Source organism: Cyanistes caeruleus, chromosome 4 (assembly GCF_971803275.1).
Source record: "Cyanistes caeruleus chromosome 4, bCyaCae1.hap1.1, whole genome shotgun sequence".
In the NCBI taxonomy this organism is placed as follows: Eukaryota; Metazoa; Chordata; class Aves; order Passeriformes; family Paridae; genus Cyanistes; species Cyanistes caeruleus.
Window position 1 is genome coordinate 51,913,262 of NC_141704.1, and position 124,685 is coordinate 52,037,946.

Sequence of the window (124,685 nt, forward strand, 5' to 3'; positions counted from 1 at the left end):
AAGGTAATTTCCCAAACACTATCCTTGAAATCAGAGGATTCAGATATAGAGTACTTAACTAGATTGCAGGAGCGCATGCCATTTCTAGTCCTGTAATTAGGCAACAGAGCAGATCTAATCACTTCATTACCGTAATGACAGCTGCTACACGAAGCCCAAAACCAGAGAGACAAATAGGTTACCACACAGGTACCTCAGAATGTGTTTAAGCACGACTGCTAACAGAGCTGCATACTTTGACGTTTTTGTGTGTTACTTGCCTTTTCTCCTCATCTGCAGCCTGAGCTCAATTGCCTGTTTGTGAGGCACAACTGGTGTTGACCATCTCCCTGTTGCATGGGAGGCTCAGGGGAAGCAGCCACACCAGCAGGGCTTGAAACTTCCCTGTCTTGAGCAGATCAGGAAGTCTTGCTATATTTATAACATGAAATTCCAGTGTGTTTAATTTTATTAGTTTAATGTTTTTTCTATGAAGCTGTACTCCTCCATGAACATGTAATTAAAACACGCACATTTAATAACCACTGAACGCTGTGCACAGAACCTTGGCCTATAGCAATGTCACAACCTAGGACTTGCATGGAATATACAATACCCAAAGCCTTGTAAATGATGAGATAAATTCTGCTTTCACTGATTTATGTTTAATGAATATTGAATTTGTTTGTATTTTACAGAATTGCAAAAGCTAATGTAAATACCAGAAGAAGTATGGGATGGGTCCTGGGTACCACATGAGGCATCTGTCTGGTCTTACAGATGTGTTAACAACATCAGATTTTAAAAAAACAGATTATTTCTGTCAGATTTTAGCCATGCTTCCTGAAATGTCCTCAGGCACATCAATAATTTTATTTTGGTTTATTCTTCTAAAAAATATTGGCCATCAGGAAGTTCTTAATGGACTTAATTTTAACCTCCCTGAGTCTGAATTTCTTGTGTGTAAAGAAAGCTTTATTTGTTGTTTGTTTACTGTGACGATTTAAAGAATTCATTATTTTTCCACCATCCTCAAAATCTTATGTCATCTTATTAAGATGGGAACTGTAAAAAATTTAAAATTCTTTTTTTTTTTCCAAATTCTCCCATTTCATGATGTTTCATGATACCATGAGGTTAGCAGATCATATTATTGCAGGGTTACACTAAGATCAGTATGTACAACCAGGATACCTACAAGTCCACCTCTAATTTCACACATAGTCAGGTAAACAACCACTCTGCTTTCTAAAGATACTGATTTCCCTCAATGCCCATGGATTTAAGTAGCAGTGAGATATGGTCATCAAATTCACAAGCTTTTAATTAATGTTAGGGATTTAGATATATATTTGGCACCTAAATTCTGAATTTTCTTTTTTTTTCTTTTATCTATCTATCTATCTATCCATCCATCCATCCATCCATCCATCTTCTTTAACAGAAGAGAATTCAATTACTGGGATCTGCACTAGCAGGCCACTCCTAGATTAAATTAATTATATTCGGTATAATTTAATACAATACATAACTAAGTATTTTTAGTATAATTTAATTCACAACAGTTATCAATTATCTCACTTTTCTAGACAAATCCTATTCTCAATAGCTATGCTATCAATTTATAATATCAATAGTATATGCTGGGATTAGGAGTTGCAATTTGCCAGGGTGGTTTCTGACAACATGACAGCACAGGTATTATCCCTCAAAATGCTAAGCAAGCCCTTGAAGTTACTCTATACAAATGGAATGGCAAAACCCCTTATTTTCTGGGGAAAAGAAGAGAGGATCTCATCTTTATGTTGTAACACAACTCAGCATCCTGGTCACCACTAAGTCTGAATTTACTCCTTTCAAAAAGATCAAAGTTTTATGTTCTACTCAGACCATATAAACTGGTCTATAGTGCTATAAACTGATGTCAGGAAGCAACACCTTAAAGGAAAGTAAATAAAAGAGCATTTTGTTACACCTACATTTAAAATGTGTTTAAATGAAACTTTTACTATCACTTCAGGCATATATCATATTTGTAAATCTACTTTATTTTAGCCACTGCTATTTTCTTAGCCTCATGCAAGAAGTTTGAAAACTTTGTATCCCAGTAAAACACTTGTTCTGACCAAAGAAAAGAGTTAGAGCAGATGATCAGGAGTTAAGGAGAAAAGGCACAACTACCTGGTTCGTTGCTTGAATTCCTGAATCTAAAGAGGAAGAGCAGAGGACAACTCCTATTGAAGCAGGATTACTCATCATCTGTTGTATACCATCTTTTGGCCAGGAAGCCAACGAGAGATAACATCTCACGGTCACAGCATTACAGACATGCATGCAAGATTTCACAGCCCTGCAAAACTGATTGTCTGGACATGCAGAGTTGGAGGCAGCTGAACATGTTTAAACACAATTGATGCTATCAGTGTTCATGAAATCTGTGACAGGTGTGGGCAGTTCTTTTCAGAGTATCACGCAAGACCAGCCATGTGCAGATCGTACATTATGCATCGTAGTTATGATGTTCTGCCTTGCTCAGCTGCTAGGCAAAATATCCTCCTCTGCTAATGTCACAGTGTCAGGACACTGCTAGCACCAGAAAGCTTTTAACATAATGATGGATATCCCCAAAACCATTTTTTTTTTGTTTGCTAGCAAATCCTGGCATGGCAGACTAGAGAATCCATAGATATTTGTTGAAACATTTACTTTATTTCCAGGAATAAATTTGTACTGTGCAGTCAATAGCTTGCTGTTCTACCCTGAAAGACTTCACCCATCTCAGAAAGCCCCAAGGTGTGTTTGAGCTTGAACCACACCCAGTCCAAGTAGGTACCAGTATTTTGTTCGTCCTTGCAGCACATCTCCAAGACTTTTTGAGCCCACAGTCTCTGTGAAGCCTCGGTGGGAAAGGAATCTCCCTGTCTAGTTCCTTTAAGAGGACCAGTACTGCCCCCTCCTGTGAGCAGCCCCATGGCTAAGATGTCGTGTTTCAAAACCTGTTGGTTATCTGCAGCAAATGGACATAAATTCCTGCTTAAAAAAAAAAAAAAAAGACAGTGAACAAAAAAAAAAGTCACTAAATTCTATGTGAAATTTTGTCCACCTTGATTTAGAGCTAGTACTGAGGTGCAAAAATAGCCATTGCTTACACCCTTTGCTTCATCGCTATTCTTGAACAGCAGTCACAGGGACTTCAAAGACGTTCAAGGTCACTTTCTGGCAGCAAGCACCTTCTCTGAAAAACACAGGATTTTCTCCTTCAGCTGGCTTTACACTTCTGATCTGTTCTCTTTTATTCTCCTCTCTTTCACACAAGCACTAACACATAAGTTCAAGCATGACAATGATGGATTTACTAAAATAGAGGTGAAGAGAACTCTGTAAGCACCTCCAGCTCCACCTGTCAGGCTCATCACATCAGCCTTGAATTCCTCTGCCCCAGGCACAGCCACCTCTAATTCCGACAACTCCATTCCCCTGGGCTGTAGCCAAATATTTGCCTGAGGGTAAAATAGTTGTAAGGATAATCATACAAATTTAATGACGCTCTGTCATCAGCTTTGTTTCAGGTGCAAGAATTGTGTCTGGAATGTCTGGTAGGCTTTGCTGCAATTTAGAAGCAAAAGACAACAAAGAAGCCAAACAAGCCCCACTTTCAATGAAATGCACGCCAAATCAAACAGCATTCTGAAATTGCATTAAGAAAAGTGCTAAATGTTCACACATGCAATAATTTAGTCAGCCAAAGAAGTATTTGGTGTCTTTTGATTTAGGTCCACTTTTATTATGTAGATATATTTTTTGTTGCATACCAGCAGTTTCCATTAGTAAATGTAAGTTAGTCAATAAACATAAATTTTTGAAGAACAGTACAGAAGGGAATTTTCCAGACTCTGGAAGAACATTGCACTTCAGAGGGTAGTTCTGAAAATGAACATGGCTGTTGATTCATTTTAGGCAGGCAAAATATAATCTAAAGAATATTTGGAAGTTGCAAGTCTGAGCAAAAACAGGATGAGAATGATGATACCACAAACAGAAAGGTTTAGGGTTATTTCAGAGGAAAGAAAATAGGACCCATTTTGACTAGATAAAAGTGCACTGAAAGGCAGTCTCCAAGAAGAGATTTGAGATGGATATCCACCTCATACCAGCTTAAGATGGGCAACAAAAAGAAAAAAATTAGGGTAAATTCCTGAATCTTTGTGGATTCTCTGTGTATATGTATAAACCAGAAACAGGAATGAGATAATGAGTGAAAAGAATAAAGAGAAAGACACAGGAGGAATGATTAGAGTCAGTAAGGAGTGACTGTCATGAAAACCTGTTGAATAAAAGCTCACAAGAAACCATAAAACTTGAACTAGAAGATGCTTGCCACAAGCATCAAAATTGCACAGTGTATCAAGGCAAACAGAACCAACAGTGATAAAAAGACAGAGAGATATTGAGAGGGAGAGTGGATGCAAAGTAAAGATGCAAAGTAAAATAGTTTCCATTTCTGAGAAATGCTATCATTTTTTGTGGAGCTGTGTTAAGATACATTAAAAAGATTTTTTTTCAGAATTCCATGAAAAATAATTACCTCCATTCTAAGAATGCACATGACAAGGTAAGAACAGCCTGCCTTTACAACTATAAAAGGAGAGGAGGTAGCAGAACACATCAAATCAATGATCATTCACCTGATGGCCTGACACATGTTTCATTTTAAAGAAACAAAGTAGTTTGCTCTTATTCCCTACGGCAACACCACCTGAACCCATGCAATACACATTTTTATTCAATAATCTTGGGGAGAGATTTATTTTCAGTTTACCATATAGAAGTCTAATTGAGTCAGAATGGATTGCAAACACCTACTTCTCTGCTTTCATGCATGGTACCTTGCACTGAAGGCTGGGTGGGGAGTGCCTCTGGCTTGGAATCCAGTCCCACATCTTTTTTCAATCTTAAATTTCTCTGGAACTGCATATGATTCTGATGTGAGAGGTTAAATCACATGAGTAAGGCTGAAAGATTTGCCATAATGCCCTTGTTCAGCCAGCTCTGCCTCAGGCTTCACTCTCAATACTGGGATAATATGGTTCTTCTCCTAGCAGGGTGCGATAGGTGCTAATTAAATTACTGTTTGCACAGTGCTTCACATTCAGAGAACTCTGGGGCCCCCAGCACAGGAGACACACGGGGCTGTTGGTGCAGTAGGGCCATGATGATGATCATGGGTATGGAACACCTCTCCTATGGAACACCTCTCCTATGAGAAAAGGCTGAAAGAGTTGGTGTTGTTCAGCCTGGGGAAAAGAAGGCTCCAAGGAGACTTTATTGCAGCCTTGCAGTACCTAAAGGGGGCCTATAAGAAAGAGAGTGACAAACTTTATTAGTAGGGCCTGTTGCAATAGGACAAGGGGTGATGGTTCTAAACGGAAGTAGGAGCAATTTAGATTAGATATTAGAAAAAAAAGGGTGGTGAAACACTGGAAGAGGTTGCCCAGAGAGGTGGTGGATGCACCATCCCTGAAAACATGCAAAGTCAGGCTGGATGAGGCTCTGAGCAACTTGATGTAGTTGAGGATGTCCCTGTTCATTGCTGGGAGTTGGACTAGATGACCTTTAGAGGTCCTTCCAACCCAAACTGTTCTGTGAACTGCCCTACTGAAAAAAAAAAAAAAAAAAAAAAAAAAAAGTGGTGAAAGCACCAAAACAGGAATCCAATTTGTATATGCAAAATCAGTAATTTGAAAACCACAGTTCTTCATGTGTGTCATCTGCCTTTTTGGCCTGACATTTAGAAGACCCAGTAGTGGAAATTCCAGAGCAAGCACTTCAAGAAGCTTCTGAAAGAGCTGCCATGAGAGCTTCCCAGAAGCCATTACCCTCCATGGGTGGCCAGGCAAAGTGTGCCCAAACCCACAGGTTCCATCACCCTTTCATTCTTTGCCTTGTGATATCCCATGCGAGTCATGTGTTCTGTAGCGGGGGGGAGACAAGGACAGCTGCAACACCATCTTGCTTCAAGTTAGTTCTTGAAAAGTTTTTTCCAAGCCAAAAAGCTCACAAAATGCTTTCTAGATATTAGCATGGAAATAAAAAGCTGCAGCAAATCGTCTGTGCATCAAATTCCTCGTTCATTTTGAGGAAGGTGTCTTGCCCCAGCAGGAAACGCTCTGACCTCTTGCACAAATGGCAGCATTTTCAGCATATACATTTAGAATGACAACACAGGAAATCAGCTAACACAATAATGCCAGTTCTTCCGTAGCCATTTCAAGCTACAAAAATCCAGCCAGCTTGCCAGGAGGGGTTCTCCTGTGGCGTGAAAAAAGAGAGAAAAAAATACTGTCTGGTGTAAAAAGAGTAAAAAATGATAGTTTTGGTTTTTTTAAATAATAATAATAATAAAAAAAAAAAAAAAAAGGTGCTGAACGTCCATGCGGCCGGGGATCTGGGCGTGTCGGGGGGCCCGCGGAGTCTCCGAGTCCCGCAGCACCTGGCGGCGCGGCGCGGCCCCGGCGCCGGCGCGCTCCCTCCAGCCCGCTCACCTCCACATGCACACACGCGCGGCGGGAGGAGGAAGGACATCTCTCTCGCCGTTTTCCTTTCGCCGCTTCAGTTTCATCCCTCGTTCTTCTGATTTTCTTTTTCTTATATTTTTTTTTTTTTTTAATTTACATTTTATTTTATTTTTATCCGTGTAATTATTTGTCGGGGTTCTCCAGCCGGATCCCGGCGGAAAAGGTGGATCGCTTCTCAGAGGGTCCCCGCGGCTCCAGGGGAAGGTAGGCAGCAGCAGGGAATGCAGTCGGAGGGATGGGGATGGGGCCGCGGCTCCCCGCGCACCCTTTGTCTCCGCGCAGCGCGGGCCGGAGCCCGGAGCCGCCCGCGCTTTGTCCCCGCCGTCTGCGCAACCCTGCCCCCATCCCCGGCCAAACGTGTGTGCTCGGCCCGGTGCTGCCCTGTGCGAACCCTAAAATGCGGGCAGCGAGCCGTGCGGGGCGGGGGGAGCCCCGAGGGGCGGCGGGCACGGGGCGGCCATGCCGCATCTCCCCGCCGCGCCGGAGGCGGGCGGCGATGCTGCTGAGGCGGCCACGGAAAAAACCCACAAACGAACAAACTGAACCCGCAGAAATAATACAAAAACCTGGCAGTCTGCGGCTACGGGCTTCCGCCGGCAGAGAAATATAACAAATAGCAATATTAAATGAGTTTGCCCCTTCTGACGGGCGGGTGGCGGGTGCCGCAGCCTCCGCGGGGTGCGCGGCCGCGGTGCAGCCGTGCCCGGGGAGCGTTCCGGCCTTCGCCTTAAACCCAGCGCTGCCACGGGGTCAGTGCAAGTTTCACCGTATTCGGAAAACGCAGGCTGGGCCCACGGCGCGCAGGCGTGTGCGTGGTGCCCGTAAATACATAGTAACAGCTGAGGAGGTGGCTTTCAGGGAGCGAGAACAAAAAGAGGCCCGAGTGGATGCCCGGGGGTGCGCTGGCTCACGTGTGTGCGCGTCCGGCTCGCTCTTGTGGCAGGGGGCTCGGCCCATTGTTTTGCGGAGTTGGTAAGGCAACCTGTAGCTAGGATGTGTCGGTTTTCTTGGGAGAGAGGAGACGGTGAGGTGTGTGAAGACGTGCTTTGTTCATGTGACATTGGAAGGACTGAAATAGACCCCGCATTTGGCACCCCTGGTTTTATAGAAGGAGAAGCTCTGGTTTCCTTATGCCACCTCATGTCCTTAGGCTATTCAGAGTCCCAGACTGCTGTGGGGCATTTCTACCACCCTCTAATCCAAATTATAAATAGGAACCCGTGCTGTGTTTTGTTCACCTTCGGGTTTGTTTGGCTTTTACTTGTGCTTGAAAGGCAAAATAACATAGAACAGACATCGTTCTAAAAGTAAAGTGTAAGAGAAAGATATGTGTTAGTTGATAAAATATATTGCAGGAATAAAAAACAGTACAAAACAAAGATTTCCTACATTATGAGTCCAACCTTCGTAGATCAGAAGTAAAAACAGCCACAGGGGGAGAAAGAAACAGCATCCTCCATCTAAATTTTACTTCATTTGCTACCAATAGACCAACTTTGTTTAAAAAGCCTCTAAAAGGAAATTCCATCTGTTGCTGAAGGATATAGGTATCAATAACTGCCCTTTCCAGGCTAGGAGCCCCTTCTGAAATGGCGCTGAAATCCGCTTTGCAAAACCTGCATGAAATCTCCAGACTGCCATATTGCTGGTAAGCAGAGGCCTTCTACTGAGGCTCGGTGGAAATTCACTGACTAAAATGGGATCTGCTTCGCTGTCGTGCTGAATGACTCCTATTTGACTTTGCCTTTTCGGAAGGTCGGGGGTTTTTTTTGTTCTAAGAGGCACCATAGAGAGAGCACTTCACTGAAGCACACTGCAGCATCCTCTGCCTTGTCGCTCGAGACTGTTTGTGCTGTAGTTGGACCAACTGGGCTGCCCAGGCTGGGTGAGGATGGGAGACAGCTGCTGGCAGTGAGCACCAAGCTGCACATACCCCTGTGAAGAGGATTGTCCCCTGAGTTTGAAGCTTTCTGCAGAATGCTGTAAAACGTGGAGGATCAATTGTCCTTCGTGCCCAAATCCTGCTTTTTACAAGGGTTTTAAAGGATGGAAGGGAAGGCAGTGCTCTCTCGGCCTTCCCGCTTGCAGGCTGCTCCTCCTGGGTCTCTGTCCTACATTTTGTCTGTGTTTGCTGTTCTGGGAGCTTGTTCTTAGCAGCGTAAGAGTGGTGACCGAGCAGAAACGGGACTCTCCTTTCTCCTGTGCTCTTCTCTCTCTTTTAGCATCTTGTTCATTTCTGTTGGAATCTGCGTAGCAAGTAACACGGTAATAACCATCACTTAAAAGTTTGTATTGTGAAGACAAGTGGATGTTGTGGAAATATTTAAGTATTTTAAGCCTGAATTCAATTTTCTTTCTGATGGATACTTACTGCTGTGACCTTAATCCAATCCAAGAACTTTCAGCAGCTGCTCTTGGGAAAAATGGCAGATTTTTCATGTTTTGCAGTTAACTCTTGCAATATTTGCCCAAGCTTATCAGGTAAATATTGTTTTGAGTCTCTTACAGTCAAGAAAATTGAGGCAGAGAAATTACTTGTAAACCAAAGCAGAGGAGACATGAGTTACACGTGTACTAATACAAAGGATTCTTCCTTCTGTAGTACAAAAGTTTATTTAAATGGGAATTTCAGAGCTGCTGTTTAACACAATAGAAATACATCTGGATAGTGTGTTTTGTTGCAGTGACCCATAAAGCCCCACTCATACAGCATTTCCACTTTCTGTGGAAGACAAGAGTGCGTTTATTTGTGGCGGTGCGTTTTGGGATCTCTTGGGAAAACCAAGACTGTCGAGAGGATTTCACAAAAAAATATAATGAGGAAAAAATGTGACTATATTCCTCTGCCAAATTCCTTTCCTAAATTGACTGGGAAGGGCTCAAAACAAAAATGTACTTAAAACCATTTTCCTTTATGGCTCATCTTTAAGTGTTTTGCCTAAAGTAATGAATCACTTGGTGAATCAGACTGGGATTTTATGGTTTCTTAGTTGCCTGCCTTTGATCAGCTGAGTAGCCTGTGGAGGCTTAATTTGGGACTGTCTTCCCTTTCTTTATGGCAGCATGGAAGGGCAGTGTGGAGAGTGATGGGGCAGAGCAGGAGCATTTTCCTGTTGTAGCATGAGGTCATGCACTACCAAGAGAAAGGTTGACAATCCACATTTGTTCTCATCACTTCTGTTTTATAGCACCCTTTTCTGAGCTTCCTTCCCAAGACTTCTGTCATTTGTTTTCCCACCCCCCATCTTATCTTTTAACTGTTTCCATCCTGCCTGCCCTGGGGGCTGCGAGGGAGAGGAGCCTGGGGATGAGAGGTGGTGGCTTGCAGACACCAAGCGAATGGCTGTGGCAGCTCGAAGGCCTTCCAGCCACCACGCTGCCCTCATCCTGGCGCCGCTGCCGATGGCAGGACAGGAGTGTGCCAGCACCTTGATGGTTCTCTGTGGCTCCTGGGCCCAGCTGGGACACTGCTGGGGCCCGGGTGAAGCCGCTTCCTTCCACTGCTCCTGTGGCTGCAGCCTGCTGCAGAGGGGCAGAGCTGAGGAGCTGGAGGCAATGACATTTCGAGCACTGCAGATGTTTGCTCAGTGGATGTGAGTCAGTCTAATTTCCAAGCTCTTTGTTATCTCAGTGGCTCTTCTCTAATCTCTCCATTTTGTTCTTCCTGTAGATGAGGAGTAAGTCTGGAGCTTTATGTCCCTCATGTCAGGTGTCACCAATGCAGAACAAAAAGGAGATAGTTGCTTCCCTGCCTCCCAGTGTGATACTATTACGTATAAAGCTTATTCTTGCTTTTTGTCCTTTAAGTGAATAGTCCATACACAGAGTTTCAGTTTCTGTGTTTCATTATTTATATCTGTCGTCTTACTGGTCATATTGCTCTTCTTTGGAAGAACTTTCAAAAGTGTATGAGCATAGAAAGACGTATCACATCTCAGGCTTTGCAGAATGAAAACAGCTTGTGTGAAACTCAAGTGCAGGGTTCTGATGACTTGTAACCAACCAAGAGGAGTTCTTGGCAAAACTCCCTTTGAGAAGAAAGTCGACTCACACTTTGTCTTTTGAGCAAATTATCTTGAGTTCCACAGTTAAGTGTGCTTTGTGTCTTGGATATTTACCAACTCCGAGACCGTTTGACTGCGGGAAGCGCGCAGTGAATGAAGTGCCCAGTGAAAGGGCACATTGCAAAAACCATACCCAGAGATAGACTAGATGTTGTCCAGCTTGACCACTTACATACTGGGTCAGCTTTTGAGCAGCCATGTGCCTTAAGATGATACTTTTGGAGCTGCGTCTTTTACAGGATATGAAAAAAAAAATGGCATGTGAATTAAGCCATCGTGAGGAGTGATGAGGTCCTTTGTAGAAACACAACTTCTGACAAACTGTTTTCTGAGATTATACATACCTCTTCCATGTATGGCCTAGAGAGGATTCATACATGAACCAGAAGAAATAGATTGTCTGTATTATCATTATTTATTTTTTTTCAAATACTAAGTTTTTGATCCCATTACTGCTCTTGTGGAATTTTAGCAGTCCGGGAACCTGGAGTTGCAGGGGAATTTTTTTTTATGTTTCACAGGTTGACAGAGAAAATGACCACTTGGAATGTACTTTAATGGCTTGTGAAGGTCTCAATGTCCTTGAAAATAATAAACTGATTTTATCTTCTTGTGTCATCTCATAGTCCTCCTGAAGTTGTGACAAGTTGTAACTTTTCCCATATTCTGTAAAGAGTACACAACAAATAAGTTATCTCTAATGGCTTTTACAAGACATATCATGGGATGTTTAAAGAGAAGGCTAAGCTGCTAGGCCAGAGCAGTGCTTTTTCTACTAAACAGAAGAGCTAGGTCAGCTACAAAACATAGATCCTTGAGTTTCATTTTGAAGAGTCATAGCTCTTTGCTGGTTTTCTCTTGTGGTGATGCCTTCTTCAAGGAGTGCTTGCCCATCTGAGTTGAAGAATTTGAAGAGCAAAATTCTGATTTGTCCTTTATTATTTACTAGGTGTGTGTTTGGAGAGAGAGGTTTGAGGGCAGGTCTCTGGAAGTTTTTCTTTTGAGAGGTTTAAGGCTGGACAGAGTAGTAGGCACAGTGACCGAGATGCTTGGGATTTCTGCAGTCACTATTCACGTGATTATTGACTGTCTTTCAATGTGAATTAGGAATATAGCTCAGCCTAAGAACTCTTGCCAACATAGCATTTTTATTTGCATTTCTTTTAAGACATTTCTTGAATGAAAAGGCCATAAAAATACAAATATTACCCTACTGCTTCCAATATAGCTCAGTATCAACATAAGGTGTATTTTTATTAGTTTAGTATAATTAATTATTATAGTTAGTGTATCGGTATATTCTATTAGTATAGAAGCGATTTTGGGTCACAGCACTAGTGGCACGTACACCTGAGGTGGCAGCTTGCTTAGCTCAGCTATCCCAGCGTTGAATCTCCTTTTGGGAGCAAAGCTAATGCAATTGCAGGGAACAGCTCAGTGTGACTGCAGACCCCTCCCATGGGTCAGGGGGGCTGTCCTCCAGCAGCACCAGGCTCTGCTGTAGAGGCCAAGGGACACCCTGGAGTGGACACTGACTTGCAGGGAATTAAGCTAGCTGACATGAACCACAACCTTTGGGATTTTAGATTTTATTTAGGCTCTGTGATTTGTCACATGGGTGAACTTGAAGTTTAGAGTGGGTGATTTGGGGATGAAATTCATTTGACCACCTGTACTCCACTGACTGTAGAGAATGCCCAGAGTAATTAGCAGTGACAAAGGGTTTTCTCTGTATTTCTCTAAGATAAAGTTGTCATTGCAAAAATTTTGTGATTTGCATAGTATTTTATTCCAGGTATCACACTTGTATCACCCAGAGACAAATCTGAATCTTCTAGCACTTCACAAACTGAGTGTTAGTGTCGCTATTATCATCTTAAGTTTATAGGTGGAGGTGCAGAGGACATGCTGGTTTTACTTTGGCAAAGATCTGTCATGAGTTCATGCTGTGACAATGAAAACTTCAGTTCCCAGCCCCACCACTCTCTCCTCACCCATCCCATGTTTTGACACTGAGATCAGGTTTTCTCATACTTGGAAGTGCTATGCATTATTTCATTCAAGATTTTTTTTTTTGTTTGCTTGTTTCAGGCTTTTGTTTTGGTGTTTTTTTAGTAAACCACTTACCCTAGCAAGAACCTGATGTATATTCAGAGATGTGCCTACTTTCATGATACTGCAGGAGCAACTTGTCACTGAAACATGGAATCTGCTGAAACGATTGCTGGTGCTTCAGCTTGCTCTAAGATTTTGCTCTGCCTTATAGAGTCATGGAAGGGTTTGGGTTGGAAAAGACCTTCAGGATCATTTTGTTCCAACCCCTCTGCTGTGGGCAAGAGCACCTTCCACTATACCAGGTTGTACAAAGCACCCTATCCAACCTGACCTTGAACAGTTTCAGAGACGGGGCATCCACAACTTCTCTGGACAACCTGTTCCCCACCACCCTCACAGTAAATCATTTCTTCCTAACATCTAACCTAAACATGTCTCCTTTCAGTTTAAAGCCATTCCCCCTTGTTCTATCACTACATGCCCGTGTGAAAAGTCTTCATTCAATTAGTTTTCTGTAGAAGCAGGGTTTTGGTTGAAACAGACACAAAGCTTGTCACTTTTGTGCTGCAAAGATTTCTTGGGGATGAAGCAGGGAGCTGTGTTCCTGCCAGTCTGGTCCTGTGGTGTTCCAGTGACAGGGGCAGAGGGCAAAGCTGGAGCCACACATCAGTGAGCTGTGCAGCCAGCTCTCCAGTGTGCTGCTTACCTCACACCGCTGCTAATTTCGGCACCTTCAGCTTTTGAAACACTTAATGGGGAATTTATTAAGCACAGGCAATGTCAAAGCAGTTCTGAAAATCCTCCTGGGCTTTCATGATACAAAACAGTGCCCAAAGGAAAAGCTTCTCTGCTTGAATCTCAGATGAACCTTTACACAGGCTTTAAATGCTGGGGGACACAGACCCTGGTACAGGGGTTGCCAGGTCTCTTAAGAAATTATTTATTTTAGGAACTCGTGGTCCCAAGAAACTTCAGAATTTAGTCCTTAGGGACTTTAGGGTTTGGTCCTTGACACCTCAGCAATCGCTGTCTCCTGTGGCTTTATCCTTTTATAACAAGACTGTGCCTCTCTTCCAAAATAGGTAGACTATTTTCTCCCTGCAGCCTCCAGGAAGACGGTTCCAGAATGCTAAAACCACCCTCTGCTTGCCAGTCTGCATTTATTTATCAGCAGCCTAAATATTTTTTTTTTTTTTTTTAATATTTTATTGTGCCAACATTTTAATATGTGAGAAGTTTTTTCCTGGTATCTGTAGTGGAAATCTCTTTTGCAGAGGAGTTGAAAAGTACCCAGCTGGCATGCCCCAAACTCTACCCTTGCACCAGGCGGTGTTTGCCACCATAATCACATGCTTAGCTGCTCCTTCAGTTGAAGAGAAGGGATCCTGCCCTGCTGTTAGCCTCGAGGCTAGCCTTTAAAATTGACACCTGAAGTTTGGACAGGGTGGGCTCTTGAGGAATTGTTAAGAGCACGTGTAAACTTTAAAATGGCATTTCTGAGAAAGTATTTGCAGGGAAAAAACTGCTCATTTGCAAAGCTGTCTTCTGCATGGTGGGGATGTGGTGTAAAACAGAAGTACTGACTTCTGTAAACTTCATTTGAAGCAGGCAGATGTTATAACTGAACAAGTGAATTACATCCTCCTGTCTCTCCCTGCAAGAGCCTGAGGATGCTCATGCCTCTTTGCATGCAAGCAGTTTGATGGCTTTGAGGTAACCCTGAGAATTTAAAAATATCCCCAAATTAATCTGGTGTCTGAGGGTTCAGCATGTACCCCAGGCTGAGTAAGTTGTTTGGCAGTACTGCAGGAAATTCATTCACAAAATGGGAATTCAGAGAGTTGTGGTGCAAGAGCTTGTTTGTGAGTAACATACTGTTGCCTGACTACCACGCTGGAGTTGTAGCTCAGCCGAGAGTGGTTGGACTCCAGAAAATACTGGTCTTTCAGTTGATTTGCATTGCTGATGAGGAAGTATGTCTCTGTAGCAGGCTTCTCTGATCTGCCTTTGCTTTTATGGAATACATCTGTCGGAGGAGAGATCACCTGATCTCTAGATTATAACTGCTTGACACAAGGTATGCGTTGCTCTTTCTTTCTGTGATACATGAGCTGAGGGATTTAGGTTTTTTCTGTTTCTCTCCTTGTTCATAACAAGTTTAACCATCCAAAAACTTAAAGCATCCACTGCACCTCTGCTTTCCCAGAAAACTTTAACAGCTTGGAATACATGCATTAGTAGAACAGAGTATTGGGATAACTCTATCCCTCTTTCTATCCCACTTAGCATTAGCATGGATGTGTATTTTATTTTTTTTAAGTAAGAATGGAGAACACACAGAGGACAAACACCACACATCGAATTGAGACTTGGAAAAGCAAATAATTTTTATTCCTTAATTTGTAGAAGGTTAATTTTTTTTCCTGAAACCATCAGGCTTGGTTTGCTCACAAGTTTAAAAAAAATAATAATAAAAATACCATCTTCAGCAATAGATTGCAGGACATGGTAAATTTATAAGGTTAGTGAGGTTGAGCTCATTACAACATATGAGGTTACTACTGTTCCGCACTGCATTTAGGCCATAACCTGAGGTCCAGCTAACAGTACAAAATCATTTGGTATGGATGGTGCTCCTGCACAGGTTTCACTGGTTTCAGGTTTCTCCTGGTGATATTGCCTGATGGTGGTGGTATACATCTTGGATTTTTTTTTCTTTTGTTTTATTTAGGTTGCTGACACTGTGGCTGCAGTTTACCCACGAGATATCAACCAAACACTAGGATTTGAAGAACCACTTGGATAGGCACAGTTCCTCACCCAGCATGCCTTTCAAAGCTGGATTAGAACTGACCGAATTGCAGAATATGACTGTCCCTGAAGATGATAACATCAGCAATGACTCAAATGATTTCACAGAGGTGGAAAATGGCCAGATAAATAGGTGAGTATTTTTCCACTGACGTTGGCTCTGCTAAGAAACACACTGTTTAAAAACAGCATTCTAATTTTCAATATATGTCTTGAATTATTCATTACCAAGTCATGCTCCATTTGAAGATGTAATTTGAATTTCATACGTAACATCTGTTGGGCATAGGCTGCAATAGCAGATAAAGCAAACAGAGTAGCAATTTATTCATCATTTTGAATCTTTCAAATTAGTCTAATAAAATTCGCAAATATATAATGCATTAAAAACCCAAAGTTTTTAGATGTCTGCTTACACACAGCGAAGAATTAATAACAATACGATGGCATAATTTTGGAGAGGTCTGTTAGTTGACCTTTGGTCTCTGATATAATAGTTTTAACTTGTCTGACCACCTCCAGGTATCCAAGCTTCTGGGGAGTTACAGCTGGTGTGGTTGGCAGCAAATGTAGTTCCAATCTGTATTTGCAATTTGGCAAGATAAACTGGGCAGCGGTTTGCTCCCTTGAGGCAGAAGTGGCAAGAAGATGGTAAAACTGAGTCTTACACCTAACTCAGCTCAAGTGTAAAAAATGCATCAATAATGGTGAAAAGTATTAGTTGCAATTATTATCAATACAATTATTAGGCTGTTGATTTTTTTCTATAAGCTTACAGTCATTTCTGAAGAGCTGCCTTTCCCACCAGACAGCCATTCTCCAGCCCTTCCTGCCAGCCTTCAACAGGTGCTGAGCCATCCAGTTTATAGCAAAGACCTGCTGACAGACCCTGTTTGTATTTTGTGAGCTGTAAAATAGGAAGCTCTGTTTTGATCAAACTTCCTGTTCAAATATTGCAAACCAAGGTGGAGCACAGGGCCAGTCAGTGCCCGCACGGGGATCCAGCCCTGCTGGGAAGCGTGTCCCAGCACATCATTCTGCTCCCTTCTGCGGGGCTGCCACCGCCTATTTTACGATCTTTAAAATCTTCTCTTGCCTTTTCTTCCTGTTGGCAGCATCATCTCCAGCTACATGAGAAACTCAGTTTCTAGTGTTCAAACAAAATTCAGAGCTGTTGCTCCCAGGTGAGGTTAGGGTCGGCTGTGGGACTCGCAACTGCGTGGGTGGACGAGGATCTTGGTGCCAGGCGTGGGAATAAGCACCCAGCACTGTCCCCACGATTCACGCAGCAGAAGCAGCCGGCCGTGCCGTGGGACGGAGGGGGGCCCGGGCTGCTGGCAGGGGTGGGGGCAGCAAAGTGCCAGCCTGTCCCCAGCGCCAGCCCCAGGGAAGTCCTGGGGCCCTCAGCAGCAGGGCGGGTGGTGCTGTGACCGCAGCGCAGCTGCGCTGATGAAGATTAGAGCTGGTCAGGAATTTTCTGATGCAACTGCTTTGATGGAAAGTGCCAAAATGAAACACAAACCACTTCTGTTAAAAAAAAAAAAAAAAAAAAGGCAAGAGAAATACAAAAAAGCCTCCAACTTTGCCAAAATAAAACAGTTCCAGTATGAACATGCTTGCTTTCCTGCTGGTTCATGTTGTAAGGAGAGGAGCTTAGGGTCTGACAGTGGTAAATTCACTCCCTGGAGCCTGTTGAGGATTTATATCCTTGAGACAAGGAGTGGCTATACTGGGCTGGCTGTGCTTCCCCAGCACTTTGGCTGATGCCATCAGTAACTGTTATGGGGAAAAACCCTGCTGGTGCTTCATTGTCAGTGAATGTTTATGGAGGGTGGGGAAGGAGTGTGCTGGATGTGCCTGGTCCGCTGTGGTCACAATGTGCTTTCTGGAGTTAGGGCACAATAAGTGTGGCAAGATCTGGGTTGGATCCAGACTGCCTGCGAAAGGAAGACAAAAAGTGGAGTGAAGAAAGAGGGTCAGAAACTCAGACGCAGAATTTCTGATTAGTGGTCTAGCTCTTAGGGCAGATTAACATATTCCACAATTTTCTGTTCCTTTCTGGAGAACTTGCTTCCCCTGCAGAAGGAGGATCTGTCATTTGGCTATAGGATATAGCCTATTATGGTTCTCTTAGCCCTCTGCCCAGGCGCTCATTGCATCCCATGCATGACTGTTCTGCCCCGTACATCCCAGTTTGTTCATGTTCCCCTCCGTGTCCAAACCAAGGCAGCTTTCCCTGAGCACAGCTTCCAGAGCAGCAGCGTTGGCACCAGTGCAGCCTGCCAGCATGGCCTGGGGCTGAGGCTCTCACTGAGCCACCCACAGCCACTGCTCTGTGCAAGCACCTCTGTGCTGTCACGTGTGACCAGCAGGCGGGCACATCCTGCTCTGCACCCGTGCCAGACGCATCCTGAAAGGATGTGGTTAGTCCCTTTCTGTAACTAGTTTGGCAAACACCTTTTTTCCATGGACTGAGAGGTTGACAGGCATAGGAAACATGTTTTGTGCTGCCTGGCACGTGATGTGAGGCCTTGTAAAATGCCCAACTCCATCAAAATCAGTGGGACTTTTTCTGTTGATTTCACTTGAGCTTTAGATTAGATCTGTAATTTTCAACTCACTTTTTTGTTGTTTCAACCTGTTTGATTTTGCACCCTATATTTAATTTTAATTTTTTTTTTTCTCTCAGCATGTAGCTTTTCAAGCTCAAAGTAGAGCAATTTTTAAGGGTTTTTGGAGATGGTATACCAGGCACAAATTGATTCCAAAACTGGCTGTAAACTCCAAATATTTCTTGATCTTGGAAAAGAATCCTATATGTTCCTTTGACTTCCCAGCCTTTTCTGGGCCTAAATATATAGTTACATGTAGGGAGGGTATGTTGACTTAAAGAGGCTGTACTAAGAGGGGTTTTTTCTTTGTATGCAGATGTTGAATGGGAATGTCTTCTGAAAATGTCAATTCAGAGATTTGCATGAAACCCAGACATGAATTTTGTGACTTTTAACTGTGTCTCCTGACTATAAAACTTTGCCATCTCTGTGCATAGTTGTAAATCAGTATTTAGATAACTTACTCCTTAACTATATGACAATGATCTCAGGAAGCTGATATCTGAATGCCTGTCTTGGTTTACAGTAAGTTATCAGTGCCCCTTGTTCAGTTAACAAGGTTGTTAGTAGCTATGCTAAGATCTGGTTCAAATTTCATAGTGTAAGTCAGATCAAGCTTTCCTCTGCATTTCTTGTTCATGCCTGCCCTGGAAATCTTTGCCACTGCTCAAGTTAGCATGCAGTTTAAGAAGCTGCCTAAGGAGAAATTTCTGTCATCTTGGCAAAACTAGCTTTCCCTAACAAATGTTTAAGGTATTGTAAAATACCGTTTTAATTTAATTATATTTAAACGTATCTGAGATGGCTAAATGGTTTTTGGCTAACTCTGCTAAGCCAAAGTGGTTAGCTCGGGGGTATCACCTTAATCAAACATTTCTCACTGAAGTCCTTAAATAAATTACATTTGGAAACCATAGTTAAACATCTTCCTTTTTAAACCACTTTATCAATAAGGCTAAGTTTCTACTTTGCACTAAATCAAACCAGATTAAGTTAGATTAAGATATTCTTTCCAGACCAGCTGTGAGGCTTCATGCATCACAAGGATGAGCTCATTATACATTGGCCAGGATATTTCATTAATGTATCTGAAAAGTTTTGTATAGTCTGTTCATACTCAGCTGTGACACAGGAAACACAACAGGAAAGCAGAAATATATAAGCATAGGTTATGTCTTTCAGTGGTGGGTAAAGCATTTGAAATGAAGACAACAAACAGTGCAAATGGATTTCATGCTTGTCAGGGAGTCTCAAGGCTTTGATGGCACAGACAGTCCTACAGTGCATTGCCACAGCACCTCTCACAGAGGCCTCTGATCCTTGGGAGGGCTGGGAGAGACCAGCATAAACAGGCATTTCGCTTAATTTGTGTCATATTCATAAAGGTCAAAAATACAACATTCTGTGACAATGAATGGCTTGTTTTCTAAGCACGTCTATTAAGCGGAGCAGATGCATGGCACGGTTTAACTAGAAATTCCAGTATTCCAACATATGTTTCCTTTCATATGCTCTAGGGGAGAAAAACCACCCTGAAATGAAAAAAAAAAAAAAAAATTATAAAAAGCAATATCTTGATAACATTTGTTTCTGCTGAATTCATTGGATTACCTTTCACCCTACTTTTTTTTTTTTTTTTAATTTTATTTCCTTTAAGATCAGTAATATTTTTCATTTATGGAAAACTTTTTCTGTCATGTGGTATGGCCAAACCAAGCATTGTCCCAAGGCAGGCCTCTCCTCTGGACTTGCAGGTTAAGTTGCCTGCGACAGCAAACGCAGCACAGCAGAGCCCACATCCCCCTGTCCTGCGCGGCTGCTGAGCTGTCTGCACAAGCTGTCCTGGGGCTGGGGGGTCCCCCATGAGAAAGCTGGGCTCAGAGCTAGGTACCCCGTGGCTTGGGATCCCAGTGCCTGCATTCCCATGCCCGACTTTGCCCTCCTGTAGACATCACACAGCATAAATTGAGAAAAGTGCAGTGTGATGTGGGAAACGCAGGGTGGATGAGGAGCCCGGCTGGGCAACAAGTCCACTCTGTTTTTACTCTGGAACTGACACAGAAAAAAGTGCTTTGGATCAATTTATCAAATCAGAGTAGTTCTCTCGAAGTCCTGTCCAGAAGGATAGAACATGTTTGTTGGCCATGGAAGGTACCAGCTTTGCAGAAACTGTTTATGCTGTCAGAGGTGTTCTAATGGAAAGTCCTGTGGTCACTTCTACTTTCAGGCAACATTGCTCGAGTATTGTCTTTATTGTGTATTTGTTTTTAACAATAATTTTCATGGAACTTTAATACCAGAAGGCAATAATAATAATAGTATCTACAAATTTGTTATTTTTGTAATTATTAAGGGGGAACTGGCTGCAGGGGATGAGCAGAACTAGGGGGAGAAGACTAGTGACTTCTATCATAGCTCTTGACAAAATCTAAAACGACACATGATCTCCATAAATGACAGAAGAAGGCAAAGTCCACAGATGTTCCCAGCAGCAGTTACAAATCCAAAAGGGACAAAACTTTTCTCTGTGCTCCTGCCTGTACAAATTGCCTGCAGGGTGTTTCGAGAGAGAGCTGGAATGTCCTTTTCAAACTGTTCACACTCTGCTGCCTGCGTTCAAGAGATGGGCTTTAAACAGACATGAAAGAGAAAAAGCACATGATCTGAATCAGGTTGAGATTTTATTCCACGAGGATGAAATACCTACAAGGTGAGCTTTGGAAAGCTAATTTCAGAGCAGTCTATCTTAGAAGTGGTTGCTTTTCACTTCATAAAACGGTGGGGGAGGTTCAGCCATCTATTCCAACTGTGTTAGGGCTGGTAAATCTGACATCATCTCTATATTTTGCAGCAAATTAGTTGCTGAAGTTAGTATTTAAAAAATACAGGAGAAGCCTATAGTTCTTTTTTATTGAAGGAATAGAAAATCAAAGCAGACCAATGGGCAGGAGTCAAAATTGCAAAAAAAAAACCACAGCTAAAATACTACTTACCTTTTGCAATCTATGCCTGGATTTAAGGCATAAACACAAAATGTTAGACACAAGGCCCAGTGTTTCAGCTGTGGAAGCCAAGTCAGCAGCATTATAGCTGCATGATTTTGGCACAGCCTTAGAAGCTGTGCTAGCATACATATCACTAGTAATTAGGCCACAGCTGGGGCAGTAGGGAAGTTTGCTCAAGCTCTGTCTTTACAAGTTCATGGATTTATTACCAGTCTGAATACTGCTGGATGTACTGAGATGATGCAAAGTCTTGAGTCACAGTTTGAACTATATCTCCCTGGCCAGTAGATGTTTCCCACTGTGGGAAAGGACCAGCAGTGCTGCTGTTTGTGTTCAGTGTTAATTGTCTGTTTCAATTTAAGAAGAGCCAGCTTGATGTAGCTACAGCTAAAATGGGCTCTGACACTTGGTGACAGCCCCTGGTTAGGTATGTGACGTGTACGATGGCTGAGGCATTAGCCAGTGCAGGCTAAGAACCATCTGTGGATTAGCAAAGATGCCAGGGACTTAATTGTGCATAAACCTTCAAAAGATGAAAAGCTGAAAGAATGCTTTATACAAACCAAAGTGTTTGCTGAAGAGGAGATCTGTGAGAAAATAGCAGCTCATCTAAATCAAAAGTGTCGTAAATCTCAAGGATGCCAGCTCTGCCACAGGGGGACAGTAAGTTCCTAAATGTGACTACATCGAGGACACAGAACAAGTAAAGGGTAAAGAGAAAGAAAAGCTGTTTATTCTATGTTTCCCTGCACAGAAGTGTTTAATTTTGCAGTATGATGAATTCAGCATTGATTTTTGAAATACACTTACATGAAAATCCTGTAGCCCAGAACAGTGTACCAGCAGAGCAGGTTGCCTGGTTCAGGACTGTCCAGCCAGCACTGGCATGTGTGTCACATCTTCCTCCTCGTAGCTCCAGCCCTACCAACTCTATGTGGCAACTTAAGGTTTCAGTGGCAATGTAGGGTTTTGCACTGCCCCCGACAGTGAGGGGACAGGTGAAATCTTTTAGGGATCCTTGGCAGAATGATGATGGCAGTAATTCATAGTTTCAATTAAAGGCTTATTTTTCAGCAGGGTGTTATGATTAGTGTAGTACAGAATTTATGACTAGAATGGCACAGGATTTCAACAAGCAGAATCAATGCAGTGCAATCTATAAGTAGCATAATACAGAATTTATAGTGCAATTTGACTTACAATTTCTAGTCACCTGGATCCTCAGCAAATGGAGTCAGATCTTAATCTATGGTTTGTTGTATCAGAATACAATCATTATCTTGACTCAAAAATCCTGTAAAAGAATAAAAGCCACTCCCATAATCCTTGGAGGATGTAGAGGACAGGCGGCTGTCTCTGGCCAGTGGCAGCTGCAGTCCCAAGTTCCTCACTTAGGATTTGTAACTGCTTGATTTTGTAGTCAGTGCCCAGGATGCTGTTACACTTCCCTCTTCTGTGGAGGGGTCACCACCATTGCCTGGGACCTTCCAGCCTGGCAAGGCAGGAGGTAATTGAGCTGATGCCCAGCAGTCTGAAGGTCGATAGGGATGAGAAGAAGAAGTCTGTTTGGTTTCTTTTATTTGCTTCACGGGACCTCCAGGGCCTGATAATGAGGGAAGGGAATAAGTACAACTCACTCGGCCACAGAGAATGGCTGCTTGCCTTGTGCAGTGGTGTTAGGTACACTCACCCACATGCAGGGGCAGGGAGCAGTGGAGCACTGGTCGTGTGTGCCTCTGCAGCACCCTGGAGAAGTATCTCTTCTTAGCTTCTGTGCAAACAAATTACTTCTCCATCCACAAAATTGGTTCTGCTCCTTCCCTAAATAGCCTAAAGGTCTATTTTATATATACATATATTTTGCATTTATATGCATTTATTCTGATCTTGTGGTGATGTTACATTTTTTGATGCCCCATGTATGTTTCATCAATGAAGCATGACTTGGCTCATTGAACAGTTATGAGTGTGACCTCTTTTCACAAACAGTTTTTATACCTTGAGTATTTTGTAATCATATGCTGCTTATGGAATGAACATGTTCATATTTTCTAAGCACTTGCTGGAAATAAATCCTCTGACTTCTTCCAGCAAGTTTATTTCGGATCGAGAAAGCAGAAGAAGTCTCACAAACAGCCACCTTGAGAAGAAGAAATGTGATGAATATGTAAGTCTCTCTCATTGCTCTGTTCCCTGTCAAAATGCATGTTGTGCATATGAAAGGCCTTTAGACGTTGTCTTTAAAAGTGCTGGGCACACACAACTATAACTGAATTCAATTTCCAGTAGGAACTGCCTGGGATCAGCACTTAAATAAAACCCCAAAACAAAACCCCCAGGCATATTGGTTGGGTTGAGGCAAGGGAATCCCTCTGGCCTCTGTTGAGCAGGAAGTTGTGGTGGTTCCTCATGGCTTCACCACGTATAAATTACAGATCCAGGATGTTTCTTAGGTGTAGTGGAAGATGGGGTTTAAAACTGAAAGTGCAGTTTGAGCTGAGTGTTGCCTGTACCATTTAGGTCAGTTTACAGGATCTATGGGGCAGCGAGCAGCGTGGCTGTGACAGTTCAGTGATGCTTTTTTCCTCTTTCAAACAATTTTTATTAAGTCATTTCCATAGCAGTAGTTACGTCTGATACATCACAAAACATGGGGTTTGAAGCAGAGGTGCATTTCCCTGCTCTGTTCCAAGCTGTTGCTGACACATCTGTCTTTATTTCTCCAGATCCCAGGAACAACTTCACTTGGAATGTCCGTCTTCAACCTTAGTAATGCAATTATGGGCAGTGGGATTTTGGGTCTTGCTTTTGCTTTGGCCAACACAGGAATTCTCCTTTTTCTGTAAGTATTCATGTGGTGAGTAGCTGATCTCCGTGGAATTTCACTGTTTTTAAAGAATGCGTGCACTGCCAGCATGTGGAGGGATTTACAGTCCATGTGTAATCAAGTACAGCATTCAAGCCTGAAAATACTAGCTAAGAGTTTCAGACATCTTTTTTCAGTAAAATGTTTTTGCAGAAAAAACCATTTTTTTGTAGTGCTAGAGAAAGTTAGGCCCATGTTATTTACTACAGACCTACAGGGGACATTTCCTGTGCTCTGCAAGCTACATAGACATCAAAAATATTCTGCAGTAATAGTTGCAGTGGGTTAGTACCTAGTTCTTACTTGTGGCACAGGATCTCAGATCTCTCTTCAAGGCATGGTGCAATAAACACTTTTTTTTAAACCAAGAATATTTATATTCCTTTATATGTTGCATATAATATTTTCATCTTACTCCTACAGTTTCTTCAGTGAGAGTCCTTGAAAGCCAACATAAATATAGCCAAGATTTTAGTATAGAAAAGAACTAAGGTAGACTACCTAATTCCAGAGGAAAAAAAAAAAAGAGGCTTTTTATAAAGGAGAATTTAATAGCTTAAAAATGAAACAGTGCCATTGAATGACTAAGACAGTTTTATTCTGGATCTCAGTATGAGACATTTCATTTTGAAAAGTTATTGTTAGGAAATCAGTTGGGAATTGTGTGCAGATTTCAATAATAAATGTTCATTGAGAGAAGAAATACAATAATTTACAATAGTTGAGAACTATTCAACATAGTTATTGAGTTTACAGATTGCTCTAAAGAGATGTCATTTCTTGAATGTCAAATCTAAAAATACAGAACTTTTGTCATTTCTTAGGATTTTGGGAAATACTTAATTTGAGCCCTGTATAATGCAGAGTAGATGGCCAAAGTGGTATATATAGCCATCTGCTCTGGAGTTTTGTGCCAGGATAGCTAGGTCCATGCTGCTAGCTTAGAATTTGCTGTGGTTGGGTAAAATCTAGGAGTAATCAAAGGAGCTAATCCATTCACTTTAAGACCATAGAATGTCTTATTATTGTGTTGTCACTAAGCTAGGCTGGACTGTAATTTACATCTTCCGTTAGCAGAGTGACAGAGTTTATTTTACTTTTGCTGCTTTTTTTACCCAGTACTCTAACCTGTATATAGTATTCCACCCATGCTCCATCTCAGAGAGTAGAGCTGGTGGTCACAATAACTGCTGTTGATGCCTTAGGCCTCTGTTTTTAGGTAGTCCTGAAAAGGCATCACTGTAAGGAGAGAAAAAGCATTTATGTCTTTTCAGCCTTGTCACCTCTTCTGTGATAATAGGCTCTCAGCAAAGGAGCAGCCTCAATTTCCCCTTATTGATTTAGTTTTTATAATCTCGTCCTCTTCGCATTCTTTCAGCACTTTTTGTGAGAGTTAAGTGACATGTGTTTGTTCTAAAGGATGTACAAATGCAGTTTAAGTGATGTAGATCAGACAGGTGATGTGAACACCTGAGAAACTTCTAGCAAGGTGTGTTGGTGACTGAGCTCAACCAGAGTGGTGAGTGTACTAGATCTGTAGATTTGTACACATTGTACAAAAAACTGCCAAACATGAATGTGGAGATCTCACACAGAAAATTACAGCATTGTTTGCTGTAGAATCAACTGTGTGTATTTAAAAGTGGATAATAGTTTTTGTTAGCTTTATAATGCCTTTAGATCTGTTGGCCTTGAGATTGAGCAGCCAGCTGAGATCAGAGGAAGTAAGTTAGCAGGACCTCACTGAGCAGGCTAGTAGAGCTTTCCTTTTTGTAGCCTGGAGATGCAGGATCCTAATGTGGTTAATGCTTGAAAGTTGAACTGCTTTAAGTGTTCTGCTCTCATGCCATAATCTCAGCATTAAACCTAGTCCATTAGTGATAGACTTTTTCTTACACTCAAATTAATTCAGTTAATTTTAAATTAATACAAATTAATTCAGTTAATTTTTCCCATAAATGTATAGTTCTGCTGTCACTATCACAGGTAGATAATTTTGCTTTGCAGGTGATCAGAGTCCTAACAATACTTTACTTTTTGCACATGAGAAAGATCTTAAGTTTACTGCTTTTGAGTAGCACAATTTTGGAAAGGTTCTAGTTGCTTTATCCAGTGTTGGCATGCACCATCCCTGAAAATTCTGCAGATGCAGAAAAATTAAGGGAGCATTTTCAGCACTTACAAAGCAGCCCCAGCCTGATTTCCACTCCCACAACTTTTGGGCTCCTGCAGTGTGAAGTGTGCACTTCCATGAGCGTCTGGATTAATTCAGATCTGATATCCTAAGCATAAGATGTGCAAAATAAACATGGCAATGACACAGCTTATTTGCTTAACAGTGCCATAACAAAGCAATATACTTTCTAGGCAAAATTACTGAGAGTAGGAACTCAGAAGAACTTAATCCCAGTGCTACTGATAACTGCAGCCTAGACCAAAAGACAGCATAATTTCCAGTGTGCAAAAAGAGAGAAAACTTTGCTGTAGAAGGGTAACACAAGAAGTCTGGGAGGTTAGAGATGAGCTGGATTACCTGGGGACAGCAGGAGCAGTTGTTGCTGCTTGTGGTTTCATCCTGGAGACCAGGGACCAAAGTGATGGATCCTGTTGCAGAGAAATATGAGCTGGCCAAGCACAAGGTGTTTTCAACCTGCATTTAACCCAGCACTGCATGTGATCTGAAAAGCCTTGCTGAGGCAGAGGGCCTTCTTAGATTTGGAATAGTATGAGACTAGAGATGAAGTTTCACACTGCAGCAACTTTTGCTGGGTGTGTCTGGAAGGGGTCAGGAAGCCTCAGTATAATTCCTGCAGTGTTTTAGGGCAGGCTGGCAGACCAGCCCACAGGGAGGCTGTACGAAAGCAAACCCTGCGCTCTTCCATCCTCTGCACCTTTTGAGGGTTCAGAACTGCTCAGTGAGATAATCTTGTCACTGTGTAAACCTCAAAGGTCTTCTGGCCCCAAAGCCTGGGACTTCACAGAGGGGAAGGGACAGCACAGGTTTCAGTTTTTCTGGTACATGTGGTATCTGGGAGAAGACAGCGCTGGCATCACAGAAGCACTTTGTTCTTCCCAACACTGTATCAGTCCCCTGGCCAGAACTGTTTATTCTTTTGGTAGAAGGTAACATTTGCATTTGCTGTTGGCTACCGTAGCTACCAGCACTTCTTTGAAAGCAGACATAATAAAAAGTAGGGGAGTGCTTTTGGGACTGCAGTGCAAGCTCCCCTGCCTCTGTTTTGAATTTGTGCAGAGCAAGTGGCATGGACATTTTCATTCCTTTCCAAGGGGTGGTTCTGGCACGAATACTCTTGTCCATACCACAGTCCTAGCACAAACAAGTTTTTCATACAGTGCTAATGAAAATGCCAAGTGTCTGTAGGAACCCTATGGGGAGCTAAGGACAACAGATCAGATAAATACCTTGCTGCTTGGGAGTGTTATTTTTACCGCTGCAAAGGCTCCATGAGCTCAGTGCCTGTAAAACAGAAGCTTTTAATATTAAGACAGACTGGATGCTGGCATGCAGAGTTGTAGCCATTTGGGGCTGGGAGTGAGTCAGCCCCAGCAGCTGAGCACTGGGGCTGAGCGCCGTGTCTGTAGGCAGACAGGGGCGGAACGGCTCGGCAGGGAACATGGGTAGGAGCAGGGCTTAGCAAATCCATAAAAAATGGACCAGAATGACCTAAGCCAGTGCAGGCTTCCTTCCCTTCTCCACCTTCTCAAGGAGAAACACCCTTAGGGCTGTACAAAGAGTGTGTTGTTGTCAACTGTCATTCTTTGCTGGCGAAGGGACAGTTCCTCCTGTCACCTCTTTATGTTTCTTCCTGCTCCTCTGGCCCCAAGAAACTAGTCAGTCATTATTTGACATTAAAGTATTTCCAGTCTAAACTAATAAAAAGGTGGGGGGAGGAGGTTTCTCATTCTGTTCTTTCTATGTATTCCTATGAAAATCCATCTATGGCAGCAGTTTGTTTTCTCTTGAATTTTAGCCTTGTTTTTCTTGGTGTCCGGAGGGTAGCTGTCATAATAAAGGGAGGAATTGCCAGCAGATTGTCTGAATGCTCTTCGCACACATCATGAAAACATCATCAGGTCTTTGTATGTCAGAGTGTTGGAGAGGAAGGCACACATGGTGCTTGGATTAAAGACATTGAGCAATGAGAAAATGTGTTTTTATGCACTTGGCCCCCGGCACTGACTAATTATCCTTTGTGCCAGCAAGTTCCCTACACATTACAATACACCACACATTGCAAGTTCCCTACAAGGTCATTACTTTCTGCAATTCTTCTGTGTGAAGTTAAATTATGGATCATGTCAGACCAGGACTGACATCGGTGAGGGAACACAAGTCCTACCTGGACAAAATTTAAGCCTTTGGCTGCAGCCTTTATTCCCAAGGGAAGACAGTCAAGCCTTAACTCCCCCACATCCTTCTCCTTGGGAACTGTGAGGCATATTAAAAGCCATCTGGGCTTTGGTAGCATATGAAACATGTCCTGGGAATAGAGGCCTCCATTCTGTATGGAAGTCCTTAAATACAGGACTCTCCTTTAAATTTTCACTCTGCTTCCAGAAGAAAAAAACCCTTAGAATGGATTTTGAGTGACATATCTGGCTTGTCTGTGCTCTGATAAATCTTCATTCCTATCTGATAAAACATCTTTATTCTTGCTTTTTTCAATATGGGGAGGTGTAACTCATTAAGAGGCTGTGCTCTGCAGCTCTGCTAAGTTTTATCTGGTTGTATCCCTCTACACTCAGAGTTTTCTACCTCCATGATGGAACTGCAAGCAGGATGTGAATTACATGTATTTTAGGCCTTTTTGCATTGTCAGAAGAATAAAAAATTCTCTCAGAGTCAATAGAAACATGACCTGAATTAAATATTGCAATGTCAGACCTCATCTCGTATGGTAAACTTTCTTTTCCATTCTTTTTTAGGCTTCTTTTGGTTTCAGTCACACTGCTTTCTATTTATTCAATACATCTCCTGTTGGTGTGTTCAAAGGAAACAGGTAACTTATTATGTTCCCCTATTCAGTAGAATGTAAAAATCAAGAGGTGACAAGTGTTCAGATGAGGCCAGGTGCTTTGTGTAAGTTTCTGTCATTTTGCTGACACAATAGGAAGGCCTGATACGCTTTGGGTCAGAAGCCTAGAATTAACAAGAATTTAGAGAACTTGTGGCACGGCAATGGAGAACTACATCACTGTAAAGAGAAAAACTTATGACAAGGAATGAATGCTGCTGCCCAGAAATGATATCTTCAGTGAGCCAAGAGGAAGAGCTCATACAGTTTATTTGCATTACAAATGAAATTGCAAATGAAATATAATGAATCTTTGCCTATTGTGAAGCTTACCTGGAAATACAGTTTGTATACACTGGAAATACAGTGGTTAGTGTGAAACTCCTGATAATCTTTGTGGTGGAGTTTTCTTAGAACAAAATAAAAGGGAACAGTTCCTTCACAGAGAGAAGTGTAACTGTAACACAGATGCACTATCTAAACTCAGAAATTAGAAGTTGCCTACAGTTCAAGAAGCCTCTTTCCTTGTTAACAATGTCTAAATCCATATTTTAAAAATAATCTGTGCACAAAAATACTGTAATATTTAAATATGCAATTTGGACACACATGATCACTGTTACAGCATGTATAATGTCAGTAATTGCCTATTTAAACTACAAAGCTACAGGTGCCTTAATACAGATACATTTGTGCCCCATTACTTCCCAAAATCTAAGTCCTGATTTCTATGTAGCTGGTATGTTTGAACTCAAACTTACTTTTACACAAATTCCAAAGCAGAAATGTCAGCTGTAAGGTAATATAGAGAAGACCAGTTAATGGGATACATTTAAAAAATCATCTGTCTAGTGTAGCATCTGCAATATTTCTCTTTCTGTTCCTATGGATCTCACCATTTTCACAATGCCCAGTCTTTTTTATCAGCCTACATCACCGCCAAGTAAAAAAAACCAAAAACATTTAACATAAACACAAACCAATTAATAGAGGAATTTCACAAGCTTGAAAGACATTTGAAAAGAAATTTTAGTTATAGTTTACACCTTTGCCTGCTTTGCCAAAAACATACGACACTGAGAATTCACAGGTTAAGGCTTCTCCATTAGAATTCATAAATGATGTTCTAAACCAGTGGTTGTCCTCATTTGATCATTCAGTCAAGGCAAGCAGAACTGCAGAATGGCAGTAGTGTGTGTCTGGGCTGCCAGGGCTGACTTGTGGATCCTGCTGTGCCCTTTTTTTTCTGGAGAGGAGCCTTTCTACATTACTCTCATTGCAGGTGCAAAACTTAATATACTGGGATGAGGATACCAGAACTTAACATGTCACTCGGGGTATAGACAGACTCATTAAAGGGGTGTAATAGTCTCATTAAGAGCTTCCATTTCTGAAGTGACTGGTAGGCAACAGTAACATTTATAGAAGTCAAGAAAACATTCCTACATCATTTTCAGCCCTAGAAATTACAAGAGAGCTTCCTACTTGCAAAGAAGGGCAGGTTTGACTGCATAAATAGGTGCTTGGCTGAAAAGGAAATGTAAGTGCTTCGACTCAACAGCTTTCAGTAGTGTGTTTGTTACCTTTCTCCTCTTCTCATGCAGGCTGCATGGTGTATGAAAAGCTTGGTGAGCAGATCTTTGGTACCCCAGGGAAAATGATTGTCTTTGGATCTACATCTCTTCAGAATGTTGGAGGTAAAGGAAATAAGAAATATTGAAAGACAAAGCCCAGGAATATCTCAATAATTTTACAGCTACAGAGGAATCAGGTTCCTTCTCTCCATGATATCCAGGGATCTTCATACTCCTCAGTATAGTTGAGGTTATCATTTTGCATGCAGCCCTTTAAAAATACTGCATTACTGATCAGTAATTTACAATCAGTCATAGTTTGGGGTCTTCTATCATCAGACACGGATGTAGGAAAGGTTAAGGATGCTTCTCAGCACTTGTTCCACAAAATATTTTACCTGTTTTCTAAAATTATTTTCTTCTTCCTCCAGCAATGTTGAGCTATCTCTTCATAGTCAAAAATGAGCTGCCTTCTGCCATAAAGTTTCTAATGGGAAAAGAAGAAACTTTTTCGTAAGTTTAATTAGTTCTGGTACTTAGACTGTAGAATTTAACATTGTATAGTAAAGTTTAAACATATCTTTACAAAAGGTCTGAAATATTGGATACCCTTTAGGTTTGTCAAAGTAGATTTTCACAGGGATATCTCAGGAGGTTAATAAAACACAAGACAAATTTGGGAAGGAGAAGATGGATAGAAAATGAAAGCTTTTGTTGCCCTTTTTGCACACCAGCTTTTCATGAAGAATTTTGTTATATACAAAACTCTTGTCATAGAATCCAATATTTTACAGTGTTAGGCAACACTTGAAATAATGGGAACAATGCATGTTAAAGATACTGTGTGTTTCCCTGAGTTCTCAGTCTCTTACATGATTTTGCCCCTGAAACAATGTCCACAGAGTGAAATTCTTTGATACTTGCATATGACAACTGCAGAATATAATACTAAGATTTCTGGCCCTTATCACTACTTGGCATTTAAATGGAAATCGGTCATACAGAGCATCACTAACACTGCCCCTTCTCCTCTTTCTTTATTTGCAGTAGAGTGCAAAGCACTTTGGTAGAGGAGATGCAGACTTGGGCTATTTAGTGTGTGCCAGCCTGCTGGAGCCTGGTTTGCTGCTCTGGTCGCGTGCCTGGGTGGTTTGGCAAATGACTCATGGTGGCCCCCCAGCCCCACTGTGCTCTATGGCCCTTTGTGTGATCTTTCCTCATCCTGGCAGGCTGGCTTATAGCAGGTTACAGAGGTGGTTCTGCCTCAGACCCACACACTGATCTCCATGGCAGGGTAATACTTCGGTTACTCTGGAAGTCTGCCCTGAGTCAGAGCAGTGCCATGCATACTTAATGAGTCTACAAAGCCAAGATGTGGTCCCTTCTCTCCTTTTGTAGGAGCTTGTAGGGTAAGGAGACCAAAGATTGTTCTGTAAGTATAGCAATCAAAGAGGATGACTGAGTGAGGATAACCAGAAAATATTTAAGATGTGCTAATGGTATGTTTTTTTTGGAATGTTTTATACAGGGAGTGGTATGTGGATGGGCGAATTCTTGTTGTCACAGTGACGTTTTGTATAATCCTCCCTTTATGTCTCTTGAAGAACTTAGGTAAGATGAAAATGCCATCATGAGTATCAAAAAAAAGGAACCTAGACATTGTGCCACTGATGGCCAAACTGGCAATTCAATTATTGGGTTATAAAAATATGCTGTCATTGTTATCTAAGCCGTCTCCCTGATCCAGAAATTGTCTGTGTTCTGAGCATTTTGAAACAAGTAGGCCTAAATTATCACAATGATTGAGCTCAGTATAAACCAGTTTTATCCATACAATTGTGCAAATTGATTTTAAAAATTATAGTTAAGAGGGTCTTCATTTCATAAGATAGTTCAATTTTATGTGTGGCCCATAAAAGCAACTTCACAAATGGTGAGATTACAAAAAATTTTACTTTTCTATCAGCATCAACATTTTTACTGGTGAGGTTAATTTGGAAGTATTGGACTTTGAAGTAAGATATGTACAGAGATTTGCATTTTCAGATGTGTTTGAATCCACTGAGATGCCAGTAGGTACACAGTGTATTTTTTTAAAACCATGCTGGTTACAACATTTGGCACCAAAGTCCATTTGGGTTCTTCCTTTTGAGACAAAAACCCAAACTCAGCTGAAGTGACTCAGGGAACCTGGGTCACATTCACACTGCAATTGCACACTTTCATGTTTTTCTCAGTTATCACAGCCTCTTTTAAAAGTAAAGTTAGTTAAACCGATGTAAATGTGACCCTGAGTATGTCACAACAGATCAGAGCAAGGCTTAGGCTTGCCTGAAAGACTTTAAAGACTTTGGGAGACTCCCAAACCAGCAGGACATGCTTTTGTCCTGCCCAGAAGTTCACAATTACACGTATTAAATGTGTAATACACTTGAACTTCTTATGAAGAAGCAAAAAGCAGTAAAAACCAAGATAAGACTAATAAAATTACTCTGTTTGAGACTTCCTCTTAATTTCTTTCAGGATACCTTGGCTATACCAGTGGATTTTCATTAAGCTGCATGGTATTTTTCCTGGTAGTGGTAAGTTCACCTCGCCTTCTTTATTGGATGAGTCACTTAGCATCATAGAATTGTTAAGGCTGGAAAAAGACCCTTAAGACCATCAACCCAGCACCTTGTTTGCCATTAAACTATGTCCTCAAGTGAAACATCCACTTGTGTGTTTTTTGAACACTTATAGGGATAGTGACTCCACCAATTCCCTCGTCTTTCCAATGCTTTACAACAGTTTCCATGAAAAAAAAATTCCTAATGTCCAGTTTGAATGCCTCTGGTGCAACTTAAGGTCATTTCCTCTCATCCTGTCCCTTGTTACGTGGAAGAAGAGGCTGACCTCCACCTGGCTACAGCCAAGAGTGATAAGGTCCCTGCTCAGCCCTCCAGGCTAAACATCCCCAGCTTCCTCAGCAGCTTCTCTTATGACTCACTCTGGACCCTTCATCATCTCTGTTACCCTTCTCTGGACTCGCTCCAGCACCTCAGTATCCTTCTTGTAGTGAGGAGCCCAGAACTGGACACCGCACTCTAGGGAAAGCCTCACCAGTGCTGTATACTGGGAAATGATCACTTCCCTAGTCCTGCTGGCTACACTCTAGCTGATACAGGCCAGGATGCCCACAATTCCACCGATATTTTAATTGTATTTTTGTTATTATTTTAGCAATTAGCTATCTTCTGCTCTTATTCTAGGTTATTTACAAGAAGTTTCAAATTCCCTGTGATGGACAAGGGCTAAATGCAACATCATCTATCCTATCAAATAGCTCAGAACATACGTGTAAGCCAAAGTATGTTATCTTTAATTCCAAGGTATGTTTCTTTTTATAATACTTACTTTTAATTCACATAATATATGCACCTAAACCCCATGTTCTTATTCTGATCAGCACCACAAAGAGCCTGGTTCTTCATGGTTCCCCTTGTGATCCAGTGATAAATGCACAACAGATCTCCTTGCCCAGTCTTAGAGATGCCATGGTGAATGTGCCTCCTTGCAGTCTTGTCCTGCCCTGGTAGTAGAGGTGTTAAGGACATGAGCCCAAGCTACCACTGGACAATAACTGCTTTCTTTAGGAGATTTTTTCTTTCCACTGCTGCTTACTGTCCATGATGCAACTGTGCCTTTAGGCTGTTGCTCAGTAGAGGCTGAGTGGGCCACACCTGCATCCAAAGCCAATAATCTCTGTCCTTCTGCGCACAAATCACTTCTTTGTAACAGGGTACATGTTTCTGTAGCCATGCGGTGAACTGGATTGTGAAAAGGATATGGTTGAAAGATAATCCAGCAAAAATTTGGTTGCCTTCCAGCTGGATGGTTCCCTCCTTCACCACACAGCTGCAGAAAAAGTTGGTCTAAGAGAATGTGAGAGGGCAGCTGTCTGTAACTGTGGGAGCAGGAGAATGGCTCCTGTCAGCTGTGCCGGGAGGCAGTGCTCCCAGTGAAACAGCACCTTAACAGGTCCTCAGGGCCTTAGTCACATTCATAGGGAATGTACATTTACAGCAGAGGTGTGCAAAAAGTTGTTTTGTTTTTTTTTAATTTAACCCACCAGCTTCAGTTGAAGAAGCCAAGCAAAGCACTTTTCTTTGGTTGGGGGTAACCATCACCCCAGATCCAGCATGATGGACCAAGAATTAGTTAACTTGTTGTGCCATGGCAGCTTAGGTGTAGGTATATTTCAGAAAGCATTGAAGGGTAGTAGTCTTATGCAGAATCAGCATTTGCCTCAGAGCCAATGGAGGCACCTCAGAAGGATTGGTCCGTCTGAATTAGGCACACGGGAGCTGAACTTCAGAGGTTTGCCCTCAGGGCCAACAATTTGTCAGTCACTTTAGCAACTTCAGTGTGTGAGAGGAGAGACAGTACAGTTTCACAGAATAGAGGGATATCCAAGGCTGGCAGAGACCTGGAGGTCACCTAGTTGAACTCCTGTGCTGAGACAGTGTCACCCAGCCCCGTGTCCAGGCAGCTTCTGAATATCCCTACAGATGGAGACACCACAATAGTGCTGTGCTGTGAGTGAGGGAGAGGTGGCAAAGACCTGGCAAGGAGGGACCTCTGGAGAGCAACCAGCACATTTAGTGAATCTGTCAGGCCTGGGGTGCACCATAGGATGTCTTGTATGGGAAGGAGATGCCTGTGACCAGCACAAGCAGATCTCAGAGGGCAGGACAGAGCTGTATGTAGAATGGACTCATGTCCTTTGAGGAGGACCTATATATAATTTCCTGTGACCTCTGCTCATACCTGTTCTCTCAGGAGAATAGAAGTGCATGAGCACTGATACCATTTTTGAAGTTTGGCTGAGGACTGAAACCCACTCAAGTTCTTAGTGGAGAAGGGGCTGAGGTCCCACTTGGAGGCCTCTTCCGCTTTCTGGTGACATAATGGTCTTTTTCCCAAGAAGAAGCATGCTCCATCCACAGCCCTCCTAGTCCTTCTGTTGGCCTGGGAAATGAAGGGATTCAGTCTGGTACCTTGTAATATCCATTTATTTGTAAGTTCTGCATTCCTGTTCTCTTTTCTTACAGTCTGGATACGGGCTTCCTCTTCAGGACTTCAGCCTTAGCACCATGGGTGCGCACCCCTCTCCATGGCAAGGCAGGGTAGCGTAGCGGTGACCCACCATGCGTCCCTTTCACGCGTGACACTGTGCTAGTAACGGGGGCAGTAGCTGGGCAGGCAAGCCCATCCCAGGGGGCAAAGCCAGCAGCAGCGTGTGCTCTGTGAGCACAGTCAGTGCTGCGCTCATGCCACCAACACAAAGACTTTGTCCTCCTGTTGAAAGCACGCTGTTTTCAACATTTCATTAAATACATGCTAACTGACAGGTCTTCTGCCTTCTCAGAAAGGCTCTCAATGTTCGGTTGAAGAGTCCAGCGAGCTGGGAGCTGAGGTAGTTGAACATGGAACATTTCTTCACACCACTGGGGGAAATACTTCTTCTTAACTCATTTTCTGAAATTCTCTCTGAACAGACCGTGTACGCTTTGCCCACCATTGCTTTTGCGTTTGTGTGCCACCCATCAGTCCTCCCGATTTACAGCGAACTTAAAGAGTAAGCCTTTCTTTTTTTTTTTCTTTTTTTTTTTCCAGTTTATTGTTTGGAACCATTTTACATGGAAAATGTTAGCACAGAGGTGCTCTGAATCATTCGTGCCACTCGGAGGTGTGCTTTAGTAACACCCAACAAGCATGGCTGTCAGCTAGGAAATCTGGCCTCCCAGATTTTGCTGTGCCCCTGGGGCAGGGGTGAGGGAGGTGGAGGATAATGCAATACCTGGGAGTTTTCCCTGGAAGTACACAGCAGCCTGGGGAGAGCCAAGTTCTGCTGGCTGATATTTGGCATAGGAGAGGTGTGTGTTCCACAGCATTAGTGCAGTATTTTCTACCCATGGGCACACAAAAATTTCTCTGCAGTCATTCAGAACATTTTTGGGGTTTTTTTTCTCTCTGTATAATTTTATCCTTCCTTCATTTTCACCTTTTAATTTAATTACCAAAGTGTTTTCAGGGTCATCCTCTCTCCACACAGCTTCACTGTTTAAGCAGGTACAGACATGGAGCAGACCCACAGGTCACACCCACTATTTTTTCACTTAAGCCCCAAGTAGGGTCCTTTTCCCCAGTCCTTTTCTTCCTTGTGCAGCTGTCAGTGAATTTCTGTTTTAAATGAAAATGCATTCATGAGTCTCCCCAGAATTACTATGCTTATGCAAACACCTAATACATTTTGAAACAGCTATGGAAAAATCCAGCCCAACCATTCTTATGTGTTCTTTTCTTGTTCTTTCTCCAGCCGTTCACAGAAAAAAATGCAGTTGGTTTCAAATATCTCATTTTTTGCCATGTTTCTGATGTACTTTATGACTGCCATATTTGGCTATTTGACTTTCTACGGTAAGTATGCAGTTCTTTACTGATCAGAGTAGAAAGGGGATATGTGTAAAATCAATACTGTATCCCAGCTGGAAAGGAAAGTCCCATCCACTTATATTAAAATACTTTTCCAAATAATTTTCCTTAAATTTCTCATGTTGAAGATATAAAGCCTTTCCTCTTTTCCCCCTGTGGATGAAAAGAACAAGTGAAAGTATTATTTGCAAAAGGCATTTTCAAAATATGAGGGAAAGATTTGTTTTACAGAACTGGGGATTAGCTGGGCCCCACTAAGATTTTGTTCCAAGGTCCTCACCTGAATGATGTGTGCATTGGTAATGGCTGAAGCATGCATATTTGCAAAAATTGAGATAGATTTGAGAGCAGGTCCTAGGAAATCAGCCATCACAGTTTTTTCACTTTCTTAGTGACATTTCCATCACAGAGGCAACAGACCAAATGTTTTCCCTGTGTCCCTAGAGCTGACCTCTTTAGGTCTTGGTTAAACAAACTGTCAGTGAAGGCAGGGAAGCTTTGAGTGTTGTCCTAGCTCAGCCACCAAGGATAATTATCTCAGTGTTTGAGACTCCCACCCTCTCTTTTTCCTTGCATATCAATTCACTTAACAAACAAATTATTTTGTACTGCTAAAAGATACAATATCTATGCCCTATAGGCACAATTGTTAAGTAAAGTAGGATAAAATATGAAATGTTGCCTGGGAACTTGCAGGAATGTTGCCCATGGAATTCTCATGTTCCGATGTCATGAGAATGTTGAAAAGTAGTGTCTTTTTCCATGGACTGTTAAGAGGTTACAAGACAGGTAAAAAAGCTGATGTTTGCCTTTTGCCTGAGAGTCACCCATCAGTCTTCACCACCCTATTCCAAGTGGCATTTTTGTTACAACCTCCTCATTCATGATACTGTCCCTTGTGAGCCGCCAATTGCAAGAGAAAAAATATGAAATGTGGCTTTTTTTTTTTGAAGGTGTACCTATCTCATATTTGATTTCTCAGACTCATTCTGAGGCCTTGAGAATACATGTGTTGGAAGTAACTTGAGGTCATCTTTTCTAATTTTCCCAATAAACCCACAAATAGGCTGCAAGTGACAACAGCATCAGCCGCTTTCATCCAGCTGCTCCCATCTAACACATTTTCGTAGAGACGCATCAAATTAGCAGCCCCAGGGAGCAAGTGGGTGTAAATCAGCATGGACCCCTTCACTTTGGCAGGGAGGAGATTCTGATGTGATTGCCCCAGGGATCTGAGGAGGCAGATCTGTGGCGCTCCTCTCTGGGAATCTCCCACATCCCTCAAGGACGAGGGTCTGGAGTCCATGGAGGAGGTAGGGGCTGCGTCCTTCTGGCCCTCCTGAGGGGGAATGGTGGAGGAATCCCTGGGGTGTCTTGTGTGCCTCTCCCCACATTAGGCATCCCTGCTCTCCAGCACTGAGAGCTCACAGGTGGAAGCTGTGGTGAGCTCGGCTGGGGCTTCTGCAGTGTCAGTGCAGTGACAGGCTGCAAAAAAGACATGGAGGGAATATAGAATTCCTCCATAAAATTCCTTCCTTCTGCCCCTTGAGACTGAAAAGACCTTACATTTCATATGTTCACTTACAGTGTTATAACCTCTTCTCTACCCTTACCTGGGTAAGAACAGTATTTTTATTGTGACCATTTCTTCTTTACACCAATAGTACTTGTCTGTTTGCTGTGTTCTCAAAAGTGTTGCAGTGATGACTATATTTACATTGCAGAATTACAGAAAAGAGGTGTTTTTCTTCCCCTAAAAGGTCACAGTGTGGTTGGGCTCTGTGGTGTATCTAGCTGAAAGGAAAACAGACCTTCAACTGTAAGCCTTGCCCTTCACTTCCTACCTGGCTGCAGCCCGTGAGCGGTACAGAAGTTGCAGTCTGTGCTTGCAGGAGCAGAGTAAGCTCTGTGTTGCAGAAAGCTGTGCATGTGCCCGGCTTGAAAACCCCACTCCTGATCTGCAGGGAGGTGGGAGAGCGTTTTCTTTCTCCTGGTGGGGATTCAGGCACTGCATAGGTGGTGTTGACCTGTGGTCTCTACCCAGAAGGGTGCCCCGGGGGGAATGTAGGCATTTTGCCACAGGACAGATCCCTCTGCCTCCAGGAATACGTGAGGTTTTACCAAGTGCCAGAGATGGTAAATTAGATGCGGCCACTGAGTTCCCTTTAACAACTGTTACGTTTTACCACCAGCTTTCTAAGATTAGCAGGCAGAAACAAAACATGGACCTAAAAAGGGGCAGCAAGCGTGTTTGGTGGCATGCTTAACAGCCACCCCTTTAGGTTATTGCTCCTGGATATTTAAAAATTACAAAGCAAACACATAGGTCCCTCAGCAACTCGGTTTTCCTGCTGGTTAGTACACGCAGACCTGCTCTGCACTATTTATCACAGCTTCAAGGAAACGTTTTGCAGGAGGTTGTATTAAAATGTTGCCAGCACCTCCCTGTTAGGCACCCCCTGTGATTTGTCTTGGCTGCTGGGGCTGCTGGCCAGCGTGGAGCTGAGCTGCAGGCTCTGCTGGCAGCCCTCAGAGGAGCTGCTGAAGGATTTGAGTGCAAATGTCAGAGCGTCCTGCTGAGAGCTAACCCAAGATAGGCTTTGTTCTCAGTTGAGAACAGGGGCACTGCTTTTTGCTGGAAGTTTATTTGCTGTTTAGACCAATTTAGCCCAAGACCTTGCAGTTTATATTAAGTTCAGCCATTGCAGTGCATGTGTTTATTTTAATATAATTTGAAACTTAAAAAAAAGTCCACGGAACCAATTAAAAATAGATTATTTCACTTTGCCTATTTTTGTATATATGTATATATGTAAGCAAGCTTTCGTGTATGTCTCACTGTTGTCTTTTCTACAGTGAAAATTACCTTAGACTCAGGCATGTGCTGTCATGAATTAAGATGCATTCCTAAATCAGGCCTCCAAAGGATTAATCTGGAGTAATGGGATCATTGGGATTTTGTTCAAAGTGCTGTTTTAACTCAAGGATGTTTCATTCCACACTCTTTTGTTTACAGATAAATCACTTGTTGTTCAAGAAGGCTGTTGTTAAGCAATGATTTTTGTGGACTAATTGCCTTTTTGCCAGAACACTTACCTTACTGTCTTTCCCATAGAAAATGTGCAGTCAGATCTGCTTCACAAATACCAGAGCAAAGATGACATCCTCATCCTGACTGTGCGCTTGGCTGTGATTGTGGCAGTGATACTCACCGTGCCAGTGCTGTTTTTCACTGTAAGTAAAAATGTCTGCTTGGTTTGGAAGTTGGCAACAGCTGTACACAGCACATTTCTTCAAACCATAGTCCAGTGGTGGCTGAGACTACAATGTTGCAGCTACAAAAAGAGCTTGAGCTTGGATTAGTCTTTTCTCATGCCAGACTCCCTGTAAGTTCTGGAAAAGTTCTCTATGCAGTAAATAAATAAATCACTTTTGGTCTTAAACCTGTTTTAAATTGAATCTACAAGGGTCATCTCTTACATTATTTTACTGGAGCAGGCTCGGAGATGAAGCTTCTTTTTAAGTGTAGAAGGATTCAAAAAGGCATGTTAAAAACACAGGAATATCCTACTGCACATGCACATGTACCTACAGTTCTGAAATAACAAATTAATTTTAAGGAGTATTTCAAAGGACTTCAGGCAACTCGAAATTTCTGATAGATCTATGCAACACTTGTCACATGAAGAACCAGTTAAATAAACATGGGAAGCCTTGAATTGGCTCATAGACTATTGTTGACAAGAAACTTTTTCTCTCTCTCCCCCTACAGGTGCGTTCATCATTATTCGAGATGGCCAGAAAAACAAAATTTGACTTATGCCGTCATGTTTTGGTTACTTTTGTTCTTTTGGTTATCATCAACCTGTTAGTCATTTTTATCCCATCCATGAAGGATATCTTTGGAGTTGTAGGTAGAGTATCCTGGTTTTGTACTACTAATAAAAAAAACAGTTGCTAATCAGCAATGTAATAATTAGCTGTTGCTGACAGTTAACAAAACTCATTCATTTGAATTTTGCAGGGGTCACTTCTGCCAATATGCTGATTTTCATTCTTCCTTCATCGTTGTATTTAAAAATCACACAGCAGGATGGATCAAAGTTGACTCAGAGGATTTGGGTATGCATTCCATTCCCATCAATGCAACACTTCCATCTTGTCATTCTCTTTAATGTGCTAGGTGCAAAGCAGACCTAGTCTGAATGTATGTGTGAGCTCCTTCACATTACATTCCCTCTGTGATTCAGTCAGCTGGCAGCTGTGCTCACCCTTCTCCTTTGCTTGCCCTGGGAGTCCCCTGGTGGAGGTGGAGGGGCCATGCCATGCAGGGCATCTTGTGTTTTGGGGAGGCCCTGCTCTGTGGGATGAGGTACTTCCCTGGCTGGCAAGCAGCAGCAGCCATCAGCAGGGTCCAGGAAGCCCTCCAGCCCACTTCAACAAGCCTTTCAGAACAGCAAGCTCTCTCTGCTTCTGTGTGTTGATCCAGTAAGCAAGCAAAGTGCTCCATTTGCAGTATTCCTCAAGGTTTTAATGGACCTGTGTCAGACTTAGGGTGGTTCCACATGAAGCAGCCAGCTAAAGTGATGTGTTAGCCATTTGGCATGCATGAGCAGATAGGAATGGACCTTGGAAAGATTTCCTGTGAGCCCCAGAGAATGCTGCAGCTGAAAAGTTGCAACACTACTGTGTATTTCCAGTCTAACTAGGCATGCACTGGAAGCCTTGTACAGTCAGACCTTTCTTCTCTGAGGAAACAGGTAGAAAACATGTTTCACTTTAGCTACATCCACAGATCTCATGACAAAAGCGCTGAACTTTGATGGACACATATCCAAAGGGAAGAAAACACTGGTTTCTGTGAGGCTTTGGAAAGCTCAGAGCTTATCAGTCCTAAAAACAGACTCACTTAATCCTCTTTAGGGATGATCACTGTTTGGAAGTGAATTGAAAGGAGAAAGAAAAATTAGTTTGGTGTTCAGCAAGTAATTATTAATGACGCTAATCTGTTTAATTATCTGTGGATCTCATCTTTACCAGAACTGCTAGCTCATTTTAGCTGATAACTTCGTTACATCCCCTTGTACATCTCCTTAAGAGAAGTTAACATACTTGAATTAATTGCCTTTTGTTTTTATTTGTTAATCTTCTCTCCTTTTTTATTTGTTTCAGGCTTCTCTTTTCTTGGCACTGGGGGTATTGTTTTCCCTAGTGAGCATTCCCTTGGTCATCTATGACTGGGTACAATCAGGGGGCAGTGCTGAAGGCCACTGAAATTCACCTCCTTCTCGAAAGAAGACACCCCTGTCTGCTACACACCAAAATCGCAACCATCCGTTCTGTTGTCTATTCCACCTTTTGTGAGTTTACTCAAATCAAATCCAAATAATGATTATCCAGTACTGAAAATACTGTCATGAGAGTATTTTCTTGCAGAAAACAGACCCATTCTTCCAGCAGGCGTATCACTCTCTGATCAGCAAAAAGTCTGTGTTAATTGTCCATGAGATTATATAGATTATCTCTCATAGAAATTCATCACAACTATTTTCCCCTCTTCCACCCATGAATTGTGTTGTTGCATTATTATCCTTATCCCTCCAGCCACAAGCTCTGCTCCTTTAGGGCAGCAGCACCTGTTGCTATCAATTCCAACTGGAGTGTTGTCCATTCACATCTTTCCCCCATCTTTTAGCCAAAACTCTGCTCTCTAATTGTATGCATCTGGTTTGTTGGTTTGTTTGTTTGTTCTGTTGCTGTTTCAGGCACCATTTGCCTCACTGGGTTAAGTGTAGCATTCTGGATACAGGCATGAAAAGCACCACAAGAGCGTAGCTGAGCCCTGTGTAAGCGTAGGTCCTAAATCCGGTGCTTCTCTCTGATGTTTTGGGGGATGAACCGGCCCCAGGGCTTGGCCCATTCATGGCTCTGGGGAACAGACTGTGTGTGTCTGTGTGTGTGTTTTTGTGATGTGGAGCAGGGAGCAGGAGATCCACCATTCCTCTGGCACACTTGAGTTGGAGGTTGACCAGAAGTTGACCCCAAACCATGAGTACATAAGTCTGAAGAGAAGCAGACATTTGGAGATTTCCATAAGTCTGCATTCTCTTCATCATTAAACTGTTTAGTAATGCCCATTGCTCTCAGAAAAAAAATACCAAGCTCCAGTTTTATCAAAACCTACGCATTTACTCATACCTCATGCCTTTTTCCATACCTTGTAGGGACTGGTTCCTCTCTTGTGTCTTACCCTCCTCCCACTGAAGTCAGTGGGGTCTTCGACAGCAGTGGGAGCAGGATTTGACTCACTCTGCCAAACTACTAGATTTCTAATGAAATTGAAATCTGCAACATTTCTTTAAATTAACAGAAATACCTTCTATATTTACAAGATTTCATTTACATTTTTCATTAGTTCTCCATTACAATTAGAAGATATTCAATTACTACTAGCAGAAACACTGTAACTTGCAACAGTTGCCCACAGAATAAGCATTTGCCTAATGCCTTATAGCTGGTGTAGAGAACCACTTGTAGAGACTCAAAAACTAAGCAGGTGATCATTCACCGTCCTGAGCAGACATCTTCTATTAGTGCACTGCCAACAGTGTAGACGTGTTCACTTTGTGTCATTCACCATGTGAGCTAAAAAGTGTCTCAGAATATGAACATGGCTCCCACTGAAAGAAATGATGGCTAAAGGAAGCCCTGCTCATGCCCAAGGTCTGTGATGCCCTTGATATGCTTGAGCCATACCTGTCAGTATGCAATGACCCTCTTGTTCTCAGTAGCTGGTTCACGGACAACTCCCTCTGTAACTGTGGAAGCAGACCATCATCAGCTGTGAGGAACCTGTCATTGCAACTTGATCTTTTTAAGGCTAGGGATAGAGTATTTGGGATCTGGGGATTTCTGTGCACTACTGAATTGCCTCGGTTGCCATTGCCTTGTCCTAAATGGCTTGAAGACACTGAGAGTTGAGATCACAGAACACATCTCAGGACCCTGAAAGTTGGTTTCTAAAGATAACATCCAGAGAGGTTAGTTACAGGCCTTCCTAGGAATTTGGGCATTGGAGATGCATATTGTTCATGCTGCAGAAACTGAGCCTACTAAGCCCAGACTTCCAGATCTGTACCTTAGCATAGGCAGTGAGGTGCTTGCCTCAGACTATACTTCACTGTGATCCAGAAATAAGGCAGAGTAGATTCCACAGGCTGCCCAAGTACTTGGAGTAGCCCAACAGCAAGAACAAAACTGGAAACCTTCCCTTTCCCAGAAAGGTCTCTGGTGCATCATTCTTTCTTCCAAGCACCCCTAGCCCAGCCTTTAACATGCAAACCGCTGAGCTACCTGGCACCCCTGTGCTAAGTTTCCTGTGGCTGGTCTCAGACCCTTGCCTGTGATGGTACGGGTCACTGGTTCTCTCTGCGCCGTCCCCTTATGGGACTGATCCCTGCCCTTATTCATAGAGAAGTCCATACCATAACCTACAAGACAAGATGTTAGGCAAGCTCTGGGAAGAAGAGCCTGTGCTTTGTTCGTATCTCTTTCCACCTCATTCCAGGCATCTTCTCAATTTTGGATGTAAATTTGTGGTTTTCCTTTTGCAGGCACTCAACCCTCTGGTTACTGCAGCAGAAGCCCAGCATCTCACTCCATTCTCTGACTCAGCTTGCTGAGCTTGCAATGCTGAACTTGCATTTCAGTTTTTGAGGTGCCTTATAATCTCTCTGGATCTTATCCTAAAAACTTAAGTCAGACCTGAGAATGCTGTGCAGTGTTATCCTTAAGATGCTACCAGGCCCTCCTGCTTTCCTCCCCCTTTATCTTTCTTCTACTACTGATTAATGAGCAGCACAGCTCTCTGCATTGGGGGGTTGTGAGAGACAAGATCCTGGGAATGATTTTCAAGTATCCAGCTATGAGCTAGAGGTCTGATCTGCTGTACAGGGTTCCAGCAAAGTCACATGTGTGACATCTTCCTCCTCCTTCCTCCCCCCCACAATAGTCCGTAGTCTGCTGTTTGAAATATGAACCATTGAGTTTTGGCACCCAACTTCCTTCGACTTGAAGGGCTGTTGGGTCACTGATTGTTCATCTTCCTAAATCTCCATCACTACTCTTCTCTCTCCTCTTTGCTATTCTGCCTTCTCCTTTTCCCCAGTTTATTTGTATACTAGAGTTTTACTGAATAATTAGGGAGGATGAGCTGAGTGTGCATAGAACTGAAAATTACCCAAGGTACTGAATCACCAAAGCATGTCTTATATACTGAAAAATAGATACCCAAAATATGAAGTCTTTAAACAGACTGTATTTCTGGGTCTCTTGGAAAAAAAAATTAAAAAAATAAAAAAAAAAAAAAGAGGGAATTTTGCTTAGACTGATTTACTGGCATCATATTTATAGATATTTATGGAAAGGAATCATGTGTTTATTGATGTCTGTGGTAATGAACGTGAAATAACGTGCTTTTTGTTTTCTCATCAGGTTTATACATTCTTAACAGAATGCAATAGACCCTGCTGTAACTGTCAACATCAGTGATGGATGACAATATTTGTATGAGGTTATCTGTAAAATGTACTGCTGTTATTCAGTTCATTTGGAATAGTGAACCTGTAGCCACGATTGTATGAGTCCCACATTTTAGTTAGGATTTTAAGAGCACAGTGAAATGCTGTAGGAGTTTCTCTGTTGTAAAATTAATAGGATCCAGAGTACCATATCTACTTAGTAGGTGATAGCATGCTTTCTTTTCATAGAGAGTTTATCACTATTGTGAGCACTGCAAGTGTCATAGACTGGATGCAAAATTGCTCCTAATAACTGCAACAAAAAACTTTAAAATTCTCATTTGTGTAGTAGCAACAATCAAGTGGTGAGGGACAAGGAAGGACTAATTAGAAGTAGGGATTACTAATAAGATTGTAAGAGTTAATCCTACACTTAAGACAACCTTGCTGCCTCTCCTAGTCCACAGCACATTGCAAAGAAAATAGTTATGGGCTTAAAGCAACCGTAATACAGCTGCCCTTCTCTGTACAATGGCAAACATGCCTAGGTAGTAAAACACAGTAAATTGTTATTTGGGAACAGTATCTCGGGGCAGTGACCTCTCTAGGTGATGCTTGCTCTTGGTCAGAGGGCCAATGCCAAAACTGTGCACCAGCACAGAGCTTTTGTAGAGCTGACATGGACCAAGTGGTGCCTGGCACATGTGCAAGCCTAGGGCACAGCAGCTGGTATCATCCTGCGAGGTTAGGGATGGGGACACTCATCCACTCCGAGGGCTGCTCTTCTCAGCCACTTATGAACCCAAAGCCTGTGCTCCACCTGTAATAGGTCACACATGGAAGTGTGGGTTGGATGATGTGTGGGTTTTGTCTGTACATCTGCCTTACAATGCATAAGCGCAACACAGCTCTCTGGTACTGAGTATTAAACAGTAACAATTAATGGTATGTCTAGCTTATCTTTAAATTTATACATTTCTTTGCTTGAACCTTACATTAAGGCTAAAGAGCACCTTGGTCAAAACAAAACTTTTCATGTGGTGGTGTCCCACCTCCAGTCCTACTGCCCCACCCCAGTGCCTGTAGGAGAAAGGCACCACAGAATGTACTCAGCTCCATCAGCAGCTCCATGAGATGGCTTTATCAGCTGGCGCCACGGTGCTTTGATAAACAAATCCCCGGAGCCCTTGGCGTCAGAAAATCCTTATTTCCTATAACGTACAGCAAAGAATGTTTTATTTGTATCTAATGTAAGGATTTCTGTAACAAACTGTGAAAAAAAAAAAAAAAAGATAATGAATTAATAAAAGGTACAGGGCTGGAAAGTCTAGAATTTCACAAATTGTACACATACCTATGTTTCTGAAGACAAATCTATGCAGTTGTGTTGTATTGTAGGAAATTTCATTTTTATGTACATATATATTGTAAATAAATAGGATGCTGTATATTTTTGCAGTTGTTTATCCCCTATGAATAGAAGTGTTGAGATAGGCTCTGCATATTAAGAATAATTTTAACAGAAATACAAATACTTTAGCTTCTTAGCAAAATGTATATCCTTTTCTTTCTCCCTAAAGTTCACAAGTTAAATCCTAAACTTGAAATTATAATTACATCCTTAAAGTAAAAAGATAAATAAAAGGTCCAGTTAAGTTGCTAGGATTAATTCCAGTGCATGACTCCCTGTTTTCTCAACAGCAAGTCTGCCAGTCTTCCTGTTGGGTAAAATATCTCCCTTATTAAAGGGCCCCTTTGGTACCCAGATACCTCTTACCTCCTCAGCTGGAGTCAGTTGGTAGTAAAGTGCTGAAAAGGCTTTATGGAAGAAATCACGGCAAGCTGCAGCCAGCAATTTGACTTAGCACTATGCTGTGTTGTGCCCAGGCATATATTTACCAATCTAGTACAAACAGAAGTCAGGGTGGAGCTTCTGCATTTCCATTTTCAGCCATCAGGAATGCCAGTAGTTCAGAAAAAAAAAGTATGACAAGCCAGGGGTTGGCAGCAACCAGAACAATTGGTGCCATTTCCAGCCCCTTCCTGCAGAGTCTTGTGGCTGCTCTGCCTCAGACCCTGCTGCTCTCATGCGACCAAAACACTGGCACCAGACGCTGCCAAGAGCCTCCCCGGCCAGGGACTGCTTGCACATCCCACCCTGTGAACAGGCAGCTGGATAGCTGCATGTCCAGGGGTGAGGGTGAGGGGAAAGGAGGGCTGAGTATGTCTTGAGACTGAATCCATCAGAGGCCTTGCACAGACTTTCTCCCTTGTGAAACATGGAAATGTTTTTTCAGGACTGCTGAAAAATGGAGGTTAAGAAATGCATCTAAAAATAATTGTGGGGTTTTTTCCATGTTTACTTTATGGGCTTGGATGAAAATGAAACTTGAAATAACATTGCTTTTATCATGAGCACAAATTTGAGGGGAAAAAGCCCTATATACAATCAGTTCTACAGAGCTTTTCAAATTAGTATCAGTGTATGTTTTGTTTTCAGTGTTATAGCCAACAAAATATAAACTGTAAAGGTATTTTTCCACTAGACTTGAACTTTACATTGTTTATAGAAACTTGTTTTTAGTGTCCCAGCATATGCTAAGGCTCACAGATCCAGTATAAACAATGTTGTTTGAATGATGTATGCTTGATACAAGCTCATCGCTAATAGATTGTTGAAGTGAGTCATCGGTAATATTTTGCTCCTGTTAACATCACCTGTTAACTTTGTGCTGCTCATATCCAAATAAACAACACAGTTTTTCAGTTTCTATGTGTAAATAAAATGTATCAAGTTCTATGATCTCTCTGTTATCTCTTAGTTTTTAAACATTAAAATTGTGATCTAAATTAATGTTGGGGCCATACTCATTCTTCCAAAGGGATGATGATGTATCATTTTAATGGCTTGAACAGCAAATGCTCTCTTGCTCTTTATTCAAGTATTTTCACTGAATTTGTAGGGCATGCAGCTCTTGCAAAGCCATCTGCGTTAGATTTGGTGCAGTATATAGAGCAAAGCATCAACAAAAGGCCATGGTACATTAAGATGAAGTTTCTGATGCAGTTTTAGAGGGATGTGAAGCTGGAGCAGGTGGTTACCACAGCCTGTGGTTGCTGAAAATGATAGCATTCCTCAAGGCCAGTACTTGTTTCTGCCTGCTCCTTGAAGGCTGAGTGCTTGCCAGTCTGTTTCAAGGTCAAATCAGGCAATTTAACTTGCTGTTAAGGGCTGCTTTAAGTTGGGTTTGATTAAAGATGTCACACTGATGCCTGAAGTGACTAAACCCCTGCCAGACTTTTCTCAGCTATGGAAGCAGAAGCCATTAGCAGATGTATGAGGAGGATACCCAAAGACAGTAATGTTTTAGGCAGCTGTTTCTGCCAAAGTACCTCTGTCAAAGCTTTAAATGGTCCGGAAAACTGATTTTACTAGTGTTCAGATTACAGTGACCACCAACAAAAAGGCCTCTTGGCTAGAGTCCAAACAACTGAGGAGCTTACTTGACTGCACGGGATGAGTACAGCTCCCCAGGCTCCTCTGCAGGAGAAGTGGTGGGACAATTTGTGTATCAGAGGATCCTTGGAAGCCATTATCTGGTTCCCAAGCCCAGGGATGTATGTTACAGCCATAAACCTGGGAGCACAGAGGTACAAGCTTCTGCACTGGACTGGTCTAATAGTCTCTTTTGTTCGGCATACATTTGCACACACTCGTCTACCCAGCCAAACTTAATCATCTCAGCCATATCTTGAGACACAGGAACATAATTTATGGAGCAAAGGAAAAAAGAGAAACTATAGTTCTTTTTTTCCTTGCTTGGAGAGACTGCCACATATATCTGTTGCCTTCTGCAGTGCAGTCTGACAGCTTCACCTGGAGTTCACCTAAAACCACACAGCCAAAGTTAAAAACACCAATCTTCTTTCCAGCCACACGCTTCTACTTTTGGTTTGTATCCCCAAAGTCAGCCAGATCTCTTGAGTACATCTGACCAGTCCCTGTTTGCGAGGGAAAAAATTAAAACAAAACAACAAAAACTATTTCCTAGGGCAAGCAATGCTTTTATCTGAAGGGAGACATTCCTTCCTATGGTTCAGCTGGGGTCTTAGTTTGACTTAAATTCATGTGAAATTGTGTTTAGTCTTCAAGCTGAAGACCAAATTCAAGTCACTGTTAAGATGTCTCATTATACTAAGAGGTGGCAGTGAGAACTCATGCTAACTTTAGGAAGTGTGGAGAAAGTGGAGATAGTAGGAGCAGGCACAAGTGGTAAGTCCATTTCTAAGACTTTCTAACCACAGACTGAACATGGGCTTTGTTTTCTGCAAGGAAGCTTCCTTCCCTGTTCTCAGCCCCATGCAGGAGAGCAGCACCTTTTTTTTGCAGTCAGTTGATTTAAAGATCTGGCTGAATTACTGACTTTCTAACACAGATCCCAGTGTGGTTAGACAGAAGTTTTCAAGCAACCCTGTTGTGTTTGCAATTTGCAAATACTAAGTGCCATGCATTCCTCTTTCAGCTTACAGTTATGGAAAATGGAGACTCTTAAAGCTGTCAAGTGTTACTAAATATCATGGCACTGGCAAGGGATGGTGCTGCTGGCTCAACCTGTCACAGCTCACTGCCTGACAAATGTGAGGTTATTGGTATTCTTAGAAAATGGTGTTGATCAGCCAAGGCTTAGACAATATGGCTGGAAAAGTAAACTGTGATGGCTGGGGTGGTACAGGCCAGCCCTGTCTGAGAGTTGACCTGCAGATAAAGCCACATTGGGAATTCCCTGAACTATGAGCCCACAGAAACTGCTGCCCGGAAAAATGGAGGGAAGTGTATTATCAACATGAGTTAGGTTGTACACTGGTGGCAAGAACCACATCCCCTCCTTAAAAATGCTACCTGGCCTAAAATGTCAGGTCCTTTTCCCAGAGGTAACCAGATCCCCTTCCTCCTGCCTGCCACATTTGCTTGGTTTAAGACAATTTAAATAATTGGACATTCTAAAATTAGTTATCTCCCCTTAGTTCCAACCAATCCCTTTCCATCAATAAAGTACCAGTAGATACAAATGGAAAAAAATAAGTTTACTGACAAGTGAAACCACAACAGGCAAAAAACAGCTGTGAATAATCACTAAATACAAGATTGCTAAATCTCACAAATTCCACAGGAACAAAAGACACCCAAACTGGCAGGGTACTGCCCCCTTCCAAGATAGCAGCCCCCACTGCCAACTGCATATAAGGAGACAAAGGGAAAACGGTGTCAGACCCAAAGATTTGAAGGGATTGGTACCTCCTAACTGTACCACAATTGCTGTTCGGGCTGTGCTGCTGGGCTGTAAACAGACAGTAATGATTTTTTGGACACAGATGGATATGGAATACAATAGTATTTTGGGTTACCTAGGACACATGTACTCTTGGGAGAATGTTTGCCCATTGGGCTTCCAACCTTAAGCACTGTCCTCTTGCCAGTTATGAAAAGCTGGTGAGATTTACCTAGTTTTTGGTGGAGATCATCACTTCAGACTAAACATACCAAGTACTGGCCATCCCCATGACATGCTCCCATGTGGTATTCCTTCCTGGATACTTTTTGGGACCCATGCTCAGGTAAGCTCCCAAAATTATTCTTTCCAAACCCCACTGTTTTCCCAGCAGTGTTTGCTTTAAGCTTTGCAACAGCTGGACCATCCTTGTTACTGCCTGCTATAGACGTGCCCCACAGCCCAGGCAAACCTGGCAACTCCTCTCACCTTGCTTAGCAGGGGTTTGCTTAACCATTCCCCTTGTACAGCACTGGATGGCAACAACCCTTGCACAGAGGTGTTTGACAGTGATTACAGAGGTGAAAACCAAATATCAGATGTGGGAGCATCTGCAGCTGCCGTTTCTCCTGTTCAGGCTCAGGTCATGAGCTCATCCTGGTAAGCAGCTGACAAGGATGAGAGAGGAGGGTCTGTTGCCCAGATGTCTCCCTGGCCACTGGTTCCAGCCCACCAGAGCTGAATGTGCAGTCTGTGACAGAAATGGGATGAACATGGTGCTCAGGAGCACCACTGCAGGAGCCAAGTGCATTGAGGATAAAAAACTGTTGTTGTACCCCAGGTAATTATAAGGGAACATGCCAGAGTTAGGCATTAAGGTATTGGAAAGCATTATGATAAAAAAGAAACTCGTGAAGAGGGTGGAGAAATTTTTATGATGTGGGTTCAGATTAATGACCTGTACAATGGCTGCAGCAAAAACAGCAGCATACAGATGCTACAACATTTGTAGAACACATTTCTTCAAACCATAACCAAAGCCTGTAATTTACTAGAATGTTTAAAAAAAAAAAAAAAGAAAAAAATTTTAAAAAAAGAAAAGAAAATTATATGTTCACTGACAAAGCCAGTTCTTGCAGTCTCTGAAGTCTTCTCAGGCTTAGTGCAGGCAGCAGTTCCCTGCAGTACTTCTTACATAATAGCTGGATTTCCTATTAATTTTCAGATACCGTTTGTAGATAATCAGAGAAGTACCAGATGCTGGAGAAACAGCTTCCCTGACATAACAAGGAATTATATATCTCTTGCAATTAGATCATCACAAAATGAAAGGAAAGCAGGCATCAGTCTGCCATTCCTGCATCCAGTAGCACTTAAACAATGAGCACAGTTTCTGTTACTATTGCTGGCAGCCCTCCAGCAGCACTTTGAAAAGGCAGTGTGGCCTCCCTGTAAACTGATAAACAATCTTGTAAAGCAACAGGCACAGGAACATTCAACTCTTTGTTGAATTTTTACTTGAGTAGAGAACTAATTGGCATCTTTCTGTGCAGAACAATCACGGTCAACTTCTCCATTTCTAGAGGCAGATTATTTTAACTAGAATCCACAGTCCCTGTAGTTAACAGAATAAACCCTAGGAACGCAGGTACTAGGAGATGCAGAAATTGTTTTCTCAAAAGAGTCCTGGTTGTGAAACAATTAAACTCAGTTGACAAACAAAGACAAAATAAATGAGTCCTAGCTGTGTTGATGGCTCCAAAATGCATTTATTATCACTACAAAAGCAGACGTGTCATCCTCACAGGGGATGCTGATGTCCTAAAGCAACATGTGATTACTTGGCTGTGCCATTCAGAGCAGTCTCACCCAGAGAGGGGATGATATTTTTACCCCTGCTCTGGGCCAAAGAATAAAGAATGGACTGAGATCTTTTGTACAAAGCTGCCAGTGCCCACCGAAATGCAGAGTGCACTTTAAGGAGTGAGAATTGTGCTCAGATAAATGCATGCCACCTAATTGTCTTGCTTCATGTAGTGTTCTGGCATGTCCCTGCCTGCTACAGATTACACCAGGGCAAATTCAGGTCTTGGTAGGACTCATGCTCTGGACAACTAGGAAGCAAAAGCTTGTCCATGTGGATGACCAGAGTATGATTTTAGATGAGTATGTGTACCTGAGCAGAAGACGCAGCCCATGCAGTTGCAAACCCAACCAAGCAGCTAAAGCACTGAGCAAGTGAGGCTTCACCTCAGCCCATCAAGCAAGCACATCACCAACACCTTAACCTCTCTGGGGATAATTTCACTATCCTAAAAGAGAGCACAGTAATAAATCAGTTCATTCAAGCAAAAACATTTCTATATTTACCTTATAACCCTCTATCAAGCACAAGAGACCATTAGTTCTGTTTACTGCAGAAATAAGCAATACTTTCTCTCAGGCAACTGGATACCACTCTGAGGACTCAAAACGGTTGTCTAAAATTGGAAAGCACCTTTTTCAGGGTATTTTTTGTTTTACTCACATCTGGACAAACAGTCCAGATACCAGTAAACAAAATAGGTTCAAACTAATAGCTAGAAAAGGAGTCTTGCAACACACTCTTTACCTACCCACTTACCCTTGAGGAAACAATGTGGTTAGCACAGTTGAGACAGGTAAACAACACCCACAAAGAGCAGGATCCATCAAAGTCAGCTCTGAAGGTTACTTTTCACAATGGGTCAGACAGGAAGAGGGCATTTATCCACAAGAAGAACACACAGTGTTTTCAACCCTACGCCTTTATATATGCTGCATCAGTGGACCTCCAGCAAAGGCAGCATTGTCCCAACACACAGCTGGTAACACCTCTGCTGCCTTGCTGGGGAAGTACCGACTTTGGTTCTATGGCTCAATGCCACAAAAGAGATTTCATGTATCCTTGCTATGGATCACCTCAGCAAATTTTCAATCCCAGAGGCCTTCCAGGAAGATCTGGATGAGTCCAAGACAGAAAGCCCACAGTCTAGTTACAAGGAACCAGATTAGTTATATAGCACCCATATATAAATGCTGTGCATTTTTTTTAAGAATTAATTAATGTCTCACAAGAATTTCAAGTGCCAAGTTTTATGAGCAAAGAAATCTAGCCACAAACATCTTGAGTTGGTACAGAGCTTATTTTACAAAGGGTACTAGCAAGCACTACTAAGTGGTAGGCACACCAGACTAATTTACTAATTAGATACACAGAGCTATTTCCAGGCACTATTTCCACAGACTTTCCAAGGTTCACACCCTGCTGTGAAATGGTTGAGGTCCACTGTGATCAATGGAATTAGCCTTAGATTTATGATAAATATGTCTTTGACTTTTGAAGAACTGCCTTAATGGATTTCTAATAAGTTATGTAAGAATTGCTTCGTGGAGTTGGAGGGGATAAGAGAAATGCTAGATAGGCTTCAAGCCTTTGTATCTTTAAGTGCTGATAAAGGATTTATATTTTATTTGTTTCAACCTTGGTAAGAAATGTAAAAGTATCTAAAGTGACTCGGTAAACAATGCAGAAGGTGAACAAAAACCCAGGAAAACAGACAGCACTAATAAAGAAAATATCTTTAGGAATGAAAATTCACTGGAATTGTATGAGCTCCATGTCTCTTAGGACAATATTACTTCAAATCTCCACTGAGAATAAAAAAAATTAAAGGCAAGTGCAATCATGGTAATAGAGTTCAGTGAAACACCATCTAATGGACAAGGCCCAAGCTGTGAGGAGGTAGCCAACATGGCTAGTGATGGTTACTGAGAATTGCACATCTAGGTGCCAATGTCTTCTCTGTTCTTGTGGCAAACATTATTTTGCATACACGCTCATAGTTATACGTCGGTCCTTAGCTATTGCTGCTATTTTTCCTCATCAGCAGAGCAAAACCATCACTGCCTATAGGATTTGTCATTGCAGGCTACACATGAGGACTAATCCCTAAGACAAATTTGTCATTCTTATCCTAGTCAGGAGGCAAATCAGCACAGACACCAGCAGTTTAGCATTTCACCACTTTGCAGCAATACTGCATGCTGTAGAAAATATATCTATCTGTTCTCAGCTCCAGGGAAACTGGGTCATCAAAAGTATTTCCTCCTTCACCATTATTTTACATCTGAACACACAGAAACTGAAGTGCTGTCCAAGCTTCTGATGACCCTTGAAACAAATCCACCTCACCCAACGAAGTTAATGAAGGGCAAACACAAGTCTCGCTGGGAACCATTTTTCAAACTGTTAGGGCTCAGATAAGGTAGTCATATGTTTTTCTTCAACAGCTGAAAAAAAATAGTCATACCACTGCACTAACATGTGCATGCCATTTAGCAGCCCAGTTGATGTTGCTTGTGACAACCTAAACTTCTCTGTAAGACGCTGTATGCCTGCTGTTTTTTCTGTTTCAAGTCAGAAGATAGTGCTTTTAGAAGGACCATCTTTTCTGTCCACTGATTTAGTGCCAAAGAAGTTTGGTAAACTCTGTGAAAGAGGTGCTCCAGCAAGCTGCACCTCACCTGGGAAACCTAGAAGGGAAGTAAGAAGAAAAGGTTGCACATACATAACTTTACTGCTGGTTGAAGTAAGGGAAGATTGACAGAGGGTCAGAAAGCTTTGTGTCGAAATACAGGTCTCTAGATGAGCCATGCTTTCATATTTAGTAATGTGCTCCTCTCTCATCTCAGCATTCTATGCTGCTGGTTCTCATGAGACAGTCTCCAACTGCCCCTGAATACACAGTCAGGATGGTGAAGTCTCTGTTCAATGTACTCTGAAGAGAGGCACCACAAAGGAATAAAGAGACTCAACATCCCTTCAGAGCTGGCCAGGCAAGGAGATGTTGGCCTGAAGACTTTTTTGAATGTGGTCCTGTGTTTGACAGCCTTGAGGAAGACTGGGGAAGTGAATAAGGCAAATCAGTTTATTTATAATTCTCTTCTTAATGCTTCTGTCCCTTTCTATCTGACTCAGGCTCTGCCCCATAGCTGGAATTCCCATGTCAAAACATGAGCCATTTGAATGATTTTTTGTAATAGTGATCCTTATATTATTCATAATATTGTTACATTATTAGGATAACTATAATAATTCAGAAAACACACATTTAAATGTTCATTCAATTTACCTTTTTAAAGAAAATCATATTTTTCTTGTGTTTTTATAAAGAACCCAAGTACTTTCAGGTGTCTCCCCTCTCTCCCTTGCCCAGGCAGTGTAGTCACTGTTGGATTTTTATGGGGGCAGTTCAGACCTGAGACTTCCTTTCCTCATGCAGAGAGGCGATCCTCACTCTCTGCCTGCCTGCTCTCAGAGGCTGGGCAGGAAGGGCAGAGACAGCTTCTTGGCCCCTTGATGAGTTAACAAACCATGGGAGAGCAAAAGTAACTCACTGCATGTGCCAGACAGGGTCACTGAACTGTTCCCAAACTCATAGGGTCAGTGCTAGGGCTGTTGTCCTGATTGTCATTCTTTTCTTGCTATAACAATCCCACAGTTTTCAGTCACTGTCCTTATGCTTTTGAGGGACTGCCAGCAGCCTAGCTCCTGTAATGCTGAATGGGGCAAAGCATGGGACAATGTGCTCGCAACAACTATGCTGCTCTTTTGCTGATACTGAGCCACCCTCTCCCTGCAGCACCAGCACCCCATTTAAGGGTTCCCACTGCTGCACTGTAACCCAGGTGACATCAACGGTGCTCCCATTTGGCACCTGTCTTTATGGTAGCCCAACATTATGATAGCAATAACATAAACCAGATCTCTGCAGCTGTCACAGCTCCTTTGTAATAACTGAGAAATAACACAAGCATTACTCTGACATCATCCAACCAAAGTCATAGTAAGTTTTGGACCTGTATGAAAAATAATTTAATAAATGATCATGGAGTGAATCATGAATGGATAAATACATCAGTTTTCTTACTGTTTTACAGAAATAACCTTGTTCAAAACATTTTAATTTTAGCACTGTTGATCAGTGATACTCAGTGTGTTTCACAGACCTAGCAAAAATCAAAGCAACTTAAATCAAATTGAGATGTGTTCACTGGATAGGCATATGCAAGAGAAACAACAGAGGGTTGTTAGTCCCAGGCATGTAGAAGGTAGCTAATATGGCTTTCCTGGTATATTGCTGGAGCAAATGACAACACAAAATTGATACTAGGTAGAAGACCAGCAGATCTGCAAACATCGAGAAGGAGTTGGCTCTCTATAGTTGTCTTAACTGTGTCTCCTGCAGTTTGTTATAACATCCTCATACATGAAAGCAGATGGTTTGCTACATATCAATTTACTATGCCTCTCTTTCACTGATTTCTTTTCAGCTCCGTCTGTGCATTTTTATTCAAAAGGGGACCATATGGTCCCTCTGAGGTAGTTTATAAATAATTGTATATTTACAGTAGCAATTGAAACCAGAGTCACATGCTTGCCTTCAGGAAAGCAGCTGAAAGTAGCTGGGTACTATAGGATTTAGAATTATTTTCTCAGTACAGCATAGAAATATGCAATGAATAATTAAATAAAAATTGATTTCAAATGGCCTTCCTGATTGTGTTTGTTCTGCTACTGCTGCAAAACACAAGGCTCCTAATCAAAACTGGTCGAAAAGAGATGGGATCGTGCGTGCTCTGACAGCATTGCTTCCATCCGTCATCCGCAGGCTGGGGCAATGATCCCACGTCCCTGCTTTGTCAAGGGCTGAATCCAGTGAAGGAGGGCCTAGGAAAGATGGTGCTCTGTCCCTAGGAGACTCTATTTTACTTCATCTTTGAGACCTGCAGGGGCTAGTTTGAACACCTAGTTCAGCCCTTCCCCAGCTGAGCAGTTTTCCAGGTGGGGAATTTTGGAGGACAGCCAACATTTAGCTAGCACCACTTCCTCAGACACTGAGGATTAAACTGAATGACTGCCACCCTAGTGCTTCTTCTGCTCACCCTTCCGCTTCCTCCCCATGGGCCTGTTTGGCCATACCCTACTTCAACTTCAGCAAAGAGAAAATTACTCTAAGAAAAAAGCCCAACAGTCTGAAGAAATAAGACCAAAGTTACTCATATAACTTGGTGACTGAAGTGACTGAATTAGGGGCCAGCCTTTTCTGCCCCTCCCCTCCTGCCCCATATATTTTCAGCACTGTCCTTGTTTTTGCACAAAAGAATGAAAGACAAGCCTGCACCTCCCCAGTACCAAGGGAGGGTGTACAAGGTCAGATGTCCCAGATACTCTGTGTTCCCACTGGGAATAAATTGCCAGAAGAGTTCATCTCCTGCTTAGATCAATAAATAAGAGCATGTTTTTAAGTGCCTCACATTGATATTATTGGCCAAGATATGTGAGTGAGAGTGCTATTCTGGAAGGTTCAATATCTCTTTGTAAATCCTGCGTACTTACTTGAGGGCTTAACTGGGGACACTGGAATAAGCATGGCCCCTGACCCACTAATCCCACACCTTCAGCCTGAGATCTGGGCTCCTCTAAAACAGAAAATCCTGTACTCCAATTCCTACCTCCTTTATCATCCCCCAGCACAGTGCATTTTTGTTTCTAAGAATTAATACTGGATAAAAATGAAGATAAAACTGATCCCACCGAAGTGGCAACATTATCATCCTCTACTTTCCGTTTTCTATGTCTTGCACTGTTGGTGGGTAATGAGATTTGCTTTTCATCATGATCCTCTGGGTTGATGCCTAAGAAGAGAATGCAAGCTGTGATTTACCAAGCTAGGAGGTAGGATTAGGTGGGTTATGTAAGCAAGACAGCAAAATCAATCATGAATGAAATCTAGACTCATTCCAATGTTGTGTTGAACCCTGCCCTCTCACCGTCAGCTTGAGGACAAAAATTGCAGAGATCTGTACAATGATTTGAGAAGTATCTTTGAAGCACTATCCCTTCTACTCCTTTGCATTTTGGCTGTTCATACTGCCAGATGCTGCCAGCATCTTCTGCCTTGATTATCCAGCACATTCAACAGTACCACATGCAGTAATATGTGCTGATGTGTTTCTCTCATGCAAGTATGAAAGAAAAGTAGCATAACATACACTTGCAGCCCCAGCTGATTAAGGTTGCTCCTCATTCAGTTATCAGTAAATATGGATAGGAGTAAGGTGATGGTTTGACCACCAAGAACATGGTGACCATGGGGACAAGAACTGGCAGCCCTAAGCTTCCCCAAGCAAAATTATGGGGATGGCATGTGGTGGGCAGTGGAGCAGACTGTGTTTGCAGGGTTACAGAACATCTCCTTTGGAGACTGGTGCTACAGTTCTTTGCCTTAAGAAAGAATGAAGATGCATTGCCTGGAATTGCTGATTTTTGCTACTTTATGGTTCTTTCACTGAGAGGGTGAGGAGGGCCACGCACCTGTATCCATAATACAGATGCTGACTGTCCTGTGCCCCCCTGCACCTTGGGTAGGTCACCCTGGAAAAGCATCTGCAGGAGCATGAGCTTCTAAGTGGAAAGCCACTCACCTGCTCTTATCTTCTGTATTGCTAGATGGAACCTTTTAGTCCCCTTTCCTTATTTTAAGAGCAGAAAAGAAGTCTTGGTTTTCACTGTTTTTTCTTTCTAAGCTTGACAACCAGACTGTTCACAGTAACAGAATAAGGTACACATTAACGTGTTTCCATTAGCAGGACCTCTGACTCAACAATTTATTTAGGCTCCTAATAATAAACACAAGAACCAGGCTTGCCCTGGATTTACAGTTTGAAATGCCTCTGAAGATCTGAATCTAAGTGGCCATATCAGCAAATGCATGAAACTAACTTTACACAGACAGCTATCAAATCCATAGACTAATCAGCTAAAAAACAAAGATTGCTTTTTGCTAATGACTTTCATTAATACTTATTTTGCTGTTACTGGTAATAATAGTTCAAGCTCTTTTTCTCCTGATAGGATCCCCTTAAAAGTCCCAATGCAATGCTTGATTCAAATACAGTATATCAGTTCTGTGCTTCTGCAAAAGCTCCAGATGGTAAAACTGATGCAAAAATGAGATTTTTTTTTCTCTAAACCACTGTGATGAAAGGATTAAGCAAAATACCTAAGAAACCTAAAATTTTAGTGTTATTGTTTCATACAGTCTACACTGTTATTGGTATAGCAATCCTACCTTTAAAGGTATATTTTAAATATACCAGACCAGATAATACACTGATGAAAATAATAATTTCACTGATTTAATCAAAGCAGATTTAACTTTTATTAGGTGACAACCAGATCCAATAGTATCTTTACTCTATTTATAGCTTTACTCCAGAACTCCACATTGTCCCTGACAATGTAAAATGTCATGTAAATAATAAAATAGTAAAATGACACATTCCACAAAGGCAAGAAATCCATTGACTTCATATTCTAAACAAACCATTGTTAAAATAAATGGAAGTCTCTTAACTCTTAACAATAGTGAGTCAGATGGATCTGACCTCTGTGGGTGGGACTTTAATTATGCCCACTATGTTTAAGAAAGTACAGTATTGTAATAATATTATTCATTGCATTCCAAGAGTTCCATCAAAGGCTTGACAATCCCCGGAAATGATGCACATCCTCACTTACAGTACTGCTAAATTGCTAAATATACTCGGTCATATAAAACCTGATCCTGTGAAGTTTTGGCATTGCCATTTAATAGGAACTAATAATATCTTTGGCTGTCCCTTTCTCTAAGTGTGTCATTATGCCCAATCACAGATTTTAGCCCTCTCTAAAAAAGAATAACCAGAATAAAACTCCAGCAAAACCCAGTGGTATCAGTGCCGTACAATGAAGAGTTTGTGATGGGTGGAAGGAAAAGAGTGAGTAAGTGGTTATCCGGCGGGGAAACGCTGGGATGGGTAATGTATAGAGGCCAGGAGGGCTGCTGGAGGGAGGGAGATTGCAACGTGACATAAAAGTGGCGTCTCCACCGAGTCTGTGGTTTCTGTTCACCAGCTCAGTTATGAGTCAGAAGCGCCCAGCACCAGACTGCCCTCCCGCGGAGCGCCATGCTGCCACCTACAGCTCCTTCTGCCTGCCTGCTGGGAAACGCCAGCGGCAGAGAGAAACTCCCCGCCTCCTGCAAGTGATGTGGCTAACTGATACTTAACATGATCATTAATTCTGAACTGATTGCATTGCAGTGAACAGAAAATTTGTTTGAAAGGAGTTCAACAGTACTGCAGCAATCCTTTTTCTTTTTTTTGTTTTTTTTCCTGGAAATGCAGGATGCTACTGCTCAATTAAACCTCTCAGTCACAGCCAGCAGTGTCCACAGAAACAACTGCAGCCTTATTCCGAGCCATAGGCTGTGTTTTAGATCCTGATGAAACACAGTTTCATAGGAAATTAGTCACGATATTCAATGTCTAGAAAATTAAACTTTCCCCCTAATCTTATGTTTCCTTTGCATTTAGGTGTGTAGCTGGGGTCCTGTGCTCACTGGCACTCAATCTCGTTATTTAGCTTTGCTGAAGAGCTTGCTAAACCTCTTCCCTGTTGACAACTGTTTTTTCTCTGTGTGTTTCCTTTCTCTTTGAATGCCTCATTTATGTCTGGAAGACAACAAGCAGGAAACCCGCCAGTACTCTGGGAGGCAGCACCTCTCCTCCCAAGGCAGAAAGAACATCTCCTGGGATGCTCTGACCTCTGTCTCCTCAAACCTAGCTCCACCGTGCGGCTGGTTGTGCTAACGGGCATCTTCTGCAGCTGCAGGCCTACAGTAGCTGCCTGCTGCCTGCTTTACAGGAGCTGTCCCAGGAAGGTTCTCTGATGGGGTTTTCCAACTGCTCATCCTGATGCTCAGTTGGGAAAGAGGCCTTACTCAAAAAGGACTTTGCAAAGTTTCCCACAATTATCTATGTAATGATAGTTTGAGAAAATATGGACAATTGTAGCTAGCATTTGCAGTTTTATCCATTTAAAATTTTCAAGTATTATTAGTCCAGAAACAAATGAAAATCCACATTTTCCCTCTAAAACTTAGAAATCTGCTTTACAATAACTAGCACAGAAATCCTCACAAACTACTGCCACAGGAAGTGTTCCCAGAAGCTGAGGTGAAGAAAGGGAGGGGGAGCATGTACAAGTGGGCTGACAGGTGTTTTCTTCTTGCCACCTGCAAGTCCAGGGATCCAGCTTGCTCCAGGGCCACCTCATGAACAGTCTCTCCAGAAAGGCCACTTCAGCATGGCTTTGAGCAGTGGCACAAGAAGGCTATCCACCACTCCCACCACAAAATAAAAAGAAGCATTTGGAAGCCAGCAGTTGCCATCTGGTAATTTCATCTCAGCCTTAGAATGGTTCCTTACCTATTCTGGAAATATTTTGGAAAGTGGAAGAAGCAGAATAATCAGTTTCATGGGCAGCAATGCTCTCCAGGCCACCACAACAGCAACCTCTCACATAAGCTAATATTTTGATGCAGTGACCGGGAAAATGGCATCAAGGAAACACTGAGTTTGCAGGGTTGGAGAACATTCAACATATCCAACATTCTAGAGGAGATGGCTGAACTCTGTTGGAGAGGTGCAGTCTCAGTGCTAGATCTGAGTTTTGTTTAAAAGGTTCAACAATTTATTTGAAGTCTCTTTACCACTTTTATTATAGACTTCTAAGCAGCTGGAAAGAAGTTGGCAGTCAAAAATAAATACTCTTTTACTATGTGCTTAGAATGTTAGTGGGCAGTGTACCCCAATACTTGAAAACACAAAGTTTGTCACAGATCAGGTACAGACTCAGCCACAATTTTAATGCTGAATTGAGAAGGTCATTACTGACTCCCCTTAACAGTTCAGTGTTATTAATAGCTACAAAATATATAATGTGCTCCGTCAGCAGAAATGTGGCTATTTTATTCACACTTTATAATGCTTCCTTTTCACTAACTTGGAAAGATGGCATTAATAGGATCTACTTAGCTCTTCTGGAAATTTGGAAATTTATAGAACTATTCTATTTTATAGCTTTTTTTGTTGTTGTTGTTGTTGGTTGGTTAGTTTTTTGGGTTTTTTTCTTTTTTTTTTTGCATATGTGCTGAAAAGCAGCACAAGTAGAAAAGGCCGTGAAGGTCCTGATGGACACCCAGTTGAACATGAACTGGTAAAGTGGCCTTCCTGCAAAGAAGGCAAGTGTTAGGTACAGTATTGCCCACAGGTTGAGGGATGTGATCCTTCTCGGGGGAGGCTACGTTTGGTGTGCTGTATCTAGTTCTGGGCTCCCCACTACAAGACTGATATTGACCTATTTGAGAGAGCCGAGCAAAGGATCACACAGACAACAAAGGGACTGGAGCACCTCACACAGGAGGCAAGGCCAAGGGATCTGGGACTGTTCAGCCTAGAGAAGAAGAAGCTCAAGGGGATCTCATCAGTGTGTACAAATACCTGCAGGGAAGGTGTAATGAGAATAGAGCCAGGCTCTTTTCAATGGTGCCCAGAGACAGAATCTGTTACAACAGACCACAACCTGAAAACACTGGTTCCCTCTGAATATCAGAGCACAGATTGCTCATGTAGGCTGTGGTGTCCATCTCTGGAATATTCAAAAGCCATCTAGACATGGTCCTGGACAACTGGCTTTAAGTGGCCCTTCCTGAGCAAGGTGAGGTTGGACCAGCTGACCTTTAGAGGTCCCTCCCAACCACAAGAACTCTGCAATTCTGTGAATTTTATCTGATAAACAGATGGATACATAATCATCCTATGTATCCATCACAAGGACATATCCAATGTAAAAAGATGACACATGATATCTCACTAAGGAGTTGTAGGCAACAAGAGCATTTACCTGCAGTCACTCCACCTAAACAGGTCTATGGTAGCACCAAGGTGTGTAAGAACATAATTAAGATATTCTTTCCTTCAATAGATGGGTAATTTTATTTGATGGCTCAGATCCCTTCTAATTTCTGACATTATATGATAGTTACAATCCAGTCCCTCTTTTTATCCACTGGGTCTATTGAAGAGAGTATTGTTTTTCCTTTCAGACACTACTCCAAAATTTGTCTTTCACCTCTGTGTCCCATGAGCCTTGCTTGGGTGAGTTCATACCATGGCAGCCTCACTGTTCTGCCATACAGAGCTGAGAGCAGCAGGCACAGGGACCCACAGCATGCAGTGTGCCACACAGCTCTGGCACCAAAAACTGCAGCAGAGGGGATATCAGAAGGTGCTCAAGTCACCAAATTATTACTGGGAAGGTTACTTCCCTATTTTTAGTTAGTATTTACAGGTGTGAAAGTGCTTAGCGTTTCGGCTAAATTTTTCTTTCAGCATTTTAAATACAAAGGACAAGCAGACTTCAGGTGGGAAAAGCTTCACTGCAAAAAATCCTGGCATAAGTGACAAGAATATTTTTTAATGTAGCTATAGAACAAAATAAATCAAAACAGGCTAGAAAAACCCCAGAGAAATAGACCTAAGAAATAATTATATTTCTCCTTAATTTTATGTGGGTAATCTCAGCAATTCAATGAAACTTGTCTCAGAGCATGAAGCTAACACCTCTTCTAGTCCAGCCTTGATGGTGGCTGCATGAATGTGAGCACCATAACATTAACAACTCCTCCACCTAGCTGCCTTCTTCCATAATGTCATCCTAAGCAGCTGCAGAGAAGCAGAGACTTATTAAAATGTTATTTTGGGGGAAATGTCAGAAATAATTAATTTCAACACAATTTTGAACATACTGTTCTCAGAGAGTATTAAGTGGGGTGTACTTTTAGTAGAGTAGATGCTTAGTTTTTCTTTTGAGTAAAAAGATTGTTTAGTATGCACTAAAAATACTCCAGTGGTATTATATATGATTAAGGGATGTTCTTTTTAGTGGTGCCCTTATTAGTGAGTGTGCTATGAACAAATGTGTTCATTAGATAGCAAACAGCACTTCAGTTTGTATTGGACCATCAGCTAGCAACCTCTCTGCTGACTCCACTGGGTGATCAGCTGGGGATTACTGTCTAGGGACTGTAATAACATAGCCCAGTTTGGGTGCAGTAAATCACTAATTATGCTGTCAAGATAAAGTATTTGATAATAATACAAAACTAAACGACTGCTTGGAAAAGCTGATGGTGGTGGTGTTGGCAACTGATGTAATTCATATGAGCTATACAGCAAATAATCTGAAGCCTGAAATTATTTTTTTAAAAGTTATGGCCAAGTTTTGTTCTTATTTTAGTCACTTGGATTATTGCCTGTTATGGTCAAGACAGGACATTTTCTGAATGCATTTAAAGAAACACACACAACTCTAAAAGTAATTAATAGAAGAAATGGCCTGAAAGTCGTCCAAGAAGCTTCACAGCCCCTGAGAGCTGCTGCCTCAGCGCAATTCCTTTTTCCATCTGTAAGACACTGAATTACATTTCTGTTTTCTACCTTCTGTGAAGAAGAGCCATGCAACCATCACAGGGAATCAACTTTCCTGACTCAGTCTTACTGAAAAGATGAAATTAACTATCTCAAAATCAAAACAATTAAGTAAAATAATTTTTTCTCATCATCACCTCACCAGAACATTACCAAATGTGAACATGGATGGTATTCTGCCCTCTCTGGGTACTTTGTGACAAGATTGACTGACTCATTTGGAGCAATCCAAGAGGATATTTCCATCTCCGCTAATCTGTTTTTCCATTTTGCTGGTTACCACCTCACAAAAGAGGGCACAAACAATGCTTCAAACTGCATGGCAGATTATTGTAAAGAACTGTTCAGTTTGGGATTTATTTCTATTGTGTATTGTATTGTGTATTGTCTTTGTATTGTGGTTATTTTTGGGGTTTTTTGTCCAAAATGGTAACCCTTGGGAGAGGGACAGATTAGGCAGGAGGGCAAGGTAATGTCTCTTGGTATGAAAAGACAGACATTTTCTGGAGACACGGTTGTGCATTACATTCTCTTGCACCTCAACTTGATGGCATGGTAGGTTGGATTTCAGAGACTCCTGTTCATCCTGCTACTGCCATTGCTAAACCAGAAAGTTATGAATACAGATTCCCTCAACAGGAGGAGTGGCAAGTGTAGGAAACTTTGAGAAGTCTGGTGTATTCAAAATCTCAAGGAAGGGCAAAGGACACTGCAGGATTCAACATGCTGGACAACTAAGGAAGACAAAGATTTCAAAGCACTTTTGAACTGCAGTAGTTAATCAATACTTTAGAGAAAGTAAATCTGTGCTAAAGATTCAGCATTTTAAATTAAATATAAGGAGCTCTTCTGTAGTAAAACCAGCAAAGACCAAAGAGTGTTCTTAATCTCTCAAGGTTAAATAAGGAATTTCAGAAAAATCAATCTGTCCATATCTTTCATGTAAAAAAATCAACTAATGGACATTTTGCATCTGTTTAAAAAATAAAAATCTTTTAGATATTCACGTGAGTACAAAAATATTGATTCACATGAAACAAGACTATTAGATTGCAGTATTATAATGTTCTCCAGTATGGTTCAGATTGCATAAACTCTTGATAGATAAGATGTTTTCATCCCTTGAGGTAAACAAAAATAAAAAAAAAACAGACAGGGAAGGAAGACTGTTTTCTAAGTTTGTTGATGTCCATGAGTGCTGGGACATAGTAAAGAGCAGTTCCTGTCTATGGAGGGCAGCAGCCTGGTGCTTGGCTGCTGGCTGGAGTTAAACCATGACACCAGTTAACTTCATTCCCTCTTATCCTCCTGTCATACCCAGTCCCAGAGCAAAACCTTTTCATCCAATGAGTTCAAGCCCATGTGTGTCTTTAATTTAACTTTGCTTTTATTTGGCTATCTCCTATAGCTCTTCTAAGATGAAGGGTGGTACTTACACTCAACACTTTAAACAATGTTACCCTGTTGTTACACCAAGTTTGAGTGAAACCAGTAAGCCTGTTCAGGGTGGTGAAGAGAAACATTATATAACATGGTTCAGCTTAAGTTCAATGGACTATATTGGTTAGACAAGTCATCAATCCACAAATCAGAACAGATAATTTGGAGCAAGGATAGAACAGTGGCTATTTTTGCTATGGAGTGCATTGTTGGATTTTTGTTAGAAATAGTAGGTATGTATGTACTAGTGTCAAAAGCTCTGAGGATTTTTTTGTCTTAAGACTGTGAATAAATGTGGCTGGTCACAGCACAGTACAAGGATGCTCTTGGGAACTCTTGGAATAAGTAAAGAATGGTGTCTCCATGACAGGATAACACCTATTCCATTTCTTGCCAAGGAAACAATAGAATAAATTATGGCATTAAACTAATGCAGTTTCCTCACAGCCCTAAACACAGGAAGCCTTTTCTTCTTCCAGATATTCAATATTGCTGTTAATAGCATCTTTCATTTCTACAATGGGACATATTCCAGAGAATTCTGGTCTATCTCCATGGAGCACAGTCAAAGTGTGACCAGCAACCTGGTATAAAGAGAAAAATTGCAGCCACGACCACTACAAAATTCCTTTGATTCTATACAAAAGGGTTGCTGCTACCCACAAAGAACAGAGAAAGTCTGATATCCTAGGGTTTTGTCCAAGATCTTCAGCTTCAGAGCTAGAACATACTTTATTTGAACAGGAAACTCCTAGGGACTGACATGTAGATACTGAATATGGAAATACTGTGAATCTGATATGTGTGCCATCAAATTTGATCTGATCTGATCCTGTCCATCTTTTGAAACTCAGTTTTGCCAAAGATTAGGCCAGCAGGAACAACTGTGCATACTCTACTAAATGGCAAATATGTTCGGTTCAAATGTGAATAGTTGAACCAGTAGCAATTGACCAGCACCATTGAATAAATTGTAAGACCAAAAAAACCCAACAATTCAATCAAACAAGCAACAAACAAAAATCCAATGCAGAGGATTGATAACTTTGTTTCCAACATGGCTATGGCTGCTAGCATTTGTGATTCTTGGGTTTATCCTGTGTAGGGCCAGGAGTTGGACTTTGATGATCCTTGTGGGTCTCTTCCAATTCAGAATATTCTGTGACTCGGTAATTTATTAAAACAAATACAAAAAAAAAAAAAAAAAAAAACCAAAAAAAAAGGAAATGGAACAGTTGTCTACTGTGACCGACTGTACTCTCAAAAAAGACTTTTTTTAGGTGTTAGACCATACTTTCATACTCCTTTTGGCTAAAAAGAAGTCTGAAAAGTCTGAAATTCCTCACTAGTCTGTGTTAACTCATCCCACTTATTTAGAGACTATCATGCTGTATTTCTAAACAATGAAACTTGCAAGCAAAGACATAATGCATGTAAATAAAAAACTAGCCTCTTAATCAAATGTATTTTAAAACAAGAAAAAAATTAAAAGCTCTATCACTGAAATAATGTTCTCTGTGCAGCCAAGTATTTAAGGCATCTTGACAAAGAAAACATACAACCTACTTACTTGTATATATATATATATATATTGGAATTTCAAAATTAAAAGTTCCCTGAAAAGAAAGGAGAATGCCAGTACCATAGACAGAGACTTCAGAACACTTTATTGGAACAATGAACTAATTCACTTAGTTTATTTCCAGTTAATTGTTTTTTAGCATAATATATAAACACAAGACAAAGTTGAATTTCACATTAAAACAATAAAAGTTTATTCCTGGAAAGAGGGAGAGACAGAGCCCCAAAAAAACTCTCAGAAAAAAATTATCAAGTTAACAACTTTTAATTACTTCAAAGTTAAGAAGAAGACAATGTCCAACACTAATTTTTCAAGAACAGCTGCTGCCAAAGCACTCTCATTTCCTTTTATAGGAAAATATCAAGCCTCTTGGATAGGGCACACAAAGTACTTATCATATATTTGATTTTAGTAGACCTTTCAATGTTGCTTAACCTCAAAGAAAGATTGAAAAGGAATTAAAAATGGTAAAAGCAAATAAAAATCCGTTTCAAAGAGAAAGGGGACAATCTGATGCCAGCATTCATGGTGAACAGGGATAAATGAATGGGCTTCTGATGCAGTAGGAAGGATCACAGATATGAATCAGAACAGCTTTTCAACAGTATAAATTTTAAACTAGAGAAATGGCCTGCTTGAGGAGGGAGACTTTGGGAGGAGAGTCCACCAGCAGAGATCTTGAAGAATAGACTGAGTGAAGGAGCATCATATACATGACTGACCCTGCATGGGGCAGAAAGGGTAAATGAGCTCTGAATAAACTCTCAAAATCCACCTTTTTAATGCCATTTGCATATATCTACATTCTTTAAAAGTTCAAAATCCAAGAGCCCAACAGATGAATCATTTATTACTTAAATCTCCAAATCAGACAGCAAAAGTATTGTATCATCAATAGTTTTTCTGTTCCCTGGGTATAGTGTATTTCAGTGGCTTAACTGATGAGTCCCAACAGTGTCACAGCAGGAAGAACAATCCACTATGCTAAAGTTTTTTCACCTCCTCTCTTCCAGAGACAGAATGTAGTACTGGCAGCTTCAAGACCCCAGAAATACTATTTCAGGCTCATTACATTGGGGAAAGAAAAAAAAAAAAAGTCACTTACCAGTGCCATCATTGCAATGTTGTGTTAATGGAAAATGGTGTAGGATGGCACAGAATACTTCCAAGCTAAGAATTTAAATTCACTGAACAAAGAAGCAGTTTTCTCCATCTTCCCCTCTGTGCTCTGTGACAATTCTAGTTTCTGCTCTCATTAATAACTACCATTTTTTCCTCCAGGAGTCCCATGCTTGACTCATCCTTACTTTCATCAAGCATCATCTCCCCTCCTTTGCTCTACCATATCATTATCAAAATCTCTCAGTCAGTTCCACCATCATCTCCCTCTCTCCCTCACCCTAACACATTCTTATTTCTAGTATCACACTCCCTGTTGCTCCCCTCTCCAAATGACCATGCCCTCACTCACACTGTTCTTCCTGCATTTGTTCCAGTTCTTCTCTGGCACATCTGGCTTCTGATCATACTCAGAGCTGTGCCATGAATATGGCTTTGCTTGTACTTCCACACCATGCTGCCATCCTGAATGAAATGTGAGCTGGTGAGAGGCTCCACTTCAGGGAACTTTCCAGCTCTCACGGATACTGGGAAGCATGTAGCCTTGAAAGTACTGCTAAAAATTGTGTGTCTCCTACAGCCTGAAGTTTACTCATGATCTTTCAGCAGAACATTCTGGATCTAGCTGGAAAATGAAGAAACAGCCCTACTCATACCTACCTAGAAAAGACAATAGGCAGCAGTAACTGCCTTTACTAGACTTATCCTTCACCTGCAAAGGATTTATTGGTGTGGCGTCCACCTCGACTAAAGACAACCTCTGCCATCAGTCACTTGAAGAACAATTGAAGAAGCTGAAGACTTTAGAACACATTAAAACAGACTAAAAGCATTATGTTTTTCCCACTGTAAAGCATGAAAACAAAATTATCCAATGTCTAAAACCACAACATTGGCTCTCAGATCTTTAGATTTTGAATATAAAATTATCCTTTGAGCAAAACTGGCTGGTGCTGACATCTCATCCACTAATCCAGAAATGTTAACAATTTCTGTATCCATTCCTATCAACTTTGGCCCAGGTAATACTTGTTTTCCTGCCATCTTCATCTCAATTCCTAATGATATTTCAGCTATCCCTTCAGGTCAAATCATCCTCCTGTCTTGATTTTTGAGAAAAATACTAAGGGTTTTATGAATGACCAGTTAATTTATCACAGGGTTTGCTGAGATTAGTAGAAAATCAGAATTCATTACCCCCTTTTTCAATACCCCTGTACAAAACCTAAACTCCTCACTCCCCCTTTCTGCAGACACAGAGGTCACAGAAGGAGCTATATCTCATGCTCACCTTTGGCAGAACTGACCAACTGCTCATCCTTGACAGATTGGTTCTGGGAGCAGATGTCCAACTGGACAGGACTGTCCTTCAGCCTTGATTGGACTGCAAACCTCTGCAGCCTGGAAACTCATGTATACATAGGAAAACAAAAGACATATTTGCCAAAACTGACAGGAGGGAAGTCACAGATGTCCATCTGTCCCCCCATCATAAACAGTGTACATAACACATCCATCTCAAAAGGTGAGCGAGAGAGGGCCAAAATCACTTGACTGTTACAACATATCTTGAAGTTATATGAGCAGCCATAAAGGCAAGCACTGGGATGAATGTGAGACAGACAGTCAGAGGATCAAATGGAAGTACAGACAGCACATCAGAGGTGATGAGTGTTTCTCTTTGCATTCCTCTCTCACACAGATATTTTTCAGCTTGCCTGGCTCTTCTGTGCAACATGATCTGTGCAGCATGAGTGGGTGACAGCAACATCTCCTCGACTTGTGACAGAAACAGTGAATTCCAAGCTCTCTCTGCACCTGTGAGCCCCAGGTGTCTTAGTAAACATTTTAATTTAAATATTCAACAGTAAAAAAGAGTAACATACAGTGGCTGTGTACAGTATGCCTTCCTTGCAACAAAATCTTACCCCTGTGATTGGCTAAGCAAAAACACGGCTGGTTTGCTGCTATGGTTCTCTCTTCCTAATTGCTTCAGGGTCTAGTTCTAGGGTCATTCAAGATCTCAGTGTAGTCAAAACACAGCACTTGTGTTTATAACGAAGCTTTCTTTAATGCAAATTTTCCTAACACCTTATTCTTTTATTTATATAATCCCATTGAAGAATTTGAGGAATGTGTTAGCCTTAATCAATTTAAAGTCAGACTTACCTTAAACATTTCATCTCTATTCCTAAATCTATGTTTCCAAACTATGGGAGTAGTTTTACTTCTTATTACATTTCCCTGCAGCCTTCCAATAGATACCGTTTTTTCCTTCCTTCCTGTGGCTCTGCTTATATTCTGTCCCACAGCCTGCTCTTACTTAATTCAAGTTCTTCTGAGCTGATTCTAAATTAATACTCTCTCGTAATCATGGCAACTAATAAGCTATTATAATTCTTGACAGACTGACTCTGACATACATTTTACTCGATTCAGGCTGTGACTTCATTCTGAACGCAAGGAGACATTCAAGCAAGCCTGCGTATCTGGGGGAGCTGTTTCCCCTTCCTGTGGTTTGTTGCTATGGCAAGCGTGTTGCCCTGGGGGTTCAGCTGAGGGCTTGGCTCTCACGGCGCTTCCCAGCTCTCCTCTGAGCCCGTGTGGGGGAGCTTCCAGCAGATGCAGCCCGGCGGTGCTGTGATGCAGATGTAACGGGGCCAGCGCACACAAGCCGCTGCTGCGCTGAACTTCTTCCCTGTCTGCCATAATCAGGTCGCACGACACCACGGCACACTGCTTTTGAAATAGCTGGGTATGGAAATGTACAAGGATTAGACGTCACTGTGTCCGTGCAGCCACAGGCCGCAGCCAGCACGACCCACGGCTGACCCCGCGACGCCTTGGGGCCCCGCAGGCACGGCTTCCTCTCCCTGCTGGGCCGGACACACGCTGCTGCCCCGTGCCACGCTCTCGTGGTCACAGGGCTTCGTCCAGTGTGCCTGTTGCCTAATTGTGTTAAAATGCTATTAATAATATTATTAACAAAATAAATAAATAAATAAATAAATAAATAACAAAAAAAAAGGTTTGGCGCTAGGCATGCCCCGCGTCGCGGCGAGATGACGTCACCAGCCGCGCACGCATCCCTCGGCCGCGCCCTGCTGCCGTGCAGCCACCAGAGGGCGCCCCCGCCTGCGGCGCGCGGCCCCGCCCCGCCTCATTGGCGCCCGCCCGGGGCGGGGCCGCCGTGTCACGTGCCCTCCCGCTCCCGCCCGCCCCGCCAGGCGGTGCTGGAGGACCTATCCCATAATGCTCCGGGGGCGGCGCGGGGCGGTCTGGAGGCGTGTCTCTCTGCCGCCGCGGCACCGCCTCTGCCCGAGCGGAGCAGCGCCCCCGCCCGGGCCCCGCCGGCGCTGCCGCCGCGCTCCCCCGGCCACGCGCGGACATGTGGCGGCGCGGCGGGCGCTGAGCGCGCGGGGCCCCGCGAGCCCCGGCGGCCCCGAGGCGGCGGAGCGGGCGCGGGCACCCGGACCCGGACCCGCCGCTCCCTGCGGGGCAGAGACCGCGCCAGGGAACGTAGCGGCGGCAGGTGAGCGCGGCGGCTGTCTCCGGCCGCCTCCCTCGGGAATTTCCGCGAGGCGAGGGGAAGTTCTCGGAGCCGCGGGCCGGGGCCGAGCGCTGGCGGGCCGGGAGGGGAGGGCAGGCGGGAGGCATTGCAGTCCCGCTTCGGCCGGGGCCTTCCCCCCGCGCGGAGCCCGCCGGGCTGGGGCGCTCCCGCCGCTCCGCCGGGCTGGGGCGGAGTTTGCTGCCGGCTCCGGCCGCGTTTTCCCCCTTCACTCCCCTCCCCACCTCTCCTCGTCGCCCGCGTCGTGGCGCCGACCGGGAGCCCGGCCCGGCCCGGTGCTGACGCTCGGTCGCCGTGGCGAGACGCGGGTCTGGCGCCCACATCCGCCGGCCCCCCTGGGGCGAGAGGGGAAACAAAGCGGCGCGGCCGGGGCGATCCCCCGGCCCCCTCCGTGCCGAAAGCTTTTGTGAAGCCGCACCGGGAGGAACAGCAGCTCTGCCCGCTGACCCATGAGCGGGGCTGAACAAAGATACGGCCCGCGGAGCACCGCCGTCCCTCTGCTCCCGGTGGGGTGGGCGCACGACCGGGCTCCTGGAGCTGTAAACACCGGCGGCTTTTGCTGGAGGAGCGGCTTCTGGGACCTTAGAGCTGTGGAGGAAGTTGCACGGAGAGGCTCAGCTCAGAGCCTAGCTCTGCTTTTGTGCTGCTGTGGGACCGCGACTTAGACATCAGCAAAGTTGTGCAGGGGAGCGCTGGAGCCTGGAAGTAATTTACCGAGCCAGTGAGATAATTTCCAGTTTTCGTGTTTTATAGTACATGGTGTCCTAGTTTCGTTTTTTTTTTTTTTTTTTTCCCCTTTGGTGAGTATTAAAGAATATTATTAGTTTGCACCCAAAGTGTAACTCATCATCTTTGACAGTCCATCTCCACGTTTATAACTTCAAAACAAAGCTGTATTGTTAGGACTAAAACTGGTCTCCTCCCTCTCACTATGTTTTCCTCTTAGACTCCTAATTAATTCTAAATTCTTAGGAAGAACGAGATAACAGAGAGAAAGGGCAGGTAGTTACCGTATGTTTAGTATCAGTAACTAGGTGCTGTTGGCAAAGAATTATTTATTTAAAATGTCTAGAGACAGTTAAGGCTGTGCCCATCTAAGTAATTATTTTATGATGGATTGGAATGTCCCTGATTCTTGAACCTCTATTTTAAGTTTGTAATTGTATAGCTTCGGTAACCTTAAAGGGAAATCTAGCTGACTAAGTTCCACTGTTAAGTTTGTAGATCACTAATGTGTGGGGGATTTTGATTTTCTTTTCAGTGGGTCATAGTTTTAAGTATAATCCGACTTAAGGTTTTACTGTATAGGAATTCAGTTTCTTACACATGGGAGAATCATTTTGTCATGATTTCATTTGCTCTTAGAATAAATAAGTAATAGGCTTCTTAAATGAAATTACAGTGACAAAAAAATTGCTGTTATTTGGTTGATTATACATGATAATCTATGTCTCTTTTAACTGGAAAAGCTGTATTTGGAAACTTAGAGTATTAAAAGAAAGTGGTTAGCATCCTCTTCAATGGCATGATAAATACCTGGGAATGATCCCGAGTACTTTTTCAAACGTATTCTTTAACATTTCTAACATTTCCTTAACATTTCTAGGAATACAGTGTTTGATTTTATTTCCTGAGATGAGACATATTTGAGGTGGGGATGGCTAGACTTTTAGTCAGAATATTAAATCTTTTGAAGCTTTCTTTTCAGCAGTTTACATTTGCTGATGTGTCAGCTTTGAGTGACAAATGACACAAATAAGAAATATGTCTATTTTTTTAATGTTTCACTGACCTTAAAGTCTGCTTTGGAATGAGCAGGGCAGGCAACAGCTTTGTGTCGGTGAGGAAATCTCTCTTCCAAATGGTCATGGAAGAGAATGTTTTTTCTGACCTTCTTGAATAGCAGTGATCTTGGGTTGTTGAGTAATCCTGGGTATAGCTTACCTCGTATTCGGATTACCTTTGGAAACACTTTTCCAGGTATATAGTGAGTATTTTGGCCCTGATTTTTATGGTTCTCCATCACATGTGAAGGCTGTTTGTTGCGTGTGTGAAGGTTGTTGAGTTTGACCCACCAGGCAATTGTAAGTTTACCTTATTCTCTAGTTAGTCAGCTATTGCATTGGAAACATCTAGATGATTAGAGTTCTCTGTGCTCTCAACTGGCTGTAGTTTGATGCAGTTCCTGCATGGCTTCTAGCCCCTGGTTTTATAAAACTTGTAGACAGTTCTGCTCATCATACATGATTGTTCTTCTCAGGTTACATAGATCTATTGGTTTTTCGGTTTTATCCTGTTACAGGGTATCTTTGCAGGATCTTCAGTCTTCCACTGTCCTGAGTACTAAAAAAGCCTGTGCAAAAACTTAAAATTACTTTAGTGGGTTTTGTATAGTCATTAAAGGGTAATTTTTCTTTCAAATAATGATGTCTTTAAACATACTTTATATTAATAGGGATGAAGAAACCACTGCTGGTAAAAGTTTTAAGGGCTGACTTGCCATACCTACACCAAATTCTTGAAACCTGGCTTTCTGTCAGACTGATGTTCAGTGTTCAGATTTTCTTTGCCAATTAGTCTAAGGTGAGGGAGAAAATTTGTCTTTCCAGTTAATACCTATACAAACATGCAGAGCAATTCCTCATGATGGCTAAAGTGACTATTCCATGCTGTCAAGCATTGTTATCAGTTTTTCTGAATAAATTCTTAAATGGTTATGGTTAATCTGGTCAACCCCTTAAGGATGAGATAGATTTTCTAAATCTTGACAGTGTCCAGCCTTTTTTTTAATTGTGGCTTTGACATGCAGTGTTAAGCATCCTCTGTATTCATCAATGCCAGAGATCTTTAAATGCATATGCTTCAAAACACTTCAAAGCAAGGGCTACTTTGTGGCTTTGAATGTAGGCGCATTTTGTTTCATCTGTATGTACTAGTCCACCTTGCCCTGCAAGGCAGTGGGCTTCATTGGAGAGGCTCTGTGTGCAGTAATATTGTATCTTCCCTGCTTGTTTAGTCTCTTTTCACCCAACAGATGAGGATGTGGACACAATTTGCAAGAAAGTTGCTTAATTTTGATACCATGAACTACTTGATTCTCTTGTGTAGGAACTTAGCTACAGTCCTGAAGTAGCGAGGGAGGGCTGTAGCTGGAAGATTTAAGGTGAATGCACCTTTGTGTTTGCTAAAGCTGAAGCTCTGCTGTCTCAAACAGCTCTGAGAAGTTTGTCACCTCTGCATTTGGCTCTGGTGAAGTACCAAAGGCATGATGGGGGTGATGCCTTGGAAGGGCTCTTAAAGGTTGAATGTGCATAATCTGTATTTAAGTGCCCCACACCAAATCCAACAAGAAGTTTTTCTCTGTTGGGAGCTTTTAAAAAATCCAACAAACCAACTCTGTTGGTTTAATACAGCCTGGCTTTTAGTGGGGGCCAGGGAAGCCACAGAGGCTGCTTCTGAGCGAGAGGCTCCACAAAACTTCTACTGTGTCCAGCAGATCCAATCCCTGAAGGCTCTGACGATGGCCATATTGGCTGGCCCAATCAGAGAAGTTATCAATGCCTCTGTGATAACATATTTAAGAAAAGAAAAATCTGTGCACACTCTTCTCTTCTGAGGAGTGATGAGGTAACCACTGGGGCCATCCCGGCGCCACAAGTGGCCATGCGGCCAGTGCCATGCAGCCAGGGCCAGCGCCAGGAGCACCCATGCGGCTGGGGCTATCTCATCATGGTCTGCAGTAAAATGGGCTTGCTTGGGCACTTTTAGCCAGCTGTGCTGCGGGCAGAAGGGCAGGGGCAGCAGTTTCTCCTTTTCGGCATAAAGAGAGGTGCTGAATGGAGCCAGCACCACAGCAGCCGGTCATGCTCGAGGAGAGCACATGGCAGACAATGAGGGGCATGATGAGCAATTCCCTGATGCAGAGCCCAGATGGGATCAACCTTCCAGCACTACAAAACTCTATAAGAACTTTCCAATTGATAGAACTTGAGAACAAATGAACCTGCAAATGACGATTTTCTTCTGAGTCAGAGAAAAGGTGAGGGCATGTGAGGAGAACAGCACTAAGGTTGATGAAAGAGGTTCTCTGGATGTTGGAGCTGAGATTTTTCTACAAGCTGTGGTGAGGACTATAATACAACAAACTGTTTCCCTGTAACTCATGAAGTACATGGAGGGATGCAGAGGTCCACTTGGAGCCTGTAAGAAAAGATACTTGTGCTGGAGCAAGATGCTGAAAAGCTGTAATCTAGTGGGAAACTCAAACAGAGAGAGAAAACTGTTGCTTCTGGAGATAAAGGACCCTTGCTTCCAAAGGAGAGCAGTTCATTCTCAAAAGTACACCCCATGAACTAATGACCCATGAAAAACAATTGTGGGAAAATGGTTTGCCTGTGGAAGGGACCCACATTGCAGCAGATTGGGCAGGACTGCTACTTGTGAAAATTAAAGCCATGCTAGAAAAGTTCACAGAGAACTGTCTCCTGTGGGGAGGACCCCATGGCACAGCAGAAACCAAACTCCTTTCCCTAAGTGAATTGAGGAAAGATATTAAAAAAAAAAAAAGCAAACAAAAAACAAAAGGACTAAAGACTCCCATGTTTTGTCTCTGTGCTGAAGGTGGGAAGGAAGGAGGGGATGGAGGGAGGAAAAATGTGTTCTAAAGGTTTTAGTTCTCATTATCCTCTTTTAATTCTGTTAATAAATTTTCTTTGTACCATTTAAGCTTATTTTGCCCTTTAGTGTTTTCTCCTAATCCTTATCTCAGCCCATGAAAAAAAAAACCATCTTCAGGTTTTCTTTTCCCCTCCTCTGCTCAATTGTAGCAGAAGAGAGTGAGTGTATAGTTTTTTGTGGGTGCCTGGCTTTTAGCCAGTGTCAAATCATGACATTAAAAAAGACACAGAAAAGAGGAAGCTGTTTCTTCTTGCAAGATTTAACTTTTCTATGTCCTTTTATTGCAGTAGATCATTTCCTAAAGACTTGCAGTTGGAGAAACAAATTCAGTATAACTCAATGTGGAAGTTGTCACTTCTAAACTTGGGAAATTGTTAACTTCACAAAGGACAATCAAAATACTGCATTTGATTTATTCAGAAAACAAATGCAGACACACTTGTGTAGGCATTGTACATCTATGTCTTACATTTGTGTAAGTTGTGCTGAGTGTTTTCACCTGTTTATTTTTTATTAGCAAGTTACACTATCTTACAAATTTATTTTGATGAAACAGTAGTATTGCTCTTTTTTTCTTCCATGATAGCACAGAATTGGAATTTGAACTCAAAAATACTCTGTCATAGCAAAAATGAAAAAGTAACATTTTAATTTTATGGTTCTGTGATTGGTAGTATTTATTCTTTCTGAGATTTTCAGATTTTGCATTTGCGTGTGTATATATGTGTGTGTATGTATAACAGAATATGTAGTGAAAATTGGGAAGTAGAAATGTCTTTGAGTAGCTGTTTTCTAAATCCTAATAGTGTGGTAAATAGTATTATCTAATCACTTTTTCTGAAAGACACTAATAATAATGTCTCTCTTAATGCATTTTTTTATTTAAGGATTGGTGAATTCATATTAAAATGCAATGGTTAGGGGTGAAAGTACTGCTTAACCGTGATCTGCCTTTGCAGATACTATTTGTGAGTAAACTTGAATAAATTGAGTAAATTTGAAGTTTTTTCAAGCTAGTATGAAATTCCTTGGAAATACCAATTGAGTTAAACCTTGTTTTCTCTCTACTTACCACTTGGCTTTTGTTAGACTGCCAGCAGTAATAAAGAATGTGAAATTCCAGTGTCTGATAGAAGTCTTCATCTCTGTCCATGTCTTTAAATAGCAACACAGGCCAAAACGGGAGCAATGAAACTTGTGCTTTTCTTGCTATGCCACAGGAGAGATGGACACACATGAAAATGAGTTGAACTAATATTAAAAAATCTGGACGTTAAGGTAGAATCTGAAGGTAGGCATGTGGTCTTAATTGGTCTGCCTACTATTCAGAGTGAATAACTTCAGAAGTTCTGGACATAGGAGGGATAATTAAATTCTCCTCTGCTTTCCATATAGCTACTGAATAAGCACTTTCTGTATGCAGTTTTGCTTTTTTAAAAATGTTCTTGGTATATCAGTTGTTAGGTAAGAGGTGGTGACCGTCATGGATATATGGGTGTAACAAAAAGTAATTTGGAGTTTTATGAAATAGCTGGAGAAAATCAATCTTTTAGGGCTACCTTGAGCTCATTGGAGTTTGGCTTAGAGATGTTACCAAATGAAGACACCTATAACAGTAAAAGTCAAGTATATTCTTCTCTTTAAACCTATGAAATTGTGATTTTTAAGATACAGTTTCATCAGTGCAAGCAAGAAAGGTACCTTATACAAGTCTTGGATAAGTTTGTGGGTTCCAGTGGTTATTTTGTGACTGTTATTCTGGCAAGAAAATTTGAATGACAGTGGAGTTCCTCATTGTGGGGAGCTTCTAGCATTGTTGATATGGAAAGCTTGAAGTTCTTTTTGAAGGTTTGCAATGGCATAGAATAATCAATTATAACAAAGTCTATGTTGGTCACTTAAGAATTCACAGTAAAGTACCACTGTGTTGTAGACAGTTTCTTGATGCCATATATATGGTGAAGCGAAAAAGGTGATTAGTGTAGCTGTCTATTAGACTCACTTCACAATTTGGAAGGAAAGGTGATGGAGTTCAGGTTGTATTTTCAAGCCCATATCTGAGGTTGCCACCTTGCATTAGTAGTTTGTATTACCTTTCTTTGCATTGCTGTTTGTGTTAAGAACTTTTTCTTACATACCTGTCTTCCATTTCTGGCTGGGGTTTCCTAACTTTATTTAAGCTGTCCTGAAAGTTACTGCTGAGTAAGGGCTGTGAAAACAAGATCAACAGTAATTGAAACTGCTTATTCCCTGTCTATCTACTACTTCTGAAATGACATCCAATGCGTTGTTATTCTACAGATATTGTAGGAGATTTTGTACAAAATACAATTACACTTTAAATTATTATAGTAGTCATAAATCCTTCTCAAGCTCTCTTTTCCCACAAATACAGCATTTATTTTTGTTGAGTTTTTGTAAGAGGTTAGTGTAGGTCTTTGACCTGAGCTTATGAAATATTGTTATTCAAAGCAAGAAGGAGCTTGAGGACTGTATTTTTGGCACCAAAGTTTTCATCTAGTGGTTTGTTTTTTTTTAAAGTGTATGCCTTGGAGAGGCAAAATGTACTTTTAAATGGGTATGTTCTTTTCTTTCTTTTGTTTGTTTTTGACTCTGTATATTTTACTTGTAATCTGAAATTTCTTTTTGCAGAAATACAATTTTTTAAATCATGAACACGTCATAAACATGACACAAATCTAAACCCTCGATTTGATGTTCCGAATGAAAGAACAGCATACTTTTGCTAGAGGACTCAAATTCAGGGTATTTTTATCAAAGCTGTGTCTATCGTTCTGATCTCCTGTAGTCCTTTTATTTCCCATGTAAGTTAAACCATAAAGTTATAGGAAAGACTGTGCATTATATAAATTTTGTTAGAAGAATAGCCTTCATTTTGAAGGGGTTCAACATGCAGAAGCTAAAAAATAAGGTTTAGGTAAAAGAAAAAATAGTGGTAGTCTGTAGTTGGACAATTGCATGTTGTTTCTTCCTTTGCTGCATTTGTCCTTTTTGTCTAGAGATCAAGATGCTTCTCTAATTACCTACCACTTTCCTTCTGTTGCCCCATTACTTTTTGCATCTTAAATATTCTTCTTGCTGCTGTCCCGTAGCTTTTCATTTGAGTTCAGTCTAACTCCATTGATTTTGCCCATCATTTTTCTTTTCCCTGATAAAAGGTCTTAGTCTTCTCTGCTTCTGTATTTGCTAGGTCTTCTAGCTCAGCTCCCACATCCCTGATGTTTGAGTCTGGCTATTTGGGTGTGACTAGGATGGTATTAAGAAAAATAAAGATGGTCTTTTTAGTTTCTTTAGCATCAGAGAGATGATTGCAACAAGTCCTGCTGTGTTGCCATAGCACTGGCTGAAGTATGCTCATTCATCTTGTGGGAATGTTGTATGTGCTGTGTAGCAGTGGGATAGGAACTTAAAATTATTTGTGTATGCTAAGCACAGATTAAGTTTATGAGGGGGAAAAATTAAATGCAATGACTAGCAAAGATTCATTGACTAAATGCAAACTTTTTTCCCCCCAGATTTGTGACATGGGTGTATTTGGAAGGGCTACTTGTGTGGAAATCATGTTCTTACTCGCAGTGACCCACTGCCAAATATCTGCTCTTTGGTGGAAAGCATGAAAACACTAGTGCTTCCAAGTGGCTAGAAAAAAAAGTACTTTAAAAAAAACAAACCCTGTTCTTGGAAATGGCTGAGCCATTTTTGCTGACTTTGGTATGTAATGCTATCCCTTCCAGCTGCAAAAGTATGCATGTGACTAAGGAGCCTAAACAGCAGAAGGCAAGGGCCTGAGTTTAAGCTGATTCGATTTAGTTGCTTGGACCATGTGCACTATGACAATAGCACCTAATGCCTAATGAGCTCCTGTTATTTGTGAATCCAAATTTCACCCAGTTTAGTCACAGACTACTTAGAAGAAACACCTAAGCGCTGAATTCTACATTTTGTGAGAGCGTGTTATGTACCCTATATTCTCTTTCATCTTTTTTGTATTATGGTAATTACTACAGTATTTTCATGTTTTGTTATCAGGATATGAAATGATGTGACTTAGCCAGTGGCAAACACATGTTCTTCTTACAGGGCTGGTTGTGGTGTAGTGCTTCTTCTGTTGAGAGTCTTATCATGCATGTGCATGCACAGGAGAAACAGCAGCACAGTGCACATTGCCTTCTGTTGAAAACAGTGGTTTGGAAAGAAAAGCAAGGTGGGCTTGTAATTTCTGTGAATACACATTTAATCACCTTGTATCAGTCTTTAGAAGGTTTTATTCATCCTGTCTTTTGTATAAATGAAGCTGTTTTTTCCCAAGGGACTTAACTACAGCTCCAATGAATGTTTCCTCCTTATGGCTATTGTGAGCCCAGCCATGCACTTCAGTAAAGATTAGGTCTAGAATTGTTTTATATAATTCAGAACATCTTTGGAAAGCAGTGTTATTAGTGCAGACTTATTGAGGAGCTACCCTGCAAAATTACCTTAGTTTAGCCTGTAGGGAAGCTGCACAGCTTTTCCCTCGCTGCTTTTGCATTGTCAAGAGCTGACAGAGGCTTGAGTAACATAATTTGTCCTCTAGTAGAGTAGGAAAGGGTTTTCCCACAGATTAGAGAAGTGTCACTAAAGAGCCAGCTGGGACACAAGCATAACTTTAATTTACAGTTTAGAATGATCAGCTGGGAACATATACTTTGAATCATATGAAGCTGCACTGTGACAACTAACATCACTGAGTGCCTTTTTTGTTTTTATTGTGTTTCTTTCTGACTAACAAGTTTAGCTTTATCCAGTTTTTGGTCTGCAAATTGACTTTACCTAAATACAGGGCCATCTTGGTTGTCAGTGGTCACCCTGAAGCATACTGATAGTATAGAGGTGCCACTTAGCTGTACTTTGACATGTAATGTCACATGGTCTTAACCTCACAGCTGCTGCCAGATACTGAAAATCTTGTGGGATAATTGACGTACATTGACTTGTAGAGAAACCTGCTGAAGTAAACAGTTTATTATCACCCTTAAAACGAGTTCAGGAGAGATCCTAAACTTCTGCTATCCATCCTAGTGGAACAAAATGTTTTCTAATAGACATGCAGAAAGATGAGAAATGAAATTTGCCTCCTGTACTTAATTGCCCATCAGTGCATGTAAAGTAACTAGTTCAGTACCATACTCAGAACTGCTAACTGCTGTGCAAGCTTGTGATCAGTTTTCCTCTACATCTTCATGAGCTCCCTCAAAAAATAGGGCTCCATATTGTGTGATAGCATGGTGAGAATTGATGAATACAGAGAAAACTTCTGTGTTTTTGACAAAGAGAATTAGTATCTATTTGAGGCTTTAGATGTTTTGGTCAAACATCATATCTTTTGTGGCTTGCTGGAAGCATCGGTTTTTATATGGATTGTCCCAGTAGTTATGTGGATGCTTCTGAGTCTGGCAAATCAGCCATCCCATGTGTGACATCTCTGTGGGGAAGGAGGGGTGATAACAACAGTATTTCACAAACTTTAGTGCCTGGTGTTGTTTTAAGTTAGTTACTGCTTAAGAATTATTAATTGGCTTGTTCTTTTGGGTGGTTTCTTCAGATGGGAAGGATGGGATTTGGAATTTTGCTAAAGAATGATGGCTTTATTACCAGTTAACTTTCGGGACAAGATTTTTGAGTATCATTTTATTACTGCTTGTTACTCTTCTGTAACCTACATCCTCATTTTTCTTTATTACTAGCTAAAAACTAATGAGAGCTGGTTACTTGTGGAATGAAGGGAACATGAAAGTTGGTGGACTGGGAGGCCAGCTGCATGACTGGGATTCTGAGATTGAAGGGATGCTTCTCCCATGTTTGAGTTTCCTAGTATAGAGAGAGATAGGAAGTTCCTTAATAGGTTCCTGTTGGTGATAGTATCTTGTTTGATGTCTGTTGAGTAGTAAATCTGTTGGTTTAGATTTCTTACAGCTTTGGTAAGTTTGTACTAAAGAACATTATATGGGTTCCATGCTGTTGCTAGAGATATTAACAGTAAAGTGTTGGTTTTACAATGTAAGTATATTGCCCTTTTTTCAGGTTGGTAATCTGCCTGGATCTGTATTGTAGTGAAGCTTTTTGGATGGTGACTTTTCTAAGTAGAGCTAGAACTTGGTTGTTCACCCTTACACATCTGAATAGTTATGATGAGTGTTCTTCATTTAGTAATCATAGAATGCTAAAGCAACTTGGAGATCAGCATAAGATGTCAAGGCACAGACACATGAAGTGGTTTTGCTGACATTGCTAGGCTACCTTTTCACACTGTCCAGTAAACAGAAGTGTTTTGCTTGCGAAACTCTAGAGTTCAATCTGATTTGTAGCAGCACTTCAACACCCAACATTCTGTAGAAGACATGGTGTCCCCTACAGTTTATAGAATATAGGAAGGAGATTACCTTGTGTGTGTGTCCACTGTAAGGTTCTAAGTCTTTCTTAAAACTCCTGACTTTCTGGATGGTCAGACAGGTTACTAAATAATAGTCTGCACTGCTTCTGAGTCACTGGAGCAGTTCTCAAGCACATTTTGATGGAGTTGTGCCTGCATTCCCTGCTTAGGAGGCAGTTATGGTGTTGTCCTGCCCAGTGCTGACTGGACATGAGTGTTTGCAGCTGCTATTCGCATTGTTATTGTTGAGTGGGCCACAAAAATTAAAACATTGATTCAGGGACACAGCTATAGTCACAGCATCTCTGACTGAAGAGTCAGTCTTGCTGCTAGATTATGGAAAATCTGAGGATAATATCTACTGTGTTGCTTTGGGTGGGATGGCTTTGTTTTAGTTTTGGGTTTTTTTGTTGTTGTTGGTTGTTTGTTTTTTAGTGTAGGGAAGGGGAAGACAGACAGCAGTGTACTGTTCAGTGTGGTATAGTTCTAGCCATTTGGTTTTGGTAGTTTTCTCCTGTGACTTTACCTTGCATTTTCATGGACCTGGCAGCTGATCTACATAGATACTGCTGTGTCCTTGAAGGGAGCTTGACAGCAAAGTCTGAGCTTTTTTTGTACCTTACCACTGCCAAAAGGGGGAATGCCTTTTTATTTCTTCCCTCCCTCATTCTGTCACTTGCAATGCCTTTGGACACCTATGGCTCTTAGTGAGTCTGCTTGCCATCACTAGTGGTGAGAAACATAGCTGCTTCTTAGGGTGGCAGCAAGCTGTTAGATTAGCTCAGCTCTCTTGGGTAATTTCATCCTTAGAGGGTCTGGAAAGAGTCTTTGAATCAGCAGTATCTCCTTGCCTGAATAGCAGTGATTCTTTCCAAGACACTGGATCTACATGAATAGGCTTAAACCACCTATAGAAAAAGATTTCTCTCTTTATTCCCCAAGGCATAGCACTGGTCTTTTTCTTTCTCCTCATCTTTGTTGGTTCTATTGCATTTGATTTGGGAATGCAGACAAGGTGCAATTTGAGCTTACAGAGAGTAAAAATCCTCTTTAAAAGCCTGCTTTTGAGTGTCACCGTCGGTTCTATTCTCACTAATGTGCTGGGCCAAGAGATTTTACTGCACAAAGGAGAAAATCCAGGATAAGTGCTTCCAGATTCCCAATGCAGCCCTCATTTATTGAAGGACAAACATTACCCAGTTGTCACTTGAAGCAAGTCTACTTTCCAGGCTCTTCTGACAAATCAGAAGTTTTTCCAAATAAAAAAAATTGTAAACAATTGTGAAGGTTCTTGATGTACTTAAACAATACCCAGTAATGTGGGGTTTTTAATTTTTATTATTTTTATTTTTTTCTGTATGTGTTGTGTTAGACATGATGATATGAGTAGGTCAAAAGCTTTTCAAATGCTCAATTGCCATTGCAAATTACAAGTGTGTTCTCAGCCCATCTCTTAAGACAGCACAAAAGTTTTGGCAAAATGTTTAAAAATTTTAATCAGCAGCTGGATGTTTTCCCAGTAATGATCCAGAGATTAGGATGAGCCCATATGAGGAACTTCAGAAGATATGTGTTCTGTCATTAACTACTAAAATTACAATAATGAAAACCACCACCAACAAAAATCTGTTTTTGTGAATGTGACTAGTTGTTGAGATCTGTTTTCTTTAAAAATGTATTTGCTGAGGGAGCAGCTTAAACCTCTTTCCCAGGTTTCTTAATTGACCGTGAAAATGCATAGGGAGAAACAGAATCCTACTTATTACTGCCCAAAATTTTGATGGAAGTGAAGGTTGTTATTGTTGTTTATTAAGCAAATAAATTCTGTGTACTAAATATATGTCTGACTGTTGTTTCATAATTGAAACTGATTGTTTCTTGAGTTCTTAAAAAATCAAAATCAAAAATCAAATCATGACTAATGAGTCCCCCGAATAATTTTTAAAATAAATTTTTTTCAATACAAACAGAACAGTCAAAATAACTCACTATTCTTGAGTATTAATGCAACATGTATCTAAGAAGCTGAAAGTTTGATTACAAATGTTTCCTGAGTTAAATCTGTTGCAGAAATGAGTGAGGTATCTTGAACATAATTTTTCACTTTCACACTGGAGACTTTGTTGCATGTGTTCTTGATTTCCATCCCCTTTTCCAGCTGAGCTGGGATACTTCTATGTAGCTGAGTCTCTAGACTGTTATTATGTTGGAGGAAGAGGGTATTTAGTTGATGCATTTTATTTACAGTGTATAAAGAATGCTTGTAAAGACTTTGTCTTGTAGTTAGGCAAAAAGGAGGCACGTGCTAATTTCATGTGACACTTATAACTAGGCTTCTGTAATTTTTTAATCCATTTTTTTTATGTCTTTTTAAGATTTTAATGTAACAGGTTCATTAAGGAATTAAGAGACATGACTTTGAACAGACCAAGTCTTTTCTTTCCATGTGCACAATGAATTAGTATGGAAATACATCTCTATTTTCAGGTTGTGAGTTGTATGAAGTAGTTTGTGTGAATCACACTTCTACTTTTGTGATATAGGAAATAGTTTCATGTGTGCATGGTACTTAGTCTGCTTTATGGAATTGTTTAAGTTCTTCTTGAAGCTTTGTCAGATGGACAGTGACAAATCTATTACCACAATCTACAGTTACCTCACTTTAAGCACCTTTGTTGGTAGATGCATTCCATGAAAATAAGAACAGGAATTTCATTTCCTTGGAAGAATAGCCTGGAAACTTAATTATTTTAAGAGAACAGAGAAATGAGGTAGTGATGTGTACCTGTGCTAGTATCTCTGATCACTTTTCTCAGTTAAATATATTAGAATACCCTTGTCTTTATGTCAAATATGAAATAAAGTAAGATATTTCTCTTAGAAAGTAATTCCATTGAGAATGTACAAGCACCAGAAAAGTACCATGTTGGCTGTAATGCTATGCTGTCTTGAGGCATTCTTAGGAAGGATTATCTGGAGGTTGGAGAGTTGATTTTTTTCTTTTTTAAATTTATTTATTTATTTGTTTGTTTCTTTTTGGTTACAACATAGTATAGTGCTTGTTGCTGGCTTGTCACATTTTGGGAAAAATAAGTATTCTGTTTTCTATGCTGTCTGCTCTTTCTAAACCACCAGGTTCTCTTTTCCTAACTCTGCTTTTAATCATATAAATGTAGTAACAGTCCAGTGTTAGTGCTTCTATTTTAATGCCTTTAAAATATGGTCCTTTTAAAGAAGTGGAGAAAACAGTCTTTTCAAAGTTAATTTGTTAAATAGTGTGTAAATTTAGATATCTTTTTCTTTATTTATAAAAAATTCAGTAGTATTAAATTTCTCTACTGTGTTGTGTGAAATGCAATAAATATCAAACTGACAAAGTTGTGCTGTGCAAAGTGATCTGTGAAAAGCATTAGCAGCACTCAGTATCTGTTTAAATAATAGGCTTGTGAGAAGAATGGGGTAACCACATAAATGTTTTCAGTTGCTGCATATCTTGGATTTACTGATATTCTGTCAGAATTTTAGTATTTCTGGTTTTCTAATTATTGGAAATGTTTCTGGGATGTCTGTGTCTAGAAAGAGTACAATGGAATACAAGATTACTTTTTCTGGGGAAAAACAAATTTGAAGAGCTTCTGTGTTCTGTTTCTGCAATCTGTTTTAGTGAATTCAAGACTTCTGTTATAATAAGTGTGAACTCAAAAGCTACTCCTTAATTTGGTATCTAGGTTGTGTTTATTTAAATACTTTTCTGTGTATGTATGCAGAGTACAGGATTCTTCATATTGTCTTGAAACTGACTCAGCTATAAGGTGTCCTGGGACTTGTAGGGTTGAAAGATGTTTGAGTATAGCTGGTGGAATTTTCTGCTTCTGTAAAGCATTGCTGAGGTTTTAAGATGTAGAACAGAAGGGATGTTATATTTTATGTATAAAAGCATCTATACCACACACTACTGCATGATTTACATTTTCTGGGGCCAAAGCCACTTGTGCAAATCAGAGTGAAAGCAACAGACCACAATCTCCTAAATTCATATGTGGTTTTGGTGGTCTTACCTGCCCTAATTTCATGCACATTTTGCTTGTTGAAGGCATTAAACTTTAAAGGAGCAGCTTGACTTGGGTAGGGTTTAGTTTTGCTTAGCTTGCAAATGGTGGAGGTCTGGACAGTAGTTGTTTTGCCAAAAGAACATGCCTGTAGCTTACAGCATTGACTACAACTCAGTGTCAGTATTAGTGCTGGTAACCAGCCTACAGTTGATGCCATGTATTAATGATATGTTTTGAAATAGTTTTAGATATAAAAATGTGATAGTTGTGTAGGGGGAAAATCCGTTATAGCTAGGCTTTTCTTTCCTTGTCCCTTCACTTTCCGCAGTTGGATTGATTCCCATGTTCTCTTTCAGGAATCAAAAAGTAATTTCTAATAGGAACATTGAAGCCATTTTGAATTCTAATTGCAGATTTCTAATTAGTTTCACAGTTTTAACCATTTCTTTAGCAAACAGTCTGTGTTTGAGACTCACAGATCTGAGTCATGATTTCTTGGGTTGCCTAAGAAAATGACAAGTATATGTGATAGAAATGTGCAGCAGAGTTGCTTTTCTAAGTATTAAAAAATGATCAGTAAAACACTTTCTGCTCCCAAGATCGAGCAATAAAGACTTGATCAGAAGAAAAGTTTGGGGAAGCAAATTCTGTGTCTCCCTCTTCTGTCTTGTTGGTAGGGGGAAAGTATTGCTTCTGAGTGAAATAGGAAGTTTATTTGAGGAGTGTGATTGTGGCGGTTTCAGCTCTATCCTGCTGCTTTGTCTAGCAAAGGTGTCAAAGTGTGAGAGTAAACCTCGGTTTGATTCAGGTTTGAATGCTTAAGTAGCAGATCTTTGTAATCTCTGATTTCATGTCTTCTGAAGTTTTAGTTTGTCCTTTTAAATACTATTAATTTTTAAAGCTTCATGTAGTTTTGAAGAAACCTGCTGTTCCCTTTGGGGCTTGGGTTGGATGCAAATAGTTTGAATTATAGCCTTCTTGCTTTTGTCATATATAAGCTGCTTTCATTTTTCTCACTTGCCACTACTGTAGTGACTCTAGGTTTGTAAAACAGCTAACTCTTCTGATGCTTGAGTGTTTAAAGTTTGTTGCTTCAACTATTTGCATAGGGCAGTTTGCAGGTGTTCGTTCCTGCAGTGTTGCATGAGGTGGTTTGCACGGAAACTTAGCAATATGTTTAATTTTTAAAAATAAAAGCACCAGTGGTAGTCTTAAAACACTGCAAAAACTTTTTATCTGCTGAACAAAAGCAAATTTTGAAGTTGGAAACATCAGTTGCTAGACAGCAGTAATGATACTTATAAATTGCAGACATTATAAATGCTCACTTCTAATATTATTTGTTTCTACTCTACAATGGAGAATACTCATTAATTTTATTTTCAAGCTGCAATCTCAATGAACTGCTTCTATTTTTCAGACTACATTTTGTAAGATGAAGAACAGAAAACAATGTATTCAAGATACTGAGGATCAGACGCATGAAGGCATGGAAGGTAAAGTTTGTGTGTGTGAAAATATGGAAGCATATTATTCAGGTTCAAGTTCTGAAGGTCTGGTTTTTCTTTTCATTTGCTCTCTCAGTTAGTATGTTGCTTATTTTGAAAGAAGTTGTATAAACATAACCACTATCTCATAATATTTGGCTCTGGCCTGTGAGGCCTCCAAATAATTTCCTGTCTCTTCTCTTGTTATTACTTGGTAACTTCTAGTAGCAAAACAAAAATGTTGATAGCAATTGCTGTTCAGAGAAAATAATTAATTCAGAGTAAAATTTCTTTAAGAAGAGTTCATACATTAAGGTATTCTGAAAACACTTTCTAACTCGTAACAAATTTTTTTATTTAAAATACATGATTAGGTAAATATTTGAAGATATTCAGATTAAGATAATTTTAAGAAAGAAAAAATAAAGGTAGACCCTGTGTATATAAGATAATGAATATAAAATATGCTGGTGCAATTTATGTCATGGAGAGAGTACAAGCTCACAAGGAGAAAGAATTTAGGGTTGTTATGTCTAAATGATAGCATAACCAATAGGAAGCACTGTGGTGTCTGCTTTATTGAAATATCTCTGTAATTAACTTTCCATTGTTTTAATGGCTACTGGTACAGTAGTCTGTGAAATATGTTGCTTAGCTTTTTTTCACCTGAAACAGTTTTCTGTTGTTACAAGCAAGTTTAATTCAAGTTTTCAAGTCTAATGCAGATAAGGAGCTGGCCAGAGGAGTATTGAAAAAAAATTCTTATTTCTTTATTATTCAAATCTAGAAGGACTTTGTTTCAAAAACTGTCAAAACTTCAAAGTGTCAATGTTAATAACACCAGGTGAAGAAAACGAGGAAAACTGTTCCTGTTCTGCTTTATTGCATGATGGCAACACGTGCCCCATCTGCCTGAACTGCCTTCTAGAACAAGAGACTGGGTTTCCTGAGAACTGCAGTCATACATTCTGCATGACTTGTATTCTTAAATGGGCTGAGGTAAGACTGAGCACTAAGACTAAGCGAAATCTATTGCATCTAATGCCTACAGATATTTTTTAAGAAAGTTAGAGATTTTGGCTTTGCACAGAAATGTTCAATGACCAATTTGTAAATAGATTTTGGAAAACTTTCTTAATGCGATAAAGTATTCTGTGTTTTCTTTCACTCAATGTTTTTTTGTTCCATGTATTTACTTCGTAAATAGTTCTGGAACCTTAAAGAAAAATGACTTGTTGAACAAATCCTTGATGACCTTGTTCTATTTAGTCCATTTTTCCTCTCCTGTGTCATGCAATCATTGCATTGTCTGGTGTTTAACCTTTTCTGTAACTTTTTCAATTATCAGTATAAAACACCAAATTAATATTGCTTTGTACTGGGATGAGTGGGGGTTGCTCCCTTTTACCCTGCTTCTTGGCTTAAATTAGTCACTTTGGTGAGACCACTCTTTGGTTTCTTTGTAATATCATTCTTTTGAAGTAAATGATGATTTTGGTTGCAGTATTCCCTTTAGAAGGTTGTCTTTAGGTACATATGCAATATGCTTATTCTTGCTATGTTTTTAATCTTAATTTTTGTGCTGTTTATTACTGAAAGGCAGTGGTAACACAATTTTCTGAAGAATTTGTATGAACTTCAGAGTATTAAAAAAAAGATTATTACATTAAAATTACTTTAGACTTACAAACCAGATAATAAACAAAGTTTCCTGTTGCCAGATTTTCTGTTTTGCATTTGATTCATTGGAGCAATTTTATTTGTAAGAGAAGAGGAAATTCTCACCTGCAATTTTACCCTGAGTGACTTAGCTGGTTGCTATAATGACAGCTGAAAAGCATTAAACCGTGACGTGCACAGGGAAGCTGTACAGTATATTGGCTTGCTGCTGGATTCGAGTTTATTCACATTGTCTAACAGATGCTTTTAAGCCCAACGAGGAAGAGAAATTTTCTTGTTTTAAAGGGGTGGATGAATGATCTGGCATTTTTCTTGTCACGTCAGTTTCATTTTTTGTGATCTGAAGTGCTATTCAAATAGAATAAAAGCAACTTTTCTTAAGAGTTGACAGGTAAAGTAGATGTGATGCCATAAAAAAGATGTGGGGGTGTTTCTAAAGCTACATAAGACTGCTTCTGCTGCTTTTCATTTGTGACATCAGATAGGTAAAACCAGCCAGGCTTCCTTTTCTGAGGTTACCTGACAGCCAGGCCTGTTGAGTTCATGGAACTCCGATGCCTAAATGTAGTAGTTTTAATTAAAAGTGAAGTGACAAAAGAAGTGTTGAAAACTGTGTGACAGTTCAGAGGTTTCAGCTGTGAGAAGCAGATGAGGTTCTATAGATTTGAAAGATAAAAAAAATATTATAAGCATGTCACTATTTAAAACATGCTGATGCTGTGTGATTTTTGCCTGTTACTAATATTTAGTAACTGAATGTGTTCTTTTTTGAGAATTGTTCCGTAAGGGTTAGCTTTCTCTGGTTCTTGGTTGATCATAACCATAATTTAAGTCATTCTGAGTAATAAAGATATAAAAAAGATAAACAATTAGCTGCTGTTTAAAAAATGTACTGCCTGATTCTGAGTAAAGATTAATGGGTTTTTTTTGGAGTATAAACAAATTGATTTTAGAAATGGTATTTTCTTCTTTAAGTGCTGGAGAAAAACAAAATTGAGAATAAAATTATTGAGTGAAACCTTAAAAAAAAATACTAATATTCACATTATTTGACATGTTCTTTTGTGTATCTTCTGTTGTGCTCCATACACTTTGAGGCTTTGCCAGCAGCCTGTGTTCAGGTTGGATATTTCTTTTATTTTTCTGTATTGCATCAGGACCTCAAAATGTAACAGGAGAAGCTATTTCTTTAAACTGTTATTTTGAAGTTGTACATAGGCATTGCTCTCCTGAGAGTTTATGGCTTTTGTGTATAACTTTGTAGACTCTAATCAAAACCAGGGTAGTTTAGGCAGAAGATAAGGGTTTTATGTTTCTGCTTCCTTGTCAGTCTACAGGAGATTCTCAACACTACTACTGCAGTTGTTCTGTACCAGCAGATCTGTCTGAAAGCAGCAGCCATAACACTTTGAACATCTTACTTTTTAAGAAATGAGAGAATATAGATTAAAAAAAAAGCACTTAAAAACAATAAAAAATAATATATAAAAATCATCTTTATTCTAAAGGCTAGAGGGAGGTAGGAAATTTGCCACGGAACAGGTCTAACACATTAGATCCTGTTGGCTAAATCTGAAGATTTAGTTTCAGAATTAAATAGCATTACTGTTGAGTCAGTGCTGTATTTTCTTTTCCTTTGAAGAAAGGTGTCTAAATGCCTAAAAGGAAAGTGAGGGGCAGACCAAGAATCCCCACAAAGGAGTTAATCTTCAGAGTAACTTTCTAATATGTCCCATGAATTGTTCTGCTCTCTTTGGCTGTGTTAATTGAGAGCATTGCTGTGCACAAAATTCAGTTGCCTATACTATTAAACTCTTCTATACTATTGGACTGACAACTTGTGTGCCTTTGGCCATGCTAACTTGCGCTCATGCAGTCACTGCTGGGCAGCACTGGGCTGGCAGACTGCTGGGGGCTGTTTTCAGTAGGCATGTGAAGATTAACATAAATGTTTGTCATCTTGTGCCAGCTGTCAAACACTTCTGTAAACCAACATGGTATGATTTGCTAATGAAGATTTTTAAGCTTGAGGCTTTGTATTTCAGTGAGTCTGTGCTGGAAGATCATAAAAAGTAAAAGGTGCTAAATCAGGAACTGAGGTTACTGGACACACCCTTCAGTGGGTGGGAATGTAGAAGGACAGTGTAAGTGAAGGGTTGCTTTCAGTATAAAGAACTTATATCTGTTAACATTATTCCAGCCACATAAAAAAAGGGGGGGAGGGTATAGCCAACAACAAAAATCCTCTATCTAGAGTCTTTAAACACTATCAGTAATGTTGTGTTACACCAAAGGAAGCAATTACATTCACACGTTTCTGTCATCTGTAATGATGTACATTATTAGCATTAGTACATTAAAACTGCTTGGGTCAGAACTAATTTTTTAAACTTTTTTTTCTGATAAACTTATATTTTGTATTTTCATTGGTAAGCACATGTTTTAGTTTATAATAATTGGTTCTGAAAGGATTTAAGTGAAACTGATGCAAAGAAAAGTTAACTAGGCATCGATGGCAAACATGCACGCAGAAGTTAACACCTCCTCAGCTAAGACAACTGCTTTAGCAGCTGTGGTATCTTGTCTCAATGCATTACAGAAAAATCTCTACCTTTGTTTTTCTCTTCTATTCAAAGAAAAAAATCTTAGAAACAATAAATATTTACTTTACTGTAGGCTTTTTAACTTCCTTTCTGTTCTTCAGAGTGCTAATAAATGTACTGGAGATTTCCATCTCTGTTCTATTAATTCCTCTAATGAACCATCACAAGAGAAGAGTGTTGAAGAAAAGATTCGGTGTGTTGTCTGCATTATTACAATGTTGTGTAACAGACATTGATTTCAGTGACCCTCACCTACCTAGCTTATTCCTCTCGTGTTCTGGTCCTGGTTTCCCTCATTATTTTTCCCCATCTGATTTGGAAGTTGAGTATGTGCAGTCCTAAGTTTTCCAAAGTGTTGGGGCATATTCAGGTAGGCCCTGTACAGGATCTGTGGTTAACTAAGTAAAACTAAGCAGTTGGCCCAAAGAGCTGTCTTGTATTTTGTTTCTAGTGAATGTTCCTAGAGGTTTTATTCATAGATTTTGATGTTCTTAGAGTCGTCGTTGCCGTTGCTTATAAAAGGCTTGGATCATAGAGTATGTGGAGTATGCTACTGCACATGTATATTCTTCTGAGGTTAAGGAGAGTTATCTGTATGATAATTGGATTCTTAATGTGTATTCTTTCTGATCTGGATTCTTTTTTTTCTAAAGAATATAGGAAGGAATCAGCTTATATGGCAACAGTCTCTGCTGTGATCTGCAGTATAGAGCACTGTGGGCAGTATTAATATGACACAAATGAACAAAACAAATTGTGTTCAAAGAAAGACCACCTAAAAACCCCAAAAATAACAGTGAAAAAAAACCTTTTTGTTGAAGTATACCCAAAGTGATCTATATGTAGACAGTTCATCTGAGAACTGATGTTCAGAAAAACTGTATTAATCAAATTGTTTCAGAAAGTGTAAATTTTAGATACCTTTTTGCAAATTACATGTTTGCTTTGTAGTATACAGTTGTTCTTGGCTATTTCTCTGCTTAAGCAGCGGGGTTGGAGAAGATGACTTCCAGAAATCTCTTCCAACATCAACCACTTTGTGATTTTGCAAGAACATTTATGTAGCAGCTTATGAATGTTAATGCTGTTGGAGTGCAGTGCAAAAGTCTGAGTGGTTTTCATTTTGCTCCAGTTCTTGCCAATAGTGTCAATACAATTAAACTTAATTTTTCAACAGTTTATGGCAATTTTGAATTGGAACTTAAGAACTAGCTAGCTGTGTCATGTAGGTAGTTTAGATTTGTAACTAAGTTGTCTGCTGATTAGGTGTAAAAACTGTCTGCTGTTCTTTTGTATATTATTATCAGTGATTTTTCTCTCCAAAAAAGACTCTTGTCAGAAACTGTGCTTTCTTAAAGTATAACTATAAAACCTTTAAATGTACTTGCTTTTTAAAGTAGACTGAAAAAAATGTAATGGTAAGTTTTTACATGCTTCTAGAAAACAGTGCATTTTCTGATGTCTTCCTATTTTGATTAAAATGTAGAGAGGGTGTTTCTCTCTGTGTGTGGTGTAATGGTCTCCCTGTTCACTGAGCTTGAGGTGGAATTGTGGGCTTCTTACTGTACTGTTATTACAAGGTGAAGTGAAATATACAGACATTGTCTTAACGCTCTCAATCTCACTTTAAACTTGAATTTAGTTAGGAGAATCTGATATTATTTGTGTGTAACAGATTACCTAAGTGCAGGATCATGTTTCTTTTTGCATTAGCTTTTCAATACAAAATTTGGAGAACAGACTTTATTATGAGACACTTGAAGAAAAAAAAAAAAATTGGGGGAGGGATCTACTGCAATAGCTTGAATTCCGTACTTGCATCTTGTTGCTACTTGTTATGAAACCTCATAGCATGGAACTTGATGAGATGGGGATATCTGTCCAAGTTATTTTATCAGCCAAATATGTTTTGAGGTTAGCTTGCACCTGTTTATATAGCTTTCTGAAAATTCCTGGCTGGAATATAGTAACGGCTTCAGCCTTTTGATTGCCTCACTTTGCTCAAATGCTGTTTGAAGTGATGCAGTTAAGTTAGGGGACAATTGCTTCTTGAGTTTGGAGATCACAGTTCTGTGTTGCTCTAGCAGTTGCAGGAATATAGAAATTAAGTTATGCCTGTGGAGCTGAAGTGAGATTTTTCTAGAGGGTCATAAAAACAAAATAAAATATAATTTATTTTTTTTTTAAATCTGAAAACCAAACATATTGCTTGTGGATAACTTTTCAGGGCTTGCAGATTTTTGTGAATGCTTACACATTTTATGAAGTGAATTTTTCAGATATCACAGGATGGGTGAAAGAATGAATCACTGTGGATTTATCAGGTTTAACAGGAAAACTCTAAATAGTTTCATGTGGAGATTAAAATGATTAAAGACGTTTTGAAGTGTGCTGAGCTTTTCCAAGAAAACAACTGTTGGGAAGCAAAGCAAAGCAGGTCACTAGTACCAGGGCTGAGGTTCTAAAGATATTGATGATTACATTAAATACTGCATGTTTTGATTTTTAAAGCTATGGTAAAGAAAGATATTGTAAAAATCTGTGGTTCTTCTAAGGTTGTGATACATTTCACATACCTTCTCCCTTGCGCACAATAAAAGTGGTAGCTGCTCCTCAGACTTGTTCCATCTCAGCATCTTCTTTCTTGTTTTAAATGTTCTTCATCAAAAAGTACACAGTGTACATTCACTATTACTTACAGTGCTCCCTGAACAGAAACCTCAGAGGAGTGGAATTGCAACCTGCCTTTGATGAAAGAAGACTCAACACCTTTGTTACCTGAACCATGTTCTCAAAAAATGTGAGAGATGAGTTAAAGGCCGCCACTCCTCATAATTGCTTCTTGTAATGAATGTTGACTTTTCTTTACCTTTATGTAAAATAAAGTATAAATCCTGTCTTGCTCTTAGGAAAAGGGACAGGGGAAGAACTTTGGATTTTTTCTTCCAGTTTTTCCAACATTTTAAATGTTTACTTTAATTTGTAAGCAGACAGGTGAGAGCTGATGCATGCTTAGACAGAACTCCCTCAGGGTACCAAACAACTGTACTCCACCTGGGGACTGGGGGTGTGCAACCAAATGTCCTGAGTTTACTAGAATTTCTCTTGTGATAGTGTTGTCAGCTTACTGAAAATGCTAAGGCTACAAAAAGCAACTGAGTAGGAGTGGAAAGAGCATCTGTTGTTTCTGAACATATCTGAACCTAAAGGTAGTTTTTGACTCTTCCAGAATGTTTTCCTCCCTTTCTACTACTTTGTAAAACTTTAAGTTGTTAAACATTAGTTCAGGAGAACTGAACATTAAACATGTTTCTAGTGGGGTAAAAACAGTTGCTATTTGGATTGCTACTAGTAACACTCACTTTATTCATTGCAATGAAGTATCATAGAGTACTAATTTGCAGTGGCTTACACTTGGGAAGATCACTTGACGTTCATGTGTAAATTTAATGTTGCAAGAGGTTGTATTGGATAAACATTTCAGCTAAGGTAGATCCTGAAATGAGAGCAAAAATGTCTAATTACTTCCTCCTATCTATCTAGTACAATCTGGTCTATCTAAGAATGAAAGTATGTGCCTTGTTGTTTGCAGTGGATTCAGAAGCTACAGTGCATTGCATGCTATCAAATATCCTGATTGAACATTGCACTACTGTGTTACTGTGGGTTAGCTGTGCCTTGACTATAGGACAAAAACTTCATGATCTGAGTCCTTAGGGAGCTGGCTTAATTACCCAATATGCTTTTCTTATCCGGGGCCATGACACTGCAGAGAGCAATAATATCCCCCAAAAGAGGAAGTTTTTAGTTAGGCTAAAATGCCAGACATCAAAGAGGGTAGGTAATGGCTTTAACTTACTTTCTTGTTCAACAGCTTGTTCCTGAAGCTACCCCTGGGATTTGTTTGTTTGTTTGGTGGGTTTTGTTTTTTTAAAATCAGTCTTAATTTGGTTCTGTCTACTTTCAGTTGAAATCAGAAGCTCAGAAACTTTGTTAATACTCCATGTTTGGGGGCTGGTATGTGAAAATAGCAGTTGAACACTCTTTGAAACTGAGAAAAGAACAGAATTAACTGGAAAATTAGAAGCCCTGATGAAAAGACAGGAATGAGGTTAACCACTGAATTTTGGGGCAGAGTTCATATGCAGGTTTTTCTTAGCTGCTTATTCACTTGAAGTACTGCATCTTGTTTGAATAGATACTCTGTAACTCTCTAAATTGCAGAAATTGCATGCCTCTTCAGGGCATGCAGTTCATGTACTGGTCTTGTTCAGTGAATGAATTAGGGCTGGAGACCGAGTGTGTATTTTTGTTTTTTATTTTGTTTTACAAGTGTTGAACTGAGCCTCTGAAGGGCAATGAAATTAAGGTGCATGTGGGGGGTATAATGATAAAGCCCCCAAACAAAGAACAACCCCACCACCCCCCCACAAGCAAACAGGTCTGTAATTAAAAGGAATAAAGAGTTCTCTCACAGCAAAAGTTACTATCCAATGTGGATTTCTCTTAAAGCTGATTCACTACATGATCCACTTGGGTGGAGCTTCAGTTGAAATTTCCCATTTCCATGGTTAATAATGTGTTACTGTTCTCTGTGTGTGTGTGTTTAATCTGATGTAGTGCAGCCTCAATAAGAGAGCATTTAGGTGATCAGGGAAAAACAGTAAATTGCTATTTCCATCAAACAGTAGGGTAAAATAGCCTTCAGTTCCTTTTTCTTGAAAACTGGTTTGTAAAACTTCAGATGTGTTACAGTAGGAATCTGTTGTCTGCTGACTGCAGCAAAAGAGATGTGTTATAAACGCTGTTTGCTTTTGGCCTTACCAGTTTTATGTTGTGGAGGATATACAATGCAACACGCTTCCTGTTGAAAATAATATTAAGAAATAAAATGTTAGAACAATGCAAAATATAAAGTACATTTGCATATGGTTGGGCTTTTCAGTGTGTTATCAGCATTAGTCTTACATAGAATCCAAAGCAGTGTACAGCTACTAAGAAAAATGAGCTTTACTCCAGTCAAAATCAAGACACATTGGTATAAAATCAGTTACCTAAAAGGAATTAATAAACCAGAAAATGAGGGTAACTTGATGTAAAATGCTTTTCCTTTTTTAAACACAACTTCTGGGTTATGCTTTTGTTTCCTTTAGATTTTTCCTGAAAGAGCAATCTGTCTATATTAAACAAAATACTGAGTGTATGGATAATGTGTCCAAATGCATTCTTACTGTGAACAAGTTGGGATTTTGTGTGCTTCTGTACGATACTATAATAGCAAATAAAAGTGTAGAAAATGAAGGCTTCTCTTTGCTCATCAAGTTTGTAACAAGAAAAATCATTTTTCAGACACAGGCTTCATGTCCTATTGATCGCAGACCATTTCAAGCAGTGTGCAGGCTGGATGCATTGGATAAGCAGATAAAGGTATGTTCCAGGCTTATTAGCTCAAATAACTTCCATTGTAGGAACGTCCAAGTTATGCTGCAGCCTTTTATTCATATAAAATGAAATGTGTCATGTTACATAAGCTTTCCTAACAAAGTAATTGCTGCTTCAGTGTTTCTATTACATATTTGAAGCTAGGAATTATTCTTAATTATTTTTTCAGAGCAAGTATTTACCATAGTTATAATAATCATAAAGCTGCTGTTGCTACTTTCTAGTATCTTTGAGCATCTGTGATATATCCAAGAATAGAAGTACAGTAATTGGTCTCAAAGTGTTTTTCAAACTAGGTTTTGTAAACAACTGATATACCAATTATCATGCAATATTGCCTTTTTTTTTAGTTGAGAAAAATATTCTGTGTTCACAGCCTCCAATTCCCAGACAAAAACACATGAAGGCAAGGGGAATCAATTAATGTTAAACATTGTTCAACCCAAATCTGAATATTTTTCAGCTCTGAGTTCTTAAAAATACTGATATGGAGAGTAGTTTATCGAGTAGGAAAAAACCTCTTCTGATAGTTGATGCTAAAAATGCATATAGAAAGATACTGATAATTCCATGTATGATTTGGAATTTTTTTGATGAAGTTATGCTTATAAGTAGTTCATAAGCTGCTGGTCTTGCACTTTGTGACATTTAGAAAACAGGCTTCCATTATTCATTTCTTGTACTTCTTGAGGCCCAGAAAGTCACCTGTAAAGGAGCCATGCTGGCAACTAGAGATACTTCCTTCGCATAGAAAACTGTGCTTGCATATTTTGTCTTCTTTACTGCTGAAGAATCAAGGAAGCAGTTGAAATAGGATAAACTGAAGTTTACATTTGGAAAAGTGTAAAGGCTGTATCAAAATACAGTTTGAAAATTGTTCACAGAACTGCAGTGTAAACAGGTGGGCAGAGAACAGTATCCTTACCTGAGAAAGAGCCATGGGAGCTGTAGGAGTAGATGGAATGTGTACCAAGATATACAGACACAGTGGTCAGCATCATCAGTGGTGCTACCAGGAGATTGACAGCTTTCTCTTTGTGATATTCAGAATTAGAATGCTTATACATTATGGGGTTGCATAAAAAGGCAAATTTTGGAAATGAGGAACTACAAAGTTTCTAATGCAAATGATTGCAATGTAGCCATTTAAGCAACTTCACAGTGTGAAATAAAAGTTGTATTGTTCTCAGTGTTTTTGAAAAGTGGAAAAAACTCAGTATTGTATAAGATACAGTTGGGTGTTTTTTAATTCTGAGGAAGCATATTAAGTTGAGTGGTAGTTTACCAGTTTCCCAAGGTGAATCCTGTGTACTCTGAACAACCAGCTTAGATTGTAAAAACTTAACTTATGGATTCATGATGGAAACTAATGCACAGCTCTAAGACACTTGCCATGGCACTCTGAATTTTCAGGATTTTTTTGGTCCTGTGAACTTAGTATGCATCTCAGGCATTGTCAATAACATATCAAGGTGTAGATTTTTTCTATTTTATGAAAAACAAAAGAAAAGAATTCTCAAAACTGTGAAGTCAAAGAAGTAAGACTTGAAATGTTTTCTAGTCCTTCTGTTTGAGTTTAATTTCTGTATAGACCTGAAGAGACTTTGTATGAATTTAGCCCAAGTGTCATGACATTCTAGATTGGATTGACTCTATTTTACAACACAGGTTCAGGTTACAAAGCAGCTAAGGAGGAAGGAGGAAGAGGAAAATTGTGCCTGCAATAAGGAAACTTACAGCCATGTGAGGATGAGAAGTTTTGTGAGGTTGGTCATCTGTGTAACTTCAAGCATTTGAATTGGAATATTTGAAATGTTTAAAATCAACTGGTTTAACATGTATGGGATGAAAATTATGTAAAATTAATTTTATTTTAGAATAAGTTAGTTTTCACTAGTAGTAGTTTTATTTTTATCACTGCTGTAATTCCCTCTTGAATAGTTAAAATAGCAAGGAAGAAGTAAAGGGCAATATATTTCTTGCATTGAGCTCTGTGAAAGTTGCATTTTTCAAGCAATTGACAAATTTTACATTAATTTGAAGTATGGCTACATCAGATTTTAACAACATAAATATTTTTCTTTGTTTATCTAAACAAACTTGCACGTTATCATAAGCACTGGTAATGTTCCTCTTCTATAAAAAATAGTTCTAGTCAAAAACTGATTTTATTCTAGTAAGCTTGAGAGGGATCATTTCTGCTGTTATATGGAATTAGCATTTCTGTTTTGGTAAACTTTATCTTGTAACATTTGCTGCATTGTTACAGGGGAAGCTCAGGATTACGTAGATTAATTTGCTAAATATTGCTTATCTAAGGTCAGTGTTTAAAGGAATGTATGAAAAGTACAGAGTTCTTGAGGTTTGATGTGATCAGACTTCACTGCAGAAAAGATAACTGGAGGTAAATTACCTTTTTCAACTCATAAGAAAATAAGATTCACATTTTGAATCAACTCTGATATTCTTAGAAGGAAGCGTGTTTTAACACCTTTTTCACATGTTGCCGTGAAATCAAACAAAACTGAGCATTCTGATTTAATACAGGATATTAATTTTTGTGTAAATTGGTTTCCCTTTTTTTCTATCTAAGCTGTTTGAAGCACTGTGGCTTTTAATATATGGAAGATGATATTCACGATGCAAGTTCAGGTTTTAATAGCAGTTAGAACTTAGTTTATGTGCACAAAATAAAAATAACTTCAAATAGGAGAGGATTTTGTTTGCATGTGCCTAAAAACTGCTTTTTTAATGTATTTTTTTGATCTTGCAGAAGAGCTGTATGTCCAGACAGAGGGCCAATAACAGTAAAATTAAGCAGAATTGTGAAGAAAAAATACAGTAAGTTGCTATTTGCCAGAATTGCTGTGTTTTGTTAAGGAGCTCTAGAATATCTTTTCTTGATGAGCCAATTAAATTTTTTAGGATTGCTTACATTTTTATATAAAACCCAAGTTCCAAGTAGAGTAGAAGTGTGGAACTTCTAGAACAGAATTGCAGTATGTGAGACTCCTGTTTTTATATTACTGGAAAACTGCCTCTTCAATTTCATTCACAAGTCAAATGGATATGGTTTCAGCCTCAAGTAATTTTCTGCATCAGGCAGCTGGGAAACAGCTAATGACTAGCTTTTATTCATAGAAGTTTTTTTGGTGAGAGTTCAAACATAAGCAGCACTTAGCTGTTTTGGAGTTGCTATTCTGAGGGGCTTATTCAATAGAAGTTGTTTGGCAAGTTTTTTCATAACATAGGAAATATGAAGCAAATATCTGAAGAGGTAAAAACTACTTGGTATCTAAAAAGCTATTGTGAAGGTGCATGCATTTTCATTTTACTCAGTCTGTACGTAAACATTATAAATACACTCAAAATACACATTTTGTTAACCTCCCATTGCATTAATGATTTTGAACAATCAAGAACTAATATGCTAAAGTTAAGATGAAAGTTTTGTTCCTTGTTCCACAGGTAATATTTTGTATGACAAACAAAACAAGAAAACTTTCTCTGTGAAGATAAACAAGGTTGGTTCTGCTAATGAAACATTTGTAAATGCTTTCTTTCATTAGAGCATTTTTAAGACTACCTTCCTGCTTATTTTCCAGGTTAACTTCTATTTGTTAATTTTGGTATGATTCAAACTTTTTTATTTTGGCTGTTTTGGTCTTGAAGTAATTAGAATATAGTGCTAGGTTATATGAGCTTCTTTCTCAGATTTAAACTTAGTTTTATGGAGGTAAATATTTTTATTTAGATTAGGATGTTACATTATAAGATTCTAAACCCTGTTTTCATCCATCTTCACCGAAGGAAGATGGTTTCATCTACAAGCTGTCAGCCAAGCACCATTATATGAAGGTTTTTAATACTTTCAATAAAATACATAGACGTAATCAACCAAGCAATTTGTGTGAATCTGCCATAGACATTATGGTTTGCATCAAGTTGGGTTTTTTTAAATGTGATATTTCTGTCAAGAAGGTTTCTGTTTCCAGGTTTCTTGTTCATAAATCGTAGCCCATAAACACAGGATGACCAGATGCCAGATTTACAAGGAGCTGTAAAGGCTCTCTTGTTTGGTTTCTACCGTCCCTCCTTTCAAAAATACTGTGTCTCTGAGACACAAGTTCTTGATCAGTTCTTTCTTACTCATAGTTGTACCTGTAAGTGAATGTGCATGAATAAGTTTTAGGCCATAAATTTAATTCTGAAGTGTAAATGCCATCATTTGACATCCTTCAGTCTTACCTGAAATTTGACTATTTGTAGGAAAAGCTATGTTCAAGTCCCTGTTTTGGTTACTGCTTTGATTCATGTAGTATGGTGCATATCCTGTGTATTTTCAGCAGCTGATGGCCTGAGCTGTAACTTCTGCTCATTACACCATAGTTTTCAGGGATGTTGTTAGCTCCAGTTTCCCCATTCTAAGACAGGTATTTGGAAATTTGGGTTTCATTGCCCTGTAAACTTAAAGTACCTTTCACTTCACTGAAGGGATTTTGAACTGGAAAAATAGAGCTTAACAATAGATGTGCCACTAATGTGACTTCATGGTTGGGGAATGCTTTCATTTTCAGTTTCACTGATTTATGGTAAAGTGTTTAATAGCATTAATGTCTCAAATAGTAGCAAAAAAAGTGCATAAACAAGAATAGAACCATTAAAAACCTTCAGGAGGTGGCATGGGACTCAATTATCCAAGAAATGTTCAAAATTTAAAAGAAAGCCATAATATACTAGCAGCTACTTCATAAGGACATTTTTGGAACATCTGGATAGCTTTTTTAATTGGACGGGGAAAGGTTAATTTCAAAATTTGTATTATTCTTAAAGTAAAACTTAAACCCCACAGTGTTTTAGGCAAAATTTAAAATTTATATTTATAAAATGTATGTTTATTTATATTTATATGCTGATAAAACAGGGTATGTTCCCAACAAAAGCAGCTCTCCGTGCCAAAGTTTGATAGAGCATTTGGATAATGACTGCATATGGAGACATGTATTCTTATATATCCCACTACAAAGTTTATTTTTCGTTTTTCTGAATTGAAATTATGGGAGCATTCTAAATTCCTGTTTTAAATTACCAGTTACAGGGAATGAACAGGAAAGTTTTAGCCAGGTTTGAGGTGGTATGAGCCCTTCAGGTGCTGTGACAAAAATGGATCAGTGTGTGTTAGTGCGGGAAGAGTATCTGGAGGACTATTGATGGTTTGTTGTTGGGGTATAAATTGGTGGTGTTATCTTTTGAAGTGCCCCTGTGGGTGGGCCCAGTAACTAGGCACACCAGACAATCTTCAGTTCTGTAATCCTACCCGAGGGCAAAGGAGAATCCCAGCTACCCTCATTAGGTTCTCTTGCTACTTGAAACAAAACATTTGGTGAACTGCTGTGCAGGGCTGTGAAGGTGCTTGAGCTGTACTTACTGTGGAACTTTTAGGTAGCAGAATTGTGCAATAGTAATGATCAAGCTTATTTATTCATAATGCCTGTGTGGAGTATTAAAAATTTTGCTTTATATAAAATACGAAGTTTATCTGCAAAGAGCAGTTGTTGAAAATTTAGAGACTGAATAGAGAAAATTTGTTTGCTGTAACTGCAAATCTCTGCATATACCTATGGAGCAATTATGGTGTCTGCTTTTTATGAGCTAAAGACTTGATGACCTAATTTAATTTCAGTGCATATTCATGTATTTAGTGTTAATTATTTTATTTTGGGTGTCTTTAATTAATAATTTATTTTTTGTATAGCCCAGAAGACAGACCTGCTGGAATGAGTGCATCAGAACTAGTTTCTTCAGCACACTTCTGTCTGGTGGTAGCAGTGAAGAATCCTTTTTTAGCTGTAGAAATGACTGGTTAGTATGTACTAGTGCTTTGTATGAATGTTATTTGGATAATTTGGCCTAATTAAAAAAAATGTACTACATCTGTATGTTTTTGACAGTCTGTAAAATAGGAACTTTTTGCCATGCATGCAACAGAATTTATCTGTCAAGGATACAAAGTTTCTCCATCCTTCAACTCCCCAGCAGACACATTTCATCCTGTTTTCCATTCCATCTGCTTTATTTATTTAGGACTTCTTTTATGTTTGCTGCAACTGTGAAGAGGAACAGGAAAGTTTTAGCCAGGTTTTTCCTCTAAGCGATTACCAATGCATAATTTAATCATTACTGTTGAAAGTTCTAGTACACTTAAATTAAAGTCATTGGTAGGAGCAATTACTGAAATACAAAATTGTCCAAGTAACTTTTCATAACTTCTTGTATGAAATTTGTCTTTCAGTCCAGAATTCACAGAAGTCAATGCAGGGATCAGAAAGAAGAGACAAGAACTGGAATTGTCCTGTTCATCTGTGATTGCTAGAGTTGAAAGGTCTGTGTTTTGGATTCATAGTGCATCTTCATACTTCAAGTTTGGAGTTTGATTAATTTAAATTGCTCTTTAGAGAGAATATAATTTTCTTGAAACTAAATAGTGTTTGCATTTAACTTGTTAAATTTTTTGTGTATTTGCTGCTTGGTGTTTTTATGTCAACAGATTCTTTTCTGTCCTAATACTTTTTTGGTACTTGTGACAAGCATAGTAACTCCACAGACTTATGCATCTTAATATGTTACCTTTTCACAGAAATGTGAGTTTGAATATATTTTCTATTTGGAAGCTAATATTCAATGAACTTTTAAAATTATTTCTGTCTCTAGATATCAGACTATGCTTGCTTTAACATCAGTTTGATTCTGATTCCCCACACCACCCTGTACCCTACTTTAATGGGTTGGTTCTATCACTTCTTCTGTAATAATTTATGAAAAAATCCTGTTTACATCTAGAAACAGCTAATAGGAGTTGTATCGAGTGAAACAGAGAACATAAAATAATTCTATGGGGTTTTTTGTCAGAAAGCAGATGTGTGTTAAAACATGCCCTAAGGATATTTTTAAGAGTGTAAAGCAAAAATATAACTTAAAAAACAATATGAAATATTAAATATATAAAATATATAATATAAAAATAACTGATTTTAAAATAACACAATAAGAAATTAGTTCTTATTAGTTACTCTTACAGAGTTATATATCTCTTTGGTATAAAAACAAAGACTAAAGTTAAAATACCAAGTGAAGAGTTTTTTAATTATTATAAAAAATTGCATTTCTGATTAAAATAATAAATTTATTACATGTACATTTTCTTAGGAGAAGTTTCATTCCAACTCAGTGATAATGCAAAAATTGTAGATCTCTAGCTAATGAGCTCTGTTTTTGCCTAAGGTTTGCTGCGTGAGTCTGACCGAGTATATATTTCTTTTGTTTGTATAAAGAAAAAAAAAAGAGCCTTTTCTAAAAATCTCATGTAGACTATTTCTCATTTTTCTGCTGAAAAGGTTGCTGTTCTGATGAAGTACTAAATCAGCATTCAGACCCTTATTTCCAGTACTATTACCTACTACTTTGTTGACTCTTACTGCTCTATGTTTGACTTTCAAGAAAGCCAGATGCATATTGCTTTAACATAACATACCTTGTTCAAGCGGTTTTCATAGATTAGGCAGTAAAATTAACCTGAAATCAAATATGACAAGGAAAGTTTTGTTCACTGTCAGCTTTGTGTTTCTCTCCAGCTGTGATGAAGTTGAAAGGGTTGTAGTTGCCCAGTGTGTTTTGGTTTTGTGCATTGATTCCAAGACTTGCTGCAAACAGCTAAAACAACTAATGTTGCTGCTTTTGCTTTTACTTTGCAGTGTTCCTTTAATATCTTATGGAGCTGAAGCTGAGACCTTTCTTCTCACTTCTTCTGCAGTGGCTGGAAGAGTTCTTCCAACAAATATCAGGCCTTTGGAAAACTTTGGTAAACTTTTTTTTTGTAAGTTTTATTTATAGCTCATGTGGAGTATTGTTAAAATACGATTATTAGAAATCAGAGTTAGTTACACTTAACAGGGAAAAAAAAGTCTGTTTTGATGCAGCTTGGTACTATTTCAAAGTCAGCTACTTAATTTCTGAAATTAGAATACAGAATATGAATCATCTACCCCAAAGCTGGTATAACTTATTCTTTTGAAGATTAAATTAATAAGCATTTATTAACTTAATTCCATTTCTAATTGCAACATTTGTTCCGTTTATGCTCTTCTTTCTTGATTTGCCATTGTTCAAGGGTAAATCTTGTTTTGATGCATTATGAATGACATGTTTCAGGGGTATATTGTGCAGTGTGAGGAGCAAACTTTTCTGGCAGAGAAGACCATTAGTCAGGAAGCAGTGGAAATGTATGGATCTCTTTCAGTTTGCCTAAAAGCTCTACAGGGCAAAAGTGCTGGAGCTCTGTGGTCTGTCAGGAAAGCAGCAGAAGACAAGATATGGAAGGAATTGCTTTCCTCCAGTTATTTTAACAGCCTCTGTCTCTCTACTCAGCAAGAGCATAGTTTCTCTTCCAAACAGCTGCACAACTTCAAAGTAGTAGAAACAAAGGAATCCGATTTTTTAAGGCTAGACTTCATACCTTAACACCTTCTTTGGATTGGGAATCACGCCACTTTCACATGTCTAGTAGGCAGAGATAGGACAGATTTGGGTCTCCTGGCCTATGAAAATTGTGTGGAAGTAAATTACTGGAAGGAATTAAATAGCAGAAGGATCATGAAAAAGTTCCATTCATGTTCTTTATTATTTTTAAAGGTATGTATTTCACCTCCACATTTCCCAGTGAAAAATGGATAGGTTGCTTCCTCAGGTCTCTGATGTTTGGCAGTGCAATGGAACTGATTCTTAACCATTTTTCTTCTAGTAGTATACATGTTGACTCTCTGACTTTTGTACCTCTTGACTTCTCTGTCTACCTTTCTACTTCTGTAGTCAGGCTTTTTTGTTAGGATGCACCAGAAGCATTAAAAAATTATATTTAGAACAGAATTTTGTCAGTTGTCTTGATTAGAATTTTGATACTTGTACTGTGGACAAAGATTGAATTTTAAGTTTAGTGCTAACATGCTACAGTGTTTTAAGATTCAGAGTTTTAAGTCATCTTCACATTTTATTTATATACTTTCTGCTGATAAAGAGCATGCAGGAAGTAAGAGTCTTAAAATTTCCTAGTAAAACCAGGGGATGGTGGATATGAAGGTGTCCCTTGAGGATTTTAGTCATTATCTGTTAAGTGAGTGTTCCTTCTCCATTCAGTTTTTATATAGTATCTGGGTAAGAGGATGGCATGCATAAGAAAAGGTGAAGACAAAGGTAAAGAGAACCCTAATTGAATACTGTTAGAGATGCATGGCAGAGATATCTATATATATATAGATATAAGGAAACTGACTTTTTGAAAAGGTGGAGAAAAGGAGAATGAAGAAAATAGATGCATTTAAAAAACGGTGCAAACTGGTTCTTGCATTTTTTACTAAATTGGGCCCAAAACATCATAGCATAACCATTTTTTGTTTTCTTTTTACACTTGTCTCTTAGGTGTGGCTTGTGGTCCCAACTAAAGTATACAGTTTTGCATCAGAGTAACAGCTGACAGTAGCTTCCAGGGTTGTACAAGGAGGCACACAAATATCAATGATGACCAGATAACTGTAGTGTCTGAATCGTCCCTGTAACTGCTGCACTTTTAGTAGTCTGTTACCATTAAATAGTCTTTTTTACTAACTTGATCTGAAAATGCATTAGTGAATCTACAAATACCACTATGATTTATGCTGGCATTATGCAGGTTTTATGTGATTAAAATATTTTTCAATAAAGAGTGAGCTGAAATATATTTTATTTGGTCCAAGTCCAAAGCTTGTGAAGCTTTTCTGTTAACATTTTACAAATAGGGCATGCTAAAAGGGGTTTGTGCTTCACATGTAGATTTTTGAATGTGTTGGAAAACTAACTCGCCTTTTAATTCTGTCCAGATTCCCATATTCAACTTGTTTTCTACTGGTTATTTTTTTATTATTATTATTATTGCAAGATGATTTCTTATCCCTTGAAGAAAATTATCACATATATTAAAACCTGAAATGTCATGTAACATCTGACTTGATTTCCTGGCTATTGCGATAGGTTGGAAGACATAATTAGTCAGAGATAGCCACCTGTTGCTGAGTAAGTGCTGCTTAACCACTGTAAAGTCACTTTGTAACAAAATGATTGGTGTTAGAGTAGATACCCAAAATAGTGTCAGTCTCCTGAAATTCCTTTGGAAGTTCTTTACGATCATGGTATTTTCTTTTAAATACATGGTACTTTCTATACAGTTGATTTTGGTTTTCGTTTTCTCAAATGGTTATTCGATCATTGGGCATGCAAAACCCAGAATCACTACGTTTTTCTTTTTGTGTTTAAACAAATTATTGTGTGTTTGCAAGGAAGGTCAGAGGCTGTGATTATAGTCCTTAAAGGCTAGCGAGGTGGTTATGGAATTCATTCTCTGCGATTAATGTTTGCATTTGATACAGTGATAGGTTTTTTGTTCTGTTAACAAAGCAGTAAGTTGTAGAAAGAGGCTTTTTTTGCTGTTACTTTTCTCATTCCAATCTTGCTTTTATAAAATCTGTTTGTGAATACATTAGACAAATATTTTAGTGTAGCAAAAGCATGGGAAATAATGTACAGAGTTAAAATCACATGTTTGTGATGTGAGAGATTGAAAAATCTGTAGCAATTAATCTTTCTTAGTTTGCACTATTCATGTATGAAATTGAAGCTGTAAAAGAATTCATTTAAACACCACATTCTTGATGCTTCCTGAAATCTACACAAAGTGTGAAACAAATTAATGTACATCCCAAGAAATTAATTTAGTTCTGAAGTATTACATTCAAGTACATTTAGTTAATTATCATTAATCTTTAATTTCTGAGCTGTCCACCAGAAGCTTTTGTAGGTACTGGCAGTGCAGTTTTCCCTGTGCAGTGAATATAACCCTTAGCTTCCCTACCAGGACTTTTGTCGAATGGTAGATGGCATGAAATAAATTAGTGCAGTATCAACACAAGAGCTGAGCTGCTTGCTAGGTGTGCCTTAGTCATTCTTTGTAGAGCTTTTATTTTTTTGATGCAGTGTAGTCTGCAGGCACCTTGGGTGTCTTGTGGCAGAGTTTAAGTTCAGTTTGTCCTATAACTGGTGAATAAGTTGGCACTGTCACTGCTGTGTCTGATTAACTGCTGTGCATGTGATCATCCACTGATGGCCATTGGAAAATGTCCCTTTCTCTAGTACTGAGCTTCACTATCATCTGGCCTGTGGTACAGAGTGACAGGAACTGCTATATGCTGACAGTGTTGTGTGGTTAATTCATTACTTTTCTAACAGCTTAAATGCTGACTGTCTTTGAGCAGCCGTGTCAATAACAGTTTCACTGTGCATGCTATCACTGTCCATGTAGCCAGGCTAGCACTGCTTCTAAAGTGTGTGCTCAGATGTCTGATGTGTCACTTTACCTTGTTTCTGTTCTTTAAAACAACCAGTTTCCATTTAAAAAAGGAAAAAAACCTGTGGCAGTATTTCATAATAATCTTAAATTGTATTATTTGAGGATATCTGTTGATACCTGTTACACTGCTGAAGGCCCTTTTATGTTCTGAAATATGTTCAGATAAATGGTTATTATCAAATCCTAATGTCTTCTGTTTCTATTAGAATCTTTAGGCAAAGGATATGCTGTTGCGTGTACCCAAGAAGGAGAAGAGAAAAAGGAAGCTTCTGGTTCATCTGGCACTAGAGGAAGTAGGAGGAAATCAGTTACTACTACTCCTACAAGAAGGTCTGCACGAAACAGCAAAAACGAGCCTCTGAGTCAGTCTCGGAGCTCCCCTCGATCAAGCGGTTCTGCTTGCAGTGCCCCTGGTAGCAATAACTCATCTCTGAGTAAAACCCACTCAGAAGCAGGGAATGCTCCTCCAAAGCGCAAGTCTAAAAGAGCAGTTAAACAACAAACACCTGCAGTTAAAAAGAAACTGAGAAGTTCTGCACGTTCTGAAAAATCACCCCGTGACTCAGTGGAAGATGATGACATTGCTGAGCCTGAAGCAGGCCTAACTTTAGATAAAGACCACCAGTCAGATAATGAGAGCAGTAATGCAAGCTTCTCACAGAAGAATAATGTAGAAACAGAGTCTGCTAATGGATTGGAAAGCTGCAGTGAGCATGCAGAAATTGAGGAAACTACAGGAGAATGTGGTAGAGATGAAGATACTTCAGGCAATGCAGATGTAAGTTTTTCTCTCCAAGAACCCCCAGTACTAACTTCAGGAAGTGAAAGTCAGGAATTTGAAGTAAAAGATGTTACAGAAGAAAATGTAGATCTTGCCAATCAGGATGATTGTGAAAATACTCTTGAACAAGTGGAAACAGTAGCTAGTCCCAAAGATGATGTATACAACCATGCGACTTCTGAAAAAGTAGATCAAACATCATGTAGTCCTCAGAAAGAATTAATGGAGAACACAGAAACTTTGACAAAAGTAGATCAACCTATAGCTAGTCCAGAAAATGAATTGTTGGAACATCTGGAACCTTTGGGAAAAGATCAGCCATTAGAGAGCCCTGGAAGTGAATTGCCTGAGCGTCCTGAAGCCATGGAAATGGATAATTCTGAGACTCAGCTAAAGCCAGTAGTAGACTGTGCAAATACAAGTGCAAGTCCTGTTCAAAATGAAGAACCAGATGCATTAATACACAGTATTTCTATAGACGCTGCATCAGAACAACCCTTAAAAGAGAATACCATTTCAGAAAGTGAAGAGGGTGGAACTTCAGAGTCACCCCTGGTAAATGCTGAACATAAACATTTTGGTGAAGATAACAATGAAATGATACCAATGGACTGTGACTCATTTTGCAGTGACCAGAATGAACCTAAGATTGAACAATTACCACCACCTGAAAGTACAGAGCAAGAAAAAGTGAACACCTTGCAGTGTGATGTGGGAAACTCTGCATCAGGTTCTGATGAAAAAGATGAAACTGTTCCTCAAGAAAGAGAGTGCCAGCCGGAGGTCAGAAAAGAGAAAAAGTCTCGAACTAGAAGATCTAGATTTCACTCTCCATCAACAACTTGGTCTCCTTCTGGGAGAGAGGGCAGGAAATCTCAATCACCATCCCCTAAAAGGGAGACAACTGGAGACAGGAGCTCACGATCACCCAAGAAGGTTGCTGTGAGGGAGGGAAGGAGATCCATGTCTTGTTCTCCAAAGAGAGACACACACAGAGATGAGAAAAAAACACCATCTCGATCTCCCAAGAGGGAAACTGTCAGGGAAAGCAGGAGATCATCTTCCCGATCAAGAACTAAGGATTCGTCTCCAAGGCGAAAATCCAGGTCTCGAAGCAGTGATAGAGATAATCAAAGAAGAGATCGTGACAGAGAAAGAAGAAATAGGAGGTGGTCTAGGTCCCAGTCACGCTCTAGATCAAGGTCACGATCTAGGACTAGAAATAAAAGTTCCTCATTCTCTAGAAATGAGAGGGAAAGTCATTCACCTCGATGGAAAGAGAGATGGGCAAATGACAGCTGGAAGAGTCCCAGAGGAAACGATCGATACAGGAGAAGTGATCAAGAGAAACAGAATGAAACTCTTAAAAAAGAGAAAGACAGTAATACAGAAAAAAGCAATGAAGATCAATGTTCTTCAGATAAGCAGAGGAATGATTGTCCAGACTGGGTAATGGAGAGGATAAACTCTGTTCCTGAAGTCAGGAACAGAGAGAGAGAGAACCCACATTGGGAAGAGGGCAGGCACGATAACGCAGGACAGTCTTGGAATAAAAACTTTGGTTCAGGTTGGATTCCGAATCGAGGGAGAGGTCAGCGTGGCCGAGGTGGCCGTGGCCGAAGTGGTTTCATGTATGGAGACCAGAGTGAAAATCACTGGCAAAACAGAAAACCTCTCTCAGGGAACTCAAATGGTTCTGGGAATGAAGCTTCAAGGTTCTCAGAACAGCAGCCATACAAGCGTAAGAATGAACAAGAGTATTCATTTGATACACCCGCTGACAGGTCTGGGTGGACATCTGCATCCAGCTGGGCTGTGAGGAAGACTTTGCCTGCTGATGTGCAGAATTATTATTCGAGAAGGGGACGCAATTCATCAAGCCCACAGTCTGGATGGGGAATGAGACAAGAGGAGGAGACACCTGAACAAGGTATTAATGGTTTTGAAATATAATTGTCTAATCACAGATGCAGTAGCTGAACAAAATCCTGTCACATTGCCCCGTGATCTGATCTGCAGATTAATTCTTTAAAAATCAGTTTGGGGTGAATCCATACTCTTTTTGCAATATGGAGGAATAAAGGTGTGGAGTTCGGTGATTTCTTGTAATTTGATGGCTTCTTGGTTTTGCGTAAAGTCCAAATTTGGGTTTAAGGACTGAGCATGTGAAGAATGCTGCTGAAGTAAATTGTTTTGGCTGAAGTAAAGGCATATCTTCATGGTTACTCTTAGCATCTGCACAACTTTAAGAAGACTAATTCATTTCAAAAATACATGAATTTGCCTGTGCAGACCTACACAGCAGATTTTAGAGATGACAACGCAGCTTGTTGAAATTTATCTTGCTCCTAGATAAGCATAGTCCTGTTTAAATGCTTTTAAAAAATCTAGGGTTATTTATAAGTACAAAACCAGTGCGTTTACTGTATTTCAGTATTAAAATTCCTCTAAAATGTCAATATAAATCTAAAGCAGGTTTTGAGGGGTTTTTATATCTAAAAGACAACTACCCTGACCGAAATAAACTTTTTGGTAGAAAGTAAGTTAACTGAACTGTGGATGAGATTGATTCTGAATAGTTAAGAAGTCATCCACAGGTTATTAATGCCCTGATTAATAATCATGAAAGATAGATGTGAATTGAATTCAAGAACTATGAAATCCATTTCTGAAGACAACCACACTTGCACTCTTGCACTCTCTCCTTTTTTTGCCTTTCATTTTATCCATTTTCATCCCAAATGCCAGCAGTTTTCTCCATCTTCTGAGAGAGAACGGCATCAGTGGCTTCCTAGTTTTGAGGCAACATTGTCACTCTTCTAACTGTAACTGAAAGCATTTTGTGATTCAAAGACTTATTCATATAGTTCAGGAACAATCATGCTGTTATTCACTTTTGGAACCTGAATTCAGCTGATAATAGTAAAACAGTCTCTCATAACTGGATAAAACAGGCTAGGTTGCCATCATGACATGGTCCTCTAGGGCAACCTGCTTTTCCTGACCCTGCTTGAGCAGGGAGGCTGGACCAGGGAGTCTCAGTAGGTTCCTTCTAACCTCAGTGATTCTGTTACCCCATTACCTTTACAAATGAGGTTTTGGGCTGACATGTAAGGCTTTAGATTATGATCCCTGTGAATTAGATGACAGGACTCCTCAAGGAAGGAATTCTAAGGAAGGACATCTAAATTGTAGCTTGCTTATCAATCATTTTTCCAAACTAATTAATTGACTTCTGGAAGGCTTGCTGCTTATGTCTGGATTTTAACTTTTTGGCTTCTGTTGAAGAGAAGAAGGGATATCAAAGTAATTTAAGAAGTGCTACCTACTACTCCAAGAGGTTATTTTTACTTCTAGGTTTTACCTGTTATACTATTAAGGGGGTTTAGAACAACTCTTTCCTAAAATAAATATCTCTTCAATGGTTTGAGGATAACTTATTTCTCAGTGTGAAAAATCCCAACAGAGTATTTCTGTAATTACCAGAATTGTACAGTGAGTCTGGAGCAGAGACTTTCTGATGTAGTTATGAGTGACTAACCTTCTGCAATTGCAGAACTGGGTAAATTATGTTCTCTTCCTGCTCTTTGGTGAAAAATTGTAGTTTCATTGTGATGAAATAATTATTGGCTATGTTATGGGAACAAGTAGAGAAAACAAATTCACAACATAGGCTTTCATAGTAACCTGAACTTTTTAAACCTGGAAGCCTGCATTTGGTTTCATGGCATGTACATTGGTGAGTGCCATGCAATATCTTGAAAATACTCAGGTTATAGAAAGCTTTTTGATAATCCATCTTTAATTAAGAGTTTAGACACCTGGCTGCTCTTTTGCTTTATTAAGTACAGAATTTCTTCTTGATATACTGTCTGGTTTTTGTTTTGGCAGATCCAAACCTGAAAGACCAAGGCAACCAGCAAAGTGATGGTTCTCAGTTACCAATAAATATGATGCAGCAACAAATGAATGTAATGCCACAAGTGAATGCACAGCACCAACCTATGAATATCTTCCCGTATCCAGTGGGTGTCCATCCTCCCCTGATGAATATGCAACGAAATCCTTTCAACATCCACCCTCCAATGCCCATGCATCTCCCTACCGGAGTGCCTCTCATACAGGTAGCTGCTCCCACAAATATTTCTCAGGGATTACCTCCGCCTCCACCTCCACCCCCACCATCTCAACAAGTCAACTACATTGCTTCACAGCAAGATGGAAAACAATTGCAGGTATGCTTTATCAGAAGCCATGGCAAGAACAGTAGTGAAATAAGACCCGTTAAGGATTTTTTATCTTGAATACCATAAATTTATACTTGCAGTTTCTTTCTCTCTTGCCTGTTTTCTTCCACCCTGTATCAAATTTGAAGTGGAAGCATCCATGAGCATATGGGTTGTTTAGAGACTGTAGCTTTTAAATAATAACATAAAACATCATAACTGTGTTTCTGTGGTAATGGAACACTGAAAAATTTCATCAGTGTTGTCCATTATCTTTTCTATCTTAGAAGTGAACTGCTTCCAAAACTAAATTTTGCCCTTCCAAACCTGATTTTAAAGCATTTTAGGAAATGCATGAATACCCTTTCAGCAGCATGCAGGAAGTGATCTAAACTCCTGTGTTGCAGTTCTCATTCTGTGGGGGTCTTATCAACAGAGGAAAATTGCCAAGTACTGCATGGCACTCATTTGTTCCACACTTCCATTCTCCAGCTGTCACCATCTCAGTGGCTTCCCCACACATGTTTTTTATTCTGTTTAATCTTTTGAGTCTTTTTATTACTAATTTCTGAGGCCTCTTCAGTGTTTTTTACTTCCCTCTTCTTACCTGACTCTCCTGGTTTTGCATACCCTGTTTGAGACCTAACTCCCACTTTATTTCTCCAGTTTCAAAAAGACTCTTCCATGCTTAGGGCAGGTCAGACCATCTTTTAAGGACTCTCAAGATACCTTTAAAACAATTCTGGTGTATGTGAGCTCCTCCTGTAGTTAGCTGTTTATATTAAGAGCTTTTGTATCAAGGAAAGGTGTGAACAACTTGGAGGAGAACCCGTGGTGCTACAAGAAGGTGTAATGCTACATTTATGATAAGTATAGGGCTCTTCAGGAGTTGACTAGGGTTTGTGCTTTTCTTTTGCTGCTGCTTGTTCTAACCTAAACCACTTTCCCCTACATTCCAGGTTGAAAAAGTGAACAAACGATTTCTAGCCCTCTGTTTTCTTGCATCATCTCTAAAGATCTGAAGTGAACTGATAAATGGCCTACATTGTTCTCACTTTTCACTGCTGTCATCTGCTCATATTCATTAACTCAGAACAAGGGGAGTTGAGTGCTGTGGGAAATACTGAGTGGGATTACAGGCCATGTGAAATACACTGCAAAGTAAACCAACAATGTAGTGCTGGAACTAAAACCCTGGTAGATTGCTTATTAATTTAATTAATTCCTCCTGTCTTTATTAAAATATTTTCACAATTGGAAATCCAGTAGATTTAACTTCCAAAAATGTAAGAAGACACAACATAGGCTTCAGACCTCTGAAATGAGTATCTAATGCAGTAATAAATATGTTACTGTAAAGATTGTGTATTGCTGCAAAATGCAGTTACCTGTTGTAAAGCCCATGTTGCACTTGTTCTTACCTGCTTCTGTGGACTGGTGTCCATGAACCTGAATGCTCTTGCAGCTGCTGCTGCTTTTTCTTTGAGCTTTCATTCAACAAGCCCTCAGTAGCACAATAGAAATGACTGAGTACTGCAGGACACCACCTGTCCTTCCCGTTGAAAGGAAAATGAAGAGAGCATACTGGTGAGCGTCAGCATGCTGATTATAACAGTTCCATTTCTCTGTCCTCTCCAGAGAGCTCAGCTCCATTTCATTATTTTCCATTTAGATAAATGCAGATGTGTAAAGAGTAATGGTGATGACCTGCAAAAAAGCAGTGTTTAGAGAAGCCTGCCAGAAACATGTCAGGAGGATGTTCTGGGATTTTTCTAAAAATGGCTTCTATCTGAAGTCTGAGAGCTACTTAATTTCTCAATTCCAAAGTATGTATAGTGTCTTTTGGTTATGTCTGGAAATGGCCAGAAAGTGGCTTTTTCTGAAAAACAGATCCTGGTACTTCAGACAATGTTTCATCTCTTGCCTGTGTATTTATATGTGCAAGTTCAAGCTGATAACAAACATGAAAATAGATCTTTTCAAAGCAGCATCATTATGATGCAGGAATGCAAGTAAATGGCTTTGTGTACCTTTTGGTTGTGTTTTTAGGTGCTGATTTTTTTTAGAAAATGTTTACTTATCACAGTTCTGTTTTGTAAATCAGATTGATTCTGCAGCCATAAACTTCCTTCCCCATGTACTACCACCCCTGGTGCCGGTTTGCAGGTTATTTGATTTCTGGGATCAGAGCTAGAAAATGGCAGCCATTTTGGTGACATGGAAGATGCTTTACTTCTCAAGCTTTTCTTTTTGTTTTTTTCTTTGAGTAGATCTAATGTAATGTGTGTACCTTCCATAAACATGGGCAGTGTGGAAATTAGGTGATGAACCAAAGCATGTGGTATTTGTGCTTGTTCTAGAGCAGCTGAGACTCCTAGAAAGGCACATTGCCATACAGAATGACGTATTAACTACCGGTAACTTTTTAAAACAGGGTATTCCAAATGCTTCTCATGTAAGTAACAGCATGAGTGCTCCAGCTTTGCCTGCTCCAGCAGCAGTCCTGGGAAACATGGGAACAGTTCAGGGACCAAATTCGGGTAATGCAACGTCATCAGGTCACATGAAGAGCTCTAATGCAGCTGTAAAATTGGGAGAAAACAAAGCAAGCGTAACAGTGGAAGCCAGTGCAGATAGCTCAAAGAAGGACCAGGCAAGTTCAAAGTTCAGCATGTATTTATATATACACTGTTTTTATATTTACATTAAAACATAGACATTTTAATTTTTTATATGAATGCATTTTGATGTACTGAAAAATAGCAAGTTATGACAATAACCCTTCAGTGTAACATACTCCATACCATCATGTATGTAATACTTTTGTGGCAGTCAGAGGACACAGATTAGCCTCTGACTCTTTAATGTAGTCATCTTTAAAGCAGCACTGTTACAAATATTACTTGAATTGCTGTGGGAAAATGTTCTGTTCTTAGAGCACAGCAGCTCCCCTGAGAGCTGAAATGTGGGGGGGAGCAGGGGTGGGGGTGGTTTTCTAATCTTCTGTACAATCTTTTTCCTCTAAAGTTTTAATTTGTGATTGATAAAGATACATAGGCAGCGAAATATAACGCTCAAGTTTGTTTTCTCTTCAGAAATTGTTAATTCAAGAAAAAGCAGCACAAGAGGTCAAGCTCGCGATTAAACCTTTCTACCAAAACAAAGATATCACTAAGGAGGAATACAAAGAAATTGTGCGGAAAGCTGTAGATAAAGTAAGTTGGTCCAGTAATCCAAGCTGCACACATTTCACCTGGAGCAAGCTTTGGGGTGGGTTTGTCATTATTGTGGGAAAGGGGGAAGATGGAGAAGCAAGAATACCTTTCTTCTTTCTCCATCCACAAGAGCTTTCTTTGGCTTCTCAGAACAGAATCTGGTTATTGTGTGGAAAAGTTGAATGGGAATTCAGAAGTACTTGGGAAGCAATCGGAAAGTATTATGACTTTTAAAATATGTTTTACCTGGGATGGAAGAATCACAAGTGTCAGGAGATAAATGAATAATGTGGGACTGTGGCAAATCAATGGAAATGTTTCAAGCGTTTTTGTTCTTTAAACTGTTGCAGGTTTGTCATAGCAAGAGTGGAGAAGTTAATTCTGCAAAAGTGGCAAATCTAGTGAAAGCGTATGTAGACAAATACAAGCATTCACGGAAGAAAAATCCTGAAGAGGCAGCCTCCTGTGAAAGGAAATAGAATATGTTTTCATTTTTTAGTTTTATTCTATCTGCAAAGTGCAATTTCAATGTGAACTGTTAACTGAAAATTGTACATGACAGTGATTTGAATTTGGTTTTGATAAAATTATTTTTCAAGGTAGTGTATAATGTTTTGTTCTAAAGAAATATAGATCTTCAGGGCAACTTCTTTATTCCTTTTTAAAACAGATTTCTAAAAAGAATAAAGGTGTAAAGAAGAATCATTAGGAATGTACGATTGTGTGGATACTTAGATGTACAGCATTTTGACTTGAATAAGAGAGTGCATTAACTTAGAACCTTTGAGTACGTTGGGTTTGGAACAGGTATGTACAGTACATGTGATCAGTCAGATTAAAGTAAAATTTTTCTTTTGATTGCTCCCTAATTATAGCAAAGGTGAAATAATTAATTGCCTTGACAAATATTTCTAGTGTTAACTGGACAGGCTGAATGCAGGGGTCACAATGTGTATATTAAAAAAGCACATAGAGTTGTCTGAACACAACTGTTTAGATTTCAAAAAGAAAAGTCATAAACAGTAAAATGTGGTGCCCAAAAGCATGGGTGCTGCACAGCTGTTGTAACACCAAATAAAAATTATGCTGCTTGGTATTGTTTGTGATGTTTTTCAATTTGTTTCAAGATAGTGGGATAACTTGAATAATTTTTATGTGTTGAAAGCCCTCAATCACCACACACTGCTAACCTCAGCTCAGGTTGTGCCCTTAGGCTAGCAGGAAATTAGTGTACTAAATCTAGCTCAGAAACAGAGAAGTTTCTTCTTCAAGTAAAATCAAGAAAGCTGGAATTTATTGTTAGGTTCCTGGTTGACCAGAGACTGCCAGTTGTGCCAGTCTCAGTTGCATAATAGCTTTCTCCATTAGTTAGGGACTGCGGCATGAATCACCAGACTGGTATTGGTGAGCCTGTGCCACCGGAAGCCAAGTGTGTTCCTGCTTCCCTGAGCCCTGGGGAGAGTTATTAGATGTACCACAGGCATTCTAAAAACAGCTGTGGGGTCACTGGGTGTGCCTGGGAAAAGCTGACACCTCAGGTAAGAGCAGTTTTACTGAGGCAGCAGCAGGGAGGGTTGATGAAATACTGAGATCACCATGTGCTCCTTAGCGAAAGAACAGCTTGAGATCCCTCTCAAAGGAGCCTTGCTCTGATTTGTTCCCTTACTCTTATACAGTTTTATTAAAATCTTGTCACACAACCCTCCAGTCATGCTGTGCCATAACAGCCTTTGGTGTTGGCTCAGCCTGGCTTCCACTCCAGCCCAAAGCCTCCTGGCCCAGAAGCAGGAATAAAACATTTTAACAGAAAGCATCAGTTGATTTTTCTGAGAAATTTATCTTTGTAGCAAGTAGTTCCCAAATTACCTGGTTTTGGCAGAAAACAGTAAGTAACTTTTTCAGAAGCCTGAGGATGACATAAGGGATATCCACCCCTGTGTAACACACACGTAGGGTAGAGAGAGAGGTGTAAAAACGTGATGTTTGCCACAACAGTTGATTGCTTGGTTTTAACTATAACTTTCTGCAGACTTAATGAAGCATTTGATTGTCTATATTTATTTTTGTGTGCCTAAATACAAATGCTATGTAAATTAGAAACAGATATAATACATTTTCTACAGTCAAGTCAGGTTTTAGACTTTTCAGTATACTCAGTTTTACACTATGATAGCAATTTGTAAGATCTCTTGAACTATTTTAAGCTAAAATTGGTTAGCACTTTTTGAAAAATGTAGCAAATTGCTATGTGTATCCTGGTTTATCACGCCATGCGTACTTTATTACATTTTCCTTCTCTGAATTTTTGGATTTTAATCACTTTTTGTATCTTGTTCTAGTCTATACAGTTGAGCCTTGCTATAAAGCTCCTTTCAGGAGTAAGATAAGTGTTTCAAGGGGCTTTTTTTCCTCTTTTGGAAGAGAGGTGGAAATTGGAGGAGGTGGAAAGAAACAAGGGAGGATTTGAATTGGGAGAAGGGAGGGGTCATTAGTTTCTTGTTTTGCAGCTGCTGGGTGGAAGAGAAGCTGTCACTGGCTGCCACGTTGTTGGGGCAGTGACTATAGTGATGCTCCACTGTATTTTAAAACCTAACGCAGAATAGAAGATAGAGTAGAATGTGATCAGTAACTTTATTTTTTACAATTAAATACTTCAGAATTTATCAGAAAATATGCAGTTTGTTACAATTTCTATGTTGAATTAAAGAAATGCATTGCCTTAATCTGTAGACTCTGCTCCTGTTTCTCCTGAAAAGCAGCGAGGTCTCTGCTGGTGCAGCTGCCTGAGAAGGGGAGCAATCTCGGAGTCCTGGTTGTGTTCCCATAGAATGGAAGGTGTAGTTCTGTTTATTGAAACACCTTCTACTGAAACGTCCCAACGTGCACCAGCTCTGAGGGCAGAGGTGGGGAGCTGAGCCCCCGTGCTGCCTTCAGGGTAGTGGTGATTCCTTCAATCCAAACTGCCTTGTGGAAAACAATTACTGAAGTGTACCTTCTGTGAACTTATGCAAATCAAAAGGTTTTTCCTTGCACCCCTTCCTCTTTCTCACTGTGCATGCTGCTTGAATGTCTCATTCTAAAGATAAACCTTACAAGCACAGTGGCTGTCTGAAGTCCACAGCACTGTGTATGTAGGCTGGAGTGCCGGCTACTGAAAAAAATACAATTTAGTTTCCTGTAGTGTCTAACAGTTTCTAATAAATTCTTTTCTCTCAGCTGACAGTGTTTGGTTTTAAATGACTCTGGCTCAAGTGGTGTGGTTTGGAAAGCAAGGTAGCTCCTGCTCCTTCTGCACACACACATTTGTCTTGTCCTGCGTTGTCTGGGTGTCCCCTCCTTTACATCTAAGTTAGTCTTCACCCTGCCTTGCCAGACTGCAGGTGCTCCAAGCTAGAAAAAACAAACGCAGGTGGCAAAGAGCCCATTCACCCTGCAACTTGCAAAACATCGAGGGGTTCAGGGCAGGAGTGGAATTACTGCTGTGGGAAGCAAACAGGGCAGGATTGAAACCCGTGGGCGTGCCCTACACATGACCGACCTAAGGAGCAGCTTCACTGAAACACCCGTGGGAGCTTTTAGTGCAGGAGAGCTGGCCTGCCTTGGGAACAAAATTCCAGGCATCCCTTTGCTTCCAAGAGTTACCTCCACTGTACCTTCACGAGGTACCTCCGTAGGTAAGGGTGGCACAGGTGTGAGAGTTACAGTTAGGGAGCTATGCTGGCAACATTTTTCATAAACCTTACAATAATTCACAGTGATCAGTTCTTGATAAATAGTAGAGATGACAGTAAGGACAATAAAATATATCACTAATTTCAGTAACTAAAGAGTACTAATTAGATGCAGCAGGTTTCAAAATAAAGGAGTGTCTATGAATTTTTTTTTTTAAAGTTTCTAATCACTAAGTTAGTAAGAAAAACACTAAGAGCACATGTAACTACTTGAATAGAAGGAAATGAAGCTCTGGCAAAGCACAGGCTGGGATCTGCAACTTGAGAAACTTGACTCTTCCAATGTCACAACTCCCAGACTCACCCACCAACAGTAAAGCTCAACCTGATCTTCACTGCCTTGCACTGTGCAGGAAGTACAGGGGCTGACAGCAATAAAGTCAGTGTCCATTACACGTGGTAAACATTCCAACCCAGAGTGCTAACCCAAATCCAACACAAATTACTGCAGGAGTCAAACACAAATTTTGGCAGCAGGTTGTCATATAGTTAGTCCTAGTGTTCTGAAGATATTTAAAACTCACTGAGTTTCTTACAAGGAGCATCAGTCAAAAATAGCCAGGCATTTCTTGATCATTTGGTGCAGTAGCAAGTGTGATGATAGAAAATAACTCATGGAAGTCAGAGTTCACTGTAAATTCCAGAGCCTTTTAGAAAAAAATCAGGCTGAGGACTAGGAAATTAGCTTCACAGGTTCTGGTGTCAAGCCCTAAACCTGGCATTGCAGGGCTTTTCCTAGAGGATGATTGAAACAAGTATTTCTAATAACCATAGAGTGATACTTGGTAGTGGGGAAGTACAACACACACCCGTACAGTGCAGGCACTGAGGTTATGTGGGTTGGGGTGAGGGATTCCATTTTTGATGTGCTGTGGGTCATTATGAGTTTAGTTGCAGGTCAGCTGCTTAAAACTTCACAGGAGCCAGCAGGAAAACCAGGATGAGGGTGCAAGTTCTTCTAGAGAATGCGTTTCAGACCTTGTGATTCACCATGTAACTCTGTTGTAAACAATAAAAACACAGTGTGTTGCCCAGAGGCCTGGACAACCAGACATTGGTGTAAAGGAAAAATTTACTGTTTGACAGGACAACTATTTTCCTGTGGACATGTGGGCTCAAAACCCCTGAGGAACAAAACCTCCATATCCACTCAGATTGCATTTTGCAGGAAATCCACCTTAGACCAGCTGTCCAACAGCCACCCAACATCACAGCAGGAGACAGACTGTACCATGGTTCACCCTTATGAGATTTTTGTTACTGTAATATTGCACTTCTATTCACCTGCAGTAAATCAGCATTTTTCAAAGATTTCTCTCTGGTTATCACAGACAGGGAGGAGCCAAGACCCAAGTGACAACTGTGATACAGGTGAAAAAAAGCAGGCTTCTAAAACCAATTTGGCTCTGAAGCACTGGTAATTTAAGAAGATACTGCCCTTTCACCACAAACAAACCGGTGATAACTTTATTCATTAAAATCAGCCTTGAATCATCTGCCACTTGAAAAAAATTCACAAATGCCCCTCATTCATCCCCTTAGGGGAAACATCCAGCTGCAGAGTGTGCTCTCTGCCACGCAGTACACCAAGCAACCTTTAGGCTGCCTCAGCTCGCTGCCCCTGCCACGCTCTGCAGCCTGCACACACATTCCCTGATCCAGCAAGCCAAGGGACATCAGCCATGGAGCTCCCTGCAGCCACTCATGCAGGGAATGTCCAAGAGCACAGCAACTCCCTGGTACGAAGGCAGAAGAGGGAGGAAGCACAATGGGATGAGTACGCGTGGCTGCAACTGTTGTGTGTCAGCAGATCTTGCGCAGTGATGGGAACTCACACCTCACTACAGGCTCTGGAGCTTCTCCCTCCAGGTTACCCCCCCTGTGAAGTTTGAAACTAGCAAGAAAAAAATGAAATATATTTTTAGTAGTAATAAAATGCTTCAAATCCAGTATGTGCTTTGCCCCACACTGCAGGCAGGCA

At 40.3% G+C, this 124,685-nt stretch overlaps 2 protein-coding genes and 1 long non-coding RNA gene across 6 annotated transcripts; 2 read left to right on the top strand and 1 right to left on the bottom strand.

The window, feature by feature from the left end:
- Positions 1–6,426: 6,426 nt before the first annotated feature.
- On the top strand, positions 6,427–48,376 carry SLC38A1 (solute carrier family 38 member 1). Of its 2 annotated transcripts, XR_015285574.1 has the most exons (17): positions 6,427–6,758; positions 15,405–15,617; positions 23,193–23,268; positions 23,828–23,943; positions 28,915–28,988; positions 30,608–30,700; positions 31,009–31,090; positions 32,106–32,188; positions 33,101–33,159; positions 33,829–33,948; positions 36,118–36,197; positions 36,939–37,039; positions 40,170–40,288; positions 40,827–40,968; positions 41,079–41,176; positions 42,227–42,414; positions 45,548–48,376. XR_015285574.1 is itself a non-coding variant. In XM_086884610.1 (16 exons), the coding sequence occupies exons 2-16, from the start codon at positions 15,499–15,501 to the stop codon at positions 42,326–42,328; spliced, it is 1,464 nt and encodes a 487-aa protein (XP_086740736.1). In that variant the 5' UTR covers positions 6,427–6,758; positions 15,405–15,498; the 3' UTR covers positions 42,329–47,617. The 2 variants fall into 2 exon arrangements, 1 of the variants encoding a protein (XP_086740736.1); XM_086884610.1 differs by having other exon boundaries at positions 42,227–47,617.
- Positions 48,377–68,330: 19,954 nt separating this feature from the next.
- On the bottom strand, positions 68,331–72,427 carry LOC147653640 (uncharacterized). Its single transcript, XR_015285579.1, has 2 exons — positions 70,673–72,427; positions 68,331–68,985 (listed from the first exon to the last, which is right to left on the bottom strand). It is a non-coding gene; the product is annotated as an uncharacterized LOC147653640 (long non-coding RNA).
- Positions 72,428–72,788: 361 nt separating this feature from the next.
- On the top strand, positions 72,789–120,069 carry SCAF11 (SR-related CTD associated factor 11). Of its 3 annotated transcripts, none has more exons than XM_086884634.1 (15): positions 72,789–72,913; positions 89,529–89,604; positions 90,440–90,594; positions 99,228–99,305; positions 100,989–101,086; positions 102,094–102,161; positions 102,789–102,844; positions 105,076–105,182; positions 105,613–105,702; positions 107,072–107,178; positions 110,958–113,462; positions 115,424–115,767; positions 118,193–118,411; positions 118,854–118,973; positions 119,324–120,069. In XM_086884634.1, exons 2-15 carry the CDS (start codon positions 89,544–89,546, stop codon positions 119,450–119,452), a joined length of 4,137 nt encoding a protein of 1,378 aa, XP_086740760.1. In that variant the 5' UTR covers positions 72,789–72,913; positions 89,529–89,543; the 3' UTR covers positions 119,453–120,069. The 3 variants fall into 3 exon arrangements, with proteins under 3 accessions (XP_086740760.1, XP_023786931.2, XP_086740761.1); XM_023931163.2 differs by lacking the exon at positions 72,789–72,913 and adding an exon at positions 73,002–73,670; XM_086884635.1 differs by lacking the exon at positions 72,789–72,913 and adding an exon at positions 73,108–73,749.
- The last annotated feature ends 4,616 nt before the right edge of the window (positions 120,070–124,685 follow it).

What these genes read in the sequence shown, in the direction of transcription:
- SLC38A1 (XM_086884610.1), top strand. Translation starts at nt 15,499, where the DNA reads ATGCCTTTCAAAGCTGGATTAGAACTGACCGAATTGCAGAATATGACT. An exon ending in GGAAAAGAAGAAACTTTTTC is followed by an intron (nt 31,091 to 32,105) that starts GTAAGTTTAATT and finishes TGTTTTATACAG; the next exon opens with GGAGTGGTATGTGGATGGGC. An exon ending in ATGTCTCTTGAAGAACTTAG is followed by an intron (nt 32,189 to 33,100) that starts GTAAGATGAAAA and finishes AATTTCTTTCAG; the next exon opens with GATACCTTGGCTATACCAGT.
- SCAF11 (XM_086884634.1), top strand. Translation starts at nt 89,544, where the DNA reads ATGAAGAACAGAAAACAATGTATTCAAGATACTGAGGATCAGACGCAT. An exon ending in AATTGTGAAGAAAAAATACA is followed by an intron (nt 102,162 to 102,788) that starts GTAAGTTGCTAT and finishes CTTGTTCCACAG; the next exon opens with GTAATATTTTGTATGACAAA. An exon ending in TTTAGCTGTAGAAATGACTG is followed by an intron (nt 105,183 to 105,612) that starts GTTAGTATGTAC and finishes TTTGTCTTTCAG; the next exon opens with TCCAGAATTCACAGAAGTCA.